Source organism: Phoenix dactylifera, unplaced genomic scaffold (genome assembly GCF_009389715.1).
Source record: "Phoenix dactylifera cultivar Barhee BC4 unplaced genomic scaffold, palm_55x_up_171113_PBpolish2nd_filt_p 001202F, whole genome shotgun sequence".
In the NCBI taxonomy this organism is placed as follows: Eukaryota; Viridiplantae; Streptophyta; class Magnoliopsida; order Arecales; family Arecaceae; genus Phoenix; species Phoenix dactylifera.
Window position 1 is genome coordinate 1 of NW_024068537.1, and position 129627 is coordinate 129627.

The following is a 129627-nucleotide window of genomic DNA, read 5'->3' on the forward strand; positions in this document are numbered from 1 at the left end:
TCCTCTCTTTCTTTCAACTCTTGAATGTGCTTGAGAGGAGGAAGAAGAAGGATGAAGAAAAGAAGAGGAACGAAGCCCCTGCAGCCCACTTCCTTTTTCCTGCGTTGGAACCAAGGAGGAGGAAGAAGGGGACCGCCAACACCTTGTCTTTTGCTTCCCTTGCTTGCGGCTGAAAACCAAGGAGAAGGAGGAGGAGGCCACGGCTGAGGAGAAGAGGGATTCACACAAATTAGGTCAGCCCCCAAGCTTCCTCTTAAATAGCATCTAGGGCTCCTACAAGTTAGGAGCCCTTGATCCATTACCAAGAGGGGCGTCGGCCCCTCTTGTGTTGCCGCACCAAAGAAGCAAAGGAGGAGGGGCGTGAGCCCCTCCTCCTTGTGTTGCCCTAATCCTCATCTAATGAGGATTGGGAGGCCCTAATGTGGTTTAGCCCTAATCCAATTAGGCTTAGCCCAAGGGTGAACCAATTTGGATCCAATCTAGGTAGTCCTAATCCAATTAGAACTTAAATCAATTTTGACTCAATTGAACTCTTCAATCCTAATCCAATTTAGGAGTCTTATTGATTCATTAGATTAATAATTAATTGTGACTTAAGAAACCCTAATCCAAATTAGGACATATTTAATTTTAGTCCTAATCCAATTAGGACTCTATTTGAATCCGAAGTCCTAATCTGATTAGGACTCTAGAAATCCTACTCCAAGTAGGAATCCGATTTTAATTTAAAACTCCTAATCTCATTAGGATTGTAGGAATCCTATTCCAAGTAGGAATCCCAGTTCTACTCCAACTAGGATTTCCAGTCCTAATCCAATTAGGACTCTAGGAATCCTACTCGAAGTAGGACTCTTGTTTCAAGTCCAATTAATTAATTTTCTTTATTCCTTCTTCAACTGAATATCAATCGAATTGATTACTTGTGATTCCTAATCACGATTCAACCATCGGATCGGTCAATACTTCTAGTGTGTGTGACCCCATAGGTTCTACTCTGACTGGTAGTGAGATATATTATGATCTCTATCATAATATCATTGAAAACTCCTTTCAATGGATTGAAACGATTCCAACTCTACTCATTAGGGTTTATCGATCATCGAGATAATCCCTGTGAGTCCCACCATCCACCAGTGACACCTAGCAGCATGTAGTGGCTACCCAGTAGAATAGAATGATGAACCTCTAGGTGCAGTTATCATGTGATACAGTCCTACTATCGTGGATCCCTACAGGACGGAGGTCATGGATAACTCGTCAAACCCCTTCGTCTGTCATATGTCAAGATTTATTCGACTCGAGTTCGATAGTGGAAAACTCTTTTTCCACTTTATATTACTGCCCTGGCCAAGGTCTTAGAACTCAGTCTAACAAATCACATAGGATCACTCCTCTTCTATCAAGGTCGATAGATTCCAAGTAAGTGCATACCCTACTCCTACAGTGAACTTACTGCAGCCAATCTACACTACAAGGACCCATATGACTAGAGACCATGTATACGTGTAGTCAAACTACAATAACCTCACTGTGAGTAGCTGAAGCACCGCAGGTCAAAGGACCAGTCATACTACTGCAACATCAAGCAAGTCACTGACGAGTGGATAGACATCCAAGTGACTTCTTGTCTTGGTCACGCTCAGTACCCTTGTTCTCTAACAAGCACCTGCACTATCACTTCAGTGTCCCTACACTGTGGACTCAAGTCTCGTCCATCCAGAAGGAAAGTGATCTGTGCACTGATCGGATCGATCACCGTTCTCGTGATGATCCATTGATCAGGAGCATTTAGAAATTAATCACCCATGATACATGGCTCAAATTCTCAACTCTTGAGAATATGCATCATCATCTTATTAATTTCTTGGACGATTCATAGACACATAAATAATGAATGAAAAGATGCCTTTTATTTATTCAATAATAAATAGTCAAGTACAAAATTATGTCCCTAGAATTAACAATGTATCAGCCAGATTGGCTTCTAGAACATACATCTAACAACGAGATATGCCAATATTGAAGAGCGTAACAGGCCTACTAGCTAAGCAAGCGGCAACCCCCACTTTATGCATCATAGAATATAAAAAAATACAAAATTTTACTTGGGGGAAACTTACTTATGCCTAAGTTTTAGGAGGCCATTTAACGCAATATAGAGAGTTCCTAAAACCCGGGGCTTTCGTGGCCTCCCCAGTTTTTATTTAGCATGCCCTTAGGCAAAGAAAAGGATTGAGGTCTAAGGCTGAAACCGGATTAGACATGGATCAGATATGAGTATGTCCATATTCATATTTGTTTTATTTGACAAATATATATACGATGAAAAATTCATATCCATATTTGTCTTAAATGGATATAGATACAAATAGGATATTAAAAATTCATGCACAAACGGATATGTGTTCCCATTTAATGTAATCAACTTAAACCTTAATGTAAAATTCATGTCCTTCCACAGTACACAAAAATAATCTCTTCCATTCCTCTCATCCTCAAACACAAGAAGAGATTAGAGGAATATAAATTTAGAAACCCTTAAGTACCCCTGCAGGCCCTAACAGTGTACTGCGTTCAGGCCGGATCTAGTCGGGTCATAAGGTAAGAAACCCAAAATTGTCCCAACAATCAAATGGGTCGGGTCAGAATTTAGTATACCCTTTCATGACTTGAAAAATAGGACGGATCCAATTTTAGAATCCGACCTGGCCCCACGGATTCTTTAAATCGGGTTTGATCGGATCTACGCAGGCAGATGAAAGAGGATGAAGCACTTTGAGATTCGGGCAATCGGATGGATGATAGAGGATGGAGTGTTTTGAGATATGTATTGATGAATGGATGATAAAAGGAGTGCTTTGAGATTTGTGCAGATGCATGATTGATAGAAGATGGAGTGCTTTGAGAGCTGTGCAAGGAATGATGAGAAAGGATGGAGTGCTTTGAGATCTATGCATGTAGATAAATGATGGGAGATGGGGTGCTTTGAGATTTGTGCAAGAGGATGGATGATAGAGGAGGGAGGGCTTTGAGGTCTGTGCAGGTCAACGGATGATTGAGGATAGAGTGCTTTGAGATATGTGCTAGGGGATGGACGATAGAAGATGGAGGGCTTTAAGATTTATACAGATGAATGAATAATAAAGGATGAAGTGATTTGAGATCTATGCAAATGGATGGATTACAGAGGATGGAGTACTTTGAGACTATATAGGTGGAAGGACGATAGCGGACGGAGTATTTTGAGATCCATGCAGATAGTTGGATGATAGAGGATGGAGTGCTTCGAGATCTATGCAAATGGATGGATGAGATGGGATCGAGCGCATTGAGATATGTATATGTGGATAGGTGATAGAGGACGGAACGCTTTAAGATCTGTGCAGACAGCTGAATGACAGTGGATGGAGTGCCTTGAGATCGGTGCAAGCTGAGTGCTTTAATATCTGTGTAGATGTATAACAAGCAGTCTTTTGAGATCTGTGCAGATGGATGAACGATAGCAGACAGAGGCACTTTGAGATATGTGCAAACAGTTGGATGGTAAAAGATGGAGTGCTTTGAGATCTGTGCAAATGGATGACTTTGAGATCTGTACAGGTGGATGAATGGAGAATGGAGTGCTTTAAGATCTATGCAAATGGGTGAATCATAGAGAATAAAGTGCTTTAAGATCGCATGAAAGCCACGATCCAATCTCTTTGAATCAAAGGTATTTTGGTCTTTTTTTCTCACTTTTTAGTGGCATTGAAATCTAAATAGATGGCTGGGTTACATTGCAACGAAAATAAAATTATGGTGACTAATTGAAACTTTTTAAACTTTTAGGGTCGAAAGGTAAATAGCCCAAACTTGAAAAAGTATCTCTATAATTTTTCCTAAATAATTATCATGGTCACACCTCTATCATTCTTATTCTAATTTTTGGCCCTATATCTTCTTATGCTTATGTTACTTTTCTTCTTCCGGAGGAGCATGGCCTGAGACCCGGAACACCTGCGGGGCACATGCAGCACCTGTTGAAACACATAGAGTACATAACATTGCTCTACTGACTCTTCGTAAAGCTTTGTTCCATTGAAACAGCTCCTTGAGGTCTATGAGCAATTGCAACAATGCTGTAGCCGTGAGACATAGCCATAGCCTTAACTAAACCTTGTCATAAATATTTCTAGGCCACTTGTGTTAGCACCACAATGAAGATCCTACATTAAGGTCACATGATGCTTCAAACGAAGTCATCTAACTTGAGGATTGTTCGATCAAGATTGGATCAGATATATACTTTGTTGGAATTTTGCTGGATATTGCTAGCAGCTAAGCCAACAAGCACGCTATCAATCTTAGTACAGTGTTGGTGTTGACTGAGGAACCAACTCCATTAAGCATCCACCGAAGTATCTGATTTCCACATTATGTACAGTAACTTTAATTATGTGATCATTTGTTAAATAAGTATCTAGAACATTTATTTGTTGACTATCATTTTTTCTTTGAGAACTAGGATAGTTGGCACCACCTTCTAGGACCAAAGTCTTGTTAGCATTTCCTTATTTTGAAGAGAAATATTTCTTTTATATTATCTAATGGCATGCTTCGAGGTTATCATATAACGTGGGTTTCTTTGAGATTTTAAACACTATGGCATTGCCATTATGTCAATAATGTAAAATCAACTTATTTTTTAAACCGTATCAAACAATTAATTTGTTGCTTGAAGTATGGAATACTTGAGAAGTATAGTAAATACGATGGAAATTTTGTATAAAAACGACATAACTCATTTAAAAAAGTTAGCTAGAAGGTATTATTTACGTTTTTTAGTCCCGTATAAGTACTCAAAATCTATCTAGCAAATAACCGATGTGGGACTAGACATATGCCCGTACGGGTCTTTAGTAGTATGATATAGTACAACTTAGCAAAACCAAGCTTAGATTGATTTGAATCTAATTTTTCTTTTCTTTCCTTATTTTGCATCCTCATATGCTGACCATCTCATAAGATTGCTCCTCATGTAAGCTTAGAGTTCCACCACCACCTGCCGCCGGATTCGGTCGGGTTTCGCCGCTTTCTAGGACCCCTGAGAATGTGTGTCTGTCGGTAGGGAGTTAGCCATGGTTCAAGCCGAGCTGCCATGGATCGTCCTCCATATTTTTTTTTTTTTTTTTGGATATTCTTCCTTTCTACAAGTCTCTTAAATCAGTCATAGAAACGGAAATCATGCCACTAGATTTCCTGGAGGAACATTGCTCATGCCACTAGATTTCAAATATTCTCCGGCACATGTTTTCCTGTCCTCTTTTAATGGGTATCTATATCACCTGATTTCAACCTTCGATTATTTTACAGCTCAACATGAGAAGCAAATCGGGTAGCAGATTGGCTCGTAGACAAAGCATCGAGAGTCGATTTCCAAGATGACAAACAGATAATTATTAGGCATACATGTTTTATATGTCAATTTCTTCAGCCTAGAAAAAATTACGTGTGCAACATCAATTTTAAACATTGCTTTTAAAATAATTATACATAATTATTTTAATTTTTTAATTTAGAAAATAGTACATCTACGTGATGAATCCCCGGCGGCAAAAAAGAAAAATGCTGCAGTAATATAAAAAAATCTTATACAAAAATTAATTTTAAAAATAAATTCTCAAAATGAAAAACTGGGGGCTATTATGACGGGACTACCCTATATTTTGAAAATTAAATTATTACCTAACCTCCTATGACCAATTAGACCCTAATAATCCATTCTCCGTTGACTCTTTCTGAAACTTGCCGAGCCTTGGTGGCCTCAAATGCCCATTTCGCAAAAGTTATTATGAAGCGGCAGCTCCGGAGAAGGTGAGTCTTTTTGTAGCTAGCAGTGAGGAATAAATTATGTGTTTTGTGTGGTTCAAGGGTTGAGTCGGTCAACCACCTTTTTTTTTTTTATGCTCATTTGCTAAGAGTTTGTGGACCGCCATCGGGCTACGACGAGTTTCCATAACCTCTGGATTGAATGGAGAAGGAAGAGCATTCTCCTATCCTCTTCCATACGGAAGATTCGCATCAGCATCTTTGGATCAGACTACTATCCTTGGTTCATCCCAATTCTTCTTGACTTTGACTCTAAAAATTTTCTGAGATTCCGGTCCTCGGAATTTTGTTTTCTTTTTTTGTTTTCTGAGAGGGACAAGCATTCCGATTTCAAGTTGAACTTTTCAACTTCTGTCCATTACACTTGTCCCGACGTAATTATTAGAAGGGAGGCCGGGATACCACAATGGTCTAGATGGTGACTACATGATTGTTGAATTGCGTGAACTAATTCAAAGGAGTTGGTTGGTGTCTTTAATATCATGTTGAATTGTGTGAACTAATTCAAAGGAGTCGGTTGTTGTCTTTAATAGCATCTCTGTCGACCGAGAGGATAGCATCTCTATCCGATATTATTCCCATTCAACCTCTTTCTTTGACCTGTTGGTATGCAAGACTATAGATGCCATTGAGCTGCTTACCCAAGAGCAGTCTAGATGGCTATTACCGTCTATCCTGGAACATCGTGATGGACCGCTTCCGAGGATCTGCGAGATAACAAATAAGGATAAGAGCTCAGCGAATTGGCTCCGACCGAGCCCTTCGATACTAAGTCGTAGGGGATTTATAGTAGGAACGGAGGAGGAAAAAGAGAACAGAGAGATATAGTCTTCCCTAGTTAAAGATGATTTTTCATTAATTCATTATCTTTTCAGGAGGGCCTTTGGACCTATTCGTAGCAGTGATGCATCTATTTCTCAAATGGGATAGAGACTGCAATGGAAGAAATTATATTCCACACTACGTGCACCATGTGGCAGTGCGCCACTCTAATCACGGAAGATAGTTATAAACTGACAGCAACCATTGAAGGATAAGTTGAAGCCCATAGCACTAGCGGACGGTAGAGGCCAGACTCGAGAGATATAGCCGAAGACTTTTTGTTGAGGAAGAGATAGAACTGTAGATGGATGGCAACATAGTGCCCAACAAAAACAAAAACAAGCCAGTCACCCGTTGGCTAAAATAGAGCATGACATGTTAGCAAAGTCCAGACCAGTTTGTAGGGTTTGGGTAAAATCACTATCTCCCAACCCTCGTTCAGCTTGAAACATTCAAAGCATCGCAAAATTTCTATCACCCACCCCTTACGGTAGACATGCAAAGGAATATGCAACTAGATGGTGGCTATAAAAGGCCTCGAACTCTCTCTCAACAACCACAATAACCTTAAAACACCTTGGGCCTATTAGAACCTTGGCTATGTCATCTCCAAAATTCTTCTCCACCCTTCTTCTATTTCTAATCCTTTCATTTCTTCTTGCCTTGGCATCAGCTTCACTTGCATCCCAAGGGAGGGCCCTCCTCCAGTGGAAAGCCAGCCTCCAGAGCCAAGGATCACTTGAATCTTGGAACCTCGACACAAGTCCATGCAACTGGACTGGAATCGCATGCAACATCACACGTCGAGGCCGATATGTGATCAGGGAGGTGAATCTGGCCCATATGGGTCTGGCAGGAACGCTAAATGCTTTCAACTTCTCCGCCCTGTCATCACTTACCAGTCTCAACCTCACGTTCAATGAGCTCTATGGAAGCATTCCTCCCACCATATCTGCTCTTTCGAAGCTCACCTCTCTTGATCTTTGCACTAATAACTTTGCAGGGATAATTCCACTACAGATCATTTCTCTGACAAAGCTCAACTCTTTCAATCTTAGCGAGAATCAGATAAGTGGTTCCATCCCTCCTTGGCTAAGTAATATGACAGGGCTTAACTTCTTATACCTACACCAGAATAACCTTTCAGGTACCATCCCTAAGGAGTTAGGAAGGCTTGGGAATCTCTTGGAGTTGAAAATCTACACCAACCATATAACAGGTTCCATCCCTCTCACTTTGGGAAATTTAACCCGGCTTCAAGTATTGGATTGCTCCACCAACGGGATATCTGGCTCCATCCCTCCCGAATTAGGGAATCTCGTAAACCTAGTTTATTTAGAGATGAGCAATAACAGTCTGACAGGTTTCATCCCTCTTAGCTTAGGAAACTGGACCAAGCTTAACTGGTTCAATCTTTGGAATAATCATCTCTCTGGCTCCATTCCTTCTGAAATAGGAAATCTAGTGGAGTTAACTATGCTAGAACTCTCAACAAACAATTTAACAGGTTCCATCCCTACTAGTATCAGAAATTTAACCAAGCTTGAAACCTTGAACCTCTTTAAAAATCAGATCTCTGGATCAATTCCTCATGAAATACAAGATCTGGTAAGCTTGAGAGATTTGAAAATATATGTCAACCTTTTAGATGGTTCAATCCCTGCTAGTATCGGAAATTTAACCAAGCTTGAAATCTTGTCCCTCCATGAAAATCAAATCTCTGGCTCAATCCCTCCATCTCTTGGAAGCTTAACCAACCTTACTGATTTGCGCTTATTCAACAATCAACTATCTGGTTCTTTGCCTCAGGAATTTAATAATATTACAAATTTGAAAGTTCTCCAATTGGGGTACAACAGTTTTTCTGGCCATTTACCCCATGACATATGCAAAGGAGGAGTTCTATATATTCTTTCTTTGAGCAACAACTATTTTGAAGGTCCGATTCCCAAAAGCTTGAAAAACTGCACAAGCCTAGTCGGAGTCGGACTCAAGCAGAACCAACTATCTGGGGATATATCTGAAAATCTTGGAGTGTATCCACATCTCTCGTACTTTGATTTAAGCTTCAACAATCTGTCTGGTAAGCTCTCACCAAACTGGGGAGGATGTCATAATTTGTCGCTCTTAAAAATCTCCAGCAACAAGGTTACAGGAAGCATACCAGAAGAACTCGGAAAGTTGACTCGACTACAAAAACTTGACCTTTCTTCGAACTATCTATCAGGAGAGATTCCAAAGGATCTGAGCAAGTTAACTAATCTATATAACTTGACTTTGAGCAATAACCAACTTGTTGGGGAGGTATATCCAGAATTCGGAGAACTATCTAATTTGGAGATTCTTGATCTGTCAGCAAATCAACTAAGAGGAAGGGTACCAGAACAATTAGGTAACTGCATGAAACTTTATTCGCTGAAGCTTGGAAACAATCTTTTTAATGGAAGCATTCCCTTTCAAATTGGAAATCTAGTAAACCTACAAGTCTTCCTAGATCTAAGCCACAACTCATTTACTGGAGAGATACCATCACAATTTGGCAAACTGGATAAGCTAGAAGTTCTGAATCTATCACACAATGAGCTGACCGGTCATGTTCCACCTTCTTTGAGTGATATGATAAGTTTGTTATCTGTAGACTTATCATACAATGAATTAGAAGGCCCACTGCAAAACAGCAGAATTTTTCAGAATGCTCCAGTGGAGTGGTTCGCCCACAACAAGGGCTTGTGTGGTGCAGTGAAAGGTTTGCCTTCATGTGGCTCCCATACAACCAGCAAAGATGATTCAAATAAGCACCACAAACTTCTCTTGTTAATTACTGTTCCTAGTTTCTTATTTCTATTTGTTGTATTTGCTTTGCTAATTCTGTGGAAGAAATGTACGAGAAATGATGCAAGTATTGAAGAAGGTGGATTCTCTATTTGGAACTTCAATGGAGAAAATGCATACAATGGCATCATTCAAGCAACAGAGAATTTTGATGCCAAGTACTGCATTGGCACTGGAGCATTTTCTAATGTTTACAAAGCATTATTGCGCGGCAAGTTGGTAGCTGTGAAGAAATTTCATCCATTAGAAATTGAAGACTCGCCAAGCAAGCAAACTTTTTGGAATGAAATACGGGCACTGACCCAGATCCAACATCGGAATATTGTGAAGCTTTATGGTTTTTGCTCCAATGGTCGACATAAATTTCTTGTTTGTGAATACATGGAGAGAGGAAGCTTGGCAAATATTCTCCGAAGTGAAGGTGCCGCTGAATTGGATTGGTCTAAGAGAGTGGATGCTGTAAAACATATTGCTCATGCTCTATCATACATGCACCATGATTGTGCTCCGCCATTAGTGCACCGAGACATAACAAGCAATAATATTCTACTTGATTCAGAATACAAGGCTTGTATTTCGGACTTCGGTATTGCTAGACTTCTACAGCCTGATTCATCAAACTGGAGTATCCTTGCAGGCACACGAGGATATTTGGCCCCAGGTATGCTGCAATTCTATTTTTGTAATGTAAGAACAATGGAGATACAAATTTGTTTATATTTTTTAATACATTGTTCGAGATATGTTAAGAGCATCTTTAGGTTTATTTCTATATAAAAAAAGGTAACATATCTATGACCATGGTAACTTATCAATGCATTACACACTTCCATGCTCGTCAAAGAAACACAATATTTTTCCTCAAAAAGAGTTATTGTTTCTTTCTCGGTCTTTTTAGGATTAGCTAATTACATGTTATTCTCCATGACATTCATGTGACCAAGTTGATATGAAGATATGTTTGTTTAACTTTAATACTATTACATTTTCAAAGCTATAATTTGTACTAGACTATGTAATACGTAGTAAACTATTGATTACATGCTGAGTTGCTTTTGTGTGGGACTGACACAATTGAGAATGCTTTGAACTTTTTGTATTAAATCAGATACCTTGTGTTGCAGTTACAAGTGGACTCTAGAGCTAATTAAATCGATAAAACTAGCTCTATTAGAAGTGGTTGACAATAAAAATTTGATTACATATTTTTTCTTGTCTGTTGCAGAGCTTGCATACACAATGAGGGTTACTGAGAAATGTGATGTATATAGTTTTGGAGTAGTTGCACTTGAGATTGTAATGGGAAAGCATCCAGGAGATCTCATCTCTACTTTATCTTCTCCGATCAGTGAAAACACCTCTCTGAAAGATATATTAGACCCGCGACTACCACCTCTGACAACTCAAGCTGCAAATGAGTTAGTTGCAATAGTTATGACAGCATTTCAGTGTTTAGATAACAACCCGCATTCTCGTCCGACGATGCGAAATGTATCTCAACAGCTATCTACCATCGGGGCACGACCAAACTCTCAACCTTTGGACATGATTAAGTTATATCACCTAATCCATGTCAAGGTATGATAGAAAATAGATATTTTGCCAAAAAAGGCATCATTTAATATATAGTTTATCTCCTTTTTTCATTCACGAGAGTTAGCAGAACTTGATTCTTTATGCAGTAGATTCATATCAACCAACGGATAGATCCCTTCATGCTTTTATTATTGGAAATTGTAAAGTTATCTTGACTGAGTTGTCAAAACAATTAATTTATACTCGAGCATTTTATTGAGCTGGTCAATCCGGAAAAATTATTGCGTAATATGGCCATGCTTGCAGCCAGTCACAGTCGCTAGTTACTATGATGATAGGTGTATTCAAGGAATAAAGCCCATAAAAATCAACGGCTGCGATTGGCTGCCTGCGCGCCATGGTGCATGCAGTGTAAGTAATAATATCTTGTCAATCTGGCATAATAGACACCTGCCAACCATAGGATTTGTGTTTCCCATGGAGCGATATACTTGTAAGCAGGCACTCACATTTACCAAGAAAATATGAGAACTGACATGTTTTTGTCAGGAATTTCGGGGGGAAAAAAATGCAGTGGGCCATTTAGATTGGGCTAGTTGTTGTCTCGATGCTCTATTTAAACTAGAATTATACTGGATTAGATTTATTTATTAGACCGGTATTAGATTGTACAGTTCTTGGACTTGGACATCACTTCGTCTCCTCAGTTCAATTTGCACTTCATTTTATTTATCAATAAAATAATATAATAGGTTTCATTAATTTGCTCAAAAATATAATGATATTTGTAATGTAGGATTTGAAGTTTGAGATTCAAGTATATCGTCATACGTGACCATAGTAATGGAAAAGCCTCGATATTTGCTAATGAATTGATAGATAAACTTTTTTGTTGAAAGAAAAAAGAGTTTAACAATCTGAGCTTGAAAATTTGCTAAAAAAGAAAATTGAGCTTGCAAAACTAAATAAAAGTTTGGGTTCAAACTAATAACATATTGGTCAATTAAACAAACAAGCCAAGTTTGGATTTCTATATATATAGCTAGGTAGATGGATGGATGGAAAGATGGATAGGTATATTTATATATGTGCGTGTGTGTACAAACCTAAGCAGTTAACTAGTTTACTACTACTTGACTCATTTATATTTCTTCTCCCCAACCATCCAAGTTAGCCCTCGACCAAAGAAAAGCCAACCATTGTTTAGAAGGTGGCGCTCCTACCATATTTCCTTAATGAAAAATAAAACGAAAAAAAGGGCAGTGTAGAAAGAATGTTGTATTATACTCAAGTAATTGCACAAAAACTTTTGTAGAAATCATAGTTAATAAAATTACAATGCACCAATATTAATACTCAAGTTGTATTAAAATTAGAAAGAATACTAGTAAAAACACAATCCAAGTATTGCAGCTTTATAGGATTCCCTCAAGGCTCAACACACCAGACATTGATATAATGTCTCCTACCCTAACTTGCAAGTCCAAGTTAATCTAAGCCCCTAAATTCCCTGGTAATATCAGGTGCTCAACCTAATAACATCTTTTAATGGCCCCCTCACGACATACCCATCTCAAAGTTTCAAATCTTCTTTAGCTACATGCTACTCTAACAAGAAAAAGGTTTTGAAATCAAACTGCCTTGCATGCAAACATTCACAAACAAGTCACCAAAGCTCATCAACCTTTTCAAATCCATCTCCCGTGCCACCGCCAGCCACTAACAATCGACTAAAGAATGCAAAACGAAAGGATTAGAAGACAGCCCGACTAGTCTTGGGTGGGCCCACCTACACGGCTGCACCTCTCCCTCTCCGTCCCTATTAATCAAATCACAACTGTTCGATTGGTCGGTCGCTTATATTGCCCCGATCTGATGGCTGACACTTTATGGTCCGCCAGATCTCAAGAACGGTTCAGATTGTTTTGATATCCAGTGGGTTTCTTGGTCATCTGGTAATTTTGCCGAAGGATGTTGGGGGCCCACCTTCGACTAGGGGTGGCAATCGGGTCGGGTCAGGCATAAACAGGTCGGGTCAAATACAGGTCGGGTCAGAAAACTATAAATCTGAACCCGACCTGTTTATTAAACGGGTCAGGAATTGCAAACCTGAACCTGACCTGTTTATTAAACAGGTAACCCGACCCGACCCGTTTAACCTGTTTAATAAACAGGTAACCTGTTTACCCAACCCGACCCGACTTGTTTAACCTGTTTGCCCAACCTGACCCGTTTAACCTGTTTAGACCTGTTTAATCTGTCCAACCCAACCTGTTTAACCTGCCCAACCCAACCTGTTTAGACCTGTTTAGACCCGTTTAACCTGTTTAGACCTGTTTAACCTGTTTAACCCGTTTAACCTGTTTAACCCGTTTAACCTGTTTAACCTGCCCAACAGTTAAACGGGTTAAACGGTTTAAACGGGTCAGACATCTAAAACCCGTATCCGACCCAATTAATAAACAGGTTAAACGGGTCGACCTGTTTACGACCCGAACCTGTTTAGGCCAAACCCAAATCTGTTTATGGCGGGTCGAACACGGGTCGGGTTGGCGGGTCGGGCCATATTTTACCACCCCTACCTTCGACCAAGGCTGTTATTTGAAGGGATTGAAAGGGAGGGAGAGGAAGAGTTGAAGAAGATCCGCTGCGGTTTTGGTATCGCTGATTTCTTCTTTTTATGACCATTTTTAATTCTTTTGGTTTTCAATTGAGAAAGTTACATGTTTTTTCTCCATTTTTATGTTTTCTGTTTTACAAATACGTTGTTTTTCTGGAATAATTGAATAAATATGCTGCTCGTTGGGATTTTTGATTCTATGTTTGATGAGAATTGAGGCTTTTGGTTTCTCTCTTGACTATTTGTGAGCAAAGTCCAAGCAACACCTCAGCTTGTCACTTGCACAAAATTAGTCACCCTACCCACTGAATTGATCTTGAAATTTGTTAGGAATTATTCAATATATCACGGACCTAATTTTTATTTTGTCCAAGTTTAAATTAGGGCCCCTAATCAACGACTCTAGTTATCAAAAACAGGGATGGGCGTTTGGTGGAGTCTGAATCATCTTGACACTGAATTCCCCTTAGTTATCAAAAACAGGGATGGGTATTTGGTGGAACGGTGGTTTGTGACACTTCTATGAAGGCATAATCCAGTGGCCACATCTTGTCACTGAATCCCCCTTATTTATTATCCATGTTCTATTCCTTTCATGACCCCAACCCAAATAGACTAGATTATCTTAGATAATTGGAAAAAAATTCCAATATTAAATATCATTAATCTTTTGCGTTGTTTGTTTTCAGAATGAGGAAGCCAGTTGAAAATATTCTGGTAGAAGGTGGCAGGAGTGAGGAAATACAGAGTTGGGAGCAATCGATATTTGCAAAACAAGAAAGTGCAATATATTCCGTCAAAAGAAAACAGTCTTTGCCTGCTTGATACGGGAACAAATTTATTGGCCTGGTTTGTTTGTGGCTACGGGAACAAATTTCTGCATATTCTTCATTGTAGGTCACTATCCGGTCCATCATGTATGCCTCTTCATATCGAGCATTTGACAACTATATTATATAAGTTCGTGCTTTAGTTAATAATTTGGATATGCACTTCAAAACTAATATGAAAATTACTCTTAAGCTGTGATCTTTATACTCAGATCTGCTACTTATTGACTAATAGTTCTGAACTTTGCATATGGAATGGATAAATCCTTTGCAATTCTTTCTTATCCATAACCAAATTATAATGTACGCAAAACTTCCTTGATATTAAAATTTTCTTCTCTTGAACCATCTTTAATTATCACAACAGTACTAGTTCAATGAATAAATAATTTTGTTTTGAAAGGAAAATGAATAATGCATGTTTTTACAGATATATCATGGGTAAATTTAATACCTTTCTAAGTTTCCTTTGAGAAAAGAGTATCTTTGTAATTGTAATCTGCTATAATCCATTTCTTTATTTTACTAAGAAATAGTTAGCTTAATTAATCTTGGAAGAATAACATTTTTAATTTTTAGGTTGCTTATCTCACATTGGGAAGCAACCCGATATATTTACACTAGCATATTAAATACCTTTCTTTTGTTTTGGGAAAAGAGTATCTTAGTAGTTGTAATCTGCTATAATCCATTTCCTTATTTTATTAAAAAACAGTTAGTTCAATCAATCTGGGAAGAGTAGCACTTCTAATTTTTAGGCTTCTTATCTCACATTGGGCATTAATCCGATATATTTACATTAACAAACTTCTTCCCTTCCTAACCGCATGGTGGATCATAAATAGAAACTTCGAGCAGGAGATGTGCCATACGATTTGCAAGCTTATTATCATGTAAATCATGTGGAATTATCTTTCCAGATATACAGTATGTGGAATTGATGATGATGAATGTTTTCATGCTGCAGGCATGCTTCGTATAAGCTTAGGGTGCTTCATATCCTTCAATAAAGACAATTCATTGAGCCTCCAGTTTTTTTTTAGCTAAAGTCTTGTATATAGCTATGCATTATCATTATTTTAAGAATATGACATACTAATTGTTTCAAATAAAGTCCTTCATGGCTGTAATTCCGCACTTGCATTTTGTGGAAGAAATGGTTCAGCGGGTATAAACTTCTGAAAAGTTAATCTATTAGGAACCTTGACAAATATTCTTGGATATTTTTCTCATTTATGTTTGTCACTACACTTAGAGCTGAGAAGCTGCAAGAAGCTCGCAACTCATGGCATTCTAGATGTTGGGGTTTAAAGGTTGCTATATATCTATTGTCAGTGATGGCTCCATTCATCATCCCTTCACGTTTCATCGAATTATATGGTATGCTGAGAAGTCATCGAGCATGATATTTATGTTACTGAATGTAATTGTATCATTTAATTTAACTGAAACAGTTTATGTAGTTTCTCTAGATCATGGAGGTTTTTTTCCTGTTCTTATTTAATCTACAAAACTGTATTATCATTATGCCAATTTCTTCCACGACAAAACAGTGTGTACGTCTTTTTTTTTTTTTTGCATCACAAATCATAATGTCAGAATGATGCTAAGTTGTTGGATTTTATGCAGAGCTGCTAATGTATAAACTTTACCAAAGATTTCAAATTTTTTGTTTGTCCTTCCACCTTTTGACATTAAGAATCTAATTTACTGAGAATACAACATGTGTAAATTAATAAGATGCGTGTGTGTATGGGTTTTATTTCTCTATCCACCATGAAGCTAGGAAAAAAAGAACCAAAACAATCTTCTAGGGGAAAAAGGGACAGGAGACAACAACTATTTTACCTTTTTCTTTTTGCAGGTGAGGTTGCTCACGTAGGTGCAGGGTAATTTTGTAATTCTTCCATGCGCTTCTTATTTGTGTAAATTCTAATAAAGCAAAATACATTTTCTGCATGCATCCATGTGTAATTTGAATTTGAAATTGCAGTTATAATCTTATTTTATGATAGTTGCATTTATATATTTTATCTGTCTTCTTCAAATTTTCACACTTACCGAATTTTCCATCGAAATTGCTAATGTAGAATTTGAATTCTATCAAAATCATACATCAAGAAGTGATTAAAGAAAATAGTTTTAATCACAATTAATGATAAGTTGTCACTTTTCCAAAAGATGTTCTATTATAGTTACATGCCTTTTATGTATATTATTGACAAGTCGCTTCCTGGAATCCTAGATAATTTAATTTTATGTTTTCGTCTCCCCCCTCTTGTGAAAATTAACTTATCTTGGTCCTTTATTTCCTTTTCTTTTTTCTACCATGGCAGAATTTGAATATCTTAATTTTCTGTCAACTGCCTCCACCAACTGTGAAGTCCTGAAAATTTGTTGCATAGAATGGGAACAAAAGCGGTGGTGGGTGCAGGAACAGGAAGCATCTTGTTGCAATATGTCAAATGCTGAACCCACATAAGATACATCTGTCCAATATGCATAAGTTTGCAGGCCCACAGATACATGCTACACAGTATAGTTAGCTTAGAAAAGGATGATCTGTAGGTAGGTTGTCACTGACATTTGATCTCCTATAGGTTTGTCATGCTTACAGCCATGTATACATTTTTGTGTTAACAAGATGCTGAATGATATTATTTTTATCGTATTTAGCTTGGGATTCAACTTATGATTTTGGACTGGCCAAGGAGCCAACCTTAGCTGATTTTGGACTGGCCGAGGAGCCAACCACCCGAGGTGAATGACTTCGGCCCTAGCCGAGGATCCGACCATCCGAGGTGAGCGACTTTGGCCCCGATCGAGGAGCCCATCAATATGTGTCAACAATGACTGACAATGCTAACAACCGACAGCCCTCGCAGCCTGCCGTCGTGGCAACACCATAATCTGCACCCGATCAGTGCTACATGCTGACCACACAAACTGATTCCACACTATAGCTGTACCACCTGTCGTTACTTGGCTATCAGTGCATGCCACGTTAGTTCAGATAACGACAAATCCGGCTCGCCTATATAAAGGGGGACCTGTGGGACCTCAGGTAAGATATTCATTTCACACAGAGCACTACACTCTCCTGAAATCTTCTTTCTTCTACTCTATTGCCTATCTATTCTAACTTAGGTATTGGTGGGTCCTCCGCTAGAAACTCTCCGGCAAGTAAACTTTTTGCAAGCCATCCATGAAGGAGACCGACGCCCGACGCCACCACCAATCTGGTCAGCTTATCTCCGGCCGACTTTAGGGTTGTCCGAGCTGAACTCCGATTTTGGTCCGAATTCGGCGACAACAAACCCCTTAAGGCTTTATATGTTTGGATTCACCACAGCCCATGATGGCCACGGGTAGCTTCCCAAGCTTGTCCACACCCTCTTCAAACACAACCCCCATGCCCATGAAGAAATGCGGCTCAATGTGACAGTGGAAAGCCCACACACCAGGGTTATCGGCTCGGAACCTCAAAGCCGTCCACCCATAGGGGTGCACTGCCACTGTGTTCTTCATAATTGGGTCCACCAAATTGTACCTCTTTGGATCAGTCTCCGGATCAAACTTCCCCATTCCATAGCCCAACACCCAGAAGGCATGCCCATGTAGATGCCATGGGTGTGTCTCACTGTTGTTCCTCTTCATCGTGTTTGCATTTTGTAAGATCACATCTATCGTCGAATTGAATACCAACCGATGGATCGAAGTGCTTGCTGTTGCATTTCGATTCTTCTGGACATCATAAATATCATAATTCTTGTAGTCATAAGTCTCTGGCGCTGGTTTTTGATCGAAGGCATGAAGCATCCTCTCCTTGAGGGTGATGAGGTATGGTATCTGGGGTAAATTCAACGATACATTATTCACAGCCCACTTAACATAGCCATCGATGCAATTTTGGGTGTTCAGCAATATGATCATGCGGTCGGAAGTCGTCGGAGGAGGCCGGATGTAATCAGGATGCGATCGGGTGGCGATACTTTGATTGAATCTGTACATGGTGTCATTCCAAAGGGGACCGGTTGGCAGGACGGTCGGAGGGAGCCTTCTAGGGTGGTTTGGGTAGTAATTGAGGATGGCAGTGCCAGTGGGAGTGGTCGAATTTCGGCTAACCACATTGACAACAGCCCAATAGTTGCGAGAGGGGTCTTGTTCAGCCTTCAAAAGCACTGAATAGGTCTCACCCGAGTAGATGTTCAGGTTCTTCACCATAAAGGGCTTCACATAGTGACCATCTGCTGCGATAACCGTCAAATTGTGTCCCTGGCATAATCATAACGGCAATATTAGCATTAGTTAAGGGTTAAGTCTACTATAAGTGCTCCTGGTGACATCATGCTTGAATTTTTTCGACCTAGTCATACAACTTCAATATAACAGAGTTCAACACTGTTTGTGCTACAAAATCTTATGACAAAACATAAGTTTTTCTTTCACTAATGATCCCTCTGACCATTTCATGGTAGCGAAACAATTCACTATTTTCTCAATAAATCATGCATTCTATTGTTTACCAAGTTCATAAATTTGCATATTGTTTCTTATCAGATGCTGACAAAGTAGGAAAAAGTTAGCTTATAGCGCTTCCATATTTATGTTCAAATAATATAATTGGAATTAAGGGTTTTTTTTTAAAGAAAAGTGTTGATGATATTGTAAGAATATTATAAATTAATATTCTATTAAAGTGTCCCACACACCCTATAATACCCAATTAAAGGATTATGGGTCATTACTAGTCCAATTGTATTTATGGGTAGAAAACCTATTAAAAGAGTCTTTTGGTTTTCTTGCTCGTAAGAGCCTTTTGGTTTTCTTGCTGGTAGAAAACCTATTAAAAGAGTCCTTTGGTCTTCTTGATGGTGGGAGACCTATAAAAGAAATGAGAGACTCTAGGGTTCATACCTACAACATAATTTGTGCCTCTAATCATCGTGAGACACTCTTGAGGAACGTTGTTAGGGTGATCCTTCTCTCTAAAAGCAAGGACAGATTTTAAACAATGGATACAGGTAAGTCTTTATAGTTTTATATTCTGCGTTGATTGTGATTAACATGATAATCCAAGATCTTGATGTATTTTCATATTTGAAAATATAACATTTGGTATCAGAGCCATTGTTGTGGATTATTATGTTTTTCCACTGATATTAAGAATCTGCCATCAAATAAGGTTTGGAGATTATGATGGATTTATGTACTTCATTTCTGTCTACTTAATTTTATAACCTATTATCAAAAATTTGTCCTAGAGCTATATAAATATGCATGCCTTCCACGTGTTTGTCAAATTGACTCATCAACATTTTCTTTGTGGATACAGTTGCTATGGTTGTTGTGCCTGTTATTATTAATACAGTTTGGCTTGGTCTGAATTGTTTTTGGGCTTATAAAAGCAGGGTTTCCGTATACTAAATTTGAATCTTTACATGACCTGATGTAAATTTGACCCAACAGGCTTGGAAATTGGAACATTGTATTTTATGCATAAATGACAAATCCACTGCTTATGCCTACAGTGTTATATTGACAGAAATGAACACTCACTTAGAATGCATCAAATGCTTGTGCTGGCTGAGCAAAGCCTGTGGACATCAGCACCATTTTTTTATCATCTCCCACCTCTAGAGAGTAAATAGGAAAATGAAGATAAACCTGTATGTGGCCGTCCTTGTAACTCCTCCCACTATTTTGATACACTTAGCTGGGAATGCTGATTTATGAGCTTGCTGTTATTAGCTTCCTATGCAGGTCTGCTAATAACCAAGTTGTTAGTTTTTCTATTATGTTTTTCTTTTCTGTTGTGTAAAACATGGGTCTGTCTATATTCTTGGAACATATTGTTCATGTGAAAAAAACACTATAGGCATCTATTCATGAGAAGGAATTATATTACTCATTGCAATATACCATCTTTCAACAAGGTGATGTCTTGATTCATGAACGTAATGGTGTTTCTCCCAAAACATGAAAGAATTAGATCTTGGTTTATAGGCCCTCAAGGTAATTTGTTTCTTGTTTAATCAGCAATGATAAAGACATCTAACTGGTTTGATAGATGATAATATCTGTTTATGTAATTTAAATAATAGTGCATTTGACTTCATCTGACATATAAAAAAAAAAATTGAAAATTATTCTTATTACCTCTAGATTACCTTGTGCCCATTATGTGTTAAATTCTTAACTGTTAATTGAATTTTATTATGGTTGGGCATATATTAATTTGTATCTTAGTCCATTATATGTAAAATTCCATTATTGCTTGATGAATTTTATTTATTGATTGGACATGAATTGTTTGAGGTAATCTATTTGTACTAAAATCATGTGAGAATTTGTTTGCCCAAAGGTACAAAATCTTACCTGATTTTAGATGGCAAATATTTGACATCATAATTATGAATGGATAATATTGGAGGAAACACTTGTATGTTAGGATCCTCCCAAAGGTTGGATCTTAATGATACGATTAGTTCATCCACTAATTTTTAATGTTGGAAGGAACAATTTGTATGTGAAAATTTCCTACCCAAAGGAGGAATTTTGATGATACTACTAGTTCATCCACAGAATTTAAATGCCGGAAGGAACACTTGTATGTTAGGATCCTCCCAAAGGTTGGATTTTAATGATACCCTAGTTCATCCATTATGATTTAAATTCTGATTATTATATTTATGAGTGTCTAATTCAAAGCATTAATGTGATTAAATTGAAATTCTTTGCAGTAAGTATACCGGTCTCTTTACATTCACAAGCATCATCTGTCCCTATGCTGAATGGGAGTAACTTTTCAGAATAGATGGAGAGGGTCAGATTCACCTTAGGAGTTCTTGATCTAGATTTATCCCTTTTGACCCCAAAACCAGCTGCTCTTACTGAAAATAGTAGCAAAGATGAGAAAGACAATTTCATAGCCTGGGAGAGATCAAATAGGTTGAGCCTCATGTTTTTAAGAATGACCATAGCTGGAAACATCAAACACTCACTCCCTAGTACAGAGGATGCCAAAACCTTTTTGACAAGTGTTGAGGAGAGATTTCGCTCAGCAGATAAGTCTTTAGCGGGGACCTTAATGGCTAGACTTACCACAATGAAATATAATGGGGCTAAGGGAATGCAAGAGCATATCCTTGAGATGACAAATATAGCTGCCAAACTTGAAACTCTAGGAATGAAAGTAGAGGAGTCTTTTATTGTTCAATTCATCCTGAACTCATTGCCACCTCAGTATGGTCCATTCCAGATGCACTACAATTCTATCAAAGATAAATGGAATGTGAATGAGTTGGCTAGTATGGTGGTTCAGGAGGAGATAAGATTAAAACAACAAGGGACTTTTTCTGTAATTTTGTGACTCAAGAAGCTGGAAAGAAAAAGCATCATTATGGGAAAGGAAAGAAACAAGCACCACCAAAGGGAAAAGGACCTGCTAAAGGCAATCAGGTTCAAGGAAAGGATACAAAATGTCATTTCTGTAGGAAGCCTGGACACATGAAAGCTGAGTGTCCAAAGCGTAAGGCTTGGTTCGAAAAGAAGGGTAAGCTTTATGCTTGTGTATGTTTCGAATCAAATCTTGTAAGCATTCCTACTAATACTTGGTGGTTAGATTCGGGTGCTAATGTTCATGTTTCCTTAACAATGCAGGGATTCCTTACAAGCCGTACACCAAATCCAATTGAACGTTTCATCTTTATGGGAAATGAGAATAAGGCAGAAGTTTTGGCCATTGGAACTTTTCGTTTAATTTTAAGTACCGGTCATTGTTTAGACCTTCATGATACTGTTTTTGTGCCTTCTGTAAGGCGTAATTTGATTTCCTTGTCAAGACTTGACATTGACGGCTACTCTTTTTTCTTTCAGAATGGTTGTTTTAGTTTGTTTAAGAATGTTATTCCTATTGGTTCTGGTTTCCTTTCTAATGGCCTTTATCAGCTTTGCCTTGATAATACCTTTGTTAAAAATGTTTACACCCAACACCATGAAGTTTGTATTGGAATGAAAAGGAACATGATTAATGAAAAGTCTTATGACTTGTGGCATAAAAGGTTGGGGCATATCTCCAAAGAAAGGTTACAGAGATTAGTAAAGGAAGGGATTCTTCCGGTTTTGGATTTTACTGATCTCGGTATGTGTGTGGATTGCATTAAAGGAAAGCAAACCAAACATACAAAGAAAAGTGCCACAAGGAGTAGGGAGCTTCTTGAAATAATTCATACAGATATATGTGGACCTTTCTCCACAGAATGTTTTGGGGGAGAAAAGTATTTTATCACCTTCATAGATGATTTTTCACGGTATGGATATATTTATTTGCTACATGAAAAATCTCAAGCCGCTACGGTCCTTGAGATATTTCTCACTGAGGTTGAAAGGCAATTAGATAGAAAGGTGAAAATCATAAGATCAGATCAAGGTGGTGAGTACTATGGTAGATATGATGAATCGGGTCGTAACCCTGGCCCATTCGCCAAACTTCTTGAACAACGTGGCATTGTGGCACAATACACTATGCCTGGTACGCCTCAGCAGAATGGTGTTGCTGAGAGGCGTAATCGGACATTACTGGATATGGTTAGGAGTATGATAAGCAATTCTACCTTACCTAAGTCATTGTGGAGTGAAGCTCTTAAGACTGCTGTGTATATCTTAAACCGTGTCCCTAGTAAGTCAGTTTCAAAAACTCCTTTTGAGTTATGGACTGGAAGGGTACCAAGTTTGAGACATATGCATGTCTGGGGTTGTCCAGCTGAAGCAAGGATTTACAGTCCACATGAAAAGAAATTGGATCCTAGAACTATAAGCGGGTACTTTATTGGTTACCCAGAGAGATCCAAAGGGTATAGGTTTTATTGTCCCAACCATAGTCCGAGAATAGTAGAAACTGGAAATGCCAAATTCCTTGAGCTTAGTGAAGTCAGTGGGAGTAAAGAATTGAGAGATGTAATCATTGAGGAAGTACGGGTTGATGTTCCAATACCCATTTTTTCAGAAAGCATTATTGTTCCGCCTAATGATCATTCTAATGATACTGTGGAACAAGTAAATAATGATCCATCTCATAATGAGAATGCCACTGATGAACAAGCTATGGAGATACCAGAACAGATGATGTTACGCAGATCTCAGAGGGAACGGAGACCTGCTATTTTATCTGATTATGTAATGTATGTCCAGGAACATGAATTTGACATTGGAACAAGTAATGATCCAGTTACGTTTTCACAAATTAAAGGAAGAAGTGATTCTGATAAATGGATTGATGCCATAAAGGAAGAGTTAAAATCCATGGCCCAAAACAAAGTCTGGGATCTTGTTGAATTGCCTGAAGGATGCAAAAGAGTCGGATGTAAATGGGTTTTCAAAAGAAAACATGACTCTAAAGGCAATGTGCAACAATATAAAGCCAGACTTGTGGCGAAAGGTTTTACTCAGAAACAGGGCATTGATTATAAAGAGACTTTTTCTCCAGTATCTAAAAAGGACTCTTTCAGAATCATTATGGCATTGGTGGCTCATTTCGATTTGGAGTTGCACCAAATGGATGTGAAAACGGCCTTTTTGAATGGAAGTTTGGATGAAGAGGTCTACATGGAGCAGCCGGAAGGCTTCTCTGAAGAGGGTAAAGGTCACTTGGTTTGTAAGCTCAATAAGTCAATCTATGGACTTAAACAAGCTTCTCGACAATAGTATCTAAAGTTTCATAATACCATTATTACTTTTGGATTTAAGGAAAACGTCGTTGATCGATGTATATATCTAAAGGTCAGTGGGAGCAAGTTTATTTTTCTAGTCCTGTATGTTGATGACATATTGTTGGGCAGTAGTGATATGGGTTTACTGTATGAAACTAAGAGTTTTCTCTCAAAGAATTTTGAAATGAAAGACATGGGTGAGGCATCTTTCGTGATTGGAATCGAAATCTTTCGAGACCGAAAACGAGGATTGTTGGGATTGTCTCAGAAAAGTTATATAGAAAGAATTCTTGAGAGATTTGGCATGAAAGATTGTTCATCTTTAGATACCCCGATAACGAAAGGTGATAAGTTCAGCATCTCACAATGTCCAAAGACTGATTGGGAGCGGAAGGAGATGGAAAAGATTCCGTATGCATCTGTTGTGGGAAGCTTGATATATGCGCAAACTTGTACGAGGCCAGATATCAGTTTTGCAGTTGGCATGCTTGGACGTTACCAAAGTAATCCAGGAATGTCCCATTGGAAAGCTGCGAAGAGGGTACTGCGCTATTTGCAAGGAACTAAGGATTATTTGCTCACCTTTAGAAGAACTGATAATCTAGAGGTGATCGGATACTTAGACTCTGATTTTGCTGGTTGCTCAGATAGCAGAAAATCCACTTCTGGTTATGTGTTTTTGATGGCAGGTGGAGCTATTTTCTGGAAGAGTATGAAGCAAACTATTACTGCTTCGTCTACAATGGAGGCTGAGTTTGTGGCGTGCTTTGAAGCCACAGTGCATGGTTTATGGCTGAGGAACTTTATCTCAGGACTTGGAGTTGTCGACTCTATAGCCAAGCCGCTGAGAATTTATTGTGATAATTCCTCTGCAGTCTTTTTCTCCAAGAATGACAAGTATTCTAATGGTGCGAAGCATATGGAGCTCAAATACCTTAGTGTCAAGGAGGAAGTACAGAAACAAACAGTGTCCATAGAACACATTGAGACTTCACTTATGGTTGTTGATCCTTTGACGAAAGGATTAACAGGAAAGAAATTTAAAGAACATGTTGACAGTATGGGTCTTATGTATTTATCTATGTTTTGAACATGTTAGTGAGCTCATTAATGTATTAAATGTTTTCTTCAAGACATACATGGATATCCAAGTATAATTGTTTCTGTTTTCTTGTTTTCCACTTATATGTACATTGAATTGTGTGGATGAAAGATGACAAGAAAAATGTCTGAAATAGACATGAATATGAACCCAAGGCATAATGATAGTAGTCTTAAACCCCTATAAAAGATCATGTTAAATGAAGTTGCTAGTGTTGTGGTACATGGAAGGAATTTTGTTGATTGAATAACAAATGACCGCCATGACTCGCATTGGTAGCCAATTTGACATTGATATAATGGAACTCATATGAAGTATATTGGACTAGGAAGGTTTTCTAATGAAAAGCGTGCACGTGTATGATTTTAATGTCATAACCCATAATAGTCGTTTATAAAAAAAAAAAAATTCAAATTACAAAGAATGTTTTATTTTGTTTTATGGGTGTATGGGTCAAGTGGGAGAATGTAAGAATATTATAAATTAATATTCTATTAAAGTGTCCCACACACCCTATAATACCCAATTAAAGGATTATGGGTCATTACTAGTCCAATTGTATTTATGGGTAGAAAACCTATTAAAAGAGTCTTTTGGTTTTCTTGCTCGTAAGAGCCTTTTGGTTTTCTTGCTGGTAGAAAACCTATTAAAAGAGTCCTTTGGTCTTCTTGATGGTGGGAGACCTATAAAAGAAATGAGAGACTCTAGGGTTCATACCTACAACATAATTTGTGCCTCTAATCATCGTGAGACACTCTTGAGGAACGTTGTTAGGGTGATCCTTCTCTCTAAAAGTAAGGACAGATTTTAAACAATGGATACAGATAAGTCTTTATAGTTTTATATTCCGCGTTAATTGTGATTAACATGATAATCCAAGATCTTGATGTATTTTCATATTTGAAAATATAACAGATATTACCTCAACTTCAAAATTTAGAGCCGAAAGAGAGGTGATGCTTGCAATCCGAAGGCGGTATGTTTTGCCCGGGATAACTGTTAACACATAAGGCGAGCACTCAGGATTGGTTGCATTGCATACCCCGCCTCCTGCGTTGGAGCAGTTGAATTTCCCCCTTCCATTGATCAAAAGTGACTGCAAGATTAAGAAGACCCCACTTAGTGCAACCTTCAGAGGGCTCTAAGAAAGTACTGTTCCATCGTCTGTTGGACGAAAAGTTCTTAGTGAGGGGAAAAAATCCTTTAGGAAAGACAAGTTAAAGATAGAAATCTTAGTACAGGAGGAAGGCTGAAAACCATGGTCTGAAAATTCTACTGGGAGTGAGTATGAATAATCAATTGCATCCGCTTAGAAGCAGTATCATGATTTTTTCTGAATTCTAGAAACATTTTTCCAACACAATGGAAAGTAAAAGTTTCTTATAAAATTAGGATTTCTTTGCTCCAAAAGGGAAGGGGGGAGGGGGACACAGAAGTTGCCATACCTGAGGCTCTCCAACCCAAGTGAAGTTTTTGGAGCTCAGGCCCACAGCCTGTTCATAGGTGTTCTGGTGCCACCAGTCATTAAGGATGATGCTCCGGTCATAGTCGTAGATGAACGGCTCGACCACACCAGCAGGGGGCAGAACTCGAATAAGACCGTAGAGTCCAGCAGACCTTTGCATCTCATAGTGTGCATGGTACATGTACGTGCCCGACTGGGATTTCAGCGAAAGACTGATGAGTTAATTGCCTTTTAACATTTGTACTGAATTTTAGTTTCTATTGAATTTAGTTTCAACTCCCAAAACTTACTCGATCAACAACAAATCTGTAAGTAAAAGTATCCCTTGGCACAACCGGACACTGTGTCACACCCTCTGTGCCATCAAACCATGGAGTGCCAATCTATAAAACAAAATAATGATTATTATAGCAATAGAAATGTTGGTAATTTCCATTCCTATCTTCAGAGGGCTAGGAGTAGGAGGAAGATCAAGAAATAATAATAACTAATAACTTTTATATTGCTTCTATTTCGAAATGAAATAAAAAGTTAAAAAGTCCGGGTCTTGTTTTCAAAGTATTTGATACAGATAATTCGACTATGTGGTGCTTCCATTGTTAGTTAGGAAATCTAATAACACACACACACACACACACACAGCAAAGATATATAGGTATGAGAGTGAAGTTGAGAAGAGATTTGGCCCCACCCACAGGGCGATTTCACCAATCCTGTTCCCAACAAAAGGGGAACAAGGGACCAACATATTTATGTCGTCTCTCGCAAGAAAACATATTTATGTTGTCTATGATTCAAAATGAAATAAAGGCAAGAAGTTAGTACAGGTCTGATACCATAAGTTTGCAAACTTGCTTCTAAGTTTTGTATCAGCACCTGCCTAATCCCATGCCAGTGAATGGCTAAGTTCTCAGTGAGCAACGCATTCTTGACATCGATGACCACAGTGTCTCCCTGCTCGGCAATGATGGTTGGGCCAGGTGTTCTCCCATTGATGGTGATTGCCAACTTCTGGAAGCAATCTGGGGACTTGAACTGGTATGCCACCTCCCATTTTTGATAGTGGATTTTAGCTCGAACAGAGCCTGTGGTCGCAGAGATGATGAGGAAAAACAACAGCGGCAGCTTAGCTGCCAACCCAACGCCGTCCGGCCACAAGTCCATCTTCGACCAAGAAACTCTTCCCTCCGGCTCCGAGAAGCGCTCCTGTCACCCCAAAAGTTGGCGGATCTATCGAGGGGGATCTGGAACTACTAAGTGGCAATCTAAGAAGCCATATTAGTTTTTTATAACCTTTTGGTCAGTAGCATTTTGTTAATGAAACGGATTGACCTTGGCCCAGTCTTTCTCTCATTCTCTTAAAAAAAAAAAAATCTTGGTCAAATAGAAAGAACAGACGTCGTAGTTGGGGGGTACAAAGAAATTTCTAACGAATGCTTGTCAAATTTCTAAAAAGAAATTTCTTATGGATGGTGATTTCATGGAAAAACATGGTTTACTCGGGTCCACCGCTCAAAAGGCAAGACATTTGTTTTTTTTCATCAAGCACTCTTATTTTTTGGGGGGGTACAATGGGAAGCTAGACCGCAAAAATGAAAGTCCCATACAATCAATTTGTATAACATCATTTGAGAAAATATCGTAATGGAAATCTCAGCTTGCCAGCTAACCCGTAGGAAAATTAGCCTCTCTAAACATATGATTAGCAGTGAAGAAATTCAAAGATGCATATAGATGGAGAATATCAAAAGGAAGAGGACTTGATGGCGCAGGAATCTTTCCCTTGATCTAATTAATGCCAGTACTAGAGTCATCGTCAAGCAGAATACTTTTGAGTCAAACTTGTAGCTCTAAAATTAGAAACAGAAATAGCTGAAAATCGTCTAGTACCAGCAAAGATAAAGTGGCCATAATGATCTCCAATGAGAAACCCGACAGCACCTTGATTACTTTTGAGGGAGCTATCAAAGTTGATCTTTAAAGTTCTAAGGGATAGGGGACCTAATGAACCTATAAAGGAAAGGAAGATGAGCTACTAGAGTTGCAGATGACCCAGCACAAATATTAACCAAACACAGATGTCATCTCTTGTGAGGACCTGTGCGGGCATGTGTTTAGTTCCACATCGTTTATGCCAGAGAGATCTTGAATACTTATACAGGACTACAAAATCCAAAAAATACCTTCCAGCTCGCTATTTTGGATGAGGTCTTAGGTTGTTACAAATGGTATCAAAGCATACCCGACACATAGCCCATGTGGACTAGGGGACCCTGCAGCACAGGCTCCTTAAGGCTAACGACGGGCCGAACGTGGTGTTTGTGATTAGATTTGAATGGATTTGGGCCTTTAGCGTGACGAGGACGTCACTGCTTAAACAAGAAGATTATGTGAGGATTTGTGCGGGGCATGTGTTTAGTCCCACATCGATTATTTGCCAAAAAGATCTTGGGTACTTATACAGGACTAAGAAATCCAAAAATACCTTTCAGCTAGCCATTTTGAGTGAAAACTTGGGTTGTTATATCCTTTGGACATATGGGTTTAGTTCAAGTAACAACATCTCTCATTTCAATCCTTTATTCGTAAACTCCTAGTTTCACGAGATCTAGCTCGCTTGGGGGTTAGATGAGATGGGTATAGGTAGCATGATAACAACAATATCTTTGATAACAATCAACTTATATAATTAACTATAACAACAATTGAGAAAAGAGAGAATCCAAAAGCAATAAATTGAGAGCCTAAACAATTGTTAGGTCTGAATATTATGATAAGAAAATTATAACAACCCAAGATTTCATCAAAAAAGCTAGTTGGGTGATATTATTTGGTTCCTAGGCCCTATATAATTATCCAAAATCTATCCAGTGCATAGTCGATATGGGACTAAATATATGCTCGTATGAGTCCTCACATGCTCTTCCCATTTAAGCTCTAGCATACTCGCCAAGCTAAGGGTCTAAATCTATTCAAATATAATCATAGGCATCATGATCGACCTGTGGTTAGCTTCAAGGAGCCTGTGTCGCAATGTCTCCTAATTCACATGGGCTATGGACCTGATCTGTTCTGATATCATTTATAATAATATAAGATTATTTGGATTCTTTAGCCTTACCCAAAATCTACCTAGTGCATGGTTAATATAAGACTAAATACGCCCCTGCATGGAAGCTCACAAAAATAGATTTGCAATGACCTATGAATGGAAACATAAGAATTTAAACTAATATCACTGGAATTGTATCCAATCTAGACGCAAAAATGAAAGGTTACATTTTGAAAAATAATTGGACAAATGTACAACAAATTTGGTCAGTTTTCATCACGGTGGTGTAGCCACGAGGATGGGAAAGTTTCTCAGCAAGTGAATAAAAGTATTTTTTTCCTTTATGCGAGTTTGCGTGTACTTGTTCTTGGTGCCCGCCACTGACTACTATTTGTGGTCTTACCCGTTCCAACTGCTATAATGTCGAGCATGCAAGCTAACAAGAAAAGAAAACCTATGTCTTCCGTGCCCCACAACACGGTTCGGCAATAACACAATATTAATCCGATTACTTAGCTCCAGAAGGCAAGGAATCGATCTTTTCTTTTGTGGTGGCATATGTTTTAGAAAAGCAGGCCTTGCTTTTTTATTTATCCATTTGAAAATAAGAAATATTTATCCAATCACGAAGATATTTATAAGCTGGCAACAACCGCAAAAGGATAAGTTGGAAGCCCATAGCACTCGCGGACGGAAGAGGCCAGACTCGAGGGAGATGTAACCGAACCGAAGACTTTTTGTTGGAGGATCGAGATAGAACTGTAGATCGATGGCAACGTAGTGCCCAACAAAAATAAGGAAGACATGATCGCCCCGCCGATTTTGATTACTTGCCCGTCACCCATTGGTTGAATAGAGCATGACATCCAGTCCGGTTCCGTAGGGTTTGGGTAAAGTCACTGTACCCCAAAACTAGGGGCATTATGGCGGGACCATAGCTTTAGTTAAATCTTGATTCATACCCTATCTTTTGAAAAATAAATTATTACCTAAACAAGGTATTGCAAAGAGAGTCGAGAGGCGCTGGTCTTCGAGTTCGTTTCTTTGAAGCTGCCAATGGAGGACTTGGACGCAAAAGAAGTTCCGTCGTCATGCACGCGGTGAATGCATGATGCGGATCTTTTGAAATAATTATTTCATTGTAGTACTCCAGGAAAAAAAAGAAAAGAAAAAACCCTTCATACCCATTCAGTTAGCGGTCAGTGCAAACAAAAGAATATCCACAAATGCTTTTCAAAGGGCCCTTTCTTTCACCTTATGGTATGCATGACCACAATAATATATGAGCTAATCACCTATGAGATTGATTCCTAATTTATGCTTCTTGTGCAGTCAATTAGTCATAGCTTGTTCCAAGATCGATAGTTGATGTTGTATCATCGGTTTAATCTCAGATTTATTTCACAGGAGTTGGTCTACAAACTTTTCTGTTTTTCTGCAATCCAATTCTCGTCCTTCACGTAAGTTTATTTTGAAGCACTTGAAGGAGTTGCCGGGCCTCTACCTCTACAATTGCCGGGCCTTTCGCATGAAGAAGGATATGTTTGGATCATGCGGTAGCCCTTTTTTTTGAGATTTATGCAAGCAGATGGATGAAGATGTTCTGAGAGCTTTCAAAGCTGTGTGGAGCATGATCAAATGGCCGATGATGTGAAAGAAGATCAATCGGAAGATACAACCCGAACCGTATCATTTCATCGTCGGAAAAGTTGGCAGTGTTGGCCTCCAAGCATATATACAGGCTCCGTTTTAGACTATCACAAATTCCTTGCCAATGCAAAATATGTTATCAAATCTTCAGCGGTTAAGATGATGTCATTTTATGCATCTTTCCCATCAAAATGCCAAACCAAGAATGAACTTCCATTAGCCACATTTGTTTGAAATTGTATTTTGTGCTTCTTGAAGAAGGCTATAGCAACTTTAGCGAAGCAAGAATAAAAGAAATAACGAGCCTCGAATAGATATAATTGTCAGGAGCATGACTTTATGGCGTTGATTAGCATTTTCTTGTTAAAAGCGTGTCACATGGAGGTAAACTGTGCACATAACCACACAAGCCTCTATCATGAACAAACAACTCTCTTGGAGCATTTTGGAAAAACTGGTTATCAGGAAAAAGACCCTCCAGGAGGTATGATAAATCTATGGATGAGAAGCTAATCATGCGTGGAAGAGATGATGAAATGGAACCTCCTAACTTGTTATGCGAGAGATTTAGGTGTTTTAGCATTAGTAGCTTGCTTAGTTGTGATGGAATATTATACCCATGAAGAAATTGTTGCTTCGATCGAGTAATTCTTACAGGCTACCAATTTGATGTGGAATGGTTCCATTCAACACATTATTAGTCATCTTAAGCAGGCAGAGTTTATTGCAGCCCCCAATTTATTCTGGTAGTTGTCCACTCAGAGTGTTTGCTAACAATTTCATATCAAAAAGTAATACCTGCCAAAAGGAAAATCATATCTACAAAAAAATCATGAAGTTTCATCATTTTTCTTGACTTTGCAGCGGTTGGTTCATCTAATAACAATTCCAAGTCACAAACCTCAGTCTCAAACTCTGGGCCTCTCCTATGCAGTAGTGTTAGATACCAACTAAATCAGCTAATACTAGCTAGCCATGGAAATATAGGTTAATGGCTGAATAGTATTTTGGTGATTCGATGAAGAAACTGGACCATCCAAAGCAATGAAACAGAAAAATATTAATTTAATTTAATCAAGTGAGAGTGAGGCTTGGCATAACCATAAAATTGCTTTGTTGTGGCTTGGGCGTGTTATGGGCTCAAAATACGAAAAAAAACTCTCCATACATGACACTAAGGCCATGTATCATAGTATGCCATACCAGCCCAAATGGGACAGTACAGAGCGTATCGTACTGTACCGATTCAATATCGGTATTCGATATAGATGACGTACCGATACTTAGTATACTAAAAAAATTTTCGTACCGTGCCGTACCATACCGATATTGTGCTAGTTGGCATCGGTACGGCCGGTTCCGTTACTAAGACGATGAATTTTGTCATATTATTTAACCCTCCTAGATCCCGCAATGGTAATAGTCTTGTGTATGGGGTTGTGTTTTTGTTAATGTAACCATAGGTTGATGTGTAAGATTTAAATGCAATATATGTCAAAAACTTGGCACTTTTTGATATTCCATATCTATAATGCTACATGGCCCTCTTTCTCTGCAAAAGAAACATTTCCTGCAAGACATGGCATGAGGGGATTTGTGCAGCTTGCAGTACCGGCGCCGTACATGTGCGATGGACATGCTAAACCAACATTGTGCAGGCCCAGAAAATTTTCATGTGTACTATCAGACACCCCCAAGTATTTTTTGATATTCGAAGTTTGATTTTGACTCTTTTTTCTTTCACATGCTGACATGGAAGCATGTGATTGGAAGCAGTATTCAGAGTTCAAAATTGATATCATATATGTTTTGAAATAAATTAATCTCTGCTGCTATATCAATGCATAAAAGATGCATGAAACTAGATTATAATTAACCCATTTCTGTTTCTTAGAAACAAGAGGCGTTCTCCTTGCTTCCATTGAACTATTTGCCATTCGAGCGACCAAACATAATGCTAAACCAATTTGGTATCCAGGATTGACAATAATGAACCATGATAATCCAAGGTAGAGAGCATGCATCCTTGGACAGGTGCTACATCACCCATCTCGAGAATAAAGGGCTATGGCTCATCTCTCTGTCCACTTTGTTTGGCACCAAACTTTACTTTTGAGATGAATGATAGCAGTATGTTTTCAAGATGGATGATTAATTTTTTTGATGATGGCTGTCCAATTGATTCACAGCTCTCCACGGTGTAAAATATGCAAAGGCTTTAGACCTAACAATAATTAAGATACGGTCCAAGACCGTAGATATTTACACGAACAGTAGCGATATCACCTTAATCCCCTATCTATCTTGGATCATGGTGTGATCGATGTAAGATGAGTGGCTAAGCTTGGATTCTTTTTTGAGGATGCACTCTTTCTTCGCTACGATACGTGTTTAAAGGTTATAAAACTCCCACCCTTCATTTTAATTTAAGGATCAAATGCTACCCCTTCCTTTTGGCTTTTAATGATGCATTTATTTCTCAAATGGGAGAGAGACTGTAGTGGAAGAAATTATATTCCACACCACGTGCACCACGTGGCAGTGCGCCACTCCATTCACGGAAGATAGTTACAAGCTGACAACAACCACTGAAGCATAAGTTGAAGCCCATAGCACTAGCGGACGGTAGAGGCCAGACTCAGGAGAGATATAACCGAAGACTTTTGTGTTGAGGAAGAGAGAACTGTAGAGCATGACATGTTAGCAAAGTCCAAACCAGTTCCGTAGGGTTTGGGTAAAATCACCATCTCCCAACCCTCGTTCAGCTTGAAACATTCAAAACATCGCAAAATTTCTATCACCCGTCCCTTACGGTAGACATGCAAAGGAATATGCAACTAGATGGTGGCTATAAAAGGCCTCGAACTCTCTCTCAACAACCACAATAACCTTAAAACACCTTGGGCCTATCAGAACCTTAGCTATGTCATCTCCAAAATTCCTCTCCACCCTTCTTCTGTTTCTAATCCTTTCATTTCTTCTTGCCTTGGCATCAGCTTCACTTGCATCCCAAGGGAGGGCCCTCCTCCAGTGGAAAGGCAGCCTCCAGAGCCAAGGATCACTTGAATCTTGGAACCTCGACACTAGTCCATGCAACTGGACTGGAATCGCATGCAACATCACACGTCGAGGCCGACATGTGATCACGGAGGTGAATCTACCCCATATGGGTTTGGCAGGAACGCTGAATGTTCTCAACTTCTCCCTCCTGTCATCACTTACCAGTCTCAACCTCACGCTCAACAAGCTCTATGGAAGCATCCCTCCCACCATATCTGCTCTTTCGAAGCTCACCTCTCTTGATCTCTGCAATAATAACTTCATAGGGATAATTCCACTACAGCTCAGCTATCTGACAAAGCTCAACTCCTTCAATCTTAGCAACAATCAGATAAGCGGTTCCATCCCACCTTGGCTAAGTAATATGACAAGGCTTAACTTCTTATACCTATCCGACAATAACCTTTCAGGTAGCATCCCTAAGGAATTAGGAAAGCTTGGGAATCTCTTGGAGTTGACAATCTACACCAACCGTATAACAGGTTCCATCCCTTCCACTTTGGGAAATTTAACCCGGCTTCAATTATTGGATTGCTCCGACAACGAGTTATCTAGCTCCATTCCTTCTGAAATAGGAAATCTGGCGGAGTTAACTATGCTAAAACTTGAACAAAATAGTTTAGCATATTCCATCCCCACCAACTTAGGAAATTTAACCAAGCTTAATCTTTTGTTCCTTTGGGATAATCATCTCTCTGGATCAATTCCTCATGAAATAGGAAATCTAGTGGAGTTAGCTATGCTAGACCTCGATACAAACAATTTAACAGGTTCTATCCCCATCAGCTTAGGAAATTTAACCAAGCTTGAATTCTTGTACCTCGTTAAAAATCAGATCTCTGGACCAATTCCTCATGAAATAGAAAATCTAGTAGAGTTAAATGATTTAGTACTCTCACAAAACAATTTAACTGGTTCCATCCCCAGTTGGTTAGGAAATTTAACCAAGCTTAATACTATGTACCTTTGGGGCAATCATCTCTCTGGACCCATTCCTCATGAACTAGGAAATCTAGTGAAGTTAACTATACTAGACCTCTCGAAAAACAATTTAACGAGTTCAATCCCCACCAGCTTAGGAAATTTAACCAAGCTTGAACACTTGCACCTCCCTGAAAATCAGATCTCTGGACCAATTCCTCATGAATTAGGAAACTTGAGGAAGCTTAATTTTTTGGCATTGCAAGTTAATCAAATCTCTGGCTCGATCCCTCCATCTCTTGGAAGCTTAACCAACCTTACAAATTTGCTCTTATTCAACAATCGATTATCAGGCTCCTTGCCTCAAGAATTTAACAATATTACAAATTTGAAACTTCTCCAATTAATGAACAACAATTTTTCTGGCCATTTACCCCTTGACATATGCAAAGGAGGAGTTCTATATTATCTTGTTTTGAGCAACAACAATTTTGAAGGTCCTATTCCCAAAAGCTTGAAAAACTGTACAAGCCTAAGCACCGTTCGACTTCAGCATAACCAACTATCCGGAGATATATCTGAAAATCTTGGAGTGTATCCACAACTCTGGTACATCGATTTAAGCTTCAACAGACTGTCTGGTAAGCTCTCACCAAATTGGGGAGGATGTCATAATTTGTCACTCTTAAGAATCTCCAACAATGAAGTTACAGAAAACATACCGGTAGAACTTGGAAAGTTGACTCGACTAGAACAGCTTGACCTTTCCTCCAACTATCTATCAGGAGAGATTCCGAACGATCTGAGCAAGTTAACTAATCTATATAATTTGACTTTGAGCAACAACCAACTTGTTGGAGAGGTATATCCAGAATTCGGAGAACTATCTAATTTGCAGTTTCTTGATCTGTCAGCAAATCAACTAAGAGGAAGGGTACCAGAACAATTAGGTAACTGCATGAAACTTCAATTGCTGAAGCTTGGAAACAATCATTTAAATGGAAGCATTCCCTTTCAACTTGGAAATTTAGTATACCTGCAAGACTTTCTGGATCTAAGCCACAACTCATTTACTGGAGAGATACCATCACAATTTAGCAAACTGAATATGCTAGAAGCTCTGAATCTATCACACAATGAGCTGACTGGTCCTGTTCCACCTTCTTTGAGTGATATGATGAGCTTGTCATTTGTAGACTTATCATACAATGAATTAAAAGGCCCACTTCCCAACTGCAGAATTTTCCAGATCGCTCCAGTGGAGTGGTTCGCCCACAACAAAGGCTTGTGTGGTTCAGTAAAAGGTTTGCCTTCATGTGGCTCCCATACAACTAGCAAAGATGATTCAAATAAGCGCCACAAACTTGTCTTGTTAATTACTGTTCCTAGTCTCTTATTTCTATTTGTTGTATTTGCTTTGCTAATTATGAGAAGGAAGAAATATGCGACAAATGATGCAAGTATTGAAGAAGGTGGATTCTCTATTTGGAACTTCAATGGAGAATATGCATACAATGACATCATTCAAGCAACAGAGGATTTTGATGCCAAGTACTGCATTGGCAGTGGAGCATTTTCCAGTGTTTACAAAGCACTGCTGCCAAGCGGCAAGTTAGTAGCTGTGAAGAAATTTCATCCATTAGAAATTGAAAACTCACCAAGCAAGCAAACTTTTTGGAACGAAATACGGGCACTTACCCAGATCCAACATCGGAATATTGTGAAGCTTTATGGTTTTTGCTCCAATGCTCGGCATAAGCTTCTCGTTTGTGAATACATGGAGAGAGGCAGCTTGGCAAATATTCTCCGAAGTGAAGGTGTCACTGAATTGGATTGGTCTAAGAGAGTGGATGCTGTAAAACATATTGCTCATGCTCTATCATACATGCACCATGATTGCGCTCCGCCATTAGTGCACCGAGACATAACAAGTAATAATATTCTACTTGATGCAGAATATAAGGCTTGTATTTCGGACTTCAGTGTTGCTAGACTTTTAAAGCCTAATTCATCTAACTGGAGCATGCTTGCAGGCACACGAGGATATTTGGCCCCAGGTATGTTGCAATTCCATTTTTGTAATGTAAGAACAATGGCCTTGCAAATTTATTTATATTTTTTAATACATTGTTCAAGATATGTTAAGAGCATCTTTAGGTTTATCTCTATAACAAAAAAAAAGGTAACATAGCTATGACCATGGTAACTTATCAATGCATTACATACTTCCATGCTCCTCAAAGAAACAATACAATTCTTTTCCTCAAAAAGAGTTATTGTTTCTTTCTTGTTCATTAGGATTAGCTAATTACATGTTGCTCTCCATGACATTCATGTGACCAACTTGATATGAAGTCATGTTTGTTTAACTTTTAATACTATTACATTTTCAAAGCTATGATTTGTACTGGACTATGTAATACACAGTAAACTATTGATCATCTGCTGACTTGCTTTTGTGAGGTATAGACACAATTAAGAATACTCTAAACTTTTTGAATTAAATCAGATACCTTATGTTGCAGTTACAAGCGGACTCTAGAGCTAATTAAATTGATGAAACTAGCTCTATTAGAAGTGGTTGACAAAAAAAAAATTGATTTTATATTTTTATGTCTGTTACAGAGCTTGCATACACAATGAGGGTTACTGAGAAATGTGATGTATATAGTTTTGGAGTAGTAGCACTTGAGATTGTAATGGGAAGGCATCCAGGAGATCTCATCTCTACTTTATCTTGTCCAGTCGGTGAAAACACCTTTCTGAAAGATATATTAGACCCGCGACAACCACCTCCTACAACTCAAGCTGCAAATGAGTTATTTGCAGTAGTTATGACAGCATTTCAGTGTTTGGATAACAACCCGCATTCTCGTCCGACGATGCAAAATGTATCTCAACAGCTATCTACCATCGGGGCACGACCAAACTCCCAACCTTTGGACATGATTAAGTTATGTCACCTAATTCATGTCAAGGTATGATAGAAAATAGATATGTTGCCAAAAATAGCCATGATTTAATATATAGTTTATCTCCTTTTTTTGGTTCAAGAGTTTTAGCAGAACTTGATTCTTTATGCAGTAGATTTATATCAACCAACGGAGAGATCCCTTCATGCTTTTATTATTAGAAATTGTACAATTATCTTGACTGAGTTGTCAAAACAATTAATTTATACTCGAGCATTTTATTGGCCTGGTCATCCGGAAAAATTATTGCCTAATATGGCCATGCTTGCAGCTAATCACAATCGCTAGTTCTTATGATGATGGGCGTATTCGATGTATAAAGCCCATAGAAATCAACGACCGTGATTAGCTGCCTGCGCGCCGTAGTGCATACAGTGTAGGTAATAATATCTTGTTAATCTGGCACAATAGGCACCTGTCAATCATAAGATTTGTGTTTCCCACAAGCGATATACTTGTAAATAGACACTTACATTTACAAAGAAAATATGAGAACCGACATATTTTTGTCAGAAATTATGGGGAAAAGAATGCAGTAGGCCATTTAGGTTGGGCTAGTTGTTGTGTCAATGCTCTGTTTAAACTGGAATTGTGCTGGATTAGATTTATTTATTGGACCGGGAATTGGATTGTATGGTTTCTTGGGCTTGGACATCCCATGTCCCCCATTCGTCTCCTCTGTTTATCTTTGCTCTTTCCTTTCTTTTTTTTGCTTTCTCATTTCTTTGCTTCAATTTGTACTTTATTTTATTTATCAATAAAATAATATAATAGGTTTCATTAATTTGCTCAAAAATATAGTGATATTTGTAGTGTAGGATTTGAAGTTTGAGATTCAACTATGCAGTAGTCATACGTGACTATAGTGATGCAAATGTATTGATACTTGCAAATGAATTAATAATTAAACTTTTTTGTTGAAAAGAATAGAGCTTAACAATTTTAGCTCGAAAATTTGCTACAGTCATCCTTTAATGTCCCCCTCACGAAATCCCCATCTCAAAATTTCAAATCTTCTTTAGCTAATGCTACTCTAACAAGAAAAAGGTTTTGAAATCAAACTACCTTGCATGCAAACATTCACAAACAATTCACCAAACCTCATCAACCTTTTCAAATCCATCTCCCGTGCCACCGCCAGCCAATACCAATCGACTGAAGAATACAAAAAGAAAGGAATAGAATTGAGGTTTCTTTTGGGCAACAATCGGCCAACGGTCCCTGATGCCTCATTTCTAGAAGACACCCCGACTAGTCTTGGGTCGGCCCACCTACACCTCTCCCTCTCCGTCCCTATCAATCAAATCACAACCGTTCGATTGGTCGGTCCCTTATATTGCCCCCGATCGATGGCTGACACTTCATGGTCCACCAGATCTCAAGAACGGTTCAGATTGTTTTGATATCCAGTGGGTTTCTTGGTCTTTCGGTAATTTTGCCCGAAGGATGTTGGTTTCTCTCTTACACCTCCCCTTGAGGCTCTTGGTTGCTCCCTTGACTGTGTGTGTGCAGAGTCCAAGCAACACCTCAGCTTGTCACTTGCACTATATTAGTCACCATACCCACTGAATTGATCTTGAAATTTGTTAGGAATTATTCAATATATCATGGACCTATATTTTATTTTGTCCAAGTTTAAATTGTTGGTGACATCCTAAGTTAAGGAAAATGAGGGCCCTTAATCAACGACTCTAGTTATCAAAAACAGAGATGGGTGTTTGATGGAGTCCGAATCAAGAATACATAAAGAAAAAAGGTGGTTTGCGACACTTCTATATATGAAGGCATAACCCAGTGGCCACATCTTGTCTCTGAATTCCCCTTATTTATTATCCATGTTCTATTCCTTTCATGACCCCAACCCAAGTAGTCTAGATTATCTCAGATAATTGGAAAAAAATTCCAATATTAAATATCATTAATCTTTTGCGTTGTTTGTTTGCAGAATGAGGAAGCCTGTTGAGCCAGTTGAAAATATTCTGGTAGAAGGTGACAGGAGTGAGGAAATACAGAGTTGGGGGCAATCGATATTTGCAAAACAAGAAAGTGCAATATATTCAGTCAAAAGAAACAATCTTTGCCAGCTCGATATATATATGGTTTTATATTTTTTCTAACAAATTTATTGGCCTGGTTTGTTTGTGACTACGGGAACAAATTTCTCCATATTCTTCATTGTAGGTCACTATGCAGTCCATCATGTATGCCTCTTCATATCGAGCATTTGACAACTATATTAAATAAGTTCGTGCTTTAGTTAATATTTGGATATGCACTTCATAACTAAATTGAAATTACTCTAAGCTGTGATCTTTATACTCAGATCTGCTACTTATTGACTAATAGTTCCAAACTTTGCATATGGAACGGATAAATCCTTTGCAATTCTTTCTTATCCATAACCAAATTTTAATGTACTCAAAACTTCCTCGATATTATAATTTTCTTCTCTTGAACCATCTTTAATTCCCACAGCAATGCTAGTTCAATGCATAAATAATTTTGCCACCTAATCCATGTAAAGGTCTGGTAGAAACTAGATATTTGCCAAAATAGCAATCATTTAATATATAGTTTATTCTCCTTTTTTTGGTTCAAGAGAGTTAGCAAAACTTGATTCTCTTGTTTATATATTGTACAGATATGTTCTTTATGCAGTAGATTCATATCAACCAACGGATATATCCTTCGTGCTTTTATTATTGGAAATTGTAAAGTTATCTTCAGTGAGTTGTCACAACAATTAATTTATACTCAAGCATTTTATTGACCTGGTTAATCTGGAGAAGAATCCATAAGAATTTCCAACCATAGGAATTGTGCTTTCCACGGAGCGATATACTTGTAAGCTGGCACTCATGTTTACCAAGAAAATATGAGAATTTTGGGGGAAAAAATGCAGTGGGCCATTTAAGTTGGGCTAGTCGTTGTCTTGATGCTCTATTTAAATTGGAATTGTCTTGGAGTATTTTTTTTTTTATTGACCGGTATTAGATTGTATGGTTTCTTGGGCTTGGACATCCTATGTCCCCCCTTCGTCTCCTCTGGTTATCTTTGCTTTTTCCTTTCTTTTTTTGCTTTTCTCATTTCTTGGCTTCGATTTGTACTTCATGTGATTTATCAATAAAATAATATAATAGGTTTCATTAATTTGCTCAAAAATATAATGATATTTGTAATATAGGATTTGAAGTTTGAGATTCAATTATGTAGTTATACATGACCGGTAGTAATGGAAATGCATCAATATTTGCTATGAATTAATAGTTAAACATTTTGTTGAAAAGAAAAGAGTTTAACAGTTTGAGCTTGAAAATTTGCTAAAATGAAAATTGAGCTTAAAAAACTAAATAAAAGTTTGGACTCAAATTGATAACATACCGGTCAATTAACAAACAAGACAAGTTTGATTTCTATATATATAGCTAGGTAGATGGATAGATGGATAGATAGATAGATAGGTGTATATATATATGTATGTGTGTGTATGTGTTTGTGTGTGTGTGTGTGTGTGTACAAACCCAAGTAGTTTACTAATTTACGACTACTCGACTCATTTGTATTCCTTCTCCCCAACCATCCAAGTTAGCCCTTGGACCAAGGAAAAGACAACCATTGCTTAGAAGGTGCACTCCTACCATATTTCCTTAATGAAAAATAAAATGAAAAAAAAAAGAGCAATGGTAGAAAGAATGTTGTATCATACTCAAGGTAATTGTACAAAATCTTTGGTAGAAATCGTAGTTAATAAAATTACAATGCACCAAAATTAATACTCAAGTTGTATTAAAATTAAAAAGGATACTAGTAAAAACACAATCCAGGTATTTCAGGCATTATAGGATTACCTCAAGGGTCAATACACCAGACATTGATATAATGTCTCCTACCATAACTTGCATGTCCAAGTTCATCTAAGCTCGAGCTAATAACATCTTTTAATGTCCCCTCACGAAATCAAGCTCTACATACTCCTTGCTTAGCGGTCAGTGCAAACCAACAAACGATATCCAAAAATTCCATTCAAAGGGCTCTTTTCTTTGACCATCATGGTATGCATGACCGCAGTTATGTATGAACTAATCACCTTTGAGATTGAATCCTAAGTTATGCTTCTTGTGCAGGTCATTAGTCCTAGCTTGTTCCAACGATCGAAAGTTGATGTTGTATGACCGGTTTAATCTCAGATTTACTTTCATAGGAGTTAATCGACAAACTTTTCTGTTACATGCGCTACAATATATGAAAACAACCCACCGCCGGTGAATGGTAGGTTGATTTCATCTGTCCGATTAGTGAATCCGCAATTGTGGCATCAACCCTTCATAGTTCCAGTGAGCATTGGAGATAGGTATATGTACTGCTTTAGGGAGAGAGCTTTGTTAGGGTCACCTGGAGTTTCTTTCTTGACAAGATCTGTGTATAGGGAAATGAATTACGAAAGTTGGAGGAGAAAGAGATTGGAGATAGAAGAATATGGACGTTGTAATTTACGGAAAGTTGTAGCAACCCTTTCTGGCTGCTTCACTTGGTGGTTGAATTGGGTTCATCCACTTTACCTCATTCTCTTCACTTGACAAGAGATGTGATTTTAAATGGAAAAATAAATGGTTGTGGCTTTTAATGTATACTTCAACCATGTTAAATTATTGATGGATTTTTTTTCACGAGTGAACGATTGATCAAATTATTTTTATTAAAGTAAAAATTTATTCAGCCAAGTAGCGATAATTGGTTCTTTGCTCTATTAGTGCTTCAGTTGCTACTATTATTATGTGTTGTTGCGCAACCAAGTATCCATGTCACAAGATACGCCCAATATTGAAGAGCGTAACGGGCCTACTAGCTAAGCAAGCGCGCAACCCCCACTTTATGCATCATAGAATACTGAAAAATACAAAATTTTACGAGGGGGAAACTTACTTATGCCTAAGTTTAGGAGGCCATTTAATGCATATAGAGAGTTCCTAAAACTCGGGCTTTCTTGGCCTCCACCAGTTTTTTTTTTAGCATGCCCCTGGGCAAAGAAAAGGATTGAGGTCTAAGGCTGCAACCGGATTAGACACGATCAGGTTATGAGTAATGTCCATATCCATATTTGTTTTATTTGACGAATATATATATGATGAAAAATTCATATCCATATTTGTTTTAAACGGAAATGGGTACAAATAGGATATTAAAAATTCATGCACAAATGGATATATGTTCCCATTTAATGTAACCAACTTAAACCTTAATGTAAAATTCATGTCCTTCCACAATACACAAAAATAATCTCTTCCATTCCTCTCATCCTCAAACCAAGAAGAGATTAGAGGAATATAGAGTTAGAAACCCTTAAGCACCTCTGCAGGCTCTAAACGGTGTACTGCGTTCAGGTCAGATCAAGTCGGGTCATAAGGTAAGAAATCCCAAAATTGTCCTAAAAATTAAATGGGTCAGGTCAGAATTTAGTAAACCTTGTCCGACCCGAAAACTAGAATGGATCCAATTTTAGAACCGCGACCCGACCCATGGATTCTTTAAATTGGGTTGATCGGGTCTATGCAGGCAGATGAAAGAGGATGAATCACTTTGGAGATCCAGGCAATTAGATAGATGATAGAGGATGGAGCGTTTTGTGATATGTACTGATGGATGGATGATAAAAAAAGTGCTTTGAGATTTGTGCAGATACATGATTGATAGAAGATGGAGTGCTTTGAGATCTGTGCAGGGATGAATGAGAATGATGGATGCTTTGAGATCTATGCATGTAGATAAATAATGGAAGATGGGTGCTTGAGATTGTACAGACGGATGAATTGCAGACGATGAATGATTTATTATTTATACAGGTGAATAAATAATAAAGGATGAAGTGATTTGAGATCTGTACAGACGGATGAATTGCAGAGGATGGAGCGCTTTGAGATCTATGAAGGTGAAAGGACGATAGCGAACGGAGCGTTTTGAGATCCATGCAGATGGTTGGATGATAGAGGATGAAGTGCTTTGAGATCTATGCAAATGGATGGATGAGAGGGGATCGAGCGCTTTAAGATATGTATAGGTGGATGGTGATAGAGGACGAAATAGTTTAAGATCTGTGCAGATAGCTGAATGACAGTGGATGGAGTGCCTTGAGATCAGTGCAAGCTGAGTGCTTTAATATCTGTGTAGGTGTATGACAGCAGTCTTTTGAGATCTGTGCAGGTGGATGAACGATAGCCGATAGAGGTGCTTTGAGATATGTGCAAATAGCTGAATGGTAAAAGATGGAGTGCTTTGAGATATGTGCAAATGTTTGACTTTGAGATCTGCGCAGGTGGATGAATGGAGGATGGAGTGCTTTAAGATTTATGCAAATGGATGAATCATAGAGAATAAAGTGTTTTGAGATCGCATGAAAGCCACGATCCGATCTCTCTGAATCAAAGGAATTTTGGTCTTTTTTCTCACTTTTTTAGTGGCATCAAATCTAAATAGATGCTGGGTTACATTGTAACGAAAATAAAATATGGTGACTAATTGAAACTTTTTAAACTTTTAGGGTCTCAAGGTAAATAGCTCAAACTTAAAGGAGTATCTCTATATTTTTTTCTAAATAATTCTCATGGTCACACCTCTATCATTGTTATTCTAATTTTTGGCCCTATATCTTCTTATGCTTATGTTACTTTTCTTCTTCCGGAGGGGCATGGCCTGAGACCTGGAACACTTGCGGGGCACATGCAGCACCTGTTGGAACACAGAGTTACATAACATTGCTCTAACTGACTCTTCGTAAAGCTTTGTTCTATTGCAACAGCTCCTTGAAGGTCTATGAGCAATTGGCAACAATGCTGTAGCCGTGAGACATAGCCATAGCCTTAACTAAACCTTGTCATAAATATTTCTAGGCCACTTGTGTTAGCACCACAATGAAGATCCTACATTAAGGTCACATGATGCTTCAAACGAAGTCATCTAACTTGAGGATTGTTCGATCAAGATTGGATCAGATATATACTTTGTTGGAATTTTGCTGGATATTGCTAGCAGCTAAGCCAACAAGCACGCTATCAAGCTTAGTAGAGTGTTTGGTGTTGACTGAGGAAACCAACTCGATCCATTAAGCATCCACCGAAGTATCTGATTTCCACATTATGTACAGTAACTTTAATTATGTGATCATTTGTTAAATAAGTATCTAGAACACTTATTTGTTGGACTATCATTTTTTCTTTGAGAATTAGGATAGTTGGCACCACCTTCTAGGACCAAAGTCTTGTTAGCATTTCCTTATTTTGAAGAGAAATATTTCTTTATATTATCTAATGGCATGCTTCGAGGTTATCATATAACATGGGTTTCTTTGAGATTTTAAACACTATGGCATTGCCATCTATGTCAATAATGTTAAATCAACTTATTTTTTAAACCATATCAAACAATTAATTTGTTGCTTGAAGTATGGAATACTTGAGAAGTATAGTAAATACGATGGAAATTTTGTATAAAACGACGTAACTCATCAAAAAAAGTAGCTAGAAGGTATTATTTAACGTTTTTAGTCTCGTATAAATACTCAAAATCTATCTAGCAAATAACCGATGTGGGACTAGACATATGCCCGTACGGGTCTTTACTAGTATGATATAGTACAACTTAGCAAAACCAAGCTTAGATTGATTTGAATCTAATTTTTCTTTTCTTTCCTTATTTTGCATCCTCATATGCTGACCATCTCATAAGATGCTCCTCATGTAAGCTTAGAGTTCCACCACCACCTGCCGCCGGATTCGGTCGGGTTTCGCTGCTTTCTAAGACCCCTGAGAATGTGTGTCTGTCGGTATGGAGTTAGCCATGGTTCAAGCCGAGCTGCCATGGATCGTCCTCCCATTTTTTTTTTTTTGGATATTCTTCCTTTCTACAAGTCTCTTAAATCAGTCATAGAAACGGAAAATCATGCCACTAGATTTCCTGGAGGAACATTGCTCATGCCACTAGATTTCAAATATTCTCCAGCACATGTTTTCCTGTCCTCTTTTAATGGGTATCTATATCACCTGATTTCAAACTTCGATTATTTTTACAGCTCAACATGAGAAGCCAAATCGGGTAGCAGATTGGCTCGTAGACAAAGCATCGAGAGTCGATTTCCAAGATGACAAACAGATAATTATTAGGCATACATGTTTTATATGTCAATTTCTTCAGCCTAGAAAAAATTACGTGTGCAACATCAATTTTAAACATTGCTTTTAAAATAATTATACATAATTATTTTAATTTTTTTAATTTAGAAAATAGTACATCTACGTGATGAACCCCCGGCGGCAAAAAAGAAAAATGCTGCAGTAATATAAAAAAATCTTATACAAAAATTAATTTTAAAAATAAATTCTCAAAATGAAAAACTAGGGGCTATTATGACGGACTACCCTATATTTTGAAAATTAAATTATTACCTAACCTCCTATGACCAAATTAGACCCTAATAATCCATTCTCCGTTGACTCTTTCTGAAACTTGCCGAGCCTTGGTGGCCTCAAATGCCCTTTTCGCAAAAGTTATTAAGAAAGCGGCAGCTCCGGAGAAGGTGAGCTCTTTTTGTAGCTAGCGGTGAGGAATAAATTATGTGTTTTTGTGTTGGTTCAAGGGTTGAGTCGGTCAACCACTTTTTTTTTTTTTTTATGCTCATTTGCTAAGAGTTTGTGGACCGCTATCGGGCTACGACGGAGTTTCCCTAACCTCTGGATTGAATGGAGAAGGAAGAGCATTCTCCTATCCTCTTCCATACGGAAGATTCGCATCAGCATCTTTGGATCAGACTACTATCCTTGGTTCATCCTAGAGCTGATCAAAACTCGGACCCGGGCCGGGCTCGGACTGCGGCTCTACAGCAGAAATTAGGCCCGATGGCTATGCCCAGGCCCGGCCCGGCCCGACTGTCGGACTTAAATTTTTGTCCAGGCCCGATCCGACTTTATAAATATGGTTCTAGGCCCGTCTAGCCCGGCCCGACCCGATAGGCCCGACCCGACAAGCTCGATTTTTTCTTTGTTTGGAATCTGGAAATGGGCCAGAAATGGCCGACCAGGCCCGGCCGATTTTTTTGGTCGGGCTGCTTTTCTTGCCCAGGCCCGACCCATGGGCCTTTTTTTAATGCCCAAGCCCGAAAAAATTCGGGCCGGGCTGGGCGGGCTGGAAGGCCCGTTGATCAGACTCTAGTACCTCATCTTCATTCCAATTCTTCTTGACTTTGACTCTAAAATTTTCTGAGTTTCCGGTCCTCGGAATTTTGTTTTCTTTTTTTGTTTTCTGAGAGGGACAAGCATTCCAATTTCAAGTTGAACTTTTCAACTTCTGTCCATTACACTTGTCCCAACGTAATTATTAGAAGGGAGGCCGGGATACCACATGGTCTAGATGGTGACTGCATGATTGTTGAATTGCGTGAACTAATTCAAAGGAGTTGGTTGGGTGTCTTTAATATCATGTTGAATTGCGAAAACTAATTCAAAGGAGTCGGTTGTTGTCTTTAATAGCATCTCTATCGACCGAGAGGATAGCATCTTCTATCCGATATTTTTCCCATTCAACCTCTTTCTTTGACCTGTTGGTATGCAAGACTATAGATGCCATGCATTGAGCTGCTTACCCAAGAGCAGTCTAGATGCTTATTACTGTCGATCCTGGAACATCGTGATGGACCGCTTCCGAGGATCTGCGAGACAACAAATAAGGATAAGAGCTCAGCGAATTGGCTCCGACCGAGCCCTTCGATACTAAGTCGTAGGGAATTTATAGTAGGAACGGAAGAGGAGGGAAAAAGAGAACAGAGAGATATAGTCTTCCCTAGTTAAAGATGATTTTTCATTAATTCATTATCTTTTCAGGAGGGCCTTTGGACCTATTCGTAGCAGTGATGCATCTATTTCTCAAATGGAATAGAGACTGCAATGGAAGAAATTATATTCTACACTACGTGCACCACGTGGCAGTGCGCCAGTCTAATCACAGAAGATAGTTATAAGCTGACAGCAACCATTGAAGGATAAGTTGAAGCCATAGCACTAGCGGACGGTAGAGGCCAGACTCGAGAGATATAGCCGAAGACTTTTTGTTGAGGAAGAGATAGAACTGTAGATGGATGGCAACATAGTGCCCAACAAAAACAAAAACAAGCCAGTCACCTGTTGGCTAAAATAGAGCATGACATGTTAGCAAAGTCCAGACCAGTTTGTAGGGTTTGGGTAAAATCACTATCTCCCAACCCTCGTTCAGCTTGAAACATTCAAAGCATCGCAAAATTTCTATCACCCACCCCTTACGGTAGACATGCAAAGGAATATGCAACTAGATGGTGGCTATAAAAGGCCTCGAACTCTCTCTCAACAGCCACAATAACCTTAAAAACACCTTGGGCCTATTAGAACCTTGGCTATGTCATCTCCAAAATTCTTCTCCACCCTTCTTCTGTTTCTAATCCTTTCATTTCTTCTTGCCTTGGCATCAGCTTCACTTGCATCCCAAGGGAGGGCCCTCCTCCAGTGGAAAGCCAGCCTCCAGAGCCAAGGATCACTTGAATCTTGGAACCTCGACACAAGTCTATGCAACTGGACTGGAATCGCATGCAACATCACACGTCGAGGCCGACATGTGATCAGGGAGGTGAATCTGGCCCATATGGGTCTGGCAGGAACGCTAAATGCTTTCAACTTCTCCGCCCTGTCATCACTTACCAGTCTCAACCTCACGTTCAATGAGCTCTATGGAAGCATTCCTCCCACCATATCTGCTCTTTCGAAGCTCACCTCTCTTGATCTTTGCACTAATAACTTTGCAGGGATAATTCCACTGCAGATCATTTCTCTGACAAAGCTCAACTCTTTCAATCTTAGCGAGAATCAGATAAGTGGTTCCATCCCTCCTTGGCTAAGTAATATGACATGGCTTAACTTCTTATACCTACACCAGAATAACCTTTCAGGTACCATCCCTAAGGAGTTAGGAAGGCTTGGGAATCTCTTGGAGTTGAAAATCTACACCAACCATATAACAGGTTCCATCCCTCTCACTTTGGGAAATTTAACCCAGCTTCAAGTATTGGATTGCTCCACCAACGGGATATCTGGCTCCATCCCTCCCGAATTAGGGAATCTCGTAAACCTGGTTTATTTAGAGATGAGCAATAACAGTCTGATAGGTTTTCATCCCTCTTAGCTTAGGAAACTGGACCAAGCTTAACTGGTTCAATCTTTGGAATAATCATCTCTCTGGCTCCATTCCTTCTGAAATAGGAAATCTAGTGGAGTTAACTATGCTAGAACTCTCAACAAACAATTTAACAGGTTCCATCCCTACTAGTATCAGAAATTTAACCAAGCTTGAAACCTTGAACCTCTTTAAAAATCAGATCTCTGGATCAATTCCTCATGAAATACAAGATCTGGTAAGCTTGAGAGATTTGAAAATATATGTCAACCTTTTAGATGGTTCAATCCCCTGCTAGTATCGGAAATTTAACCAAGCTTGAAATCTTGTCCCTCCATGAAAATCAAATCTCTGGCTCAATCCCTCCATCTCTTGGAAGCTTAACCAACCTTACTTATTTGCGCTTATTCAACAATCAACTATCTGGTTCTTTGCCTCAGGAATTTAATAATATTACAAATTTGAAAGTTCTCCAATTGGGGTACAACAGTTTTTCTGGCCATTTACCCCATGACATATGCAAAGGAGGAGTTCTACATATTCTTTCTTTGAGCAACAACTATTTTGAAGGTCCGATTCCCCAAAGCTTGAAAAACTGCACAAGCCTAGTCGGAGTCGGACTCAAGCAGAACCAACTATCTGGGGATATATCTGAAAATCTTGGAGTGTATCCACATCTCTCGTACTTTGATTTAAGCTTCAACAATCTGTCTGGTAAGCTCTCACCAAACTGGGGAGGATGTCATAATTTGTCGCTCTTAAAAATCTCCAGCAACAAGGTTACAGGAAGCATACCAGCAGAACTCGGAAAGTTGACTCGACTACAAAAACTTGACCTTTCTTCGAACTATCTATCAGGAGAGATTCCAAAGGATCTGAGCAAGTTAACTAATCTATATAACTTGACTTTGAGCAATAACCAACTTGTTGGGGAGGTATATCCAGAATTCGGAGAACTATCTAATTTAGAGATTCTTGATCTGTCAGCAAATCAACTAAGAGGAAGGGTACCAGAATAATTAGGTAACTGCATGAAACTTTATTCGCTGAAGCTTGGAAACAATCTTTTTAATGGAAGCATTCCCTTTCAAATTGGAAATCTAGTAAACCTACAAGTCTTCCTAGATCTAAGCCACAACTCATTTACTGGAGAGATACCATCACAATTTGGCAAACTGGATAAGCTAGAAGTTCTGAATCTATCACACAATGAGCTGACCGGTCATGTTCCACTTCTTTGAGTGATATGATAAGTTTGTTATCTGTAGACTTATCATACAATGAATTAGAAGGCCCACTGCCCAACAGCAGAATTTTTCAGAATGCTCCAGTGGAGTGGTTCGCCCACAACAAGGGCTTGTGTGGTGCAGTGAAAGGTTTGCCTTCATGTGGCTCCCATACAACCAGCAAAAGATGATTCAAATAAGCACCACAAACTTCTCTTGTTAATTACTGTTCCTAGTTTCTTATTTCTATTTGTTGTATTTGCTTTGCTAATTCTGTGGAAGAAATGTACGAGAAATGATGCAAGTATTGAAGAAGGTGGATTCTCTATTTGGAACTTCAATGGAGAAAATGCATACAATGGCATCATTCAAGCAACAGAGAATTTTGATGCCAAGTACTGCATTGGCACTGGAGCATTTTCTAATGTTTACAAAGCATTATTGCGCGGCAAGTTGGTAGCTGTGAAGAAATTTCATCCATTAGAAATTGAAGACTCGCCAAGCAAGCAAACTTTTTGGAATGAAATACGGGCACTGACCCAGATCCAACATCGGAATATTGTGAAGCTTTATGGTTTTTTGCTCCAATGGTCGACATAAATTTCTTGTTTGTGAATACATGGAGAGAGGAAGCTTGGCAAATATTCTCCGAAGTGAAGGTGCCGCTGAATTGGATTGGTCTAAGAGAGTGGATGCTGTAAAACATATTGCTCATGCTCTATCATACATGCACCATGATTGTGCTCCGCCATTAGTGCACCGAGACATAACAAGCAAAAATATTCTACTTGATTCAGAATACAAGGCTTGTATTTCGGACTTCGGTATTGCTAGACTTCTAAAGCCTGATTCATCAAACTGGAGTATCCTTGCAGGCACACGAGGATATTTGGCCCCAGGCATGCTGCAATTCTATTTTTGTAATGTAAGAACAATGGAGATACAAATTTGTTTATATTTTTTAATACATTGTTCGAGATATGTTAAGAGCATCTTTAGGTTTATTTCTATATAAAAAAAGGTAACATATCTATGACCATGGTAACTTATCAATGCATTACACACTTCCATGCTCGTCAAAGAAACACAATATTTTTCCTCCAAAAGAGTTATTGTTTCTTTCTCGGTCTTTTTAGGATTAGCTAATTACATGTTATTCTCCATGACATTCATGTGACCAAGTTGATATGAAGATATGTTTGTTTAACTTTAATACTATTACATTTTCAATGCTATAATTTGTACTAGACTATGTAATACGTAGTAAACTATTGATTACATGCTGAGTTGCTTTTGTGTGGGACTGACACAATTGAGAATGCTTTGGAACTTTTTGTATTAAATCAGATACCTTGTGTTGCAGTTACAAGTGGACTCTAGAGCTAATTAAATCGATAAAACTAGCTCTATTAGAAGTGGTTGACAATAAAAATTTGATTATATATTTTTTCTTGTCTGTTGCAGAGCTTGCATACACAATGAGGGTTACTGAGAAATGTGATGTATATAGTTTTGGAGTAGTTGCACTTGAGATTGTAATGGGAAAGCATCCAGGAGATCTCATCTCTACTTTATCTTCTACGATCAGTGAAAACACCTCTCTGAAAGATATATTAGACCCGCGACTACCACCTCTGACAACTCAAGCTGCAAATGAGTTAGTTGCAATAGTTATGACAGTATTTCAGTGTTTAGATAACAACCCGCATTCTCGTCCGAGATGCGAAATGTATCTCAACAGCTATCTACCATCGGCTGGGGCGGCTCAATACATTCTGGGGCCTAAGGCGAATCCAATGAATGAGGCCTTTTTTTTTAATAATAATTTTTTTTAATAATAATTTTTTAATAATATAAAATACTTAAAACAATATATGAAAATAGATAGCTATCAAGTACACTATTTCAACCATGAATCTAACAAAGATAGACAAGAAGCCTTTCAATTTAATATAATTCTTGAATGGAAGCACATAAAAGTAATTATTCTAAATGAAGGGCCATGAAACTGATTAAATAACTGAGATAATGCTTGGCAATACTGTTTACCATGTCAAGCAAGAGCCGAATAGGAAAATGTCATCCCATGGCACTTCATGGTCAAGGTAAAGAAAAGAATTTGTCCATAAAGAAACCTCTAAGAGAAAGTAGGGTCATTATGGAAAATTCACTCCATCAAATTAATAAAAGTCCCATCCCACCATCTCCCCTTCAAGTGAGTACCCAAGCAGCAACTGCAACATCACGGCACAGCAGCCATTCAACCCCCTCCCTCCTTTTCTCTCTCTACCACCCAAGAGGGGAGAAGAAACCGAGAGGAGAAAACTAAAAGAATCTCCACCCTCCAAGACGTCCATCTCCAATCCCCCTATCTTTCTTCCGGATGGCCCAGCTGGATCAGGAGTAATGTGAGGGAAGGAAAACCAAGACCAAAACCAAAAAAGAGAAGGGATGAAAGGTAAGAGTGGCTTCAGGCGTCTATCAAGCCAACCAAATCCCTCCTCTCTCTCTCTCTCTCTCTCTCGCCCCCCCCCCCCCCGCTCCCACCCAAAACAAAACTACTGTCCCCAACTTCCAAATTGCCCCTCTGCAGGCCAAGAAACTCTCCACCGATGGAGGGGGGAAGATTCGTAGCCAGCTCCTGATCCCATTTATATGGGGCTTTGCTTCCTTTTGATCAGCCTCCCGGGGCCTTCCATTGGCCCGGGGCCTCAGTCGCCTAAGGCTCAGGCCGGCCCTGACCATCGGGGCACGACCAAACTCCCAACCTTTGGACATGATTAAGTTATATCACCTAATCCATGTCAAGGTATGATAGAAAATAGATATTTTGCCAAAAAAAGCCATCATTTAATATATAGTTTATCTCCTTTTTTCGATTCACGAGAGTTAGCAGAACTTGATTCTTTATGCAGTAGATTCATATCAACCAACGGATAGATCCCTCCATGCTTTTATTATTGGAAATTGTAAAGTTATCTTGACTGAGTTGTCAAAACAATTAATTTATACTCGAGCATTTTATTGATCTGGTCAATCCGGAAAAATTATTGCGTAATATGGCCATGCTTGCAGCCCGTCACAATCGCTAGTTACTGTGATGATAGGCGTATTCAAGGAATAAAGCCCATAAAAATCAACGGCTGTGATTGGCTGCCTGCGCGCCATGGTGCATGCAGTGTAATTAATAATATCTCGTCAATCTGGCATAATAGACACCTGCCAACCATAGGATTTGTGTTTCCCATGGAGCGATATACTTGTAAGCAGGCACTCACATTTACCAAGAAAATATGAGAACTGACATGTTTTTGTCAGGAATTTCGGGGGGGAAAAAATGCAGTGGGCCATTTAGGTTGGGCTAGTTGTTGTCTCGATGCTCTATTTAAACTAGAATTATACTGGATTAGATTTATTTATTAGACCGGTATTAGATTGTACGGTTTCTTGGACTTGGACATCACTTCGTCTCCTCAGTTCAATTTGCACTTCATTTTATTTATCAATAAAATAATATAATAGGTTTCATTAATTTGCTCAAAAATATAATGATATATGTAATGTAGGATTTGAAGTTTGAGATTCAAGTATATCATCATACGTGACCATAGTAATGGAAAAGCCTCGATATTTGCTAATGAATTGATAGATAAACTTTTTTGTTGAAAGAAAAAGGAGTTTAACAATCTGAGCTTGAAAATTTGCTAAAAAAGAAAATTGAGCTTGCAAAACTAAATAAAAGTTTGGGTTCAAACTAATAACATATTGGTCAATTAAACAAACAAGCCAAGTTTGGATTTCTATATATATAGCTAGGTAGATGGATGGATAGAAAGATGGATAGGTATATTTATATATGCACGTGTGTGTACAAACCTAAGCAGTTAACTAGTTTACTACTACTTTGACTCATTTATATTTCTTCTCCCCAACCATCCAAGTTAGCCCTTGACCAAGGAAAAGCCAACCATTGTTTAGAAGGTGGCGCTCCTACCATATTTCCTTAATGAAAAATAAAACGAAAAAAAAGGGCAGTGTAGAAAGAATGTTGTATTATACTCAAGTAATTGCACAAAAACTTTTGTAGAAATCATAGTTAATAAAATTACAATGCACCAATATTAATGCTCAAGTTGTATTAAAATTAGAAAGAATACTAGTAAAAACACAATCCAAGTATTGCAGCTTTATAGGATTCCCTCAAGGCTCAACACACCAGACATTGATATAATGTCTCCTACCCTAACTTGCAAGTCCAAGTTAATCTAAGCCCCTAAATTCCCTGGTAATATCAGGTGCTCAACCTAATAACATCTTTTAATGGCCCCCTCACGACATACCCTAACTTGCAGCCACTAACAATCGACTAGAGAATACAAAACGAAAGGATTAGAAGACAGCCCGACTAGTCTTGGGTGGGCCCACCTACACGGCTGCACCTCTCCCTCTCCGTCCCTATTAATCAAATCACAACCGTTCGATTGGTCGGTCGCTTATATTGCCCCGATCTGATGGCTGACACTTTATGGTCCGCCAGATCTCAAGAACGGTTCAGATTGTTTTGATATCCAGTGGGTTTCTTGGTCATCTGGTAATTTTGCCGAAGGATGTTGGGGGCCCACCTTCGACCAAGGCTGTTATTTGAAGGGATTGAAAGGGAGGGAGAGGAAGAGTTGAAGAAGATCCGCTGCGGTTTTGGTATCGCTGACTTCTTCTTTTTATGACCATTTTTAATTCTTTTGGTTTTCAATTGAGAAAGTTACATGTTTTTTCTCCATTTTTATGTTTTCTGTTTTGCAAGTACGTTTTTTTTTCTGGAATAATTGAATAAATATGCTGCTCGTTGGGATTTTTGATTCTATGTTTGATGAGAATTGAGGCTCTTGGTTTCTCTCTTGACTATTTGTGAGCAAAGTCCAAGCAACACCTCAGCTTGTCACTTGCACAAAATTAGTCACCCTACCCACTGAATTGATCTTGAAACTTGTTAGGAATTATTCAATATATCACGGACCTAATTTTTATTTTGTCCAAGTTTAAATTAGGGCCCTTAATCAACGACTCTAGTTATCAAAAACAGGGATGGGCGTTTGGTGGAGTCTGAATCATCTTGACACTGAATTCCCCTTAGTTATCAAAAACAGGGATGGGTATTTGGTGGAACGGTGGTTTGTGACACTTCTATGAAGGCATAATCCAGTGGCCACATCTTGTCACTGAATCCCCCTTATTTATTATCCATGTTCTATTCCTTTCATGACCCCAACCCAAATAGACTAGATTATCTTAGATAATTGGAAAAAAATTCCAATATTAAATATCATTAATCTTTTGCGTTGTTTGTTTTCAGAATGAGGAAGCCAGTTGAAAATATTCTGGTAGAAGGTGGCAGGAGTGAGGAAATACAGAGTTGGGAGCAATCGATATTTGCAAAACAAGAAAGTGCAATATATTCCGTCAAAAGAAAACAGTCTTTGCCTGCTTGATACGGGAACAAATTTATTGGCCTGGTTTGTTTGTGGCTACGGGAACAAATTTCTGCATATTCTTCATTGTAGGTCACTATCCGGTCCATCATGTATGCCTCTTCATATCGAGCATTTGACAACTATATTATATAAGTTCGTGCTTTAGTTAATAATTTGGATATGCACTTCAAAACTAATATGAAAATTACTCTTAAGCTGTGATCTTTATACTCAGATCTGCTACTTATTGACTAATAGTTCTGAACTTTGCATATGGAATGGATAAATCCTTTGCAATTCTTTCTTATCCATAACCAAATTATAATGTACGCAAAACTTCCTTGATATTAAAATTTTCTTCTCTTGAACCATCTTTAATTATCACAACAGTACTAGTTCAATGAATAAATAATTTTGTTTTGAAAGGAAAATGAATAATGCATGTTTTTACAGATATATCATGGGTAAATTTAATACCTTTCTAAGTTTCCTTTGAGAAAAGAGTATCTTTGTAATTGTAATCTGCTATAATCCATTTCTTTATTTTACTAAGAAATAGTTAGCTTAATTAATCTTGGAAGAATAACATTTTTAATTTTTAGGTTGCTTATCTCACATTGGGAAGCAACCCGATATATTTACACTAGCATATTAAATACCTTTCTTTTGTTTTGGGAAAAGAGTATCTTAGTAGTTGTAATCTGCTATAATCCATTTCCTTATTTTATTAAAAAACAGTTAGTTCAATCAATCTGGGAAGAGTAGCACTTCTAATTTTTAGGCTTCTTATCTCACATTGGGCATTAATCCGATATATTTACAGTAACAAACTTCTTCCCTTCCTAACCGCATGGTGGATCATAAATAGAAACTTCGAGCAGGAGATGTGCCATACGATTTGCAAGCTTATTATCATGTAAATCATGTGGAATTATCTTTCCAGATATACAGTATGTGGAATTGATGATGATGAATGTTTTCATGCTGCAGGCATGCTTCGTATAAGCTTAGGGTGCTTCATATCCTTCAATAAAGACAATTCATTGAGCCTCCAGTTTTTTTCTAGCTAAAGTCTTGTATATAGCTATGCATTATCATTATTTTAAGAATATGACATACTAATTGTTTCAAATAAAGTCCTTCATGGCTGTAATTCCGCACTTGCATTTTTTGTGGAAGAAATGGTTCAGCGGGTATAAACTTCTGAAAAGTTAATCTATTAGGAACCTTGACAAATATTCTTGGATATTTTTCTCATTTATGTTTGTCACTACATTAGAGCTGAGAAGCTGCAAGAAGCTCGCAACTCATGGCATTCTAGATGTTGGGGTTTAAAGGTTGCTATATATCTATTGTCAGTGATGGCTCCATTCATCATCCCTTTATGTTTCATCCAATTATATGGTATGCTGAGAAGTCATCGAGCATGATATTTATGTTACTGAATGTAATTGTATCATTTAATTTAACTGAAACAGTTTATGTAGTTTCTCTAGATCATGGAGGTTTTTTTCCTGTTCTTATTTAATCTACAAAACTGTATTATCATTATGCCAATTTCTTCCACGACAAAACAGTGTGTACGTCTTTTTTTTTTTTTGCATCACAAATCATAATGTCAGAATGATGCTAAGTTGTTGGATTTTATGCAGAGCTGCTAATGTATAAACTTTACCAAAGATTTCAAATTTTTTGTTTGTCCTTCCACCTTTTGACATTAAGAATCTAATTTACTGAGAATACAACATGTGTAAATTAATAAGATGTGTGTGTGTATGGGTTTTATTTCTCTATCCACCATGAAGCTAGGAAAAAAAGAACCAAAACAATATTCTAGGGGAAAAAGGGACAGGAGACAACAACTATTTTACCTTTTTCTTTTTGCAGGTGAGGTTGCTCACGTAGGTGCAGGGTAATTTTGTAATTCTTCCATGCGCTTCTTATTTGTGTAAATTCTAATAAAGCAAAATACATTTTCTGCATGCATCCATGTGTAATTTGAATTTGAAATTGCAGTTATAATCTTATTTTATGATAGTTGCATTTATATATTTTATCTGTCTTCTTCAAATTTTCACACTTACCGAATTTTCCATCGAAATTGCTAATGTAGAATTTGAATTCTATCAAAATCATACATCAAGAAGTGATTAAAGAAAATAGTTTTAATCACAATTAATGATAAGTTGTCACTTTTCCAAAAGATGTTCTATTATAGTTACATGCCTTTTATGTATATTATTGACAAGTCGCTTCCTGGAATCCTAGATAATTTAATTTTATGTTTTCGTCTCCCCCCTCTTGTGAAAATTAACTTATCTTGGTCCTTTATTTCCTTTTCTTTTTTCTACCATGGCAGAATTTGAATATCTTAATTTTCTGTCAACTGCCTCCACCAACTGTGAAGTCCTGAAAATTTGTTGCATAGAATGGGAACAAAAGCGGTGGTGGGTGCAGGAACAGGAAGCATCTTGTTGCAATATGTCAAATGCTGAACCCACATAAGATACATCTGTCCAATATGCATAAGTTTGCAGGCCCACAGATACATGCTACACAGTATAGTTAGCTTAGAAAAGGATGATCTGTAGGTAGGTTGTCACTGACATTTGATCTCCTATAGGTTTGTCATGCTTACAGCCATGTATACATTTTTGTGTTAACAAGATGCTGAATGATATTATTTTTATCGTATTTAGCTTGGGATTCAACTTATGATTTTGGACTGGCCAAGGAGCCAACCTTAGATGATTTTGGACTGGCCGAGGAGCCAACCACCCGAGGTGAATGACTTCGGCCCTAGCCGAGGATCCGACCATCCGAGGTGAGCGACTTTGGCCCCGATCGAGAAGCCCATCAATATGTGTCAACAATGACTGACAATGCTAATGACCGACAGCCCTCGCAGCCTGCCGTCGTGGCAACACTACAATCTGCACCCGATCATTGCTACACGCTGACCATACAAACTGATTCCACACTATAGCTGTACCACCTACCATTACTTGGCTATCAGTGCATGCCACGTTAGTTCAGATAGCGACAAATCCGGCTCGCCTATATAAAGGGGGACCTGTGGGACCTCAGGTAAGATATTCATTTCACATAGAGTTTTACACTCTGCTGAAATCTTCTTTCTTCTACTCTATTGCCTATCTATTCTAACTTAGGTATTGGTGGGTCCTCCGCTAGAAACTCTCCGGCAAGTAAACTTTTTGCAAGCCATCCATGAAGAAGACCGACGCCCGACGCCACCACCAACCTGCTCAGCTTATCTCCAGCCGACTTTAGGGTTGTCCGAGCTGAACTCCGATTTTGGTCCGAATTCGGCGACAACAAACCCCTTAAGGCTTTATATGTTTGGATTCACCACAGCCCATGATGGCCACGGGTAGCTTCCCAAGCTTGTCCACACCCTCTTCAAACACAACCCCCATGCCCATGAAGAAATGCGGCTCAATGTGACAGTGGAAAGCCCACACTCCAGGGTTATCGGCCCGGAACCTCAAAGCCGTCCACCCATAGGGGTGCACTGCCACCGTGTTCTTCATAATTGGGTCCACCAAATTGTACCTCTTTGGATCAGTCTCCGGATCAAACTTCCCCATTCCATAGCCCAACACCCAAAAGGCATGCCCATGTAGATGCCATGGGTGTGTCTCACTATTGTTCCTCTTCATCGTGTTAGCATTTTGTAAGATCACATCTATCGTCGAATTGAATACCAACCGATAGATCGAAGTGCTTGCTGTTGCATTTCGATTCTTCTGGACGTCATAAATATCATAATTCTTGTAGTCATAAGTCTCTGGCGCTGGTTTTTGATCGAAAGCATGAAGCATCCTCTCCTTGAGGGTGATGAGGTATGGTGTCTGGGGTAAATTCAACGATACATTATTCACAGCCCACTTAACATAGCCATCGATGCAATTTTGGGTGTTCAGCAATATGATCATGCGGTCGGAAGTCGTCGGAGGAGGCCGGATGTAATCAGGATGCGATCGGATGGCGATACTTTGATTGAATCTGTACATGGTGTCATTCCAAAGGGGACCGGTTGGCAGGACGGTCGGAGGGAGCCTTCTAGTGTGGTTTGGGTAGTAATTGAGGACGGCAGTGCCAGTGGGAGTGGTCGAATTTCGGCTAACCACATTGACAACAGCCCAATAGTTGCGAGAGGGGTCTTGTTCAGCCTTCAAAAGCACTGAATAGGTCTCGCCTGAGTAGATGTTCAGGTTCTTCACCATGAAGGGCTTCACATAGTGACCATCTGCTGCGACAACCATCAAATTGTGTCCCTGGCATGATCATAACGGCAATATTAGCATTAGTTAAGGGTTGAGTCTACTATAAGTGCTCCGGGTGACATCATGCTTGAATTTTTTCGACCCAGTCATACAACTTCAACATAACAGAGTTCAACACTGTTTGTGCTACAAAATCTTATGACAAAACATAAGTTTTTCTTTCGTTAATGATTTTCTCTGACCATTTCATGGTAGCGGAACAATTCACTATTTTCTCAATAAATCATGCATTCTATAGTTTACCAAGTTCATAAATTTGCATATTGTTTCTTATCAGATGCTGACAAAGTAGGAAAAAGTTAGCTTATAGCGCTTCCATATTTATGTTCAAATAATATAATTTGAATTAAGGGTTTTTTTTTTTAAAGAAAAGTGTTGATGATATTACCTCAACTTCAAAATTTAGAGCCGAAAGAGAGGTGATGCTTGCAATCCGAAGGCGGTATGTTTTGCCCGGGATAACTGTTAACACATAAGGCGAGCACTCGGGATTGGTTGCATGGCATACCCCGCTTCCTGCGTTGGAGCAGTTGAATTTCCCCCTTCCATTGATCAAAAGTGACTGCAAGATTAAGAAGACCCCACTTAGTGCAACCTTCAGAGGGCTCTAAGAAAGTACTGTTCCATCGTCTGTTGGACGAAAAATTCTTAGTGAGGGGAAAAAATCCTTTAGGAAAGACAAGTTAAAGATAGAAATCTTAGTACAGGAGGAAGGCTGAAAACCATGGTCTGAAAATTCTACTGGGTGTGAGTATGAATAATCAATTGCATCCGCTTAGAAGTATCATGATTTTTTCTGAATTCTAGAAACATTTTTCCAACACAATGGAAAGCAAAAGTTTCTTATAAAATTAGGATTTCTTTGCTCCAAAAGGGAAGGGGGGACACAGAAGTTGCCATACCTGAGGCTCTCCAACCCAAATGAACTTTTTGGAGTTCAGGCCAACAGCCTGTTCACAGGTGTTCTGGTGCCACCAGTCATTAAGGATGATGCTCCGGTCATAGTCGTAGATGAACGGCTCGACCACACCGGCAGGGGGCAGAACTCGAATAAGACCGTAGAGTCCAGCAGACCTTTGCATCTCATAGTGTGCATGGTACATGTACGTGCCCGACTGGGATTTCAGCGAAAGACTGATGAGTTAATTGCCTTTTAACATTTGTACTGAATTATATTTCTATTGAATTTAGTTTCAACTCGCAAAACTTACTCGATCAACAACAAATCTGTAAGTAAAAGTATCCCTTGGCACAACCGGACACTGTGTCACCCCCTCTGTGCCATCAAACCATGGAGTGCCAATCTATAAAACAAAATAATGATTATTATAGCAATAGAAATGTCGGTAATTTCCATTCCTATCTTCAGAGGGCTAGGAGTAGGAGGAAGATCAAGAAATAATAATAACTAATAACTTTTATATTGCTTCTATTTCGAAATGAAATAAAAAGTTAAGAAGTCCAGGTCTTGTTTTCAAAGTATTTGATACAGATAATTCGACTATGTGGTGCTTCCATTGTTAGTTAGGAAATCTAATAACACACACACACACACACACACACACACGCACGCACACAGAGAGCAAAGATAGGCATGAGAGTGAAGTTGAGAAAAGATTTGGCCCCACCCACACGGCGATTTCACCAATCCTGTTCCCAACAAAAGGGGAACAAGGGACCAACATATTTATGTCGTCTCTCGCAAGAAAACATATTTATGTTGTCTATGATTCAAAATGAAATAAGGCAAGAAGTTAGTACAGGTCTGATACCATAAGTTTGCAAACTTGCTTCTAAGTTTTGTATCAGCACCTGCCTAATCCCATGCCAGTGAATGGCTAAGTTCTCAGTGAGTAACGCATTCTTGACATCGATGACCACAGTGTCTCCCTGCTCGGCAATGATGGTTGGGCCAGGTGTTCTCCCATTGATCGTGATTGCCAACTTCTGGAAGCAATCTGGGGACTTGAACTGGTATGCCACCTCCCATTTTTGATAGTGGATTTTAGCTCGAACAGAGCCTGTGGTCGCAGAGATGATGAGGAGAAACAACAGCGGCAGCTTAGCTGCCAACCCAACGCCGCCGGGCCACAAGTCCATCTTCGACAAATAAAGTCTTCCCTCCGGCTCCGAGAAGCGCTCCTGTCACCCCAAAAGTTGGCGGATCTATCGAGGGGGATCTGGAACTACTAAGTGGCAATCTAAGAAGCCATATTAGTTTTTTATAACCTTTTGGTCAGTAGCATTTTGTTAATGAAACGGATTGACCTTGGCCCAGTCTTTCTCTCATTCTCTTAAAAAAAAATAAATCTTGGTCAAATAGAAGAACAGACGTCGTAGTTGGGGGGTACAAAGAAATTTCTAACGAATACTTGTCAAATTTCTAAAAAGAAATTTCTTATGGATGGTGATTTCATGGAAAAACATGGTTTACTCGGGTCCACCGCTAATAAGGCTAAACATTTGTTTTTTTTTCGTCAAGCTCGCTTATTTTTGTCTAATTATTAATACCAGTACTAGAGTCATCGTCAAGCAGAATACTTTTGAGTCAAAATTGTAGCTCTAAACCCTTTCTACGAATCTCTTAAATTAGAAACAGAAATAGCTGAAAATCATCTAGTACCAGCAAAGATAGTGGCCATAATGATCTCGAATGAGAAATCCAACAGCACCTTGATTACTTTTGAGGGAGCTATCAAAGTTGATCTTCAAAGTTCTAAGGGATAGGGGACCTAATGAACCTATAAAGGAAAGGAAGATGAGCTACTAGAGTTGCAGATAACCCAGTACAAATATCAACCAAACACAGATGTCATATCTTGTGAGGACTTGTGCGGGCATGTGTTTAGTTCCACATCATTTATGCCGGAGAGATCTTGAGTACTTATACAGGACAAAGAAATCCAAAAAATGCCTTCCAGCTTGCTATTTCGATGAGATCCTAGGTTGTTACAAATGGTATCAAAGCGGACCCGACACATAGCCCATATGGACTAGGGGACCCTGTAGCACAGGCTCCTTAAGGCTAACCACGGGCCGACCGTGGTGTTTGTGATTAAATTTGAATAGATTTAGACCTTTAGTCTGACGAGGACGTTAGTACTTAAACAAGGAGAATATGTGAGGATCTGTGCGGGGCATGTATTTAGTCCCACATCGATTATTTGTCAGAAAGATCTTGGGTACTTATACAGGACTAAGAAATCCAAAAATACCTTTCAGCTAGCCATTTTTGAATGAGAACTTGGGTTGTTATATCCTTTGGACATATGGGTTTAGTTCAAGTGACAACATCTCTCATTTCAATCCTTTATTCATAAACTCCTAGTTTCGCGAGATCTAGCTCGTTTGGGAGTTAGATGAGATGGGCATAGGTAGCACGATAACAACAATATCTTTGATAACAATCAACTTATATAATTAACTATAACAACAATTGAGAAAAGAGAGACCCCAAAAGCAATAAATTGAGAGCCTAAATAATTGTTAGGTCTGAATATTATGATAAGAAAATTATAATACCCAAGATCTCATCAAAAAAGCTAATTGAATTGTATTATTTGGATTTTTAGGCCCTATATAATTATCCAAAATCCACCCAGTGCATAGCCGATGTGGGATTAAATATATGCTCATATGAGTCCTCACATGCTCTTCTCATTTAATCTCTGGCATACTCGCCAAGCTAAGGGTCTAAATCTATTCAAATATAATCATAGGCATCATGATCGACCTGTGGTTAGCTTCAAGTAGCCCGTGTCGCAATGTCTTCCAATTCACATGGGCTATGGACTAGATTTGTTCTGATATCATTTATAACAATATAAGATTATTTGGGTTCTTTAGCCTCACCCAAAATCTACCTAGTGCATTGTGAGGGCCCGTGCGAGCGTGTGTTTAGTCCCACATCGGTTATTCGCTGGGTAGATCTTGGGTACTTATACAGGATCAAGGAACCCAAATAATACCTTCCGGCTAGCCATTTTGGGTGAGGTCCTGGGTTGTTACAAATGGTATCAGAGCGGACTCGACCCATAACCTATGTGGACTAGGGGACACTGCAGCACGGATCCATTGGGGCTGACCACGGGCCAATCGTGGTGTTTATGATTTGATTTGAATAGATATGAACCTTTAGCCTGACGAGGACGTCAGGGCTTGAACGGAGGGAGTATGTGGGACCCGTGCGGGCGTGTATTTAGTCCCACATCGGTTATTCGCTGGGTAGATCTTTGGTACTTATACAGGATCAAGGAACACAAATAATACCTTCCGGCTAGCCATTTTGGGTGAGGTCTTGGGTTGTTACAAATGGTATCAGAGCGGACCCGGCCTATAACCTATGTGGACTAGGGGACACTGCAGCACGGATCCATTGGAGCTAACCACGGGCCAATCGTGGTGTTTGTAATTAGATTTGAATAGATAGGAACCTTTAGCCTGACGAGGACGTCAGGGCTTGAACGAGGGGAGTATGTGAGGACCCGTGCGGGCGTGTGTTTAGTCCTACATCGGTTATTCGCTGGATAGATCTTGGGTACTTATACAGGATCAAGGAACCCAAATAATAACTTCCGGCTAGCTATTTTGGGTGAGGTCTTGGGTTGTTACAAATGGTATCAGAGCGGACCCGGCCCATAACCTATGTGGACTAGGGGACACTGCAGTACGGATCCATTGGGGCTGACCACGGGCCAATCGTGGTGTTTGTGATTAGATTTGAATAGATAGGAACCTTTAGCCTGACAAGGACGTCAGGGCTTGAACGAGGGGAGTATGTGAGGACCCGTGCGGGCGTGTGTTTAGTCCCACATCGGTTATTCGCTGGGTAGATCTTGGGTACTTATACAGGATCAAGGAACCCAAATAATACCTTCCGACTAGCCATTTTGGGTGAGGTCCTGGGTTGTTACATGCATAGTTGATATAAGACTAAATACCCACCTGCATGGAAGCTCACGAAAATAGATTTGCAATGACCTATGAATGGAAACATAAGAATTTAAACTAATATCACTGGAATTGTATCCAATCTAGAAGCAAAAATGAAAGGTTACATTTTGAAAAATAATTGGACAAATGTACAACAAATTTGGCCTGTTTTCATCACGGTGGTGTAGCCACGAGGATGGGGAAGTTTCTCAGCAAGTGAACAAAAGTATTTTTTTCCTTTATGCGTGTTTGCGTGGACTTGTTCTTGGTGCCAGCCGCTGACTACTATTTGCAGTCTTACCCGTTCCAACTGCTATAATGTGGAGCATGTAAGCTAACAAGAAAAGAAAACCTATGCCTTTCGTGCACACAACTCGGTTTGGCAATAACATAACATTAATCCGATTACTTAGCTCCAGAAGGCAAGGAATCGATCTTTTCTTTTGTGGTGGCATATGTTTTAGATAAGCAGGCCTTGCTTTTTTATTTATCCATTTGAAAATAAGAAATATTTATCCAATCACGAAGATAATTATAAGCTGGCAATAACCGCAGAAGGATAAGTTGGAAGCCCATAGCACTAGCGGACGGTAGAGGCCAGACTTGAGGGAGATGTAACCGAACCGTAGACTTTTTGTTGGAGGATCGAGATAGAACTGTAGATCGATGGCAACGTAGTGCCCAACAAAAACAAGGAAGACATGATCGCCCCACCAATTTTGATTACATGCCCGTCACCCATTGGTTGAATAGAGCATGACTTCCAGTCCGGTTCCCTAGGGTTTGGGTAAAGTCACTGTACCCCAAAACTAGGGGCATTATGGCGGGACCATAGCTTTAGTTAAGTGATCTTGATCCATACCCTATCTTTTGAAACTAAATTATTACCTAAACAAGGTAAGTCAAAGAGAGTCGAGAGGCGCTGGTCTTCGAGTTCGTTTCTTTGAAGCTGCCAATGGAGGACTTGGACGCAAAAGAAGTTCCGTCGTCATGCACGCGGTGAATGCATGATGTGGATCTTTTGAATTAATTATTTCATTGTAGTACCCCAGGAAAAAAAAAGAAAAGAAAAAACCCTTCATACCCATTCAGTTAGCGGTCAGTGCAAACAAAGAATATCCCTAAATGCCAATCGAAGGGCCCTTTTCGTTGACCTTATGGCATGCATGACCACAGTTATATGTGAGCTAATCACCTATGAGATTGATTCCTAATTTATGCTTCTTGTGCAGTCAATTAGTCATAGCTTGTTCCAAGATCGAAAGTTGATGTTGTATGATCGGTTTAATCTCAGATTTATTTCACAGGAGTCAATTTACAAAACTTTTATGTTATTCTGCAATCTAATTCTCGTCCTTCTCGTAAGTTTATTTGAAGCACTTGAAGGAGTTGTCGGGTCTCTACTTCTACAATTGTTGGGCCTTTTGCATGAAAAAGGATATGTTTCGATCATGCGGTAGCCGTTTTTTTTGAGATTTATGCAAGTAGATGGTTGAAGATGTTCTGAGAGCTTTGAAAGCTGTGTGGAGCATGATCAAATGGCCGATGATGTGAAAGAAGGTCAATTGGAAGATACAACCCGAACCCTATCGTTTCATCATCGGAAAAGTTGGCAGTGGTGGCCTCCAAGCATATGTAGAGGCTCCGTTTTAGACGGTCACAAATTCCTTGCCAATGCAAAATATGTTATCAAAATCTTCAGCGGCTAAGATGATGTCATTGTATGCATCTTGCCCATCAAAATGCCCAACCAAGAATGAACTTCCATTAGCCGGCCACATTTGTTTCAGATTGTATTTTGTGCTTCTTGAAGAAGGCTATAGCAACTTTAGCAAAGCAAGAATAAAAAAATAACGAGCCCCGAATAGATATAATTGTCAAGAGCATGGCTTTATGGCGTTGATTAGCATTTTCTTGTTGAAAGCGTGTCACCTGGAGGTAAACCGTGCACATAACCACACAAGTCTCAATCATGAACAAACAGCTCTCTTGGAGCATTTTGGAAAAACTGGTTATCACGAAAAAGACCCTCCAGAAGGTATGATAAATCTATGGATGACAAGCTAATCATGCGTGGAAGAGATGATGAAATGGAACCTCCTAACTTGTTATGCGAGAGATTTAGGTGTTTTAGCATTAGTAGCTTGCTTAGTTGTGATGGAATATTATACCCATGAAGAAATTGTTGCTTCGATCGAGTAATTCTTACAGGCTACCAATTTGATGTGGAATAGTTCCATTCAACACATTATTAGTCATCTTAAGAAGGCAGAGTTTATTGCAGCCCCCAATTTGTTCTGGTATTCGTCCATAGAGTGTTTGCTAACGATTTCATATCAAAAACTAATACAAAAAATAGAAAAATCATATCTACAAAAAAACCATGAAGTTTCGTCATATTTCTTGACTTTGCAGCGATTGGTTCATCTAATAGCAATTCCAGGTCACCAACCTCAGTCTCAAACTCTGGGCCTCTTCCATGCAGTAGTGTTAGATACCAACTAAATGAGCTAATACTAGCCTGCCATAGAAATATAGGTTAATGGCTGAATAGTGTTTTGGTGATTCGACGACACAGAAAAATATTAATTTAATTTAATCAAGCGAGAGTGAGGCTTGGCATGATGATAAAATTGCTTTCTTGTAGCCTGCTGCCTGGGTGGGTGTGTTCTGTTCCAAACACTGGAAAAAAGCTCTCCGTACGTAAGAGTAAGGCCATATGTATTTAACCCTCCTAGACTCTGCAATGGTAGTAGTATTGTGCATTGGGTTATATTTTCGTTAATTTAACCAAATTGGAGAATGGGTTGATGTGTAAGATTGAAATGCAAGTAATATATGTCAAAGAGCTTGCATTTTTTGATATTTTATATTTATAATGGTACCTGGCACTCTTTTTCTGCATAAGAAACATTTTCCACGAGATATTGCATGAGGGGATTTGTGCAACTTGCAATACCGACGCCATATACGTGCGATGGTTGAATGTAGGCTTGCTAAACCAACATTGCGTAGGTCCAGAAAAATTTTCATGTGTACTATCTGACACCCCCAAGTATAATATGATATTCATAGATTGATTTTGACTCTTTTTTCTTTCACATGCTGACATGGAAGCATGCGATTGGAAGAAGTTTTCAGAGTTCAAAAATGATATCAGATATATTTTCAATTAAATTAATCTCTGTTGCTATATCAATGCATAAAAGATGCATGTAAGTAGATTATTATTAACCCATTTCCGTTTCTTTGAAACGCGAGGCATTCTCCTTGTTTCCATTTAAGTATGCCATTCGGGCGACCAAACATAATAAACCAACCGGCATCCAGGGTTGACAATAATGAACCAGGATCTCCCTGTCCACCTTGTTTGGCACCAAACTCTATTTTTGAGATGATTGATAGCCGTGTGTTTTCAAGATGAATGACATAGAGACTATCCAATGATTATTTTTTTCGATGATGGCTATCCAATGATTCACAGCTCTCCATGGTGTAAAATATTGCACAACAAAGGCTTTGGACCTAACAAACGATCTAAGACCGTAGATATTTACATGGAACAATACTGATATCGCCTTAATCCCCTATCTGTCTAGGATCATGGTGTGATGTAAGATGAGTGGCTAAGCTTGGATTCTTTAATTTCGAGGATGCTCTCTTTCTTCGCTATGATACGTGTTTAAAGGTTATAAAACTCCCACCCTTCATTTTAATTTAAGGATCAAATGCTATCCCTTCCTTTTGGCTTTTAGTGATGCATCTATTTCTAAAATGGGATAGAGACTGCAGTGGAAGAAATTATATTCCACACCACGTGCACCACATGGCAGTGCGCCACTCCATTCACGGAAGATAGTTACAAGCTGACAACAACCACTGAAGCATAAGTTGAAACCCATAGCACTAGCGGACGGTAGAGGCCAGACTCAAGAGAGATATAACCGAAGACTTTTTTGTTGAGGAAGAGAGAACTGTAGAGCATGACATGTTAGCAAAGTCCAAACCGGTTCCGTAGGGTTTGGGTAAAATCACTATCTCCTAACCCTCGTTCAGCTTGAAACATTCCAAACATCGCAAAATTTCTATCACCCGTCCCTTACGGTAGACATGCAAAGGAATATGCAACTAGCTATAAAAGGCCTCGAACTCTCTCTCAACAACCACAATAACCTTAAAACACCTTGGGCCTATCAGAACCTTAGCTATGTCATCTCCAAAATTCCTCTCCACCCTTCTTCTATTTCTAATCCTTTCATTTCTTCTTGCCTTAGCATCGGCTTCACTAGCATCCCAAGGGAGGGCCCTCCTCCAGTGGAAAGCCAGCCTCCAGAGCCAAGGATCACTTGAATCTTGGAACCTCGACACTAGTCCATGCAACTGGACTAGAATCGCATGCAATGTCACACGTCGAGGCCAACCTGTGATCACGAAGGTGAATTTAGCCCATATGGGTCTGGCAGGAACGCTGAATGCTCTCAACTTCTCCCTCCTATCATCACTTACCAGTCTCAACCTCACATTCAACAAGCTCTATGGAAGCATCCCCCCCACCATATCTGCTCTTTCGAAGCTCACCTCTCTTGATCTCTGCACTAATAACTTCACAGGGAAAATTCCACTGCAGATCAGCTCTCTGACAAAGCTCAACTCCTTCAATCTTAGTGAGAATCAGATAAGCGGTTCCATCCCTCCTTGGCTAAGTAATATGACAAGGCTTAACTTCTTATACCTATCTGACAATAACCTTTCAGGTACCATCCCTAGGGAATTAGGAAGGCTTGGAAATCTCTGGGAGTTGACAATCTCCACCAACCATATAATAGGTTCCATCCCTCCCACTTTGGGAAATCTAACCCGGCTTCAATTATTGGATTGCTCCCACAACGGGATATCTGGCTCCATCCCTCCCGAATTAGGGAATCTCATAAACTTGGTTTATTTAGTCATGGGTGATAACAGTCTGACAGGTTTCATCCCTCTTAGGTTGGAAAACTGGACCAAGCTTCACAGGTTCGGTCTTTGGGCTAATCATCTCTTCGGCTCCATTCCTTCTGAAATAGGTAATCTAGCAGACTTAACTATGCTAGAACTCGAACAAAATAGTTTAGCAGGTTCCATCCCCACCAGCTTAGGAAATTTTACCAAGCTTAATATTATGCGCCTTTGGGGCAATCATCTCTCTGGATCAATTCCTCATGAAATAGGAAATCTAGTGGAGTTAGCTAGGCTAGACCTCGCGACAAACAATTTAACAGGTTCTATCCCGACCAGCTTAGGAAATTTAACCAAGCTTGAACTCTTGCACCTCTTTGAAAATCATCTCTCTGGACCAATTCCTCATGAAATAGGAAATCTAGCGGAGTTAACTACGCTAGAACTCTCAACAAACAATTTAACAGGTTCCATCCCCACCAGCTTAGGAAATTTAACCAAGCTTGAAATCTTGTACCTCTTTGAAAATCAGATCTCTGGACCAATTCCTCATGAAATAGGAAATCTAGTGAAGTTAACTGAGCTATCACTCGAACAAAATAGTTTAGCAGGTTCCATCCCTAGTTGGTTAGGAAATTTAACCAAGCTTAATACTATGTACCTTTGGGCCAATCATCTCTCTGGACCAATTCCTCATGAAATAGGAAATCTAGTGGAGTTAGCTAATCTAGACCTCTCGACAAACAATTTAACATGTTCTATCCCCACCAGCTTAGGAAATTTAACCAAGCTTGAACTCTTGCACCTCTTTGAAAATCATCTCTCTGGACCAATTCCTCATGAAATAGGAAATCTAGCGGAGTTAACTACGCTAGAACTCTCAACAAACAATTTAACAGGTTCCATCCCCACCAGCTTAGAAAATTTAACCAAGCTTGAAATCTTGTACCTCTTTAAAAATCAAATTTTTGGACCAATTCCTCATGAAATACAAAATATGGTAAGCTTGACAGATTTGAAAATCAACAACAACCATTTAGATGGCTCAATCCCTTCTAGTATTGGAAATTTAGCCAAGCTTGAAATCTTGCACCTCTTTGAAAATCAAATCTCTGGCTCGATCCCTCCATCTTTTGGAAGATTAACCAACCTTACTGATTTCCGCTTATTCAACAATCGATTATCTGGTTCTTTGCCTGAGGAATTTAACAATATTACAAATTTGAAATTTTTCGACTTGACGAACAACAGTTTTTCTGGCCATTTACCCCATGACATATGCAAAGGAGGAGTTCTATTTCATCTCACTTTGAGCAACAACCATTTTGAAGGTCCAATTCCCAAAAGCTTGAAAAACTGTACAAGCTTAGTCAGAGTCCGACTTGAGCACAACCAACTCTCTGGGGATATATTTGAAAATCTTGGAGTATATCCACATCTATGGTACATCGATTTAAGCTTCAACAGACTGTCTGGTAAGCTCTCACCAAACTGGGGAGGATGTCATAATTTGTCGCTCTTAAGAATCTCCAGCAACAAGGTTATAGGAAGCATACCCGTAGAACTTGGAAATTTGACTCAACTACGAGAACTTGACCTTTCCTCGAACTATCTATCAGGAGAGATTCCGAAGGATCTAAGCAAGTTAACTAATCTATATAACTTGACTTTGAGCAACAACCAACTTGTTGGAGAGGTATATCCAGAATTCGGGGAACTATCTAATTTGGAGATTCTTGATCTGTCAGCAAATCAACTAAGAGGAAGGGTACCAAAACAATTAGGTTACTGCAAGAAACTTTATTCGCTGAAGCTTGGAAACAATCATTTTAATGGAAGCATTCCCTTTCAAATTGGAAATCTAATAAACCTGCAAGCCTCCCTGGATCTAAGCCACAACTCATTTACTGGAGAGATACCATCACAATTTGGCAAACTAGTTAAGCTAGAAGTTATGAATCTATCACACAATGAGTTGACTGGTCATGTTCTACTTTTTTTGAGTGATATGACAAGCTTGTCATCTATAGACTTATCATACAATGAATTAGAAGGCCCACTGCCCAACAACATAATTTTCCAGAATGCACCAATGGAGTGGTTCACCCACAACAAGGGCTTGTGTGGTGCAGTGAAAGGTTTGCCTTCATGTGGCTCGTTTACAACCAGCAAAGATGATTCAAATAAGCACCACAAACTTCTCTTGTTAATTATTGTTCCTAGTCTCTTATTTCTATTTATTGTATTTGCTTTAATAATTATGAGAAGGAAGAAATATACAAGAAATGATGCAAGTATTGAAGTAGGTGGATTCTCTATTTGGAACTTCAATGGAGAAGACACATACAATGACATCATTCAAGCAACAGAGGATTTTGATGCCAAGTACTGCATTGGCACTGGAACATTTTCCAGTGTTTACAAAGCACTGCTGCCAAGCGGCAAGTTGGTAGCTGTGAAGAAATTTCATCCATTAGAAATTGAAGACTCACCAAGCAAGCAAACTTTTTGGAACGAAATACGGGCACTAACCCAGATCCAACATCGGAATATTGTGAAGCTTTATGGTTTTTGCTCTAGTGCTCGACATAAGTTTCTTGTTTGTGAATACATGGAGAGAGGAAGCTTGGCAAATATTCTCCGAAGTGAAGGTGCCGCTGAATTGGATTGGTCAAAGAGAGTGGATGCTGTAAAACATATTGCTCATGCTCTATCATACATGCACCATGATTGCGCTCCGCCATTAGTGCACCGAGACATAACAAGCAATAATATTCTACTTGATTCAGAATACAAGGCTTGTATTTCGGACTTCGGTATTGCTAGACTTGTAAAGCCTGATTCATCTAATTGGAGTATGCTTGCAGGCACACGAGGATATTTGGCCCCAGGTATGCTGCAATTCCATTTTTGTAATGTAAGAACAATGGCCTTACAAATTTGTTTGTCTTTTTTAAAACATTGTTCAAGATATGTTAAGAGCATCCTTAGGTTTACCTCTATAGAAAAAAAAGGTATAACATAGCTATGACTATGGTAACTTATCAATGCATTACACACTTCCAAGCTCATCCAAGAATTTTTTTCCTCAAAAAGAGTTATTGTTTCTTTCTTGGTCTTATTAGGATTAGCTAATTGCATGTTATTCTCCATGACATTCATGTGACCAAGTTGATATGAAGATATGTTTGTTTAACTTTTAATACTATTACATTTTCAAAGCTATAATTTGTACTATACTATGTAATACATAGTAAACTATTTATTATATGCTGGCTTGCTTTTGTGAGGGACGGACACAATTGAGAATGCTTTGAACTTTTTGCATTAAATCAGATACCTTATGTTGCAGTTACAAGGGGACTCTAGAGCTAATTAAATCAATGAAACTAGCTCTATTAGAAGTGGTTGACAATAAAAATTTGATTTTATATTTTTCCTTGTCTATTGCAGAGCTTGCATACACAATAAAGATTACTGAGAAATGTGATGTATATAGTTTTGGAGTAGTAGCACTTGAGATTATAATGGGAAAGCATCCAGGAGATCTCATCTCTACTTTATCTTTTCCAGTATGTGAAAACACCTTTCTAAAAGATATATTAGACCCACGACTACCGCCTCCTACAACTCAAGCTGCAAATGAGTTAGATGCAGTAGTTATGACAGCATTTCAGTGTTTGGATAAAAATCCGCATTCTCGTCCGACGATGCAAAATATATCTCAACAGTTGTCTACCATCAAGGCACGACCAAACTTCCAACCTTTGGACATGATTAAGTCATGTCCCCTAATCCATGTCAAGGTATGATAGAAAATAGATATTTTGCCAAAAATAGCCACAGTTTATCTCCTTTTTTTTGGTTTAAGAGAGTTAGCAGAACTTGATTCTTTATGCAGTAGATTTATATCAACCAACGGATAGATCTCTTCATGCTTTTATTATTGGAAATTGTAAAATTATCTTCACTGAGTTATCACAACAATTAATTTAGATTCAAGCATTTTATTGACCGGGTCAATCCGAAAAAATTATTGCCTAATATGGCCATGCTTGCAGCCGGTCACAATCATTGGTTCCTATGATGATGATGATGGGCATATTCAATGAATAAAGCCCACAGAAATCAACGACCATGATTGGCTGCCTGCGCACCGTGGTGCATGCAGTGTAAGTAATAATATCTTGTCATCGGCACAATATGCACCTGTCAATTATAGGAATTGTGTTTCCCACAGAGCGATATACTCGTAAGCGGGCACTCACATTTAGCAAGAAAATATAAGAACTCGCATGTTTTTGTCAGGAAAAAGAATGCAGTGGGCCATTTAGGTTAGGCTAGTTGTTGTCTCGATGCTCTGTTTAAACTGGAATTGTATTGGATCGGATTTTATTCATTGGACAGATATTGGATTGTATGGTTTCTTGGACTTGGACATCCCATGTCCCCCCTCCGTCTCCTCTGTTTATCTTTGCTTTTTTCGTTCTTTTTTTGCTTTCTCATTCCTTGGCTTGAATTTGTACTTCATTTTATTTATCAATAAAATAATATAATAGGTTTCATTAATTTGCTCAAAAATATAATGATATTTCTAATGCAGGATTTGAAGTTTGAGATTCAACTATGTAGTCATATGTGACTATAGTGATGGACATACATCGATATTTGCTAATGAATTAATAGTTAAACATTTTTGTTGAAAAAAAAGAGTTTAACAATTTGAGCTTGAAAATTTGCTAAAAAAGAAAATTGAGCTTGCAAAACTAAATAAAATTTTGGGCTCAAATTGGTAACAACCGGTCAATTAAACAAACAAGCCAAGTTTGGATTTCTATATTTATAGCTAGGTAGATGGATAGATAGATAGATAGGTATGTGTGTGTGTATATATATGTGTACGTATCTATGTATATATACAAACCCAAGCAGTTTACTAGTTTACTATTACTCGACTCATTTTTATTCCTTCTCCCCAACCATCCAAGTTAGCCCTTGACCAAGGAAAAGACAACCATTGCTTGGAAGGTGGCACTCCTACCATATTTCCTTAATGAAAAATAAAACGAAAAAATAAAGAGCAATGTAGAAAGAACGTTGTATTATACTCAAAAATCTTTTGTAGAAATGATAGTTAATAAAATTACAATGCACCAATAGTAATACTCAAGTTGTATTAAAATTTAAAAGAATATTAGTAAAAACACAATCCAAGTATTGCAACTTTACAGGCAGAGATGGGCATCGGGCCGTGCCAGGCCCGGCCCAGGCCCACCGGGCCACAGACCAAACGGGCCGTGCCTGGCCCGGCCTGTTACTAAACGGGCCGTGCCACCGTCTGTCCAAAAAAAAATAGCCGTTATGGGTGGCCCGTAACGGCTATTTGTGGCTTTTTACCCATTTTGCCCCTCCCAATAGCCATAAAATGGCTAATTTGAGGGGTATTTTGGAAAAAAAATGGAGTCCTATAAATATTCCTTTCCAGGCTAGCCCGCGGGCCGTGCCGTGCTTGGCCCATAAATTGTGCCAGTCCAGGCCCTTATGGGCCGTGCCGGGCTCGGCCCGCGGACCAGAAATCCTTAACCCAGCCCGACCCTTTTTATGAGCCGTGCCTAGCACGGCCCGTTACTGTAGCAAGCGGGCCGTGCCGGACCATGGGCGGCCCGGCCCAATGCCCACCTCTATTTACAGGATTACCTCCGAGATCAATACACCAGACATTGATATAATGTCTCCTACCAGAACTTGCATGTCCAAGTTCATCTAAGCCCCTAAATTCCCTGGCAGTATAAGGTGCTCGACCTAATAACATCTTTTAATGTCCCCCTGACGAAGTACCCATCACAAAGTTTCAAATCTTCTCTAGCTACATGCTACTCTAAGAAGAAAAAGGTTTTGAAATCTTCAAATCCATCTCCTGTGCCACCGCCAGCCACTAACAATCGACTAAAGAATACAAAAAGAAAAGATTAGGATGGAGGGCAACGACGTCACAAAAAAATTCTAAGCGATCGCCCCGACACCCCGACCAGCCTTGGGTGGGCCCACCTACACCTCTCCCTCTCCATCCCTCTTAATCAAATCACAACCGTTCGATTGGTCAGTCCCTTATCTTGCCCCCGATCCGATGGCTGACACTTCATGGTCTGCCAGATCTCAAGAACGGATCAGATTGTTTTGATATCCAGTGGGTTTCTTGGTCTTTGGGTAATTTTGCCGAAGGATGTTGAAGGGATTGAAAGGGAGTGAGAGGAAGACTTGAAGAAGCGCAGCTGCGTTTTTGGCATCGCTGATTTCTTGTATTTAACTCCGAACAATGTGAGTTCTTTATTACCCAACTCTATCGTTCTTTTTATGACCTTTTGTAATTCTTTTGGTTTTCAATTGAGAAAGTTGCGTGTTTTTATTCCTTTTTTACGTTTTCTGTTTTGCAAGTAAGTTGTTTTTCTGGAAAAGTTGAATAAATATGCTGCTCGTTGGGATTTTTGAACTATGTTTGATGAGAATTGAGGGTTCGATTAAGAACCATGAGTTCTGTTTGATGTGTTGTTTCTTGGATAAAGGAAGTTGCTTGTTTTAATGGTTTTCTTAATTTTTGGTTGTGGTTTTCAAGTATGGTGGTGTTTAAGAATCAGCAAGGTGCTTTCTGGAAAGAATTGAAGATTGTGATGGGCATTGAAGATTAGCATTGTGATGAAAAAGACTGTCTTTGCCTTGACACTGTATATCCAAGCCATGTCATCAAGACATAGGAAAGAATGAAAATCTTGTTCAATCTGCATTCTCTCTTACACCTCCCCTTGAAGCTTTTGGTTTCTCTCTTGACTATGTGTTTTCAAAGTCCAAGCACCAGATCAGCTTGTCACTTGCACAAAATTAGTCACCATACCCACTGCATTGATCTTGATATTTGTTAAGAATTATTCAATATATCATGGACCTAATTTTTATTTTGTCCAAGTTGAAATTGTGGGTGACCCCCTAAGTTAAGGAAAATGAGGGCCCTTAATCAATGACTCTAGTTATCAAAAACAGAGATGGGTGTTTGGTGGAGTCCGAATCAAGAATATATAAAGAAAAAAGGTGGTTTGTGACACTTCTATGAAGGCATAACCCAGTGGCCATCTTGTCACTGAATTCCCCTTATTTATTATCATGTTCTATTCCTTTCATGACCCCAACCCAAGTAGTCTAGATTATCTCAGATAATTGGAAAAAATTTCCAATATTAAATATCATTAATCTTTGCGTTGTTTGTTTGCAGAATGAGGAAGCCTGTTGAGCCTGTTGAAAATATTCTGGTAGAAGGTGACAGGAGTGTGGAAATACGGAGTTGGGCACAATCGATATTTGCAAAACAAGAAAGTGCAATATATTCAGTCAAAAGAAAACAATCTTTGCGAGCTCGATACATATATGGTTTTATATTTTTTCTAACAAATTTATCGGCATGGTTTGTTCGTGACTACGGGCACAAATTTCTCCATATTCTTCATTGTATGTCACTATCCAGTCCATCATGTATGCCTCTTCATATTGAGCATTTGACAACTATATTAAATAAGTTCATGCTTTAGTTAATAATTTTGATATGAACTTTATAACTAAAATGAAAATTACTCTGAGCTGTGATCTTTATACTCAGATCTGCTACTTATTGACTAATAGTTCCAAACTTTGCATATGGAATGGATAGATCCTTTGCAATTCTTTCTTATCCATTACCAAATTATAATGTACTCAAAACTTCCTCGATATTAAATTTTTCTTCTCTTGAACCATCTTTAATTATCACAACAGTACTAGTTCAATGAATAAATAATTTTGTTTTGAACGGAAAATGAATAATGCATGTTTTTACAGATATATTATGGGTGTATTAAATACCTTTCTAAGTTTCCTTTGAGAAAAGTGTATCTTTGTAATTGTAATCTGCTATAATCCATTTCGTTATTTTACTAAGAAATAGTTAGCTCAATTAATCTTGGAAGAATAACTTTTTTAATTTTTAGGTTGCTTATCTCACATTGGGAAGCAACCTGATATATTTACACCGATATATTAAATATCTTTCTTTTTTTTTTTGGGAAAATATCTTTGTAGTTGTAATCTGCTATAATCCATTTTCTTGTTTTATTAAAAAACACTTAGTTCAATCAATCTGGGAAGAGTAGCACTTTTAATATTTAGGCTGCTTATCTCACATTGGGCACTAATCCGATATATTTACAGTAACAAACTTCTTCCCTTCCTAACCACATGGTGGATCATAAATAGAAACTTTGAGCAGGAGATGTGCCATACGATTTTCAAGCTTATTATCATGTAAATCATGTTTTTACGTTTTAATTATCTTTCCAGATATTACAGTATGTGGAATTGATGGTGATGAATGTTTTCATGCTGCAGGCGTGCTTCGTATAAGCTTAGGGTGCTTCATATCCTTCAATAAAGACAATTCGGTGAGCCTCCAGATTTTTTCTAGCTAAAGTCTTGTATATAGCTATTCATTATCATTATTATCAGAATATGACATACTAATTGTTTCAAATAAAGTCCTTCATGACTGTAATTCCGCACTTACATTTTGTGGCAGAAATGGTTCATTGGGAATAAACTTCTGAAAAGTTAATCTATTAGGAACCTTGACAAATATTTTCAGATATTTTTCTCATTTATGTTTGTCACTACACTTAGAGCTGAGAAGCTGCAAGAAGCTCGCAACTCATGGCATTCTAGATGTTGGGCTTTAAAGGTTGCTATATATCTATTGTCAATGATGGCTCCATTCATCATCCCTTCGCATTTTATCCAATTATATGGTATGCTAAAAAATCATCGAGCGTGACATTTATGTTGCTGAATGTAATTGTATCATTTAATTTAACTGAAACAGTTTATGTAGTTTTTCTAGATCATGGAGGTTTTTTTCCTGTTCTTATTTAATCTACAAAACTGTATTATCGTTATGCCAATTTCTTCCATGACAAAACAGTGCATCTTTTTTTTTTTTTTTTTTGCATCACAAATCATAATGTCAGAATGATGCTAAGTTGTTGAATTTTATGCAGAGCTGCTAATATATAAACCTTTAACAAAGATTTCAAATTTTCTGTTTGTCCTTCCACCTTTTGACATTAGGAAGCTAATTTACTGAGAATACAGCATGTGTAAATTAATAAGATTGTGTGTGTGTGTGTGGGGGGGGGGGGGGGGGGTTTATTTCTCTATCCACCATGAAGCTAGGAAAAAAAAGAACCAAAAGAATCTTGTAGGGGAGAAAACGACAGGAGATAACAGCTATTTTACCTTTTTTCTTTTTGCAGGTGAAGTTGCTCATGTAGGTGCAGGGTAATTTTGTAATCCTTCCGTGTGCTTCTTATTTATGTAAATTCTAATAAAGCCAAATACATTTTCTGCTTGCATCCATGTGTAATTTGAATTTGAAATTGCAGTTATAGTCTTATTTTATGACAGTTATATTTATATATTTTATCTGTCTTCTTTAAATTTTTACACTTACAGAATTTTCCATCGAAATTGCTAATGTAGAATTTGAATTCTATCAAAAGCGTACATCAAGAAGTGATTAAAGAAAATAGATTTAATCACAATTAATGATAAGTTGCCACTTTTCCAAAATATGTTCTATTACAGTTACATGTCTTTTATGTATATTATTGACAAGTCACTACCTAGAATCCAAGATAATTTAATTTTATGTTTCGTCTCCCCCCTCATGTGAAGATTAACTTATCTTGGTCCTTTATTTCATTTTCTTCTTTCAATTTTGCCAGAATTTGAATATCTTAATTTTCTGTCAACTGCCTATCTTTTTCCAAACACAATATTCATGTACTTGCTTTTTGTAGCTCTTGGATATTCTGCTTTGTCCGCTAAATAGATGAGACAATCCAATCTGGTCAATATATCAATAGATGTGGCTTTAGGAACTGTCAGATGATCGGTTGCTTCCTTTAAGATAAAATGGGCAAATCTGATCTATTTATTTAGTAGAAAAGCCTTTTGTCTACTAATATGGACAAAGTGTGCTGATCTAACCCATTTATTTATTAGAAACGCTTTTTTTTTGCAGCCATTGGGTGGTCGGATTTGTCTATTAAATAGATGAAACAAACCAATTTGGTCCATTTATCTATTTGAAGGACTTGCAACAGTTGGATGATCAAATCTGTCCATAAAAAGAGAAAGTAGCCAGATCTGGTCCATCTATCCATTACCGAAAGGAGGAAAAGGATAGACCACACCCGTCTGTTTACTGGAAACTACTATAAAGACTTACGGCCATTAGATTTCTAGCTTGTTTATGATTTATGGTGATCAAATCACCCCAAACACATATGCTACTAAGACTTACAGTTATATTTACACACTACATGAGAGGGTCAGTTATTTGCATTTAGGATTATTGGATCTTCAATGAATTATTTCATTTACTTGCAGCTCAAGTAGCCTTGCAAATTAAGTTCCATGCTATTGCAGTGTTGGATCATTTTTTCAAAACCAGCACAATAACTTTGGAGATGCTTCTAAATGAGCAATATATGAGAGAAAACATAGAGAAGGTAGTAGTGGAAGCGTGGAACATCAAATAATAGTCTTACCTGCCTACTCAGCTCTACTGTGGGTGCATAGGTCTAGCACTTTAGTAACAAAGAAAATAAAACTGAGTGACTAATTGGCCCTCTACATATAGTGAAGATTGCATAGTATAGCGATATAGTGAGCAGTCAAGGAGCATTATGATGCCATTGTACATCAATCATCTAGAAATCAATCTTTTAAAAAAAAACCATGATTAAACATTTTCATAAGTTCACAGTCATCTACATATATTTATGAAGCCATGCATTATAATTTCAACACTGGATTCAGAAAATTGTTTCTCATAGGTTTCTACCCTAAAATGGATCACACATCTTGGTCCCACTTATTGCACTATTGAACACCGTGATAACCTATAGTGACTGGACTGTTACTACATTAAAGTATTATTTCTTGACTTTAAGCAGCCACATTTAAACTATTGCATGAAGAACTTGGTGCCTCCCTACCAATTTTACTGCTTTTGGAAGGGAATACTTGACATTGACTACATAGGGAAGGAGATTCTCTTCTAAGTGCAAAGCCCTTGATGATTGAACACTCTAATGAGCCTAGGAATTATGCATCGCAAAGATACTTTAAAATACAAAAACTCAGCTATAACTATACATAATTCAAGTAGAGTAAACAAATCCTCCCTATGGTGTAGCTTGAAACTCATTGTTCATTTTAACCAATAGAAGATGTAGTTCCTTTCACAACTCAAGGCCATTTTTCAGTATCTTTTTATAACAACATGAAAGCATATCCATAAAACCAATTTTGAAATGAAATGCTATATTGTGTGTTTGATGCAAATGGTTTTTAGGCATGGATTCCAACATTAACATATAATTCTGATTAAATGGATAAAACTGCATTGGATATTCTCTAATAAATAAAATTGAGGTAATTATAGCCTAGATATTTGTGGCAGAACATATGATAAATGATATTTTGTGATATTCATGCTATTTAAATCCTAGGATTTTTCCCCAAGAAATGGAAATTATTTTGTCATTTCAGATATTCTTTTGCACTTAAAAATGAGATTAGTTTATTTAAATTCTAGAGCTTGATGCAATATTAATCTTTTTATTATCTTCAGTGGCTTCTTTGGGTTGTTCTTGTCGACCATTTTCTATCTTGGTTCATTTTGTGGGATTGTTCTAATGTGCATTATGTATGCTCTGGACACATCTTGCACTATCAACATATTCTTCATCACATTGACTGCAATCTTGGTTAAAGTAATGGTGATTGTATCACTACATTCTAAGGTATGCACCATGGAAAATTTTCAACAGCACTGTTTTCTATATTTCTGTAGACACGATGTTGTTATTGAATCCCTTACTTTCTTCAAGATAGGTAGTTTATTTAAGAATGATTGCCATTGTTGAGCCAAATTTTGTATTAACTTGAATTTTATTTATTTAAAAATGGTGAATCTCAATTCAGATATGAAATTCTAGGCTTCAAACCTAGGTAAGAATTTCCCCTCACACTTAGTAGGGATATGATCTGGCACATGACATAAATCCTAGACAGCTAGAGAATGGTAAATAAGCACTTACAGAACTTTTCAACACTAGTTACATGCTTTTACAAACATTCTCTTTATCTCATTTATATGAACTATGAACTGCAGTAGGAATTTCTTTTACTGTTAACACCCAAAGATCAAATATGCTTAAGATTCATTCATTAACTAAATAAGATTTCCAAGATATGTAATAATTCTTATATCTCCTAAGCCATATCACTGGACTTCAATACAGGAAGGGTGTTGAAAGTGGAAACCATCATATCCTTAATTAAAGGGTGGCGATGATGTCAAAGCTAGTTTTATTGTTTCTATAGCAACAAACTACTAACTGACTCTTATGCCGTTTAGTGCAACATTAGCATTCAGTAGTGAGCGGCATAAGAGTTAACCCGTAGTTTATTTCTCCAAAACTAACAGAACTAGCTGAAGCATAGACTGCCTTAACTAAGTAGTGGTTATGATGCATACCCTACTACACATGTCCGCACCATTCTATTGCTTTTCTAGAATAACGTAGTAACACTAAAGCAGTTATATGCTTATACGTATGTTTGAATACATAAATTCACATAGAAGAGCTACATAATAGTTGGTTAATCAGAATGGTAAAAAGTAATGATTCAAAAATTAATATGGGCCATCCTATTTGGAGATCACACTGTATATCATGATCTGCACCACTAAAGATGCCTAGAAACCAAAAACTATATGTTTTGGTGGCCACCTACCTATGCATCAAGTGGCTGCAGGAATGGATAATTTCAGTTGTGGCACTGTTCTAAAATACACAGTGGGTCATATAAATTGAAAATTCAAACTGTTGACCATGAGCTATGCATATTAAAACGCGTATAGATCTGAATATGTACATATGTATATGCATGCATGCATCCCTTCTAGTAATCCAATCAATAGATTTTTTTTTAAGTTGTAATCAAAAGAAACATAATAGAGCTTTCTTGATTTTTCAGATGTATCCAAAATAAATATAATAGAGCTTTTTTGGATTGCATGCATCGCCTATTGCAATAAAATCCTCATGTACAAATTGAGCCTAATTTACTCAATATATTCTAGTCAAAATTAAGAAATATCTCACCAAGATACAAGCATGGTACAGGGATACCCTTATTTTTGTCTCCAATGCTAGGTTCTAGTCGGTGTAATGTTGTGAGCATCTAACATACATTGGCATACATTGTTTACCATGGGCTGTAGCATGTGTTTAAGCATGCGAATGACACAGCATGACATGGCACAACATGTCTATTTTGACAAAATAAGGTTCAAGAGCCTCTATTCTGATCCCTGTTTTCCAATATCTTGTGGGTCTTTTATCTCAAGATGAGTGTTAGAGAACCAAAGGGTGTGAAGACACCCCTCATGGAATCTAAACTGGGTATGTCAACATGAAAGCAGACATGGCTGCATCTGCATGATGGAAATGGTCTTTTGGGGTACACTATTTTTAGGACACCAAAAGAGTATAAGCAGCTGGTTCAGTCAAACCCCCATGCTTCGCCTGTACAGCAGCATGGCTAGTCCAATGGTGGGCAACCACCTTTGGGCTTCCCAAGAAAACAAAAGTTCTGAAGCTTTATAAGATTTAAGGATCAGCTATAAAGCATAAGCACAAATATAAAAACAAACCGCTAAATAAATCATGGAAAAATTTGGGAAAATCACCAAAATTTTTCAGGATAGCCCTTAGACCAATACAAATCCTGATCTGAAAAGAAAACTTCCCAAGCAAAACTTATTTATTTTCCACAATTTTTTTTATTAAGTTTTCCTGATATTTTTAGGATTAGATCTTTCTCTTGTTAGTCGAATTGTAGCAGCCTGAAAATATATAAACCCTATGGGCTAGGAATTCAAGCAATCAGATCAAAAATTGATGCAAACCTTTTAGGGGACTCTATCCCCTTGACGTGATTTAATGTCCTTGTTTTTTCACAATTTTCTTCTTTTTACTCTTTTTCTGCTGAAAATATCATAGAGGATGGGGTTCAAAGCACAACAGAATTTTTCTTTTATTCTCAAACTAGATGGATTTGGAAATTGCGCTGACATATAAATAGGCTATGATACTGCTGGTTATGGTTATGGTTGTGGTCATGTTTTAAGCAAAGAATGTATCTAGTTGGAACTTATAATTATATGGTTGATACGGAGTTAAAAATAGGTATGCAATGTTCCAAAAGAACGTCTCAGTACCCATTTTGTAGGTAACAGGTTCATCAGGGCCTTTTATCTTCTGAAATCCTGGGTTCGTACATTGTTTTCCTTTGCTGGTCTGCAATTCAAAGGTATGCTTTCATTTTATAGACTTGGTTCACGCCCTTAATTTTGCAGTATCTTTTAACTTACTATACTATTTACTGGTCATCATCTCCTAAAATGTCATGTTAATGCTTCAGGAGACTATATGGTCATATTAGTACTTCAGAAGACTAGAGTTCATAGATGATGCTTCTTAACGGTAAAAGATTATCCAAGTAATATACCATGATAAAAATATAGCAGATCAGGCCTTCGCTGAAAGATATGCAACATGCCATGATCTGCTATGAAAACCCTTTACTGATATAGGACATTTTAGTTGCTTCAAGATGGTAAATTGTCATGTTCTAGAGATAAATCGAGGGCTTTAACTATTCAAGATAAACTTGACATTTATTGTCATTAATAATACAGTATTGATACTTGATGCTAATACCAGATCTTAAACTATGTGGTAACACCTTTCCTATATATTTTTATATATAATATACATGCGCGTCCTAGTAAGACAGTGGCAATTTATTTTGTATAATGCACTAAAGTACTTGACAACATGACTTGCACCATTACAGTTAACCTCACACTCATAAATGCAACACAAAAAGATGATGGCTGAGGATGGTGACTGGACTACCATACTGGTAAGAAGGATAGATACTTATCTTTGCTTTTGTTTGATTGTATAATGAGGCCGTTGATGGCCATGGTATGTCACAGTTATTGGATATTTACTCTTTAAAGATCTTGTAAGACCTCCGTTATTGCTTGCTCCCACTGCATTGTGCCTCAGTCTACTTCTGTGCTGCTTGTGATCAACTCATCATGTAACTCCTAAGTAACATCATTTACTTTAGTCCCTCTCCTTCATGGCGACGCTCTCCATTCACTCACTAGCATCATTTTTCCTTCCTAATAATAGTCTCCATCTGTGAATGCTCCTGTTTATGATCCCTGCTCCATTACAACATGCTTCCATATATCAGCATCCCATTATTAGTATTCTTCATCAGATAACCTTAATCGCATCTTGCTTGCCCCTGTAACTGATTCCGTGGATGTTGAACAGGTTAATTCCTGGAAATTTTGAAACGTTGCTAGTTTCTGACGCATCAGTATCCTCCCAAGATGATAAGTCTTATTACTGTAAGTCTTCATTTCTCTGATATACTACTACCTTAAAACAATTCCTAGCATCAGCCACTTATAATTTATCGAACCATTTAAAACAGAAAGTTGATATCCAATGAAACCTTAAAACAGTAGTTGCAGCATCAATGTTCAATTAGTGACGAGGACGGATCTGAAGTTTTCTTTACAACTGCTATTTTTGATTTTAAAGAATGTGAGAAAAGAAGGAACTGCTATCTTTTTATCTAAGATTAAGCATCAAATTTGAAATCATTTAGTAAACAAACAAAAGTTACGAGCTCTAGCTAGACTTTGAACTACTTCTGTAAAAATCACTACTCCAAAAGCATCATTACGAGAATTTGATCCTATGATGAAAAAAGATGGCTTTATATCTAATGAAGAAGGTCGATACTACTATAGAAGGAATGTCGCTTTGTAACTCCGACAGGCATTGCAACAAAATTTGAATGTAATATATGAAATGAATGATTAAATATTCGAGAACATATTAAACAAGAGATTTGATGGATGTTGCATTGTATTGGCTGCGATATCAATTTTATCTGAGAAGGAAAAATGGAAAACCAATTTATGCTTCTATAGTTTATGTATATCAATATTTAAAGAAATTGTAAGATAAGGAACTTAGCGTGGTGCATCATTGCAGGATATTGAATATATTTATGATTCCTGCTCAATCAATCTTTCTTTTGAATTTATTCTAATATATGATTATCTGGACAAATTTCATCATTCGGGATGATAGATGTTGTAGTTAATTAAATGTTTTCTCTTTCAACCGTTGAAACTCACGCTGAGTGTAATACTTTTTTCATGATTCTTATCCTGTAGAGCTTTCTAATTGCTATCTGTGCAATTGTAATGGCAACATTTTCAACTGGGATAAATGCAAAATCTTTTCAGGTGAGTTTCTGTGAAGTAAGTATCTTTAGTTTAATTAATTATTCAATGGATTTTAACAATTCGCTATTCAGTTTCGTAAGGATAACATTCAATCAGAAGATGATGATCCATATAGTCATGGGATCCATAGACGATGTATTTTGCAATGCTATGCATTAGCTGGGAAATGGATCAACCAACTAGAAAGTAAGATATCCTTTACCGAGATGTGCTTTCAATGTATCCTAATATGTTTGAAGATTGGCTTTGCTTCATTTGGATTTTTGGCATCATTGTCATTGTATCAGATGGAGCATCGATCTTGGTTAGGCAAGTACATAGGTAAAAATTATAAACGAATGGTTTGCTGCCAGCATATATTGTAAGTGCTCATATATATTCCTTTATTTTTCACTTGGATTGGATCTTATCTTGGTAAAATATTTTTTTTTTACTAATCACACCAGATAAAAACAGCGCTTGTCAAAACTCCTATAGTTTCGTCGGTGGGACTCCTACATAAAAATAATTAAGATAAAATAGACCTGTGAGAGATTTATGTACTCAGATGGCAGCTTGTCACCTTGTAAATGGTAATAAAATAAAGAAAGGTTATTGGTGATATTTTGTTATCAGAATGTTTATTTTGTAAGGAAAACTCACCTCCCTTTTGTGATCCTTCAAAATGTAATTTCAAAACTAATCTGTGAAATGCTGCTCCAAAGCACATCCAAATTTCAGCATTTTCTTTAACTGTCAAACTTTGAATTATTTTGTTTAAAAGAATAAGAACAGGATTAGTGTTTGGTGATCCTTTAATTTTTAGAAAGACAGAGAACATAGGTCCACCAACTATATATGTGTGTGTGTGTGTGTGTTGGCTACAAGCAGCATATAACTCATTATTTTCTCATACATCTTGAATTTTTTCAATCATTTTTGAACTATCTTTAAACCACATTTTCTTACAATCCAAAAAAAGAAAAAGAATTGGTATTTCTCAAAAAAAATAAATATTTGATAAACCAAAATTTTCATGAAATTTCTAATCGAATCAAATTAAGTAAAACAGCATTGGCCTCATTGTTTTGGTACTATAAATTGATTTCATTCTACTTGAGTGTTTGATCAGACAAATTCAGTATTTGAAGTTCCATTTCATACTGATGTTGTTGTTCAGTAACTAAACTGACACTTCATATCTGTCACCATGCAGTGTGGAAACTGATCTCCCCTGTTGTAATAAGGGACAAAGCCATCAGTCAGGAACAACATGTGCAGAATGTTCAAGTATCAGTATGATATCCAGATTAGTCCAGAACACGTTCTGTTCCAGTGGGACTTCGGTCTCAACTTAGCATTGTACATTCATAGCCATGAAATATTCCTTACTTCTCCTATATATAATTACAACTTTTCAAGTCTCATATATTTGTTTCATATAACGAAGTCAATGTATATAATTCAATGGTAGAAAACCTTTTCCCCTGATGCTACTATAATTCATTCACATGCATGTAATGATGTTATGGAACATCTTTTCCTATTCTTTTATCAAGTAATATAAGAATTAGAATGTGGATGTGAATGTTAAGCTTTGAGTTAAGAATGGTGATAGAAACACACGCTTATTTCACTCTACAACATTAGAGAGAAGCTGCAGAATCTGAATCGAATTCATTGAGCAGGCAAACAGTGGGATTTTTGATACACAAGACAAGTTTATGCTACAGTTTTTGACTGCTATAAAAAGCTTTGGGTGCATGATAATATTAACAAGGATGAATAGGAAAATGTTATCGATGAACCTTACAAAAAGCAGCAGATTCATCTGACCTCTTTCCACCAAGTGTTCACCTGTTTGTTGATCCTGGCCTGCTGACCACATATGATACTCTTTCTCGGGATTTCCTGGTCTCCCTCCCATGTTGGCTTGGTTCAAGTGTCTCTTCTATATTGTACTAACCTTCTAATTTCCTTCTATTTATTGTTTATATGGTTCTCTTCTCTCCAAGGTTTTACAATAACAGCATTTGTAATATTATAATTAGTATGACTGTTTTAATTGCTAAAAAATTACTATAACTGTTTTAGAAGTCTCCTATAACAGTTCTTACGTACTACAACAAAAAAAAAAAAGAAAAGAGTTGATGAGCAGTTGCTGCTTGGTCGAAGTGTCATTTTTATTTTTATTTTTATTTGGTGAGAAGTGGATCAATTAAATATTCTCATTATTTTCCATCATTACTTCTCATTGGGTAGCTAATAATAGTCGTTAGCCTTCCAATCAAACCAAGTCTAGAGTCGAATTTGAAAAATATTGGCATTTTTATGTAATGTAAATAACAATTCTCAAGCTTTTTATCCAATTTAGAAAGTAGAGTGATATTGACAATTTGCTTTCCAAACTTTGTGCATCTTCTATTCCTTTTGTCCAATCCCTCTAGATGGAGGAATTCGGTGCTAACTTTACCAATCTTCTTTCTTTTCCAACTTTTAGTTTATTGTCTGAACGACAATATCTCTATTGTCGAATATTTTATTTTCTGATTTTCATAGATATATTTATAGTTGAATGATTTAATTCATTTGTTCTTTTAGAGAGAGAGAGAGAGAGAGAGAGAGAGAGAGAGAGAGAGATCCTCCAAAACTAGTCATTGTTCCTACGGAAGTAACAATTGTTATTTTCCTAATTTAGATATTGATCGGGGTTTTCATGTTTTAGATATTGATTGGGCTCTGATGGGCTTGTGCTTAGGTTTGAAGTTTGAACCATCACGATTATTGGTGACAGGCAACTGTTATCATTTCACAATAGTGATATTTTTTAAGTCCACTGGCTATGCGTCGGCTTGTCGAGGCCTGGTGCATTCAGGACAGAGTTCTGTAATCGGTGAATTAACATATACAAATTGGACTATTCGATAAACAGTGTTCCCACATAGCCATCTTTGATAATAATACCTGCATGTTATTACATGTTCTGGTTCAAATTTGGCCCGAGGGTGACCACGCCGGAGGAGTCGAGGGAGCTGCCGGAATGTGGAGGAAGAGGGTGAGCGCCACCAAACCGCGTGGCGGCGAACCTGCACAAAGCCTCACCGGTGGGGTTCCAGTGAGGATCCTCCGACGATCAAGTTAGAGTGGGGTAAATTTGGTCCAGCCAAAAGTCCCCCTGGGAGTTACCTAATGGGGCTATTTATAATCCCCGTAGATGTGCCCAGGTGGTGGAGGTATGGCCCGTCCTTATCATGGGAGGAGATGGCTTATAGCCAGAGCTTGCTTATGGTGCACGGTGCAGTCCGACCTTATGAGCGTTAAGGCGTTGACAGTCATAGCAGGGTATGGTCCATGGTTGATATGTCGTGGCGTGACCAGCAAGCAAAGCATGGTGCAGTGAGGCTGCTGCAGGGCATGGCCACAGCATGTGGACGACGAGGTCGACCTTCTGGGCTCGGCCTTCTGGACTCGGCCTTCTGAGCTTAGCCTTCTGGGGTTAGCCTTCTGAGCTCTGCCTTTTGGGGTTGGCCTTTTGGAGTCGGTTTTCTAGGCTTGGCCTTTCGGAGTCGGTCTTCTGGGCTCGGCCTTTTGGAGTCGGTTTTCTGAGTTCGGCTTGGCCAGAATTGGGTAACTGCATGCCGAAAATAGGATGATCCATTTTGTCCCCCATCATTTGCTTTCCGACTTCCATGTTCGAGTTGTCTTTTGGCTCGGGCGAAGGAAGTAGTCCAGTCGTTGATCGTCCTGTAATTCAGTCAAATATTTATGAAGATATATGTGCCGAGTAGGATGTACCTCTCGTGTCATTGAAGTTAACGGCTTTAGGCTGAGCTTTCCAAGCCGAGCTAAGCGATTCTGCTCCGAGGTCGACTTCAACGGCCTTCTTTGGCTTGTGGTCGACTCAGCAAGGCGCCCCACTCAGATCGGGGAATGTCGTTGCAGAAGGTGTCAAATGTCGTTGAAAGGCGTCGAATGGTCTCAATTGTTGTCGAAATGGCGTCAAATTGGCATCAAAATAGCGTCGAATTGGCATCGAAATAACATCGAATTGGCATTGAATTGGCGTTGAAATGGCATCGAATTGGCGTTGAAATGGGGGTAAGCACCAGCCCGAGAATATAGATGAGCTCGAGAATAGAATCCAGCTCAGGGGTAAGTACCAGCCCGAGAATATAGATGAGCTTGAGCACTTAGAATGAACTCGAGAACATAGAGGAGCTCGAGCACTTAGATGAGCTCGAGAATAGAATCCAGCTCGGGGGTAAGCACCAGCCCGAGAATATAGATGAGCTCGAGCACTTAGATGAGCTCGAGCACTTAGAAGAGCTCAAGCACTTAGATGAGCTCGAGAATAGAATCCAGCTCAGGGGTAAACACCAGCCCGAGAATATAGATGAGCTCGAGAACATAAAAGAGCTCGAGCACTTAGATGAGCTCGAGAATAGAATCCAGCTCAAGGGTAAGCACCAGCCCGAGAATATAGATGAGCTCGAGAACATAGAAAACCTCGAGAACTTAGATGAGCTCGAGAATAGAATTCAGATCAAGGGTAAGCACCAGCTCGAGAATATAGATGAGGGGGGTGACGCTGGGAATGGAGATACCCGTAGGTCATCTTTTGCATTCTCCGATCCTGAAATATGTGGAATATTGAAATTATTTAAAACCGAAGTGGCGTTCTGTACCTTTTGGAGACATCTTGACAGCTCTCGAGCTTCAAAGTCCCTCAGGACTTGGCTCAGCACTGGCTGGGAGTCGTTGGAGACCGTTTGGCAGCAGATGTTGAGCTCTGGGCTGCGCCGCTGCCCCCTGAGGTCAAGGAGTCGTCGACATATAGGATATAGGAGCTATATTGGAAGCATTTTCTTCCACCAGGCCTTCTGGTCCTCTAATCTTTCTGATCCTTTTGAGGTCGGCCCGACCGTCTAACCTTCTGAACTCGTCCTTCTATCGTAAGGTATTGTCCGCTCTGGAAGAGGTCCGCATAGGTACCATGCTCTCGCACGATTTTGTTCCTTCGGTGCAAGATCTAATCATGCTACCAAAAGGGCCCTCCTGGCCTAGGAACCAAGCTCGATGGGAGCTTCGGTGGTGGCGACGCTCTACAGGAGAATGATGTCGCAAGTGGTGTCCTGAGGACTCATGCTCATGAGGAGGGAGTACAGGTTGATCTCCTACTTACTGCAGGCCTTGAACAACCACAGTGAGCGCTTGGACTTGTTGGATAAGCAGGTTGAACTGCTCCCGCTAGACCTGAGAAATTCGGTCCGCCGGTTCTGCAGGGGGTGGACTTTAGAGCGAGTTGTCGGGAGCTGGTGCCCGGCTCCTCGATGCATTTGAAGCTCTATGACTTCTTAACCTCATGATCACGACTCAGGCCCTTCCTCTAGCACCAAATGTTGTGGTTCAAATTTGGCCCAAGGGTGACCACGCCGAAGGAGTCGAGGGAGCTACCGAAATGTGGAGGAAGAGGGTGAGCACCACCTTCCACACGGCGGCGGACCTGCATAAAGCCTCACCGGTGGGGTTCCGGTGAGAGCCCTCCGACGATCAAGTTAGAGTGGGGTAAATTTGGTACAGCCAAACGTCCCCCTGGGAGTTACCTGATGGGGCTATTTATAGTCCCCGTAGAGGTGCCCAGGTGGCGGAGGTATGACCCGTTCTCATTATGGGAGAAGATGGCGCGTAGCTAGAGCTTGCTTGTGGTGCATGGTGCAGCTCGTCCTTATGAGCGATAAGGCATTGACAGTCGTAGCAGGGTATGGTCCCTGGTTGATATGTCGTGGCGTGGCTGGCAAGCAAAGTATGGTACGATGAGGCTGCTGCAGGGCATGGCCGCAGTATGTGGACGACGAGGTGGGCCTTCTGAGCTCGGCCTTCTGAGGTTTTCCTTCTAAGCTCGGCCTTCTGAGCTTGGTTTGGCCAGAATTGGGTGACTTCATGCCGAAAATAGGACGATCCATTTTGTCCCCTATCATTACATATTTCTCCTAACGACCAAATGAGTTGGTGGTGCGTGAGATAAACAAATAACACGAAAGCAAAGTAATCTAACTTTTTTTATGGATCACAAATTTCTAATTTAATGCCTGACTTCACTAGCTCAACATTTCTAATTTAATGCCACTGGGAACCAACCCAACTCAGACGCCGAGTTCATTGAGGTTACTAGAGATCTCAGCTCATCTATCATTTAAATCAAAGAGATCGGATGGGATCGTTACATGCCTCTATGGCAAAGTTTCGGTAACTACTGCGGTTGATCAATAGTGATCCTGATGTCACCCATGAGCTAGTGTTGGACAGCGGAGGAACAGTTTTGGACGGTTTTCCGATGCTGGCTCCGATCTGAAACAGAAAAAACAAGTTGTTTAAGTACATTGCTAGGCAGCGACTTGGGCATCTAATATTAAAGCTTAGCAGAAATTTACTTGGCAGGCTGGTTAGAGAAACTTGCAGGAAGGATCCCCGCAAAATCATGTCAGATTTTTTTTCCCTGAAAAGAACCCCGATTTATTAAAAGGAATCGAACACACGGAACATGAAGTACTGAAGGAGGATTGCATTATATGACTAAGGCCCTGTTTGGGGGAGCTTTTGGAGGGCCAAAAAGTACTTTCTGGCCCTCCAAAAGTACTTTTAGGTAAAAAAGTGTGTTTGGTAAAATTTCCAAGAAGCTGTTTCAGCTTTTGCGGGAAGCTGAAAACAACTTTTTGGCAGAAGCTCAATTTTGGAGCTTTCCGAAAACGCTGTTTTCAGCTTTGTCGGGAAGCTGTATTTTTGACCAAAATACCCCCATTTAAAAGTTTCTTTTTCCTCCCAAAAATCTCAATCCCACCGCCTCTTTCTCTCTCACCATCCCCCCTCTCTCTCTCTCCCTCTCTATCTCCTTCTCCTCAATGCCGCCGGCCCTCTTTTTTTTTTTTTTTTTTGGGAGGCAGCCACCACGCCGGCCACCCGTGGCCGCGCTCCCCAGCCGCCGCTGCGGCCTGTCGCCCCGGCCGCTGCAACCCACCGCACAGCAAAAAAAAAAAAAAAAGGAAGGGGAGGAAGGGGCCGCCATGGCCGCTGCCTCCCCGGTCGGCCCACCGTCCCGGCCCCCTCCCGAGCCCCCCCTCCCCCGCGGTCGCCGCGGCACGCCGTCCCGGCCCCCTCCCGAGCCCCCCCTCCCCGGCCCCCTCCCGAGCCCCCCCTCCCCCCGCGGCCGTCGGGCCCGCCGTCCCGGCCCCCTCCCGAGCCCCCCTCCTCCCACGGCCGCCGCGGCCCGCCATCCCGGCCCCCCTCCCGCGGCCGCTGCAGCCCGGCCCCCCTTCCGGCGCCGCCGGCTTCGCGGGAGAAGAAGAAAGGAGAAGAAGGAAAGAGAGGAAGGAAGGAGAAGAAGAGAAGAAAAAAGAAAAGAAAAAAAAGAAGAAAAGGAAAGAAAAAAAGAGAAGAAAAAAAGAAAAGGAAAGAAAAAGAAAAAGAAAAAAATAAATAAATATGTATATAAATGAACGAATAAATAAATAAATAAAATAATAAATAAATATATTTCAATGAAATAAAATAATAAATAAATAAATAAATAAAAATATTAGTAATTATTTAACCAATTTTTTCACCTAGCTAGAAAATTTGTTAGAGAAATAAATGGTCATCAAAAGAGTAAAAAATTAATTTATACTAATAATTATAATATTTTATACATTTATTATTGTGTTATACTATAAATATAATATAATATAATATTATGTTATGTTAAATAATTTAATATTATATTAAATTATTATCCTATAGTATACAATGTTATAGTACTATATTATAATAATATTATGTTACATTACATTAATATTATACTATATCATATATTTATGTATTAATATATATTATATTTTATTATGCACTATTGTATAATACTAGTAATGTCCTTTTTGGTTATTTTGTCATACAAAAGTACTTTCTGAGTTTGTTTACCAAACAAATATTAAAGTGTCACAGCACTTCAGAAATGTAGTTACCAAACAGCAAACAGCTTTTTATAAAAGCTCTACTTCCAACAGCTCTACTTCTAACAGCTCTACTTCCAACAGCTCTACTTCTAAGGCCCTGTTTGGGGGAGCTTTTGGAGGGCCAAAAAGCACTATTAGATAAAAAACTGTGTTTGGGTTGGAAAAGCAGTTTTAGCTTTTGCGGAAAGCTGAAAATAGCTTTTGGAAGGAAGCTCCAATTATTTGGAGCTTCCTCCCAAAAGCTATTTTTAGTTTTTTCAGAAAGCTATATTTTTGACAAAAATGCCCATATTAAAATATAATAATTATACAGTTTGTCTCTTTATAAACCTAAATCTAATAATTAAAATATTTTATACCTTTATTATTGTATTATACTATAAAGATAATATTATAATACGTTATATCATAATACATTAATATGTTATTTTAAATAATATAATATAATATTATATTATGGAAAATTATTTTATACTAATAAATATAATATTTTATACATTTATTTTTGTATTATACTATAAATATAATATCATATTATATTATATCATAATACATTAATATGTTATGTTAAATAATTTAATATTATGTTATATTATGAAAAATTAATTTATACTAATAATTATAATATTTTATACCTTTATTATTGTATTATACTATAAATATTATATTATATTACATTACATTATAATACATTAATATGTTATTTCAAATAATTTAATACTATGTTATATTATGAGAAATTAATTTATACTAATAATTATAATATTTTATACCTTTATTATTGTATTATACTATAAATATTTTATTATATTACATTACATTATAATACATTAATATGTTATTTTAAATAATTTATTATTATGTTATATTATGAGAAATTAATTTATACTAATAATTATAATATTTTATACTTTTATTATTGTATTATACTATAAATATAATATATATTACATTCCAGAATAATACATTAATATGTTATGTTAAATAATTTAATATTATATTATATTACCAAATATTAATTTTTCTCTAACAATTATATTACTATTATGCTATATTATAATAATATTATTTTATATTACAATAATATTATACTATATCGTATATTTATGTATTAATATATGTTATGTTTTATTATGTTCTGTTGTATAATACTATGCAATGTCCCATATGGTAATTTTGTCATGCAAAAGTACTTTCTCAGTTTGTTTACCAAACACAAAACAAAGTACCACAGCACTTTACGAATGTAGTTACCAAACAGCAAACAGCTTTTTATAACAGCTCTACTTCAGACAGCTCTACTTCAGACAGCTATACTGCCAACAGCTCCCTCAAATAGGGCCTAAGAAAATGAACCACCAAATTATAGCTATCAGCTCATCTATTGGAGCATAAGCTGCCTCAAGAATTGAAGGAACTGATTACTGCCTGCCGATGCAGGGTTACTTGAGGTTTGATGATTGCGGAATAATCTAGCATTACGCTCTATCAAAATTTGCAACTAAGCACTAATGCCACCGAGTTCAATAACCTTCTCACATAAGGGAATGAAAGTCCCTTAGGGCTCGTTTGGTTCGCAGAAAGCATTTTTTCTCTTAGAAATATGATTCTTGAGAAGAGGATGCCTGAAAAAGTACTTTTGGCATGTTTAGTTGACAATGGAAAAATGACAGATTTTCAGAGTGCTTTTGTTTGGTTGTGTAATTTCAATTATACCCTTAATAAAAATTAGATCTTTAATGCCTCTTTAATGTTGAAGGGCTTTTTTGAAAAAAAATAAAAATAGAGTGATTCCCGACTCATGAAAAAGTAAATTTCTCATGTTTTTTATGGAAAAATTTTTCCATAAAACGTGAGAATCATATTCCAATGGAAATATAACTTCTCCGTCTTTCTCCTTTGAAAACTCCAACCAAACAAGAGGCATCTTATTACTTTTCCGTTGACCACACTTTCTCTCTTTCTTTTCCGGCGAACCAAACGGGCCCAAGACTCAGCACTCTTACTAAAGATCCCTTAGTATCGCTATCAAGTCTATCATGCAATGCCAGCCACATGAAAATCCTAATTTTCTTTGGAACATTGGCCTTCCATAGTAAGTAGTAATAAGGACAACATCAGCCTCCATTGTTCACAAACTGAAAGCGAGTTATCCTTGCTAAGCTTCAATGGTGGTATATCCTTTGATCTAGTACAGTAAAACTGTTGAGAAGCTCCATCAGATCAGAGTGTTCTTTGTCTTCCAAGGGATCCAATGGTCATGTCAGATATTAAGTGGTAGTTAACCTGACATTTGGCACTAAGGAATTAATTTGTTAGGGGTGGAGCTGTGCTAAGGCCACCTCATTCTAGGCTCTAAGGCCGACCCAGGTCTTGTTGAACCTCATAACGAGAACTAATAAGCTGGGTTGGTTACCAACCTAACGAAGAAAGACGTGACTTTTAGGCTCTAGCCTTGTAGGAGCTGTGCTTAATGAACCAATATGAGCTCGGACCTCCTCATTCAGGATCACATGGATCCATATTAACTAGTTAATTGATCTCAAAAGTTTAGTTAAATTTGAGCCGATAGGAAATAGATCAACAATGTATATTAAACTTAATATATCTTCTCTCATATGCATTTCAAACCTTTATTTACGTGAAAGGACTACAATTAATTATTGAAATGAGTCGATATAATAAGCAAAATGACTAGAATGAACCAACATAAGAACAAGATTATTAAATAAATAATTGATAAGGGTAAAAATGTATATCAAGTTTAAAAAAATATTTTGGTACTCAACTACTAACAAGTTCTCATTGTAGAGCAGGCCTAGCTAGAATTATTCCCAGGGGAACTTGCTCAGCGGTCCATTTATTGACCGAACTTTAACGTTAAATCCCTGTTGACCGGTTGTTTAACAACCGGTCCATATATATTTTAACATTGCTTTATGGGACAAAAATGCCCCCGCCTCTCCCATTCCCACCGAAGAAGGAGAAGAAAAAGGCAGCCGCCGGCCACGGCCCACCCCCTCCCGCGCCTGCCGCCGGCCACAGCCCGCCCCCTCCCGCACCCGCTGCCCCCTTCCGCGCCGCCGAAAATACCTCCGCCCCCACGGTGGGGAGGTGCCAAAGAAGAGGAGCCGCTGCCCCCCCCCCCCCGGTGGCCCCATCATGCGGCCGCCACCGTCCGACCCCCTTCCGTAGCTGCCGACCTCGCGAGAGGAGAAGGAAGAAGAAAGAAGGAGAAGGGAAGAAGAGAAGAAAAAAAAAAGAAAAAGAAAAGAAAAAAAAGAAAATGAAAGAAAAAGAAGAAAATAAAATAAAATAAAAATAAAAATAAAGTTAACTGTGTTCCTAGACAAGTTAACTGTGTTCACAGACAACTTAACTGTGTTCACAGACCTGGAGTCGACCCCTTAACAGCACGAGTCGACCCCTGCTCACCTGGAGTCGACTCTCAGGCTTTCCTAGACAAGTTAACTGTGTTCACAAACAAGTTAACTGTGTTCCTAGACAAGTTAACTGTGTTCCTAGACAACTTAACTGTGTTCCCAGACAAGCTAACTGTGTTCCTAGACAACTTAACTGTGTTCCCAGACAACTTAACTGTGTTCCCAGACAAGTTAACTGTGTTCCCAAACAACTTAACTGTATTCCTAGACAACTGTGTTCCTAGACAAATTAACTGTGTTCCTAGACAAGTTAACTGTGTTCCCAAACAACTTAACTGTATTCTTAGATAATTGTGTTCCTAAACAACTTAACTGTGTTCACAGACAACTTAACTGTGTTCCTAGACAACTGTGTTCCTAGACAAGTTAACTGTGTTCCTAGACAAGTTAACTGTGTTCCCAAACAATTTAACTGTGTTCCTAAACAACTGTGTTCCTAGACAAGTTAACTGTGTTCCTAGACAAATTAACTGTGTTCCCAGACAAGTTAACTGTGTTCCCAGACAAGTTAACTGTGTTTCCAAACAACTTAACTGTGTTCCCAAACAACTTAACTATGTTCCTAGACAACTGTGTTCTTAGACAAATTAACTGTGTTCCTAGACAAGTTAACTGTGTTCCCAAACAACTTAACTGTATTCTTAGATAACTGTGTTCCTAAACAACTTAACTGTGTTCACAGACAACTTAACTGTGTTTCTAGACAAGTTAACTGTGTTCCTAGACAAGTTAACTGTGTTCCCAAACAATTTAACTGTGTTCCTAAACAACTGTGTTCCTAGACAAATTAACTGTGTTCCCAGACAAGTTAACTGTGTTCCCAAACAACTTAACTGTGTTCCCAAACAACTTTACTGTATTCCTAGACAACTGTGTTCCTAGACAAATTAACTGTGTTCCTAGACAAGTTAACTATGTTCCCAAACAACTTAACTGTATTCTTAGATAATTGTGTTCCTAAACAACTTAACTGTGTTCACAGACAACTTAACTGTGTTCCTAGACAACTGTGTTCCTAGACAAGTTAACTGTGTTCCTAGACAAGTTAACTGTGTTCCCAAACAATTTAACTGTGTTCCTAAACAACTGTGTTCCTAGACAAGTTAACTGTGTTCCTAGACAAGTTAACTGTGTTCCCAGACAAGTTAACTGTGTTCCCAAACAACTTAACTGTGTTCCCAAACAACTTAACTGTGTTCCTAGACAACTGTCTTCCTAGACAAATTAACTGTGTTCCTAGACAAGTTAACTGTGTTCCCAAACAACTTAACTGTATTCTTAGATAACTGTGTTCCTAAACAACTTAACTGTGTTCACAGACAACTTAACTGTGTTCCTAGACAAGTTAACTGTGTTCCTAGACAAGTTAACTGTGTTCCCAAACAATTTAACTGTGTTCCTAAACAACTGTGTTCCTAAACAAATTAACTGTGTTCCCAGACAAGTTAACTGTGTTCCCAAACAACTTAACTGTGTTCCCAAACAACTTAACTGTGTTCCTAGACAACTGTGTTCCTAGACAAATTAACTGTGTTCCTAGACAAGTTAACTGTGTTCCCAAACAACTTAACTGTATTCTTAGATAACTGTGTTCCTAAACAACTTAATTGTGTTCACAGACAACTTAACTGTGTTCCTAGACAACTGTGTTTCTAGACAAGTTAACTGTGTTCCTAGACAAGTTAACTGTGTTCCCAAACAATTTAACTATGTTCCTAAACAACTGTGTTCCTAGACAAGTTAACTGTGTTCCTAGACAAATTAACTGTGTTCCCAGACAAGTTAACTGTGTTCCCAGACAAGTTAACTGTGTTTCCAAACAACTTAACTGTGTTCCCAAACAACTTAACTGTGTTCCTAGACAACTGTGTTCCTAGACAAATTAACTGTGTTCCTAGACAAGTTAACTGTGTTCCCAAACAACTTAACTGTATTCTTAGATAACTGTGTTCCTAAACAACTTAACTGTGTTCACAGACAACTTAACTGTGTTCCTAGACAACTGTGTTCCTAGACAAGTTAACTGTGTTCCTAGACAAGTTAACTGTGTTCCCAAACAATTTAACTGTGTTCCTAAACAACTGTGTTCCTAGACAAGTTAACTGTGTTCCTAGACAAATTAACTGTGTTCCCAGACAAGTTAACTGTGTTCCCAGACAAGTTAACTGTGTTCCCAAACAACTTAACTGTGTTCCCAAACAACTTAACTGTGTTCCTAGACAACTGTCTTCCTAGACAAATTAACTGTGTTCCTAGACAAGTTAACTGTGTTCCCAAACAACTTAACTGTATTCTTAGATAACTGTGTTCCTAAACAACTTAACTGTGTTCACAGACAACTTAACTGTGTTCCTAGACAACTGTGTTCCTAGACAAGTTAACTGTGTTCCTAGACAAGTTAACTGTGTTCCCAAACAATTTAACTGTGTTCCTAAACAACTGTGTTCCTAGACAAGTTAACTGTGTTCCTAGACAAATTAACTGTGTTCCCAGACAAGTTAACTGTGTTCCCAAACAGCTTAACTGTGTTCCCAAACAACTTAACTGTGTTCCTAGACAAATTAACTGCGTTCCTAGATAAGTTAACTGTGTTCCCAAACAACTTAACTGTATTCTTAGATAACTGTGTTCCTAAACAACTTAACTGTGTTCACAGACAACTTAATTGTGTTCCTAGACAACTGTGTTCCTAGACAAGTTAACTGTGTTCCTAGACAAGTTAACCGTGTTCCCAAACAATTTAACTGTGTTCCTAAACAACTGTGTTCCTAGACAAGTTAACTGTGTTCCCAAACAACTTAACTGTATTCTTAGATAACTGTATTCCTAAACAACTTAACTGTGTTCACAGACAACTTAACTGTGTTCCTAGACAACTGTGTTCCTAGACAAGTTAACTGTGTTCCTAGACAAGTTAACTGTGTTCCCAAACAATTTAACTGTGTTCCTAAACAACTGTGTTCCTAGACAAGTTAACTGTGTTCCCAAACAACTTAACTATATTCTTAGATAACTGTGTTCCTAAACAACTTAACTGTGTTCACAGATAACTTAACTGTGTTCCTAGACAACTGTGTTCCTAGACAAGTTAACTGTGTTCCTAGACAAGTTAACTGTGTTTCCAAATAATTTAACTGTGTTCCTAAACAACTGTGTTCCTAGACAAATTAACTTTTTTCCTAGACAACTTAACTGTGTTTCCAGACAAGTTAACTGTGTTCCCAAACAACTTAACTGTGTTCCCAAACAACTGTGTTCCTAGACAACTTAACTGTGTTCACAGACAACTTAACTGTGTTCCTAGACAAGTTAACTGTGTTCCTAGACAAGTTAACTGTGTTCACAGACAACTTAACTGTGTTCACAGACCTGGGGTCGACCCCTGCTCACATGGAGTCGACTCTCTCAGGCTTTCCAGAGAGCTGTTTTTCTGCCTGATTTCAGGGGTCGACTCCAGCTCTTTAGGGGTCGACCCCAGGTCTTCAGGGGTCGACCCCAGCTCTTTAGGGGTCGACCCCAGCTCGACCCCAGCTCAGCATAAGTCTACAATAATTTTCTAATAACACTTAACTGTGTGCACAGTCGAAATAACTGTGTTCTGGGGTAGAATAAGTGTGTTCCGGGATGATTTAAATATGTTCCAAGCTTATTTAACCGTGTGTCATGTTAGATTAAGTGTGTTCCGAACTTATTTAATTGTTCCAAGCTTATTTAACTTTATTTTTATGTTTTCCTTTTTTTTCTTCTTTTTTTTTCTTTTTTTTCCTTCTCTTCTTCTTTCTTCTTTTTTCTCCTTTCGCGAGCTGGCGGCACACAGTTAAGTTGTCTGCGAACACAGTTAACAGGACTGTGCACACAGTTAAGTGTTCTTAGAAAATTATTGTAGAAGTGAGCGAGTCGACCCAAGATTCTCACGAGTCGACCCCAGCAGAGCAGGAGTCGACCCCAGTTCAAACTTTTTCTTTTCTTTTTCTTTTTTTTCTTCTCTTCTTCCCTTCTTCTTCTTTCTTCTCTTCTCGCGAGGCCGGCGGCGCCGGAAAGGGGCTGGGCCACGGCGGACGCTGGAGGAGGGCGGGCCGTGGCCGGCGACAGCCGCAGGACGCGGGACGGCGCCCTTCTTCCTCTTCTTCGGCACCTTCCCACCATGGGGGCAGGGGCGGAGGCATTCCCGGCGGCACGGCCGCGGGAGGGGGCTCGGGAGGAGGCGAGCCGGGCCGGCAGCGGCCGCGGGAGGGGGCAGGCCGCGGTCGGCAGCAGCCGCGGCTGGGAGATTACAGTTTGGAAAGTCTCTGAAATTCTTCTTCTTCGGAAGGATGGGAGATCATGAGGGAAGGGGCATTTTCGGTATCTTATTTCAAAATAAAAGGGGCTCAGGGACCGGAAATTACAGTTTGGAAAGTTTTTGGACCGGTTGTTTTAGATTTAATTAACAAGGACTTTTTGTTACAGTGGAGTCTTTAGAGGGATGGGAAAGTCAATTACCCTTATTCCCAAGGTACCTAGGATTTTGATTAGGTGTTTCTCAATGACCTATTGTATATAGCTATCTTTGCAAGTGTTAGATCTAATGATTTGGTATAGAGTGTTCATGCTGGGGAATAGGGTATTTTCCAATTTAGTATAATCGTGTCCATGCTGGAGAATTGGGTCTTTTCAACATAGATATAAAAGTAAACTACAAAAATCTTCTTAAAGTTTATATTTATTACACTTACATCTCATAGCATGTAAAATCTACACTTATACTCTATTAAATTAACGGCATTAGTGAAACTATTTATCTCATCTAAAAAGACAAAAATATTCTTAGATTGGGAGAAGAATGCACATATTTTTTTTATATTTTTGGGTTGTTATGTCACTTAAGATTATTTTAGTTGTTTTAAAATTTTTTTCTAATTATTTGGATTTTATTTAAGGTTAACGGTTTGAGTTTTATTAAATTATGGATTAAAATTTTAGATAAAAATAAATTTTAATGTATAAATATAGATTTTTCAAATTATTAAATATAAATATAAATTATTTTTAATTTTATAAAAAAAATTGTAATTTACTCTATATATAATATTGAGCTCTTGCGTTTGCTTGTCTCGGTTTACACGGCTAATCTTGCTTGGGATACTTCTAATGATTCGCGAGATACGAGCCTCGTCAACTTTTGGATACATCACTACACAAAAAAAGAACATTACCGACTCTTATTTGCCGACATTTATTCCAAGCGTCGGCAAAAAAATTTTTCCGTCAACATTTGCCGACGCTTTTTAAAAGCGTCGGCTAATGACGACGCTTAAAAGTGTCGTCGAAGTTAATATGTAATTAACGACACTTTTAACGACGCTATTTAGCGTTGTTAAATAACGACGCTTAAAAGCGTCGTCGAAGTTAATATGTAATTAACGACACTTTTAACGACGCTATTTAGCGTTGTTAAATAACGACACTTAAAAGCGTCGTCGGAAGCCAAAAAATTACCTCATTTTAGTCCCACATCGGCGGATCTGAAAAAAAAAACTGTTTATATAGCCAAACCCAACCACTCTGCACGGATGGAATGAAGGTACCGATCGGGGAGGTTTGTATTTCTGAATGGAGGAGGAGAAGATGCAGACCGCAAATGGTATTTTTTTTTGCAAATGGGAATTCGCGACGCTTTAAAGCGTCAGGAAAGAGCGACGCTTTAAAGCGTCGCTAAATTGGAATTAGCGACGCTTTTAAAAGCGTCGGAAAATATTTTTTCCACTGTAGCATAGGCGACGCTTTACCGACGCTTTGGAAAGCGTCGGGATGGTTTCTACCGACGCTTTTAAGCGTCGCTAATAGCCACAAAAAGCGTCGCTAATGTCCAAGTTTCTTGTAGTGCATCTTCAAAAGTAAACGAACAAAACCAACAAGCAATGCTCCATCATGCTTTCCCCACCTCCACCAATAAACAAAAATAAAAAAGCCAAACAAAACTAACGCCCCAAGTTGCTTGGAATTAGATGCAACTTCATAAGAATGCACCATTTCACCTACAAAAATCTCCGTAAAGCCAGTTTGCAAAGCATTTTTTATGATCTTTTGTGAGAAGTGAAGCGTCTCTACGCTTTTTTTTAAAATACTGCATAAAAAATAATTAGGGATGTGTCCGTAAAATTTTAAAAGAATAGAGTGATAAAAATAAAAATAAAAATTTATTTAGATAACTAATTTATTTAGAAATCTAAGATAAGTTTTTATATTTAACTAAATTTATATTTTGATAAATACCCAATATAAAATTCTAAAATTTCAAAATTTTGAATTAAATATTTTATTAATAAACCAATACATTGTTCTCAAGATTTTTCTGCTAATTATTTTGAATATAAATGTTGCTGACATTGATACTGAAAACAAGCTACTTAGAAGTCATAACAGTTACAAGCAAAATAGTTTAAGAGACAAATGAGTTGGCAAGAAAAACTCAACAAACGAATTTTGACTAGGTTGCACACTTGACTTGAGAAATGTCAGCTAAGCAGGCCAAGATTCCTTCTCTCCTGATGAATTATAGCCCAGAAGATTTGCTAGTCTTGCAAAAATGTGGTCCCCATTAATCTGTGACTCGGTGCAACTCATGGTGACCATCCTAAAGGAGAAGAAAACCATTGCCAGTGTGGTGTTTTAAAGGACAGGAATCTCTAGATTATTGTCGACTTCTCCCTTGAAGGAGATGTTTCAACTGCTTGCTTTGATATTCAAGCCTTTAAAAACATATACAGGTTTCATTTTAATGGCCAAAGACACTATGAAAATAGCTACCTTTTAAATACACATTATGAGACTTATTGTCGGGTGCATCAATGTGTCATTTTTTGCAAGAGCATGGATCCTCTATAATGCACAGATTACATTGCAGAGTACTGACCATGCTCGATAGCTGCCATCAGAAGGATGACTATCATACAAGACCGTTTATGCATCATACACGGCATTGTTGATAGCCATCTATCTTTTGATTGCGGCCATCAAACACGGTATCCATGTACCATGGGAGATCCATGGTCTTTTCAATAGGTTTGCTGCTGGTGGATGCGAGCATGGAGTGGTGCTCCAAAGGCTTGCTCGAGGACATGCCAAACTTCATGCGCATGTGTGAGACCAAAAATGCAGGGAAGAACAGAATTGGAAAGAGATGCAGTAATCCAAGTCAAGTCTTTCAAAGCCCAATCCTCTGTAGTCAGGACTGGGTTTGTCCTGATTAATAATGGAATACATCTTCATTAATTCCTTTACAAGAAAATTTCTAAAAAGTAATCAAAAACATCTCATGAAGTTTTTAATCATACAAAGAATATTACTAGGATAGTCAAAAGCCATCCTTGTAGCACTAACAATTAGGAATTTGAAAGGCCCCATGCATGGTACCTGCACACATGCGAAACTTGATAACGAGAACAGACAAAGCATAGTGGTTACCACCTCGCCAGCACTTAGCAGGCTTTAGCTTTCTAGGAGTTGTGCTCAATGGACCAATACGAACTCGGATCGCTTCATTAAGGATCGCATGGATATTGCATGGCTTTGGTGCGTTGCAGCAGTAATAGGTTTATTGATTGAGGCTAAATGCTTTGGTGCCAACTACTTGCCATTTCTCTTTATAGAGGAACCATGGTCTTCAAATATTGTCAAGGTACAAGAATTGGATTGCACAATGTCCAAGCACAGTATCATCAAAATGGGATTGGTTTAGAACTGTAAAAATGCAAACTGCACTAATGGATTAAAAAGGTTTGACATCTGAATCCAAAGGCCCTGTATGGTGGACATAATTTGGATATACACCTAATTTTGCACATTGCAAGATCTTAAAGAGACTAGCAAATGAATTGTGCCTTTACCTGCATTCATGCTTAAAGCAAGCTTAGGTTCGGCATGATATCTTATATATCGTTAAAATTTAGTTTTGAAAAATCTCAAATACTTTCATTGGATCAAAATATAAAGGAAAATGTTTCGAGGGGCCTGTTATGCACACAGAAAATTTTTATCGAACCAATAACTGCTAGTTTGGCAATTTAAGAATTTAACAAACTCTGTATAGCAACAAATTGCACCAATCCTCTCTTGCCACGCCACAGAATAACTATTTGTGCAGAACAAATCCCATAACATTACTCGAATATAATTTTATGTAATATTTGGCATGAATCTTAGATGTAAAAATTGCCACCCGCATGAAGCACGAGTGTGATATAGGGTCGAGTCAGGTCCACTAAGGCCAACAACATCGGCAACCTAGACCAATACGTAAATCAACTTGGTATTTCGTTGTATCTTTTCAACCCAAACCTACCTATAGTCCAACTCATGTGACCTGATACAACCTGGCTAAGTTAACCTACTCTACAGGACTCAACCTGAACCTTTCTAGCCCAATTCAATTTTTTTTTTTTAAGAAGTATTCTGAGGATGAACCACACAACTAATAATAGACTTTTTATGCTTCTCAATTGACCCAAATGGCTTCAATGCTCCTCCACACCACCCAAAAATAAATAAATAAATAAATAATGAGCCAAGTCAAGTCAAAGCGGAATCTTCTTAAAACTCTACTGCGTAGCAAGCACAAATTAAGAAATCTCATCCAGAATTTCCAAACCCAAAGCAGATTAGGTGAGATCCACTTGGTTTTGCCACCCTAGACGATGCTAGTTGTCAAACTCTGACACGGATAGTAGATGCTGGACAAGATCTAACCAATCAAAGGACTTCTTCGGAGCCCTGTCGCTGGTACGGGCTCTGGAAATTATCTTTGCACTTCACGATTCCAAGGGTCAACACCAGCACATGATCTCCGAGTTGACTCCAGTGTTAGCTGCAGCTCATGGTTTGCAGTAGGTGGACTTGAAAGGACTTACGAAAACAAAAAAGAAAAAAAAGAAAGAAGCCTTTGCCTGATTCTCCTTACCCACCAAAGAGAGGAGGAAAAAGAAAAAAACAATCTCAGCCATTACTCTGATGTTTTTTCACCTAAATATATTAATTATAGATATTGATGATACTTGTGAGGATCCGTGTGGACATGTATTTAGTCCCATATTGGTTATTCACTAAATAGATCTTGGGTACTTATATAGGATCAAGAAATCCAAATAATACCTTCCAACTAGCCATTTTGAATGAGGTCTTGGGTTGTTACAAATGGTATCAGAGCAGATCCGGCCCATAATCTATGTGGACTAGGGGACACTGCAGCACGGATCCATTGGGGCTAACCATAAGTCAATCGTGGTGTTTGTGATTAGATTTGAATGGATTTGAACCCTTAGCCTTACGAGGACGTCAGGCTTGAACAGGAAGAGTATATGAGGACCCGTGCGGACGTGTGTTTAGTCCCACATCGATTATTCGCTGGGTAGATATTGGGTATTTATACAGGATCAAGGAATCCAAATAATACCTTCCGATGTTACAATACTAATACTAAAAATAAGCAATTTTTAAGTTATAATGTCTATAGATAGTGATAGTTTTTAAGACATAAATGGGTTGGTAAGAACTATTGTAAAGTTTGAGAAAAAATTGATTGGACTGCAAGCTTAAGGTAAGAAATTTCATTTAACTAGACTAGGGTTCTTTGCAACCTGGCGAATTATAGCGTGAGGACATGAGCGACCCTAGTCTTGTAAAAAAAAAAACTAGCCACAATTAATGTGTGATTGGATGAGACTCATGGTAATGATTCTAAAAGAGTACAAAACTACTTGTCAATGTAGTGGTGGGACAAACCAAAATCTCTAAATGATTCTTGATTCTTCCTTTGAGGGAGATGTTACAACTTCTTCCTCTGATATTCAAGACTTTAAGTCGCATGGAAATTTGTTTGGACAATCTAAGACGCGAAGACAATTGCACCCTTAAATTCAAACAACTTCAAAAGAACACGCAACTAGCTTAGGCATTGAAGGAGTTAACAAAACTATTTACATGCGCAAATGCACACTTACGGGTGAAATTGAAATTAATCATATCAAAATTTGAAATAGCTCTATAGAGAGAGAGAGAGAGGATTTGGAAAGAGATGACATCAGCGAGAGATAGATGAAGAGAAATTGTTAAGCAATTATTTTCTCGATAGAATTTTATTTCCAAAACTACTCGTATTTATATATATAATAAAAATGGTTTTATAAGAACTAATTAATATATTATTCAGACATATTCGATTGGGCCAAAAATATCTCCGATAGTCATATAAATTACGTAATAAAATTTAGATTTCTTGTTCTATTTTTAGTCTTTTTTTTGCATAAACTACATAAATATCTCCCATTCGTTTATTTTTTTTTTATTTTTATTCTCCTTACCGTCTTTTTTGCACCCAATGGGTTTAGATAAGCATGTGCTCGACCATTTGTAATATGATAACAACCCACGCACCACAAGAAGATAATATGCAATACCATGGGATTTGCAACGTGTCAAATTTTGAGTGCTTCAACACACGATTGTGAATTGTGATTACTTGTTCTCGACTTGACGTCACTTTGTTTTCTTTTTTTTTGGTTAATGGAGTGGCGTTACACCTGCCTATTATTTTTTTAGCCACTATCCATTTGTCATGAAAAGGACAAGCAGTATATCAAAACTTGGTTAACAAAAGCGTGCCAGGTAAGATGATCACCGAAAGCATTGTGGGTGGTGAGTTATGATAAAAATTATTATAGAATCTTAGTTTATATATAGATGCTAATTCGTCGCACAGTAATATTTCCTTCCCTATCAAACAACTTAAAAGATCACAAACCGAGCACCCTCGAGACGGCAATTTACTTCACCCTACTGAGTATCCAACCTGACCAATCTTAATAGGACAGATTTTATCCAACCTACAGTGGATTCAAAGTAAATAGAGAGAATAATGACATTCATCCCGAAATCGATCCAAATATATATAACTCTTCACAAGTCCGTTAATTAAGAAAAAAATAATTTATATGTAAAAAAATTGATTTTTATAATTTTACCTGATTCGATTCATTCAATCTTCTATCTTGAGATAAGTACAGAGCAAGTACAAGCAACGGCCTATCCAAGGATCGCTATGTCATTACCAGAGCTTGCACTGGTTATTTGATAGTACGGTTTGGTATGCTTCTATGTCGTTCCATATTAAGCCTATACTTGCATAGAGAGGATGGGGAGAGGGAGAAGAGAAGAGAAAAAAAGAGAAGGAAGGAGAGGAGAGGAGGGAGGAGGCCAAGAGAGTGCGGCCCAGCACGTCGAAGAGGATGGGGGAAAGAGAGAGTGGAAGAAAAAAAAATAGAGAGAAGAGAGAGAAAGAGAGGGTGGCCGATGGCTGATGAAGAGTTGTAGAAAAGTGGAGGGGGCTCCACTCTCCAATTCTCCTATTTCGTTGGAAACAGAGTCCTTATTAGCATAAGGAAAAAAAAAAAAACCTTTCCTTTCCAAAATAAAAAATTATATAAAGTTGGAAAAAAAATAAAGATTATCGATTTCATTTAAATTACTTAAAATAAAAAAAAGTTTTTTTTTAGAATTTTTGTTCGAACGTTGCAGAAAAACGCCCTGCTGTGGGCCGTCCTTTTTTTTTCTTATTGATTTTTTAATTTGAAGATGGGAACCGTTAGTAAGGCTCGGCGTGTTCTAAATCAGGTGGTTTGGGCTTACCCAACCTGCCTTTCTCATGCTGCCGGCTTTCTGTACTCGTGCGGAAAGGTGATGTCGTGGATGCCATCCGAAGTCTAATCCATCGAATCGGACATGTCTGTCAGTGTATCCGACATGTCAGCTTTCGTGACGGAGACATCACGTCCATCTGATCGGTTTTGTTCTTACCTGGGGTTGGTGGGCCCGCGGGACATGTTACCATTTCTTCGTTTTGGCGGCCCTTTTGCCGGCGTCGGACCGGGAACTTTAGAGAAATGGGTGCTGACATCTTGACTTCTTGAGGAGCCCTAGTGTGGAGCAGTATCTAACGACGGACCCACCATTCCTCTAACGTTGGTAGGTAAAGAGATGGCTTCTGTGAAAACTTTCCTCAACTTTGCAAGGCGTGCCCTGGGCTACCATGGCCCGATTCCTGCCGTCTTTCATTGGATTGGTGTCTAATCCTTGGCATAAAATAATAGTTATTATAATGTTATAACAGCTGTTATAATGATATCTAATGGCCGGTCGCATGCAATGTGGATTTAAGTAATAATTATTAAGTCACCAGTAATTTGACTTTTCACCACTTTCATTTGACTATAGATTTTCTCCATTCAAAGTTTTCATATCAATTTGGAAAAAAAATCATGACATATGATAAAATAAAGTTATCATATTATCATAATCATAACGAGAGCTATTAATGTTCCTAAACTAAGAAATCACATTTTTATTTCTATTAAATTGGTAAATAAAGATTTTGGATATTAGCCAAGCAGCGTACTTTTTTCTTTTTGCCGTACATATTTATGGAGAAACGCATGGTTCGGCAAACTAGACAGCATCCTTCTGCACGGATCATTCTAGTGGAAGAATTTGGATGAATATTTCTTCTCCCTCAATGCAGTATTATGATATTTTATTTTTCAATTATAGTGAATATATTTATACTAGATTTGTGTGAGCTATCTAGGTTATTACAAAAAAAAGAATTTGGATGAGAGTTTATTAATTAGGCATATCTTAATTATATTCAATGACTTGTCATCAACCGTTTTAGTAAATGAGATAAGCCTGTAAGTATGTCCTACTCTGTTAATTTGCAAAACCACAACCTGGTCTATATGTGTAAGAAATGAGCATGTTTGTGAGTAGTAATCTATCCCCATTTCATATCAGGATATAACTCATTCAGCAATGCTTGAAGTAGATTATAGGTACCACACGCTCTGTCCGTAGAGGCTTGGTCTGTTAGCTTACAAAATTGTATCATGTTGGAATATAGACACTAGAGGACTAATGGGACAACTTTGAGCATTGTCCTTTTCTAGGTAAGGAGCTTTGAATATTGCTCTAGACGAAATAGCTGAGCTCTACCAACAGTATTGGGAAAAGCACTAATAGGCCTCAGTCTACAAATCAACAGTCACATAAAATGACATCCAAATTAGAGTTGAATCACTTCTCTCTATGAGATAGGCCAAGTGTTTTGGTAGTATTAGGGATATCTACCATCACAAAAAAATATGAAGAAAGTTGGACTAGTGGAGGTTTGGCAGAAGGCAGAAAGGAGTGGAGAAAAGAGGATGTCTTGATGAAAAGGAGAAGATATTTACTAGTCACTCTCATGGATCATATCTTCATGGAAGGAGAAAATATGTGGAATTTTGAGAAATTGGATTGGGAAAGTTTACCATGGAATATACCATAATGATACCCATCAAATTTGAAACTAAATGGTATAAAAAAAACAATCACAAGCAGTATGTGGGCCCATTTGCGAGATCATTACTTACTAGTTAAAGCATTGATGATGTAAGTTGGGTGCTTGGGTTTTGATAGCCTAAACTAAAAACAAATAAGAAGCAGCTCATGGAGCTCTTGTTGATAAGAGAGAGCAATTCTTGATTCTCATATGAGTTTTGAGGATTTAATGGATCAACAAGATCGAAAAGATAAATATTCAATCAATAATAATATTTCTTGATCATAATTGTATTCAATGTCTATTTTTTGAGAAATTTTCAACGTATTCTTAGATCAATTTTTTTTGTCCTCTTAAACCTATCTTAAAATACTCTTGCACAAAAGAAACACGTACGGGCTAATACCTTTCTAATATTTTTCTGCATGGCAAAGAAGGTGTCGTTAATTGACACATGATGATGTTTATTCTTAAGAGCACGAGCATTTTTCATGATATTTATATTTATTATATCGATATAAGTAAACCATTTCTAGTTGCATTTATTTTATCTCCATTAACTTACTAAACACTTGCTATTTTCATTAGATGTTCTTTCTTTTAATTATATACACACTATATCGCCTATTTTTCTCATAGAGAAACCGAAAAAAGGGGAGTGTTTTCTTAGGTTTGTATTACAAATAGATTTGGCATAAAAATCATCTAGATGCCTATGACCACAAGCTCTTGCCTTTGGCATTGTAAGTATAAAGGAGGAAAAATACCTTTAATATGTATGGAACTAGAATTATTTTATATCCACTTTTTTTTTGAGAAATCATGGAAGAATCTTATCAAAAAAATAAAAAACTACTTTTATTCTTGAGTGAACCTTGAAAATGAAGCTTGTTGACTCCACACGCATGCTCACCAAAACTTTTGACCAGATCTTTTAGAGTAGGAGGAATCCACCAAGAAGGCCAACCTAGCCAAAGCATTCTTTGGGTGGAAAACCTCTTGTCCCCCCTAATGCCACGGACACCCAAAGGCCTATGGATAAAAAACACTAAATAACTAAAGATAAACAGCCAATCTAAGCAATGCTTTGAGTGCCCCAAGGAATACCTTAAAAAAGACTTGACCCAAAGCATCTCGATTTGTGTTCAAAGCCCAAAAGCCATTCCTTAGCTTAACCTCATTAGCTATTTAATTAGAGATAATATCATTATAATAATAACTAATAAACCTTAGAACTTAAAAAAAATAAATGAAATGGAGCAACGAGGGCGAAGGGGGCCCTTCGATGAGGACAGAGAGGGAAAGAGATGGAAAGTTGAAACTCGAAAGCGTGCTTGCCGGCCATTGTATCTCCCTTCTGTTTTGTTCTCTCTTCTCTCTCTGTGTTTCTGAGCTCTTCTCTCCTATTTTGGGACAATTTTTTTTTTGGATTTTTTGCTTTTGGATCGATGGTGAGGTTCGGATGAGGCCAAAAGGAGGGCAGTTCCAGACGAGTTGGCGGAAAATCTAGAAAAGAATAAAGGGGGAAAACGAGGTGGATTCGGCGCACGAGCGAGACCGAGAAGGGGAGAAGAGGAAAAAAAGGTGGCTTTTTAACAGGGAAAAAAAATCCGGAAAGTTCGCTCTTTTTTGGATCTATATCGGAAAAGGTGGGCTGGAGTGGTTGTTTCTGCGGTTTCCGAACCTGGGGGGTTATCTTTCGCGGAGAATCTTGGGTGGATTCGAAGGAAGCCAGCTGGGTTCATCCGTGTTGGTCCAGGGGGTGATTGGTTGTGGGAAAATGGTGGGTTCCTGGGGCGAAAGGGAGAGATTTTGATGCTGAGAACTGGAAAAGTTCCTTCCTTTGTGACCATTTCTCGATTCATAGTGGGTGGAGTAGATTTGGGAGGTGATAAGTTTGTGGTGACAATGGAGAAGTTTGTGAAGTTTGTGGGTTTGAAGTCTAACTTCCTCGAACCAACTCGTGACTTCTCTAGGGTTTGGTTTGCCTGCTAGAAGAATATCAACAACCTGGGCGGGCTGGATGCTGGGCGGAAGACGCTTTCAGCGTTAGGCGTGAGAATTTTGAATTCGAGGGCTGGAGCAGGTGACGGCGGTGGACTTCTGGCTTTCCTACTTGCCTAAAGAAACTACTGTGCTTGTGAGTTATCTTGGAACGGGCTTGCCTCATTTGTTGCTAAATTATTGCAGCCTTCAGCATTGGAATATTCGAGGCTTTGTATCCATGGAGGTATGAATGCTCTGAGTTCCTCAAAGTTTCTGAAATTTCCTTTTCTTTTTGATTCCTAAATCATGGTTCTTGTTCCTCTTCTCCCCTTCTTATGTTAAGCAAACCTTGTTGTTCTCTTTTCCTTTGTTGTATAATTATTGAACTCAATTCAGGAAATGAGTATGCTCAAGAATCACTGTAGTGCAGAAGGTGACAGGGAATGATGGATCCTTTCTTTGATGATTGAAATTAGGCATCCGAGGCTTCTACTATATGAAAATTTCAGTAGAACATGAGTTCAATTAGATCTTGATATCAATACTTCTGATCATTAAAATGCCAGAGTTTTCAAAATCTGAAACGGACTTTTCTTTTGCGGTTCTTGATTTTGTGTTGCTGGTAGTCTTTCTATCATTATGTAGTTCCCAAGGGCTAAACATGGAAGGCCAGTACCTCTTGGAACTTAAGAGTCAAATGACGGATGACCTCCACTACCTTGATAGTTGGAACCCCAAAGATCAAACGCCTTGTGGATGGAAGGGTGTGACTTGCACATTTGGCTATGATCCTGTGGTTTACTCTCTTGATCTAAACTCCATGAATCTGTCTGGAGCCATCTCTCCGAGCATTGGTGGCTTAGTGCACCTAACATATCTTGACCTTTCCTTCAATGGGTTCTCAGGAAGAATCCCTGCAGAAATAGGAAATTGCTCAAAGTTGAAGACTCTAATCCTGAACAACAATAACTTTGAAGGCGAAATCCCTCCAGAATTGGGAAATCTCTTGCCCTTGATTCACTGCAATCTATGTAATAACAAGCTTTCTGGTTCCCTTCCTGAGGAGATCGGAAATCTCTCCTCGCTCGCAGAACTGGTGTTGTATACCAATAACTTAACAGGTCCATTGCCTCATTCCATCGGCAAACTCAAGAACCTGACCATCTTTCGAGCAGGGCAGAATATGATCTCTGGAAGCTTACCTGTCGAGATAAGTGAATGCCAGAACTTGCAGGTGCTTGGACTTGCTCAAAACCAGCTAGGTGATGAGATCCCTAAAGAACTCGGGAAGCTGAGGCGCTTGACTGAACTGATTCTTTGGGCCAATCAACTGTCTGGAGTTATCCCCCAGGAGCTTGGAAACTGTTCAAGCCTTCAGACCCTTGCGCTATACCAGAATAATCTAGTGGGCCATATACCTGTGGAGATTGGGAACCTGAAGAATTTAGAGAAGTTATATCTGTACAGGAATGGATTGAATGGGACGATCCCAAAGGAGATTGGGAATCTTACTCTGGCAACAGAAATAGACTTCTCGGAGAATATGTTGACTGGAGAAATACCAGCAGAGTTAAGCAACATAAAGGGCTTGCACCTGCTCTACCTCTTCCAGAACCAGCTGAAAGGTTTTATCCCGACTGAGCTGTGTGGACTCAAGAATTTGACTAAGCTTGATCTTTCAATCAACTACCTCACTGGCCCCATCCCTAATAGTTTGCAGTATCTGACTGAGCTGATCCAGTTACAACTCTTTGATAACATGCTGTCTGGTAGCATTCCTCGGAGGCTTGGGGTGTATAGTCCACTTTGGGTGGTTGATTTTTCAGACAACCACCTCACTGGGCAAATACCAAGACATCTTTGCAGGCATTCTAATCTTATTTTGTTGAACCTATGGTCGAACAAGCTGACAGGAAACATCCCAACTGGTATCACAAATTGCAAATCCTTGGTGCAGCTTCGTTTAGGCGGGAACAACCTCACAGGCAGCTTCCCCTCTGAACTGTGCAATCTGGTAAACCTAAGTACCATTGAGCTAGGTCAGAACAAGTTTAGTGGTCCCATTCCTCCAGAGATAGGGAACTGTAAAGCTTTGCAAAGGCTTAACATTCCCTGCAACTTTTTTGCTTCTGAGTTGCCAGGAGAGATCGCTAATCTATCACGGCTGGTTGTCTTTAACATTTCATCTAACAGATTTGGAGGAAGAATACCTATATTGATTTTCAACTGTACAAAGCTCCAGAGACTTGATATCAGCCAGAATCGCTTTGTGGGCACATTACCAAATGAAGTTGGAAACCTCCTGCAGTTGGAATTGCTGATTCTTTCTGATAATAGGCTATCTGGAAATATACCCTTGATTTTAGGACAGCTTTCTCGTTTGACAGAGTTGCAGATGGGTGGTAATCAGTTTAGTGGTAGAATCCCAGAGGAATTAGGTGGACTTTCAAGCTTGCAAATTGCAATGAATCTCAGCTATAACAATCTTTCTGGGTCTATGCCACAAGAACTTGGAAATCTTGCTCTATTGGAATTTCTTTTACTCAATAATAATCACTTAACTGGTGAAATCCCATCCACATTTGCAAACTTATCCAGTTTACTTGGTCTTAATGTCTCGTACAACAATCTCACTGGTCCTCTTCCCCAGATTTCTTTGTTTCAAAACATGCCCTTGAGCAGCTTTGTAGGAAATAAAGGGCTTTGCGGTGGACCTCTTGGTGAATGTGTTGGATCTCCATCTTCGTCTACTCCATCATCATTGAGAACAAGAACCTCCTTGGGGAAGATCATTGCTATAATCGCTGCTGCTGTTGGAGGGATTTCACTTGTTCTTATTGCTGTGATTGTATATTTTATGAGAAGACCGCTTGAGACTGTCGCTCCTTTGCAGGACAAGCAGCTTTCTTCTGCAGCATCAAGCATGTACATTTCCCCAAAGGAGGGATTTACATTCCAAGATCTGGTTGCTGCCACAAATAATTTTGATGAGGGCTTCGTAATTGGAAGAGGTGCTTGTGGGACGGTATACAGAGCAGTCATGCTGTCTGGACTGACTGTTGCTGTAAAGAAGTTAGCATCAAATAGAGAGGGGAGCAATACAGACAACAGCTTTCATGCAGAGATTTTGACTCTTGGAAAGATAAGGCATCGAAACATTGTGAAGCTATATGGTTTCTGCAATCACCAGAGCTCCAATTTTCTTTTGTACGAGTACATGTCAAGAGGCAGCCTGGGTGAGCTGCTTCACAGGGGATCTTCTTCTAGCCTTGACTGGGATACACGTTATATGATTGCCCTTGGAGCTGCGGAGGGGCTTTCATATTTGCACCATGATTGTAAGCCCCGCATCATTCACCGAGATATCAAGTCTAACAATATTTTACTTGATGAAAATTTGAAGCACATGTTGGAGATTTTGGATTGGCAAAGCTAATTGATATGCCATACTCAAAATCAATGTCTGCAGTTGCTGGATCTTATGGGTACATAGCACCTGGTGAGTCCTCCTTTTGGCACTTCTCATGATATACCAGTCATTTTCTCTCCTGTTTCGCGCAGATATTTTCTCTCATGATATTTTCTCATGTCAATTTCTGAGTAAATAGCTGCTATACTGCCTGTAATGAAGTTTGCATTGGCCTTTTCTCCAATTTCTACTGAATATGCTACTATAGTGAAGGCAGCATATCTGTTGGCAGAACTGCTAATGCTAGATTGTCTAAACTGAAAGCAGGTCTTCTTAATGTTTGATGGGAGTTAGTGTCATGCAGAAGCCCTAGTTCATTGACTTGCATCATTTTCACTTCGTTTAAGATTATTGAGCTATATTTTGCGAAATTGCATCATTCATCATCAAATTATTTATTCAACATCCTTATGCCTTCCCATGCCAACTGACTTTGAGTTTCAGAGAGGCATTTATCGAACAACTTGCGCACTATGTTTTTCTCCTAAACCAGTTTCAAAAATGTCTTTCTTTTTATGGAGAAGAAATGCTTTTGTTATAGTACACTTTAGTACTTTGGTATGATATCCAGAAATCCTCAAATTACTACAATCCGAATTTCTTACTTTGGTAGGGATTTTATTTAAATTTGCCCTTTTATCCTCTGGAAGCATCTATAAAGATATTCCTTTTTTAATTTACTCTAATAAAATAGATATGTTGGCCTCATGATAAACCGATTATTCAAAGATTTGCACTTAAGTATTTGGACAGGAAACAATCATCAAAAAAGTTTTTTGCCTTCTTCACCATGTTGATGATCATACTTATTTCTGATATTGTTGATTAGTTCCAAGTGAATGTTCTGTTATCTTTTATTTTTCATTTTTAAAATCAACATCCAGCTGCACATGGATTTTTTATCTGTGCTTTCTGTTCTTCAAAATGGAATTTGTTAAATCTTGCTCAACATCAACAACCAGGACTAACTGCTGTAGTTTTTTTCATGCAATAGCATATGCTCATACTCTTCTACTCTATCGTGCTTCATCTTGCTTGCTGTTCAATAAACAGCATTCACTGTATTTTTTTGTTGTTGTTGCTGCTGCTGCTGTACTTATGTGTTCTTTGTAGATAGTATGACACGCGACATTTTTTGGAGTGTATTAAAATCTCATTGATAAATTAAATTTGCCTTATCATTATCACGTTTATCTATCCCTAACATAGTCAAAAAAAATTCTTTCAGAATATGCTTATACAATGAAGGTCACAGAAAAATGTGATATTTATAGTTATGGAGTTGTCCTTTTGGAGTTGCTGACTGGAAGAACACCTGTTCAGCCATTAGACCAAGGTGGTGACCTTGTTACATGGGTAAGAAATTACATTAAGAACAATTCTTTGACTCCTGGAATACTTGATGGTAAATTGAATCTAAAAGACAAGAATGCTGTCGATCACATGATCACAGTTCTGAAAATTGCTTTGTTGTGTACAAGAATGTCACCATTTGATAGACCACCAATGCGGCAAGTTGTACTGATGCTGATTGAGTCTAAAGAGAGAGCTGGGGGCTTTGCATCCTCACCAGTTTCTGATCTCTCACCAAAGGACAATCACTCATAATGTATTTGTATGCTGCATTGATTAAAGTATAAGTTTTTGCTTATTTTTCCTTGTAATACACGGTAAGTCTTTGATAATGTCCATTTTTTTATACAAATTGACATTTCATTAAATTTTAGCATCTTCTATGGAAATAAGTTTACTGAGCATTACAATCAGTATTATTTGAATAAAAGAATGCCTGCAGAAATGTTGACTCGGTATATTTTTTGTTAATTCAAATGATTTTATCTATGGGAATAAAACATAAATGTAACGAACAGTAATATTACCTGTGCCATCACATTTTGATCTGATAATATATTTGTGTTAGATGAAATGCAATTATCTTCTGTCTATTATCTGCTGATTTAAATTTTAGACAAATTAGGATCACTGAGCTTATTTTGATATGCCCAGTCCTTCTTTTGAGGGTTTTGAAAAATCAAAATATATAGAAGAAATGTTGACTCGGTATATTTTTTGTTAATTCAAATGATTTTATCTATGGGAATAAAACATAAATGTAATGAACTGTAATATTACCTATGCCATCACATTTTGATCTGATAATATATTTGTGTTAGATGAAATGCGATTATCCTCTGTTTATTACCTGCTGATTTAAATTTTAGACAAATTAGGATCACTGAGCTTTATTTTGATATGCCCGGTCCTTGTTTTGAGGGTTTTGAAAAATCAAAATATATTGAAATTATTTAATTATGTAGGCTCTACTCTTAGTTTTAAACAAATGAATTATTTAAACATTTATATTTTTTGTATATTTTATGAAGATCCATGCTCTCTTGTGTTTGCGTGCATGGGAAGGACTGGAGTACTTAAGCAGGACCAAAGACCTTATATAATAAACTTTATGGCTAGTCTTTTCAGGTGAGATCCATGGTCATTACTAAAATAGTATAGAGCCGACCAAGCCCACAGCCCATGTGGCTAAGGGACTGCAACAGGCCTTTTTAGGGCCGACCATAAGCCTGGTGTGTTGTTTGTAATTGGACTCTTTCCCACAATGAGGCCTTTTCGGAATGCCATGAATCGGACCTGCTTTCGTAAGGATACAAAGCTCAAATAGGGGAAGACTGTAAGAACCCGTGCCAGCGTGTGTTTAGTCCCTCATCAGGTGTGCATTGGGGAGGTCTTGTATGCTTAAGTAGGACCAAGAATCCGAAGTAAGAAATATATCAATTGCCATTTGGGATTTCTAATTGTAGTACTGGGAGTTTTTGACCTACTTGATTTTTGTTCGCAGCTCTTCTTGATGGCTTGGTACCCTAAGCGTTTGCAGCCTCGTCAATTACCTTTTTTTTTTTTTGGATCTGAAAGCTTCTTGCATGCTGCCATACTTTCTGTTACACTCGGTTTGAGATTTTAAGCTTCTTTCTTCTTACATATGAATCATTAAAATTTATTCTTTGGCCCTTTGGTCGCCCCAATATTTTTATTAAAACTCTTTGATTAGTGTTTTAAAGCGTATTTAGATCTGATCTTGTCTTCTCCAGCTGTGGAAGTTACTTGTTTAGAAAACCTAATGCTCATTTTCCCCTTTTCGAGCTGCCAAATTTTTCAATACTCGCCTTCTTTTTGGAATCTTTTACTTATCCAATTTTTTCTTTCATAGAGTCATTCTTTAGCTTTTATTACTATCAATTGTCAGTTGGGATTTGTAGTACTGGGAGTCTCTGACCTACTTGATTTTTGTTCATAGTTCTTCTTGATGGCTTGATACCCTTTCCATTTGTGTTTCTTCAGGGTACACTCCTCATCATATACGATCTGAGTACTCTGTTACTGTTTGTCAAACTTCATCAACCTGAAACTTTGTACAGTTTGATCTATTAACCGCTCTGACTTGGCACGTTAATCTATCACTTTAATTGCCTCATACTTTGATAGAGTTCTAGATATCCCATTTTCATCATGTTCCCTTGGTAAGCCTCCTCTCTACTCATTATTCAGTTGCTTCTTTCAGTTGTCTTCTAACCTCTTTTCTCATTGGCCCGTTGTCACCTTAGATTATGCTAAATGGGTGTAAGCATTGGTTGCAATCTTGTAAGTTAACTGTCAGTTTTAGAGAAAGTAAGGTTTGTGTCACTTGAGCTGTTAAAAAGATGGCACAGGGCCTGGTGCAGCCGATCAGAGCTCATATTGTGGTATCAGATGCAAATGCTGATGTATCTGAGGAATGATGAAACTTTCAATTTGGGATATGAAGAGCTATGCAATGAAACTCTGAAATGACAATTGTGAGGTCCCATGAATCTGGAGTTCTTTAGTTATTTTTTACAGGCCTCCCTGAGAAGGCTTTGGCACCGAAACAAACTAACCACAACGATGTGGTGGAATTGCGAGCAATAAAGCCGCTGTAATATTGTTTTCCAAATTAGTGAAAAGTTTTAAAATGCTCTCAATCTTTTTGGTGGTTGAATGATCTCTAAAGCGTCATTGAGAAATAAAATAAATGAAGAATTCACAGAATTTGTGGTTTATTCATAACTAATCACTGCTCGGTTACAAAATAATGATACCATACATTGTTGGTGATGATGGTGTTTTCACTCTTGTTTATTATCCTCGATTCATACTTGTTTCTACATAAATGTATATATATATATATATATAATTATATCAACTATCTTAATTTCTGCATTTTTGTTTAATTTTCTCCAATGTTTTAGATATCCAGATTCTTTCCAAAATTTTGGTGGTTTTTTTTTTTTTTGAATTTTGGTTGTCTGCCTCTAGCTGGAATTTTCCTGAGCGCTGAACTTATGACTGTACAAAAAGTGTAAGCACCAGACATCAAGACCTTGGATCAGAGGTAGAAAATCATCATGGATTTTTGAGACGTCTTGAAAGGATGTCTAACTTGAAACTAGCAACCTAGGTGGATTCAGATTTGTCTTTTTGGATTGAGGTGTATTAAGAAAACATCAGTGTTCTCTAAAGCCCCAAGTCCCCTTCCAATGTTCCTCCAGTCTCCCTTCTCTCCCAAACCCTGGAGTGATCTCTTCCCAGATCATATTCCTCACCCAGAGAGTGGACCAATGTGCTCATATCCCCATCCTCTCTTAACTTGGGACCAACCTTTTGTTTCCCATTTTAGCCAGTCCTCTCAGATATCTTCTTTGATCTTCCTTCAAATCAATCTACAAGAGGAAGGGGAGTAGAGAAAGAGGTAGCCCAATATCAATGGAGGGGCTGGAAATGTTTTGGCACTTTAAGTTATTCTTTTGATATTTATAGGGGTGTGCATTAGTCCAGCTATGTCAGTGTGAGGATTTATAAATCGACATTGAACCGATTTAAATCAGTTTTTTAAAACTGAAATCAAAACCGAACCAACTATCTACAAGAATCACTTGGAACCAATTTGAGAAATTTGGTTCGGTTTGTTGGGTTGACATTCAATGGGTTGGGTTAAATGGGCTGGACTAAGTCTAAACATAAAAATTCCATACCATATAGGATTGATGTTCGATGGACTAGGTTAAATAATTTGGTCTAAGTCTAAATATAAAAAAATTATATTATATATAAGAGAAATTTAAGAAAAATTTAAAAATTAATATACGCATATATGGGTCAGATCGGATTGGTTTGAATATATTTATAGGACTAATTAGTCAGAAGGCAATAGAAAAGGATTGTGGTTTCAGGATCTTCACCCTTATGCTAGAAACCTTTGATTGAATTCCTAATTCATAAGGTTGGAGGTAAACAGAATTGGGGGAGGGTTAGCCTCCATTGTTTTGCCGAAGTTGTCTATAGGCCTCTCGATGCTATAAGCAAAAAGGTAAAACTTAGAAGGAACTGGACCACTTATATTGGAAGAAGCTTTGGCTTGAACTCTTGGAATACAATGTCCCTGCAAGCTTCAATATCTATCAGCCACTTCACATTTGTTCAATAACTTTTCCGTTTTTTCCAGGCACATCTTTGTTGGTGTCGCTTGTATAATTATAGACAACCATTTCCCATGGCAATGGTTATCTCTGAAAAATGCAATATTTTTTTTGTTTATTGCTTTTTCCCTTTAAACGATAAAACTCGAAACCATCAATTCAATCGAAGTTAATGAGACCTATACCTATGACATATCTGTGGGACGGTTGATCACTGTGACATTAGCTAGACCGTAATTATATGTTTCCATCATTTCCACTCCTCACCAACTACTTCCTTTGCTGCCATTCCCATGAAGGAGCATGAACCTGTGGCTGGACAGGACTCTGGATCAAAGTATTTTTTGGAGTTTATTCTTGATATCCTGTATATGGAGCTATACCACATCATAGTCAAGATCTTACAACAAAATCAATGCTTAAAAAAAACAGCAAATTGTATTATTTCCTTATGTTTGCATCCATATGTTATCCAAGAAAAAAAGAAAGAGTTACTAGAGAAGGTGAAAAAAAAGGTGACCACACATAATAAATAATATGTACTTCATCATAACAATTTTAGTCTCGATGCCTTGTGTTACCGGTCTATGGAGGACATGGCAGCTTGCTAAAGCCTCGAGAAAGTTGAGACATTAAAGAGCCTATTTAGATATTTCTACAGAAATTAGGCCTATTGGCCTGCCCAGCCTGTATCTTTTAAGAGCGGTCGAAGTCCTAGTTTATATCTCAGCTTGTAGGCTTGTTGGTCTATAAAGATCCATAGAGATCTTTTTTTCCTTTCCATATGATTCGGGTTGAGAGGTTGTTTGGTTGATATTGGTTATGCTCGAACGGACACGGACTTCCTAGTTCACGAATCTAGCAAGAAATTCACTCCAGATTCTGTTGGATTATCCAAACAAGCTACACCAGTCGAGAGAATGGCATTGTCTTGAGTTGCATGTTTTATTATGGCAATTTAACAATTGGAAGCATCAATCCACAATTTCTCAAAAAAAAAAAAAAAATTATTCACTGAGATTACGAAGGACACGAGACTCCACCTGCTTCATTAAGTTTACGAAGGACAGAGAAGAAACATAGGATAGGAGGTAAGAGCATTGCAAGATAGTAGGGAGAAATTATTGCCTACACTACATGCATCAGCTTATACAACCAATTATGGCCGCTGGTTCCTATGATGGTGCATTGAGATGCATGCTTAATTAACAAAATCCACAGAAATTAGTGGCTGTTATTGGCTGCGTACATGGCTACATGGTCATGCAGTATAGGCAATAGTTTCTCAACAATAAGGGTGGTGGGACAAGGAAACCAGGAAACAAGAGGGAATAAGATTACAAGGTAACGCTGATCCGGAGGACAGCCAGAATTATGTTGTTCCTGTTCCTCAATGAAAGCAGAGCAGAACTTTGTGGTGCTACGGCTGTCCTTCAAGAAAATCCATTTATTATTACGTTGCAGCCAAATTGTCCAGCAAAATTGTTCATGGCTTCTAGTTATGGGTAACCTGGCAAAATGGAACCTATGATATATACTGGAATTACATATAATTTTGCAGCTTAAATTCATGTAGTTGGAAAGCAGTCATTTAAGAGACTCTGAAGAGTCTGACAGAAACAAAAATAAATGTTAAAGCTAAGACCAAGTGTTCAACATTGGGACACTACCATAAGCCTAAAGATCCCCATAAGTGTATGCACTTGTCCATGACTAACCTAATCAAACAACAGTTATATGAGTGGCCGAATATTCATATTCTCATCACACAAGCATGAAATTTATCTTGATCATCCACCAGATAATTCTCCAAAGAATTCCATCAAATTCAAGACAGATGGTGAAAATCAAAAGGTTCAATAAATGAAAAGCAGGCTTCGTAAGAGAGAGAGAGAGAGAAAGAGAGAGAGAGAGAGAGAGAAACTATTCTGTTACTTTAGGCTTTTTAGTCCTGGAAGATAGCAGCAAGAATGTTCCAACAAATTTTAAACACATTGAATTTGGTTACAAGTGGTTCCTGCCATTTTAGATCCCATTCCTGAAGGTTTCTTAAATTTACTTCACACCAAGTTCAGCCCAAGCTTGCAATTCCAATTGGGCATCATAAGTCATCTTTCACCGACATAGCCTAGCTTCGGCACCTGGTCATGGGTAAATGCATCCATCACTGCACATGCTTAACCAAGTTCACATTTTTATCCTTAAGGTTTCATTGGTTGTGGCCTTTTACTTTCTTGGACTTGCTCTTGCTTTCCTGCATCTTCTTTTTCTTCGCCTCTGGAGTAGTCCAAGTGTAATCAGATGGTATCACAAAAGGATCCTGGATATCTTCCACGCGGCTACTTGGTCCTGATGTTGTGGAGTAGGACTGACGGTAAAGGTGCCCTTATCCACTGAATCCAGGAGCTTGATGACTGTGCTGCAGGACTCTTGCTTTCAGGGCTTGAAGGAGGGGTTTCAAACTCTTCCAAGGGTTGGAGCTCTTCAAACTTTGTGAATGTAACCAGCACCCGGATAGTAGGTACAACTGGAATTGCAACCTGCAAATGTCTACAACTTCTCACACAAACAATACAAAAACAAGATGCAACCTAAGTACCATATGCGTATTCATAACAAATAATGTAGTTGGCATTGCTTAAGAGAGTTCAAAGAAGCTAACTTAATCCTCAAGAAACTTCAGCCTACTGATTGTGTTCTGTCCTCATTAGATGTTCTCGAAGGATTGCAAGAAGAATGTGATATATGTAGAAGCAGAACATTACAAAACCATATTTCTGTTACTTTCATGTCATTTTCTCCTGAATCATTTCAATGTTATCTCCAGATGTCCCAAAGTTCCATAACCTCGACCTCTGAAAAATAGGGTACAAGACACTTCTGTACAGTACAGATAAATAATTGCATAATAATATCAAAGGATACAATTGGGCAGCCTAAATACAAACCAAATCTGTTAATGATATATTTTGTTAACAGATTAAGTTTCACTATTCCAATACTGAAGAAATGAATTAAAAAATCTGACTCTTGACTTGAAGTGTTCGGTCATTGTAAATTAATATTATTTGGCACCCAAAATTTTTGAAACTTCAAGTCTCCCTAATTGTACATTAGAAACAGTTTGAAAATTTTGGAAACTGGGTCATATTGTGTCTAAGGGGTTGCCTGCATTTCTAGATGCCTGCAAATGCTACATTTGTATTTGCAAGAGTCTTTTTGGCTTGCTTGCCTCTGAAAACAACAACTGCAAAAATCCAATGTTTGGTTCTCTAACATGGAGAGGGTGTGATCACTATGCAATTGACGTGGTAAGTACTTCCCGCTGATAATATTGTACCATATTGTATTACTAATATTATACTACAAGATATAATATAATATAGCATAATATAATGTTATCTTATGATATAATATATGCATAATATATAATATAATATTAGAAAATACAATAAGATAATATAATAAATATAATATAATAATCATGCAATACAATACAATATACTATTATATAATGTAATATATAATACTATATTAAACTATATTATATTATTTTATATCATGACTATTATAAAATCAATTAATATGATTATCATGTTATTTTGTTTTAATAATTAATTAGTATTGATAACGTAATATATTACAATGATTATTATCAAATTATAGTAATAATTATTATGTTTGACTTCATATTATTAGTATATTATCTTATGATATTATAATTATGTAATATATTATATATGATTATGATATTAATTATTATTATCATATAAGAACTAATAATAATAAGAATCATGATAATATTATGATGTTTTTTATTATTATAAGCATAGTAATATTATTTTCATATGATTATTGGAGAGAGAGAGAGAGAGGAGGTAATAGTAGCCCATATGATTATCTAGATCCTGTATCTGAAGAGGTGGCCTTTGGCTGCATCTCTAGATGCAACAAAAGGGACTCAGAGTGCAACTCAGTTGCCTGCATCTGACCCAGTTGCAGCAACCAAACACCTGCATCTGTTCACCGCAACAGGATCCATGATTTGGAGGCTCACATGCAGGGAAAGCAAACAACCTCCAAGCATCTGAAAGTCTGAACACTGCAAAACTTATTAAAAGCTGGAGTACTCAGACAACACCAAGAATGAAACACCTACCTTGTTGAAAATGCAGAATGCACTTCATCTTTTAATTTCAATCAAAGGCATCATTTTTCGGTAACACAACCTTTTCAAATCCTTCCTCCCAAATCATAATAAATCAGATTACTTAGTTAATAATGAAGGGAACTAACAACCTTAGCAAAAGGATTATTGAAGGGCTCCTTGCTTGGATAATTATATGGGGTCTCATTGAGTTCACTGGTATGATGTCAGGAGTTCTTCAAACTCCAAAAATTGGGATTCATAACAGCACAGCATATAGTCGGACATCAGTGTGTGCATGTCCATGCATGTTGTAGATCTAAAATAATAGGCGTGTCTATGTACGCTTAAAAAACACAACAGCTGAAGCATTAACTAAATCGTTCGGCATGTGGAACATTTATCAAGATTAAGCAAAAAGTTGAAAGCCACTGCATCTTTTATCTGCATGACTAATCTATCAGAACATGAATCCATACAAACCCCATGTCAGAGATGTTTATCACTTCTGAGTCAAAAGTACACAAAAATGGATTCTCCTTAGCTTATCAAATTATAAAGATGAGTGCTTTTTTTAAGCTACAATCGATATGATTTTAGTTAACCTAATGGGCTACATATAGCAAAAGAACGGAAAAGGTGATAGTTTCATAGAAGAAATTGGTAACATATACTGTAGTAAGGGTTGAAATAGGTTGTAAGGGTTGGTTAGCCTCATATGCATATGGATTTGAGCTATACTTGATCTTACCAGCTAAGGTATCATAGTTAACCAATATCCAGCAATGGCTAATAACAGTGACCCAGAACTGACCCACCTACTCTGCTCACTATCTTCCCGCATAAACGACTTTATTACCTCGTAGTGCAGCTAAAAGAGCAAATTATACCATCAAATATGGACTAGCAATAAAATTAGTATGAAAGTTTAGTACTTTCAACATATTGCAAATGACCAAGTGGATCATGTGAGTGCTGATCCATATAAATTGCAGGCCATTAGTAATTGGCCCATAACTGTCTTGCAAAGGAATACATGCCTTGTCATATCAGCCTTAGGTGAATCAGGTTTCGTGGATTAGATCCAAGGATGCCATCCCTAGAAGATGAGGAGGCCAAAACTTTCTAAAAAACGGGAATTCCCATAGCTTTCTCGATCATGAATTTGTGCTGGAAAAAGAGCACAAAAGTGGTACATCATCAAGTTAAGCTACTTATCTCTTTCAGCAATTTATAAGCAACATGAAGGCGATGCACATTGTTTGGGAGTCAAGAACACTCCAACACCAATTAGATGATCTAAAATTGAAGCCACAACCAGAATTAACACAGGCTAAGGAATCTAAGCAGATTAACAAGTTCAATGACATCCTAGGACCATGATAGATGTCTATGAAAGCCTCCTCTTAAAGAGAAAGCAAGAGGAAAAGAGAGGGTGAAGAGAGAAGAAAGAGAAGAGAGAGTTCCAAAATAAGTAAGTTATTCAATTACTACTCCGAAAAAGCTCTTTTCAAAGATTGGAGCTTCATAGGTTGTCCGTTTACATCAATGCCTGATACACAATTCCAAGAGATGATTTAGTACTTGCCAATCTAATCTTTACTTCTCTAGCCCTACAAACACAGAAAAACTCTAGTTTCTTAATTACAAAAAAATCACAAGCAACTCCATTAAGTTCTAAATTTGAGAAAAAGCTGCATCTAAAGACCATCCTAAATCTTTTTTAAACTTCAATTACACCTTATAAGTACAATGCAGAAATTCAGGAATCAAGATTCCCTTACATGAAGTAGCATGCACAGAAATGTCATTTGGTCCTTAATCCATTTTGTCATGCGTTAATGGATGAAACCATTATATGGTGGTGCTATATTTGAGGCACTCAAATTTTTAGATGTTTACTTCATGGTAGCCATAGGATAATCTCGTGAGGATTTCTTGTTCACTTTGTCTGGATGGGATATAAAAATTAGAAGAAGAAGAAGAACGGAAGTGCACATGTGAGTTATATTTGATGCATGCTTCGAGTTTTTTTTTTATTTTCTTGCAACTCTTATTGTTCAATTTATTTCATTACAATTGCATAACATTTGAATCGTTGTTTTTTCCAAGTTCTAATGCTGTTTAAATTTTTTATTGATTGACCATTACTTGATGCATGTTCCTGTTGTATCTACTAAATATTCTTGAGAAAACACGAGGCAGCATTGTTTTTCAAATGTCCTAGATTTAGATAATGATTATTCCAACATTGCTTCATTGTTTGCCTACCCTCACTTAAAATCCAGGCTCCGCCACCGGACAATACAATATAAATATCACTGGAAAAGGAACAGGTCAAACATTAAGGAAAAAGAGATAAAGACTTTCCTTCATGAACCTTTGATGCAAAGCAAAACCAGCCACCCTCCTCAAAAGGAATGAGGGTGAGAGCCACAGGGATTAAGAACCTAGTGGTCTAGCGACCAAACATAACCATAGCCTACATTCTTTTTACCATGGAGAGGTTGAAGTTAAATTCAATCGAAATGTTTGCCTTGTGATATCACAGCAGGTATGCATAGATTCAGCTCTTCAGCATGCTTATTTTTGGGTTATCACTCCTGCATCAAATTTGCTAAATCCACAAGTTCTTGTTGAACCCGCCATTATGCCAACCTTATGACTACCTCAGAAGGCCAGTATTGAGTTTGACATAGCCCATGATGGTCCTGCTGATCCAAAGTCCAAATACAACTCTTCCAAGGCAAGGTTAATTCTCATAGTACCTATA

The 129627-nt window shown here is 38.2% G+C and overlaps 9 protein-coding genes and 1 pseudogene across 11 annotated transcripts; 8 read left to right on the plus strand and 2 right to left on the minus strand.

The window, feature by feature from the left end:
- Positions 1–7171: 7171 nt before the first annotated feature.
- Positions 7172–17775, plus strand: LOC103699855 (MDIS1-interacting receptor like kinase 2-like). 2 transcript variants are annotated; one of them, XR_005509646.1, is made up of 6 exons: positions 7172–10183; positions 10748–11100; positions 14368–14571; positions 15764–15888; positions 16845–17572; positions 17678–17775. XR_005509646.1 is itself a non-coding variant. In XM_039121741.1 (3 exons), the coding sequence occupies exons 1-3, from the start codon at positions 7291–7293 to the stop codon at positions 14383–14385; spliced, it is 3264 nt and encodes a 1087-aa protein (XP_038977669.1). In that variant the 5' UTR covers positions 7172–7290; the 3' UTR covers positions 14386–14940. The 2 variants fall into 2 exon arrangements, 1 of the variants encoding a protein (XP_038977669.1); XM_039121741.1 differs by lacking the exons at positions 15764–15888; positions 16845–17572; positions 17678–17775 and having other exon boundaries at positions 14368–14940.
- Positions 17713–27995, minus strand: LOC103698985 (L-ascorbate oxidase-like). The gene is made up of 5 exons (XM_039121742.1): positions 27662–27995; positions 27076–27168; positions 26766–26978; positions 26243–26416; positions 17713–18783 (listed from the first exon to the last, which is right to left on the minus strand). The coding sequence occupies exons 1-5, from the start codon at positions 27947–27949 to the stop codon at positions 17830–17832; spliced, it is 1722 nt and encodes a 573-aa protein (XP_038977670.1). The 5' UTR covers positions 27950–27995; the 3' UTR covers positions 17713–17829.
- Positions 27996–34308: 6313 nt separating this feature from the next.
- LOC113463447 (probable leucine-rich repeat receptor-like protein kinase At1g35710) lies at positions 34309–40681 on the plus strand. 2 transcript variants are annotated; one of them, XM_039121745.1, is made up of 3 exons: positions 34309–37525; positions 38094–38446; positions 40386–40681. In XM_039121745.1, the coding sequence occupies exons 1-3, from the start codon at positions 34411–34413 to the stop codon at positions 40401–40403; spliced, it is 3486 nt and encodes a 1161-aa protein (XP_038977673.1). In that variant the 5' UTR covers positions 34309–34410; the 3' UTR covers positions 40404–40681. The 2 variants fall into 2 exon arrangements, with proteins under 2 accessions (XP_038977673.1, XP_038977674.1); XM_039121746.1 differs by lacking the exon at positions 38094–38446.
- An 8415-nt stretch (positions 40682–49096) lies between these two features.
- Positions 49097–49633, plus strand: LOC103699531 (probable leucine-rich repeat receptor-like protein kinase At1g35710). The gene has a single exon (XM_008781550.3). It carries the CDS (start codon positions 49097–49099, stop codon positions 49631–49633), a length of 537 nt encoding a protein of 178 aa, XP_008779772.3.
- Positions 49634–49902: 269 nt separating this feature from the next.
- LOC120108161 (MDIS1-interacting receptor like kinase 2-like) lies at positions 49903–50856 on the plus strand. The gene has a single exon (XM_039121743.1). The coding sequence runs from the start codon at positions 49903–49905 to the stop codon at positions 50641–50643; it is 741 nt and encodes a 246-aa protein (XP_038977671.1). The 3' UTR covers positions 50644–50856.
- A 183-nt stretch (positions 50857–51039) lies between these two features.
- LOC120108163 (MDIS1-interacting receptor like kinase 2-like) lies at positions 51040–52634 on the plus strand (the record flags this gene model as incomplete). The annotated part of the gene is made up of 2 exons (XM_039121747.1): positions 51040–51749; positions 52315–52634. Coding segments are annotated over exons 1-2 (648 nt in total), but the record flags the coding sequence as incomplete, so codon positions are not given.
- Positions 52635–57905: 5271 nt separating this feature from the next.
- On the minus strand, positions 57906–62745 carry LOC103699025 (L-ascorbate oxidase-like). Its single transcript, XM_039121748.1, has 5 exons — positions 62438–62745; positions 61837–61929; positions 61528–61740; positions 61014–61187; positions 57906–60616 (listed from the first exon to the last, which is right to left on the minus strand). The coding sequence occupies exons 1-5, from the start codon at positions 62723–62725 to the stop codon at positions 59663–59665; spliced, it is 1722 nt and encodes a 573-aa protein (XP_038977676.1). The 5' UTR covers positions 62726–62745; the 3' UTR covers positions 57906–59662.
- A 6950-nt stretch (positions 62746–69695) lies between these two features.
- Positions 69696–73551, plus strand: LOC120108162 (probable leucine-rich repeat receptor-like protein kinase At1g35710). The gene has a single exon (XM_039121744.1). The coding sequence runs from the start codon at positions 69765–69767 to the stop codon at positions 73515–73517; it is 3753 nt and encodes a 1250-aa protein (XP_038977672.1). The 5' UTR covers positions 69696–69764; the 3' UTR covers positions 73518–73551.
- A 658-nt stretch (positions 73552–74209) lies between these two features.
- LOC120104021 lies at positions 74210–88549 on the plus strand (annotated as a pseudogene).
- Positions 88550–113115: 24566 nt separating this feature from the next.
- Positions 113116–118848, plus strand: LOC103717941 (probable leucine-rich repeat receptor-like protein kinase At5g63930). The gene is given in 4 exon segments (XM_008806527.4): positions 113116–113972; positions 114125–117120; positions 117123–117227; positions 118426–118848. Coding segments are annotated over 3 exon segments (3318 nt in total). The 5' UTR covers positions 113116–113972; positions 114125–114287; the 3' UTR covers positions 118806–118848.
- The last annotated feature ends 10779 nt before the right edge of the window (positions 118849–129627 follow it).

Excerpts from the sequence above, each read along its gene's own strand:
- LOC103698985 (XM_039121742.1), bottom strand. The coding sequence starts at position 27,949 with ATGGACTTGTGGCCGGACGGCGTTGGGTTGGCAGCTAAGCTGCCGCTG. Across the intron at positions 26,979-27,075 it reads ACAGATTTGTTGTTGATCGA|TCGGGCACGTACATGTACCA; the intron begins GTAAGTTTTGGG and ends CTGAAATCCCAG. Across the intron at positions 18,784-26,242 it reads CTCTAAATTTTGAAGTTGAG|GGACACAATTTGACGGTTAT; the intron begins GTAATATCTGTT and ends TGATTATGCCAG.
- LOC113463447 (XM_039121745.1), top strand. The coding sequence starts at position 34,411 with ATGTCATCTCCAAAATTCCTCTCCACCCTTCTTCTGTTTCTAATCCTT. Across the intron at positions 37,526-38,093 it reads ACGAGGATATTTGGCCCCAG|AGCTTGCATACACAATGAGG; the intron begins GTATGTTGCAAT and ends TGTCTGTTACAG.
- LOC120108161 (XM_039121743.1), top strand. The coding sequence starts at position 49,903 with ATGGTTCAATCCCCTGCTAGTATCGGAAATTTAACCAAGCTTGAAATC.
- LOC103699855 (XM_039121741.1), top strand. The coding sequence starts at position 7,291 with ATGTCATCTCCAAAATTCTTCTCCACCCTTCTTCTATTTCTAATCCTT. Across the intron at positions 10,184-10,747 it reads ACGAGGATATTTGGCCCCAG|AGCTTGCATACACAATGAGG; the intron begins GTATGCTGCAAT and ends TGTCTGTTGCAG.
- LOC103699025 (XM_039121748.1), bottom strand. The coding sequence starts at position 62,725 with ATGGACTTGTGGCCCGGCGGCGTTGGGTTGGCAGCTAAGCTGCCGCTG. Across the intron at positions 61,741-61,836 it reads ACAGATTTGTTGTTGATCGA|TCGGGCACGTACATGTACCA; the intron begins GTAAGTTTTGCG and ends CTGAAATCCCAG. Across the intron at positions 60,617-61,013 it reads CTCTAAATTTTGAAGTTGAG|GGACACAATTTGATGGTTGT; the intron begins GTAATATCATCA and ends TGATCATGCCAG.
- LOC120108162 (XM_039121744.1), top strand. The coding sequence starts at position 69,765 with ATGTCATCTCCAAAATTCCTCTCCACCCTTCTTCTATTTCTAATCCTT.
- LOC103699531 (XM_008781550.3), top strand. The coding sequence starts at position 49,097 with ATGGGTCTGGCAGGAACGCTAAATGCTTTCAACTTCTCCGCCCTGTCA.